This window comes from Leopardus geoffroyi, chromosome C1 (assembly GCF_018350155.1).
Source record: "Leopardus geoffroyi isolate Oge1 chromosome C1, O.geoffroyi_Oge1_pat1.0, whole genome shotgun sequence".
NCBI classification, from domain to species: domain Eukaryota; kingdom Metazoa; phylum Chordata; class Mammalia; order Carnivora; family Felidae; genus Leopardus; species Leopardus geoffroyi.
Genome location: NC_059328.1, coordinates 109,017,385 through 109,161,563, shown reverse-complemented (window position 1 = coordinate 109,161,563; position 144,179 = coordinate 109,017,385).

Sequence of the window (144,179 nt, the reverse complement as noted above, 5' to 3'; positions counted from 1 at the left end):
TTTGGTATATATATTAATATCACTCAGCCATAAAAAAAGAATGAAATCTTACCATTTGCAACCATGTAGATGGAACTAAGCAAAATAAGCCAGTCAGACAAAGACAGATATGGTATGATTTCACTCATATGTGGAATTGAAGAAACAAAACAAATGAACATAGAGGGCGAAAAGAGAGAGAGGCAAACCATAAAACAGACTAAGTATAGAGAACAAACTGAGTGTTACTTCAGGGAAGTGGGCAGGGGGATGGGTCACATGGGTGATGGGTAATAAGGAGATCATAGGGTTGTGTATGTAAGTGATGAATCACTAAATTCTACTCCTGAAACTAATATCACACTAACTAGAATTTAAATAAAAACTTGAAGCTACAAAAAAAAAGTCAGAACACAGTATAATTATACAAAATGAAGGAGAATAAACGTGACAGTTGTTCTGAAGGGAAATGGATGCAGGCTGTGGTGAACAAGATGCATTCCTGGAAGAGGAGAAACCTGAGCTTAACTTAGAGGAAGAATGATATTTAGGCAGGCAGATAAGAGTGGAAAGAATCCTCCACAAACACTGTTGGGAATCTCTCCTTTACCTCATTCAGGACTCTGCCTGTCATATATTAGACAGCTTTTTTGGGTGACCTTATAAAAAAGCTAGTCTCGGGGCGCCTGGGTGGCGCAGTCGGTTAAGCGTCCGACTTCAGCCAGGTCACGATCTCGCGGTCCGTGAGTTCGAGCCCCGCGTCGGGCTCTGGGCTGATGGCTCAGAGCCTGGAGCCTGTTTCCGATTCTGTGTCTCCCTCTCTCTCTGCCCCTCCCCCGTTCATGCTCTGTCTCTCTCTGTCCCAAAAAAATAAATAAACGTTGAAAAAAAGAATTTAAAAAAAAAAAAAAAAAAGCTAGTCTCTTCCCCATTGCTTTCCAACTCCTTCCAGTTTTATAGCATGAACCACCACCTGAAATCTTGCTCTGTATTTATTTGTTTACCTGTTTATTGTCCCATGGTAGAATGTGAGCTCAATGGGAGCTGTATTTTTGTCTGCCTTGTTCACTGCTAAATGCCAAGTTTCTAAAACCAATTGTGGACACATTGTGGGTACTCAGTAAGAGTCTATTGAGTGAACAATGAATGAGTGATTTAATGAATTAATTAATTAATTAATTAATGAAAATATAAGGCCCTGAAATCAGAGCAAATACATATTCTGAACACAAGGTCAAAGAGGCATTGGGTTAAGCCACATTTCCAATTGCCAGCACTTCCAAAGAAATAAGGTCTTAATAAACCAACGATTTGGGGCAGCAAGTGACACTAAAAAATTATAAGGGTTTGGTGATATATATGCCAAACAAACCAACAAACTAAACATGATGTAAACTGAACAGTCTTTAATAGATATTGTCTCTGAATGTGAATGTTATAGGTGACTTTTTTATTTTTAAAGGTTACTTTCTAAAAAATCAGTTGTGGGGATCCTGGGTGACTCAATTGGTTAGGATCTGCCTTTTGATCTCAGCTCAGGTCTTGATCTCAGGGCTGTGGGTTCAAGCCCTGCATTGGCTCAGCACTGGCTATGAAGCCTGCTTAAAATAATAATAATAAAAATAATAATAGTATAGATAATAAAAATCAACTGCTCCTAATTTTCTATAATTTAAGAGTTTCTATTATGAATATACGTCACCTTTATAATAGAAAACATATTTTTAATTTATTTTTTTATTTTATTTTTTTTAATATATGGAATTTATTGTCGAATTGGTTTTCATATAACACCCAATGATCATCCCAAAAGATGCCCTCTTCAATGCCCATCACCTCCCCTCACCTCATATTTTTAATTTAGAAAACCAGGAAAGTGAATATGGTCTCAGTGTGCAGGACAGAACGGCAGCAACTGAAGATGGAAAACCCAAATTGTTGGAATATTAAAAAGCCAAAGAATAATTTCAATCTATGTGGAAAATGGTTAAATCTCTTGTCTTAAAAAAGGCAAACAAGTAATATTCAACAGGATTTTCTGAGTTATTTCCTCAGATAAGATCTTTTAATACACTTAGCATTGTAAAACCAATAATAAGAAATTGATTCAGCAATTTATTAGAAAGAACAGTTTAATTATCCCAGAATTTGGTTGGCTCTCAGCATCATGACCTGAAAACTGGAGGGCTGATTGACCAATCAAACCACAGGTTCTGACCAAGGGTTTTAACCTTGAAGACCAGGGCCTGCCAGGAAGGTCTAGTTGAAATCAAAACAAGCATCTTTAAGATGATGGGTTTGAGTGACATGGGTTTGAGTGACAAAGTTGACTCTGCAGTTTTTCCAGAAATCCTTTGATTACAAAAAAAAAAAACAATGCATGTATTTGTAATTAATGAAAATGAGCATATGGCTCCCTAGACCCACCTGAGAGGTGCACAACCTCAGGCAAGGACAACCTCATGGAGGAGGTGATATGAAGTTGGTCTTAAAGAACAATGGACAGATGATGGCAGCTTAGGAGGATGCTGGGCTCACCACGTCCTGCTCACCACTTAGATTCCACTTACATCTGCCTAAATAACCCAGAAAACCACCAAAAGACTAGAAGAATGCAGTCTCTGGAGCAAAGCACAGACCAGAGGCCCACGAAAGAGGGTAGGAAGGGCAGAGAGGCAGTGCGCGCTACACAGACTGGCGGGAGGGAGCCGGGGTGGAGGGGCGGCCTGCCAACCAAGCAGAGCCCCCGAAGTCTGGCTTGCAAAAGTGGAGGGGCCAGACGGAGTGTGTCTGGGCAGCAAGCGGGACTTAACATCTGGAAGGTTATAAGTTAACAGCTATATTCGGAGAGCAGGAAGACTGAAGGACAATGGGAGGGAGAGTTGCTGAGCCCAGGATGACAGAGCTCAGTTTGGCGGGGAACAAAGGCACTCACCAGCACCATCTCCCTCGTCCATCCCCCAGAAAAAAACCCAAAGGGAACCAATTCCTGCCAGAGAACTTGCTTGCACCGCGCAAACACCAAACGCTGTGCTTCTGCAGATCCATCCCTCCCCCAGCGGGCCTGACTCCCTCCTGCTGCCACAGGGCCCCTCCCCAAGCGGATCACCAAAGGAGAAGCGAGCTGAGCCTGCCCCTCCGGCCCCTGTGCACCTTGCCGATCCACCCCAGCTAATAGGCCAGATCCTCAGCACCACAAGCTTGGCAGTGTGCAAGTAGCCCAGACAGGCCACACCACCCCACAGTGAATCCGGCCCCTAGGAGAGGGGAAGAGAAGGTACACACCAGTCTGACTGTGGCCCCTCCCACCAACTCCAGTTATTCAAGACAGCTCAGGGGAAGTGCCCTGCAGGTCCGCACCACTCCAGGGACTATCCAAAATGACCAAACGGAAGAATTCCCCTCAAAAGAACCTCCAGGAAATAACAACAGCTAACGAACTGATCAAAAAAGATTTAAACAATATAACAGAAAGTGAATTTAGAATAATAGTCATAAAATGAATCGCTGGGCTTGAAAACAGTATAGAGGACAGCAGAGAATCTATTGTTACAGAGATCAAAGGACTAAGGAATAGTCAGGAGGAGCTGAAAAACGCTATAAACGAGCTGCAAAATAAAATGGAAATGATCACGCCTCGGATTGAAGAGGCAGAGGAGAGAATAGGTGAACTAGAAGATAAAATTATGGAACAAGAGGAAGTTGAGAAAAAGAGAGATAAAAAAATCCAGGAGTATGAGGGGAAAATTAGAGAACTAAGTGATGCACTAAAGAGAAATAATATACGCATAATTGGTATTCCAGAGGAGGGAGGGAGAGGGAAAGGTGCTGAAGGGGTACTTGAAGAAACCATAGCTGAGAACTTCCCTGAACTGGGGAAGGAAAAAGGCATTGAAATCCAAGAGGTACAGAGAAATCCCTTCAGACGTAACTTGAATCTATCTTCTGCATGACATATCATAGTGAAACTGGCAAAATACAAGGATAAAGAGAAAATTCTGAAAGCAGCGAGAGATAAATGTGCCCTAACATATAAAGGGAGACCTATAAGACTCCTGACTGATCTCTCTTCTGAAACGTGGCAGGCCAGAAAGGAATGGCAGGAGATCTTCAATGTGATGAAAAGAAAAAATATGCAGCTGAGAATCCTTTATCCAGCAAGTCTGTCATTTAGAATAGAAGGAGAGATAAAGGTCTTCCCAAACAAACAAAAACTGAAGGAATTCATCCCCACTAAACCAGCCCTACAAGAGATCCTAAGGGGGATCCTGTGAGACAAAGTACCAGAGACATCGCTACAAGCATTAAACATACAGACATCACAATGACTCTAAACTCATATCTTTCTATAATAACACTGAATGTAAATGGACTAAATGCACCAACCAAAAGACATAGGGTATCAGAATGGATAAAAAAACAAGACCCAGCTATTTGCTGTCTACAAGAGACTCATTTTAGACCTGAGGACACCTTCAGATTGAGAGTGAGGGGATGGAGAACTATTTATCATGCTACTGGAAGTCAAAAGAAAGCTGGAGTAGCCATACTTATATCAGACAAACTAGACTTGAAATTAAAGGCGGTAACAAGAGATGAAGAAGGGCATTATATAATAATTACAGGGTCTATCCATCAGGAAGAGCTAACAATTATAAATGTCTATGCACTGAATATGGAAGCCCCAATATATAAAACAATTACAAACATAAGCAACCTGATCGATAAGAATGTGGTAATTGCAGGGGATTTTAATACTCCACTTACAACAATGGATAGATCATCTTGACACAGTATCAATAAAGAAACAAGGGCCCTGAATGATACATTGGATCAGATGGACTTGACAGATATATTTAGAACTCTGCCTCCCAAAGCACGTTCTTCTCAAGTGCACATGGAACATACTCCAATATAGATCACATACTAGGTCACAAAACAGCCCTTCATAAGTATACAAGAATTGAAATCATACCATGCATACTTTCATACCACAATGCTATGAAGCTTGAAATCAACCACAGGAAAAAGTCTGGAAAACATCCAAAAGCATGGAGGTTAGGGGCGCCTGGGTGGCGCAGTCGGTTAAGCGTCCGACTTCAGCCAGGTCACGATCTCGCGGTCCGTGAGTTCGAGGCCCGCGTCGGGCTCTGGGCTGATGGCTCAGAGCCTGGAGCCTGTTTCCGATTCTGTGTCTCCCTCTCTCTCTGCCCCTCCCCCGTTCATGCTCTGTCTCTCTCTGTCCCAAAAATAAATAAACGTTGAAAAAAAAAAAAAGCATGGAGGTTAAAGAACACCTTACTAAAGAATGAGTGGGTCAACCAGGCAATTAGAGAAGAAATTAAAAAATATATGGAAACAAATGAAGATGAAAATACAACAATCCAAACGCTTTGGGATGCAGCGAAGGCAGTCCTGAGAGGAAAATATATTGCAATCCAGGCCTATCTCAAGAAACAAGAAATATCCCCAATACAAAATCTAACAGCACACCTAAAGGAAATAGAAGCAGAACAGCAAAGACACCCTAAACCCAGCAGAAGAAGAGAAATAATAAAGATCAGAGCAGAAATAAACAATATAAAATCTAAAAATCTGTAGAGCAAATCAACGAAACCAAGAGTTGGTTTTTTGAAAAAATAAACAAAATTGATAAACCTCTAGCCAGGCTTCTCAAAAAGAAAAGGGAGATGACCTAAATAGATAAAATCATCAGTGAAAATGGAATTATTACAACCAACCCCTCAGAGAGACAAACAATTATCAGGGAATACTATGAAACATTATATGCCAACAAACTGGACAACCTGGAAGAAATGGACAAATTCCTAAACATCCACACACTTCCAAAACTCAATCAGGAGGAAATAGAAAGCTTGAACAGACCCATAACTAGCGAAGAAATTGAATCAGTCATCAAAAATCTCCCAACAAAAAAGAGTCCAGGAGCAGATGGCTTCCCAGGGGAGTTCTACCAGACGTTTAAAGCAGAGATAATACCTATCCTTCTCAAGCTATTCCAAGAAATAGAAAGGGAAGGAAAACTTCCAGACTCATTCTATGAAGCCAGTATTACTTTGATTCCCAACCCAGACAGAGACCCAGTAAAAAAAGAGAACTACAGGCCAATATCCTTGATGAATATGGATGCAAAAATTCTCAATAAGATACTAGCAAATCGAATTCAACACCATGTAAAAAGAATTACTCAGCATGATAAAGTGGGATTCATTCCTGGGCTGCAGGGCTGGTTCAACATTCACAAATCGATCAACGTGATACATCACATTAATAAAAGGAAAGATAAGAACCATATGATCCTGTCAATTGATGCAGAAAAGGCACTTGACAAAATTCAGCAACCTTTCTTAATAAAAACCCTTCAGAAAGTCGGGATAGAAGGAACATACTTAAACATCATAAAAGCCATTTGTGAAAAGCCCACAGCTAACATCATCCTCAATGGGGAAAAACTGAGGGCTTTTCCCCTGAGATCAGGAAGACAACAGGGATGTCCACTCTCACCGCTGTTGTTTAACATAGTGTTGGAAGTGCTAGCATCAGCAATCAGACAACAAAAGGAAATCAAAGGCATCAAAATTGGCAAAGATGAAGTCAAGCTTTCACTTTTTGCAGATGACATGATACTATACATGGAAAATCCGGTAGACTCCACCAGAAGTCTGCTAGAACTGATACATGAATTCAGCAAAGTTGCAGGATACAAAATCAATGTACAGAAATCAGTTGCATTCTTATACACTAATAAGTGTATGAAGCAACAGAAAGACAAAGAAACTGATCCCATTCACAATTGCACCAAGAAGCATAAAATACCTAGGGATAAATCTAACCAAAGATGTAAAAGATCTATATGCTGAAAACTATAGAAAGCTTATGAAGGTAATTGAAGAAGATATAAAGAAATGGAAAGACATTCCCTGCTCATGGATTAGAAGAATAAATATTGTCAAAATGTCAATACTACCCAAAGCTATCTACACATTCAATGCAATCCCAATCAAAATTGCACCAGCATTCTTCTCGAAACTAGAACAAGCAATCCTAAAATTCATATGGAACCACAAAAGGCCCCGAATAGCCAACGGAATTTTGAAGAAGAAGACCAAAGCAGGAGGCATCACAATCCCAGACTTTAGCCTCTACTACAAAGCTGTCATCATCAAGACAGCATGGTATTGGCACAAAAACAGACACATAGACCAATGGAATAGAATAGAAACCCCAGACTAGACCCACAAACGTATGGCCAACTCATCTTTGACAAAGCAGGAAAGAACATCCAATGGGAAAAAGACAGTCTCTTTAACAAACGGTGCTGGGAGAACTGGACAGCAACATGCAGAAGGATGAAACTAGACCACTTTCTCACACCATTCACAAAAATAAACTCAAAATGGATAAAGGACCTGAATGTGAGACAGGAAACCATCAAAACCCTAGAGGAAAAAGCAGGAAAAGACCTCTCTGACCTCAGCCGTAGCAATCTCTTACTCAACACATCCCCAAAGGCAAGGGAATTAAAAGCAAAAATGAACTACTGGGACCTTATGAAGATAAAAAGCTTCTGCACAGCAAAGGAAACAACCAACAAAACTAAAAGGCAACCAACGGAATGGGAAAAGATATTTGCAAATGACATATCGGACAAAGGGCTAGTATCCAGAATCTATAAAGAGCTCACCAAACTCCACACCCAGAAAACAAATAACCCAGTGAAGAAATGGGCAGAAAACATGAATAGACACTTCTCTAAAGAAGACATCCGGATGGCCAACAGGCACATGAAAAGATGCTCAACGTCGCTCCTCATCAGGGAAATACAAATCAACACCACACTCAGATATCACCTCACACCAGTGAGAGTGGCCAAAATGAACAAATCAGGAGACTATAGATGCTGGCGAGGATGTGGAGAAACGGGAATGCTCTTGCACTGTTGGGAATGCAAATTGGTGCAGTCACTCTGGAAAACAGTGTGGAGGTTCCTCAGAAAATTAAAAATGGACCTACCCTATGGCCCAGCAGTAGCATTGCTAGGAATTTACCCAAGGGATACAGGAGTACTGATGCATAGGGGCACTTGTACCCCAATGTTTATAGCAGCACTCTCAACAATAGCCAAATTATGGAAAGAGCCTAAATGTCCATCAACTGATGAATGGATAAAGAAATTGTGGTTTATATACACAATGGAGTACTACATGGCAATGAGAAAGAATGAAATATGGCCCTTTGTAGCAATGTGGATGGAACTGGAGAGTGTGATGCTAAGTGAAATAAGCCACACACAGAGAAAGACAGATACCATATGTTTTCACTCTTATGTGGATTCTGAGAAACTTAACAGAAACATATGAGGGAGGGGAAGGAAAAAAAAAAGAGGTTAGAGTGGGAGAGAGCCAAAGCATAAGAGACTCTTAAAAACTGAGAACAGGGGCGCTTGGGTGGCTCAGTCGGTTGGGCGGCCGACTTCGGCTCAGGTCATGATCTCGCGGTCAGTGAGTTCAAGCCCCGCGTCGGGCTCTGTGCTGACGGCTCGGAGCCTGGAGCCTGTTTCAGATTCTGTGTCTCCCTCTCTCTGACCCTCCCCCGTTCATGCTCTGCTCTCTCTGTCTCAAAAATAAATAAATATTAAAAAAAAAAAACTGAGAACAAACTGAGGGTTGACGGGGGGGTAGAAGGTAGGAGAGGGTGGGTGATGGGTATTGAGGAGGGCACCTTTTGGGATGAGCACTGGGTCTTGTATGGAAACCAATTTGACAATCAATCTCATATATTGAAGAAAAAAAAAAAGAACAGTGGACAAGGAGGAAAAGCATTACAGAAAACAAGGAGAAGCATGAGCACAGGTGTGGAAAAGTGAGCAAGTATGACTATTCAGGGGACAGCAGAAAACTGAACGTCATGAAATTTAGAGCGTGTGTGAGAGAGTGGGATGTGGAAAAGTCTTGAGAGGAGTCAGGTGTAGGGAGAAAATGTGCAGAGCAGACAGGAACAAGAGCTGACCCAAGGGAGCCTCCCACACAGATTCAGTGTGAGATTAAGAGGAAGTGTGTGTGTCTATCCTGGCTTCTATCCCATAATCTTTCCCCCATGAGCCTTAAGCCAGAACCCCTACGGAAGACGCCACCTGATGGGTAGGCATGTTCAACCAAGGGGCCTTTGTCAAACATCCAGGCTGCCCCTGCTCATAGTCAATCTAGTATGGTACCTCAGCTGCAGTCACAGGGGCCCATGACAGCCTAGGTCAAAGAATGTCAGGAGGACCACCCAACATCCATCCTGTCAAGTGCCCCAATGTTACCTGTCAGCCAAATCGCTGTCCAAAGTTAGTAAAGTTAGAAACACTACTCTGTAAACCAGTCCCACCCCTGGACCAGCCCCCAACAGGCATTCACAACCAACTATATCCCAACATGAAGCCATCAAGTCCACTGAACCCCCACAAACCTGTATCTGGTGAGAGAAACTCTGGTTCCTTGTTGGGTTCATCCCAGGAGAGGTGGTAGAAGGAACTGGGGGTAGGGGGTAGAAGGAGAGCCATAGTCCTCCTGGTCTCTGTGAATGGGTTACATCCCCCTCTCAGGGGCTGCAGCTCCTGTCTAGAAGCCCTCTTCACACAAGCCCCTTTCTGAACATTTCTCCTCTCCTCACCAACCTTGGTGAGGTGCCTGAGGTGACAAAGTTTCCCCACAGATGCTAGCCCCAGGATACAGCTTAATTTTTTCACAGATGCCCTGGTTACATTTTGTGAATAACCCTTTCATTGCAAACTTGCTTCAAACTGCTGGTTTTGAGTGGACATCTGCTTCCTGCTGAGACTCTGACACCACAGATGTCTGTTATCACTGAGAAGTATGAATGTTCTTATGCTTGGACATCGTGGTGGAAGTATCAGGAAACTTTCTTCTCTGAGGAATTCAGCTACAGCATGAACCAAACACTGCACTCCTTGGAAACAGAATCAACTCACTTCACCTTCTCCCTACCTGAAGGCAGATTGTACCAATGGTGTGCTATCTCTTAATCACAACTGACACACTCTTTTTAATGTGTCTGAGCTTTAAAGGAAAAAATGGGGCTCCCATGAGAACCTTCACTTCCACCCTCCTTTTCAGATTGTGCTTTATTGCTATAACCTTTATGTTCTAGTACTGACTTTTTAACCTTTGTTTCACATGTAAGACATTAAATATTCTCTGGACAACAACTAAACCTATGAAAAAGTAAGAAGCAAGAAAGGCCAGAAAGGCTATCTTGTGAAATGAAATTGAGTCACAGATGACTGCAATGCAGAGGAAATGTGTTCATAGTTTTACTGAGTCTCAGAGTTAGAGGTTAGAGAGAAGAAACGATCACAGAGTTGAATTTGGAAAGAGAGATAAAAATGCAAGTTTCCCACATAATTGTGGGAGAATAACACAATGAGGACACTTACTACATCTTATTTTTCTGTATTCCGGGCATTGCAAAATGTAGACCACAGACTTAATTCTGCCCACAAATGGGTTTTGTTTTTAAACCTGGAATAGAATTTTTAGAGTTTAATTTTGATGACTTTGAGTAGGACATTGGCCAAAGTCACCACTGCACCCTATTGCTTTACACCAGATGCATTAGTAATTTACATGACTTCACTGGCTCTGTGGTGATCTAAGCATATAACTACTATATAATCAATATAGTCTAAGTCCTTTTCTATAAAGTCATCTGAAAAAAATGAATAGCATGTTCTTCTCCTGATCAGGTGGGTGACTTGAAAAAACTAATGCTATTTGTCTAGGATCAAGCTAAGAGATATTTTATTACATGGGCACAACTCATGAAAGAAAGAGTAGGGCTGTGAAAGGGACAGTTTGAATGATTGAAAGCAAGGACAGGAGTCAAGTAAATAGAACACAGATGGGCTACAGGCTTCTGGGAGGGCCAGAGACTTGGATGTCTGGAGTCTGGACCTGTGAGCCTACACAGGGGTTGGTGGTCAGCCTACAGACAAGAGAGCCACCGGCTGCTATTAGACTTGTTGGCATAGACAGTGCCAATGTCAGTAGCAGGTATAGGCCCTTCCAGAGATGTCGTAGTCAGCATTAGCTCTGACTAGGGTTGCAAAACCCTAGAGATAAAAGTTGAACACCACTTCAAGTAGGACCAACACTGAATTTTCCAGCAACTCACATTGAGATAGATCTAATTAGATTCCAGCACATGAAGAAATGTGACATTGCACATGGTCTAGTGCAGCAGAACAAATGTATTCTTCTTAAATGTGCTTACTAAATGCTTGTGCAATGAGTAGTAGGGCTGACAGATGGGCTTCAAGAAGGGTGAATGGACAAATCATCCTCCCATGGGGATGGCCTCACCAAGGCCATGTTCAGCCATGTTCATTGGTCCATCCATCCAGTCCATGGTGTTTCTGATGGGACTGTGTTTCAACATCCTGGCTGCTAAACATTTGGAACACCATCCATGGGTGCAAGACAGGAATAAGGAGGTGAACCAATGAGGCCCTGGACCACTACACTGGCTAAAGGAGAGGGGCTTACAGTGATTGTGGTCAGAGGACATCCCCACATGTTGGAAAGGTTTTTAATACACAGCTTGCTTCCCTTCTGTATCAGAAGGACACTGAAGGTAAGTGTGTGTGGGGGGAGGTATATGATATAGATGTATATGTGTATATATGCATATATATGTGTGTATGCATGTTTTAGCTGTATGTGTATATAAATATGTGCATGTGTTGTGTATTGCATGTGTGCACATGTATATACATGTGTATGTGCCTGTGCACTGTATATGACATATACATATATAGCAACTTGTATACATACTAATATGCAGTTTACTACAGAATCAATTTACATATATATGTAAATATTTACATATACACCTATAAAAGGAGTTGTATTTATATTAATATAATTTTGTGTATATGTAAAGCTGTATTTATATGTATGTATATAAAGTTGATTCTGTAGTAAACTGTGTATAGTCCTATTCCATGTACTAGCTTCAATTATCCTCAGACAACCACCTTGCCTCTCTCTCAATCCCTGAGTTGACACACTCTCACCTGGGACAAGCATAGCTGCCCAGTGTATCCCCTCTGTGAGTACAAGCGGAAGGAGCAGTTTCCATAGGGATTGTCATGTGGCAGATGCCCCAGTCATGCTTCTTCCACAGGCCCCTGCCCACCTGGAAACCCCTACTTGTAAGTCCAGCTCCAACCTACACCAGCTTCTCACCTCAGAGCCACAAAATGGTCAAGGCCATGCAGATTGAGAGTGAGAGCTCTGGCTGCTAATTGACATTCCCACTCCTGCCAGAAGGCACTGGAGGGCAGGGTGCACATCTTGTAGATGTTTTGTGGCATGATCACCCAGAAATGAATTTCACCATTGGTCCCTGGAAAGAGCCCAACAAAGGTCGTTGTCCAAGGGAACGTCCCTGCAGCTCTTGCCCAGTTCTGCCCATAGGAGGCCCTGGGAGATCCTTGCTGGTTGAAGGTGAAATTGAGATGACTGCTTCCTTGGCTGGCACCAGTCACTGTTTGGGGCCTTTCCCTAGCCTTCCCACCCAACTCCTACGCTTGTCCACATGAGGGCTGGGGTTGAGGGGAGAGGCATAAACCATAAGTGAGAGGAGAAGACACAGCAAGGGGACTCATGCCTATGCCACCTCCATTCATCACTGCCCTCTCCCCTTTCCCAGGGCATGGGCCAAGCTGTACTCTACTCATGAACAAACAGACCAGGCCTCATGGCCACACCACAAACCTCTGCCTGATTCAGGTTAGTTCACATGGCATCCTCAAAGGACCGTAAGCTCTGGAAGGGAGGCTGGGTGGGGAGGTGGTGTGGTGAATGAGGGCAGGCTATGGAGCTGCTAGTAATTGTGCATGGAAATAAAGGAGGGGACAAATTAATGAATGAGTGAATGAACTAATGATTGAACCCAAGAGGTTTCTTCTACTTGCAAAAATAATCCATGCTGCCACACATTAGATTTCCATGTATTTAATTTTCAAAATACCAGTAAATCAGTAACTTTAATAAGTTTAATACGTTACTTTAATAAGACAAAAAGTTAAAAGACAGAGAGAATAAACTTCTTCCATGGAAAAACAATGGTCTGGGGAAAGTCAATGTTTGGGGGAGTAAAGCCCCATGGAAAAAAAGCCAGAACAAACCCTATGTTTCTTCAAGGAATTCTTCCTTTTAAATGGCTGCCCCTAAGGCACCTGGGTGGCTTAGTCAGTTGAGCATTCAACTCTTGATTTTGGTTCAGGTCATCATCTCACAGCTCTTGTGGGATCAAGCCACACATTGGGTTCTGCACTGACAGCGCAGAGCCTGCTTAGGATTCTGTCTCTCCCTCTCTCTCTCTCTGCCCCTCCCCCGCCCCCCCATTATTGCATGTGCGCTTTCTCTCTCTCTCTCTCTCTCTCTCTCTCTCTCTCTGTAAATAAATAAATAAATAAATAAATAAATAAATAAATAAAAATGGCTGCCCCTGTACTAACGAGGTCTTATTTCCATGAGTAGAGACAGTTACCATTTATTACTTGTGCTTGGCCAGTAGGGATGTATATCTCTGAGCATTTTTCACACCAAGGAAAGTTGTGCCATATTATTATTAACACTAAGTCAGGAGACTTAATTCAATGTGAGGAGCATTCGTCATGGGGCTTGCTGGCTGAGTCCAGCTTCACCCCCTTGGCAGCAGAGTTCAACAGAGCTGGGTGGAGGCCAGTGAGAGGAGTCTGAACACACCTGGGTTTGTGTAACCACTTTTATTGTATTTATCTAGTACTTATTTGATTGTTTCTCAGGCATCACCATTACCCTAATGATTGAACCCAAGAGGTTTCTTCTACTTGCAAAAATAATCCATAATGCCACACAGTAGTAGTAGGGCAGGTCCATTTTTCCTTAAAGGCAACCGAGCAACTGCAGGCAAAGGGAGGAGGGAAAGCCAAATGGACCTATGCATGTTCAAAAGTGAGGATCTTCCACAAGTGAGGACAGGGGCTGTCCTTTCATACAGTGACAGAGGGGGAGCTGCTAGAAAATCCACATCCCAATGAAAAATCTGTTTCTCCTTATTCCTTGTGGCTAGTCTGGTGCTTTTAGGTCGCTGTCTCGAAAACTTCGAGTTATCAGGATATCACCCAACCCTCCACAGGGATGGGGCCTTCTGGGAGGGTCCAGAGGGGCGACCAGAGTTGGGAGTAGCTGTCCCCAGGTGCCCACTGGGATGTGCTAAGTAAGCTCCATGGGGTGGGGTGGACAGGGAGGCAGCCACCCTGGACTAGCCTTATAGGAAGATGCATCATGGCTATGCCTCCCACTTCCTGCAAAGCTAGTCAGGCTTCACAGGGCTTTACTTCTCTGGACACCTTGAGATGCTGCCTACTGGGCCTCTGACCTCCTCCAGCCCCATGATGTTAGGTGACCTCACCTCTAAATTTGGTCCAATCTCCCAGCTCCCTTCCCCCTCCCCTGCTCCCAGGCTCTGACTATCCTTTGCAGGTAGTGGTGAGGCAGAGCTGGCACCCAGAGGAGAGTCATCAGAGTGTTCTGAATTTTAGTGCCTTCATCTGGACAGCTCTGCTCCAAGCAAGTGGGCTTTCTACAGACAGGCTGAGAGGAGGATGTCAGGTGACATGAAGCCAGGCCAGGGAATTCACCAGCTTGTCCTAGAAGGTCAGGGATACTAGCCCTGGGGCCAGACCATCAGCAGGACAGGGTACTGTTTGTTGTTAGGCCTTAGCAAACCCAGGACTACAGGTGGCCTTTCCCTTATGCCAACAAGTGACAAGGTTTCCTAAAGGGCAGAGCAGTACCTACAGGTCCCAAGGCATCCACTGAACTCAGATGTGACTCCAGCCCTCCATGTGTGTTAAGCCCTTGTTGCCAATCTGCCCCCAGACCATCTCTCATCTCCAAACTGGTGTCTCGGTTGAACTTCTACCCCTAGAGGCTCCTGCATACTGTCATCTCCCTCATACACCTAGAACAGGGGTCATCAAAACTAAATCCAGCTCGCTACTTGTTTTATAAATAAAGTTTTTTGAAACTTAGCCATAGCCACTCATTTATGTATCATGTATGGCAGCCTTTGGGCTACAACAGCAAAATCAAGCATGCCACTATGGGTGTGAAAGGCTCTTGGTGTAATCTGAAACTGATCCCTGCACTCAGAGGGCAGGAAGAGACCAAAGAAAGAGGCAGGCTACTCCAGGTCGGCAGGTGGCAGTTTTAATAAGTAAAGGGAACTTATATACAAGGTTTTCTTGGGTGGCAGCAAAATTAATGGATCCCTGCCCCTACACACCAAATCTTAAAAGTTAACAAAGAGGCCTTAACTGGATTCAGGCATGTGTACAATGCAGATGTTCTCAACACCACATTATTACCTTAAGGGTGTATCCTTGGAGCAGCCTCTGAAAGCAGGAAGGGCAAGTAGAACCCACCTTCCAAGGACAGAGGAGGAGTGAGGAGCCTCTGAGAGCCTAGGTCCAGCTCACAGGTCTATCAGTGGTCATGACTTTTCCATGACATCCCCAACAGACGCTCCCTGTGACAGAGAAAACATAGTGTAAAAAAGCTCAAAGTTTTTACTCTCTGGTCCTTTACAGAAGAAGCTTGCCAACTCCCAACATAGACTGTTTTACCACACCAAGATATCCTTCAACCACCCCCAGCATCTCCCAGTGAACATAGGATTTGTGGTCCAAAAGCAAGTCCTTCCAAATTCTGATCTTTCCTTCACACTTTCTGTACAAACTTTCCTCATCCTCTCCTGCACATGGGATTGGCTAGGCCTGCTCTTTGTAGGAGCAGTTCTTTCAATTTTATGTGTTTGTCATGTGGCCTGTGAACAGATGTATGACCAGGCTGTGAATGTGTACCGTTCTTTCCAAGCAGTGCTTAAAGGTGTCCCTGCATAAGGCAGCATCATTATTCAGTCCTCAACTAATCCACACATTAATAAGAAAATGGAAGGATTCCTTGGAAAGTATTGTCTGGGGGAGAAATCAATTATTTAAAACTCATATTCAGTTAAGTAACCATACTGATGCCTAGAGAGGTTTCTTCACAGGACTCATGCTAATGCATTACGGTAGATGGTCACGTCCATAGCACCTGCTTTGGCAAATGGAGAGGAAGTTCCAGCTTATACAGACCATGTACAAACCTGAGCTTGAAAAGCAATTTCATCTCACCTTTTTGCTCTTCCCTGTCACAAGAAAAGAATGCCCCCTAGGGCAGCTGCCCCATCAGTCAGAACCTGGAAAAGACACTGGGAGCAAAGATGAACAGAACCAAACAATAGCAACCACACTCAGCACCTACATATAACATAAGCAAGGTAAGTGTGCTCACAAGGCACTGAGACTGAGGGCTTATTTGGTATGCAGCTAAGATGACTAATAAATAGAGACAGAATTATAAGGATTTTCCAGGGTCTTTCTTGCCTAAAACAACCTTAATCCTTTGATGACCTCAACTTTTATGCTAATGTCTCCAAAATTTATTCCTGAGCTCCAGAACTATTATTGGCCTACCAGTTAGTTGTCTTCTTAGCAGCTCCTAGAGGCAGCTGAAGTGCAACAATTCAAAAACAAACTCATCCTCTTTCCTAAGACCCTGCTTTCTCTTCCTAGGTTTCCTATGGCAGCTTGCATCATATCTATTTAAACTGGAACCACACTTCCCAGATCACTGACCCTGACCCTGTGTGGTTCCAGTATAGCATGGCTGCAGAACACATTTTGTGGAATATTTATAAGGTGGAGATAAAATAGCATCCATATGCTTTATGTTCTAAAGGTTGGTACAGGGCCAGCTTCTCTTGCAAGATGCAGGTATAAGTCGAATGGCAAGGCCCTGGGAACTCATCCAGGAACATGCAGGGGATCTGGTGTCAAAGCAGGGAGGCAGTCCTGTTTGTGCAGGTAGAGCTGTAGGCATTGGAACAGCTTTTACAAGGGGCACTGGGTCAGACCTGAGCATTCCTATTCCAAGGGGCAGAAGAGGGTAAGGTCTGTGGTCAAGGTCATCCCAGAGAAACAGGTGAGCACATCCCACAGAAACAGGTGAGCTGATTCTTAACAGAATCAGCATAGAGGGAAAGTGCTCTCAGAGTAAAGAAGAGGTCAGATGGTGAGCCATGTGGGCTGCAGAGCTGGGCGCAGTGTGATGTGCTGGGTGGTGACAGGCTGAGTCCCAGGGTGGGCTTTCTTCAAGGACACTGCATGATCTTGGCCCAGCACATCGCCTTCCGGTCCTTTGGATTTCCCCATGTGTAATGACAGGAGTGAGACAAATGATGGCTCTCTCAGGTCCTTTTAAGTTCTGGCATAAACACTATAATTTTGTTTTTCAGTCCCTTCCACCAGCTGTTTTTGCACGTTTTAAAAGGAAATCAATTTGCTTTTGCTTTTTTTCCTTCTACTGCTCTCCTTTCCACCACAACCCTGTCTTGAGAATTATGCAAACTACATTTGCCACCCAAGGTGAAGCTGATTAAAAATGCTAAACAAGACCTTAATGGAGTGTCTACCACCATTTCATCTTGGTTAACACTGATGGGCAGCCATCAGTCCTTATGCAGAGCTTCCTACTCACATCCCAAACACATACCATCATTGACAGTGATTAATAGGCACAGGAACAAACCATGTTTAAGACACATGATGAGCACTGAAATTACTGATTGGTAGAATGACTCTGAGAGTCTTATGGAGATGTTGCCTCCCTCTCCCTTCACTTTACCCCCCACAACCACACAAAGTTTTATTAGCATAACTTTAAATTTCTAGCACTTACTTCAGCTGCTAGAAAATTTAATAAAAAGCACCCCCAGGGTGTTCTCTCAAAAATCTGCTTTATTTTATAGGAGAGGTGGTTTGAATTATAGCAAGAAAAATGCCAGCTACTGAAAGGAAGCAGCAATTCAACAATATTAGTCTCTAGGAATTCAATCAAAATGACAGCAAATAAAGAACAAAAAAAAATGCAGTTGACTCTTAGCAGTGTTTGTTCTTGAAACATCCTCTTCCTGGCTTCTGTGTCAACATTTCCCGAAAGCTGTCTTCCTGCATCTCCCATCTCCCAAGCTACTTCTCAACCTTCTCCATACTCACTCCATTGGTCCTGACTGAGCTATTAGATGCCACTCTGTCCCCCATTTCTCCTAGATGCCTTGCCCTGGCCAACCCCAGCCACAGGCGCCATCTATATGCCAACAACTCATCCATTTATGTGTCCAACACTGACCTCATCTGTGGCCTCCAGACCAGCTGACCGCCATCCTGTCCTACTCTTTCTCTTGGGTATTGCAAAAATATGGCAATTTCTGCATGTCCAGCTGAACTCATCTTGTTCCCCACACCAGCTAGTTTATTCTCCAGTATCCTCATCTCAGTGGAGCCTCCATGAATTCAGTCATACAAGCCAGAACCTACGAAGATCTATAATTGTCCCACTCCTTCATCCCATGGCCATGCCATCATCAAGTCAATAGGTATTGGCTTCTAAATCATATAGGTATATGGATGATCCATAGATGATAGAGAGGTAGATGATAGACAGATGATAGATAGATAGATAGATAGATAGATGATACATACATACATACATACACAGATACATAGACATCTTTCAATACATATATTGAATTTTGTTCCATATAAGTAGTGAATACACGTAATTTAAAAAAACATACAATCACAAAACTTGGCTGTGTATAAAGCCAGAAATAATGTCAAATAATTGCTTAAAGTAGAAATCATATGAACCACAATCATTAACCACGATGCAGTAAAAGTTAATAGAGACCTTAAAAGGATATGTCTCCAAAAATCTATTAACTCTAAAAATTGTTTAAATGTGTTTTTCAATAACTCTTACACTATAAATAAATCAAAAGTAAAATTTAAAACTATTTAGAGGATGGGGTGTCAGTCAATAAATCGTCCAACTTTGGCTTAGGTCATGATCTCACAGTTCATGAGTTCGAGCCCCTCATCGGACCCTGTGCTGACAGCTCAGAGCCTGAAGCCTTCTTCAGAGTCTGTGTCTCCCTCTCTCTCTCTGCCCCTTCCCCACTCATGCTCTGTCTCTCTCTCAAATATAAATAAATGTTTCAAAAGATATAACTATTTAGAGGAGGGGTGCCTCTCCTTAATTAGTCAATTAAGCATCCAACTCCTGATTTCGCTTAGGTCATGATCTCACAGTTCATGAGTCTGAGCCCTGCATTGGGCTCTGCACTTACAGCGTGGAGCCTGCTTGGGATTCTGTCTCCCTCTTTCTCTGCTCCTCCCCACAATCTCTTAAAAATAAATAAACAGTTTAAAAAGTTATAAAACTATTTAAAGGAATAACAATGATAGGACTACATAACAAAACCTACAGGCATGGTCAAAGAGGCTGTCAGAAGAATATCCATAGCCATGAGTACATTATTAGATGTGAGAAAGATCAGAAATCAATGAATCAAGCTTTTCATGCAAGAACGTAGATTTAAAAAAAAAACAATAACAAAATAAATCCAGGTATAACACAAGATATAAGGTTATCCCTGATCCTAAAACTTGAGAAGGGGACACATGATAATATCAACCAAACAATGACAATTTACTTAAGAATGTAGATGTAAAGATCATAAAACATGCACAAATAAGGTCTAACAATTACAAAGTGCCATCCCTGAAATGCAAGGGTAATTCAACTTGTGTTTTCTCTTCCCTATTTAGTCCCACATTCCTGAGGTAGAGCTCAGAGCTCTGGTGCAGGTGCATGACCCAGACCATCTGTCAGAGCCTTGAGTTTGGAAACAAGTGTTGCAAGCAGAACACCCCACTCTGGAAGTGAGGAGAGCAGTGAAATGCAGAAGGTATTTCTGCAACGTGGGGAAATCAATGTGAATTCTCTGGTGCAATTAGGTGACCAATCAGCCACCTCAGGAAAGGGGGCAGCTGTGTTTGTTTCTAAGTTTTCCTGAAATATTCCTCATCACTGCACTTTGGAGATGTCAGGGACAGAAAAGTTGACCTGAGCAGGCCTTCTGTGTACCTTTCCTGCAGGTCAGAACACCTGACATGTTACGTGACTTGCCAGGTGTAGCTTCCAAATGCCCACAGCAATGGCCACACACCAGGCACATGACCTGGAGGAAGAACTAGGCTCAGAGGCACCATAGCTGGTCTTTAATCCTCCTTGTCTCCTTTCTTAGTCCCCATATCTGGATGCTCAGTGACTTCACACTGTCCCTCGTTGCCAGTCTCCAGTGCCCAGCCCCATCCAAGTGTGCCTTCACAAGCAGACCAATGATGACCAAAGGGTAGGGACGGGGATAAGTACAACCTGAGAATCTTCTGTGTAAGACAGGGGACTGCCTCTCCGGGATATGTTTTCAGAAGGCCAAGAAGAAGCTGGGAAATAATTCACCTTAAGGGAAGAATCAGATCACACATGTACCTTCCAGGATGTCAGGCACCAGAACAGAGGAAAGGAAGTGCTGGTCCTAAGCCTATCTGCTTCTTATCACACTGCAACACAACCCCTTGGAGGCATAAGTGGGTCATAAAAGGAAAGAATGTGAGAATTTGGGCATCTCACTACTGTCCAGATATGGAGAAATCCAGCAATAGTCAGCATCCATACCTCTGGATACAGGAGGCTGGGAGATGGTGGGCCCTCAGGGAGACATTCCTCCCTGTCAGGAACTGGCTGGTCAGGACAGACATCTCTGGGCACCACCAGAAGCAGGGCTTTTGGCAAGAATAATGGGGCGCCTGGGTGGCGCAGTCGGTTAAGCGTCCGACTTCAGCCAGGTCACGATCTCGCGGTCAGTGAGTTCGAGCCCCGCATCAGGCTCTGGGCTGATGGCTCGGAGCCTGGAGCCTGTTTCCGATTCTGTGTCTCCCTCTCTCTCTGCCCCTCCCCGGTTCATGCTCTGTCTCTCTCTGTCCCAAAAATAAATAAACGTTGAAAAAAAAAAATTAAAAAAAAAAAAAAAAAAAGAATAATGGCAAAGTTATCATGACCCCTGAGTGTTACCAAGTAAGAAGACATTGCCACCCAAGGCAAAGCAGCAAGCAAGGGAAGTGGTAGCCCCAGAGGGGGCAGAAGAACCAGCTCATGATACCCATCACATGTTCCTGGGATTCCCAGAACTGTCTGGGGCTAAATTGTCATAGTTTGAACCCCAACTAAGCCAGGAATGCACAGATTCCTGACTGTGAATGGTGCCATATTTTTTAGTAAGATATTTCTGTGGGGTTTTTTTAAACAATTAGTTCCACAAGCTCCAGAGCCCTGTGTCTTCACAGTAGGGACTCAGAAAAATCTTGCACAGTGGACAAATATTCAACACTAAGTTTAACCGGTAAATGATACTGTAATGTTTCTTATTTGTGGTATTCTTCATTAAAGAGTCTTAATACTTTCTCATTATATTATTAACATTTTTTGGATAAGGAAACTAAGGCTTAAAGCAATCCAGGGCTTACCGAGAGCACTAAGCTAGTGACTTTGGGAGGAACTCAACCCCAAGTCTCTGTGGATGAGCACACAGGGGGCTTCCATTATCTTGGTTATTGTAAATAATGCTGCAATAAACATAGGGGAGCATATATCTTTTCAAATTAGTGTTTTTGTTTTCTTTGGGCCAATACACAGTTGTGGAATTATTGGATAATATGGTATTTCTGTTTTTAATTTTTTTGAGGAACTTCCACACTGTTTTCTATAGTGGCTGCACCAATTTACATTCCTACCAACAGTGCACCAGGTTTCCTTTTCTCCATATCCTCACAAACTCTTGTTATTTTTGTCTTTTTATACTAACCATTCTGATGAGTGTGACATGAGAGAAGTGTCAGATGCTAAAGAACATTGAAAGATAGATGCTGTGGGAACCAGGCAGAAGACCAGGTGTGGCCAGAGGACTTACTTCAGAACAGGTTGTGCCACAGTCTGCCTGAGTGCAGCTCTTGGTTGGGAGCTGGTCAAAAGAGGACAGCATTCAAGGCTGAGAGAGACTGAGGTCAAGGGCAGAGCTGGGAGTACCCAAATCCCGGGTCTGAGAACACTTCTGGCCAGAGCTGTGCAGCCCCCATAATCAGAAGAGCTAATCTTAGGTGTAATTCATGATATTGGTAGACAAAATGAAGGCACCTATCCCATATAGGAAAATAAAAAGCAGACACGAATGAAGAAAGGAAACTCTTATCCTGCCTGCAGGGTATAATTTATGATGTAGATTACCTTTGTTTTCCATAGTTTCCAGATTACCTTTGTTTTCCATTCCTTCAACATGCCACCCAGTCATTTCACTAAGCTGTGCACTACACTAAATACAGAATACATTTATATACCTTATTCCACATTTTCTCTGGGCTAATAATTTCTTATATTAAATACTACTGCCTCTTATGACATTCTTCCTAGCTTCTCAAGAATGCTTCTCTAATGAAATAGAGCTAGTGCACGTGAATTTGAAAATTTAATTCTTTTCCCAAAACTCTAAAAGATGTATCCATTGCTAATTCCTTTTTCCTAACAACAGGGCAAAATGTTGACTACTGGTAGAAAATGAGCATTATAGAATGAAAAGTACTCTGCTTTGGTGGACCACTTGTGTGGGTCCCAGCTTCTCCAAGCCTGTTTCCTTTACTATATAGTTGATTTCATACTGCCTGCCCCTTCTACCCATAGAGTTCCTGCAAGAACACCACATCCTAAGGCAGTCTCTCCCTCATTTTTAAGCCATCACACATGGGGAAAGTGACTTTTATTATTATCTAAACAGATACATGAAGGTGTTTGTGTTGATGGTACATTGTATTATTTTCATTAAGTAGCATTAAATTAACCCACCATTAAACACCAGGGCCCCCAGGTGGCTCAGTCAGTTGAGCCTCCAACTCTTGATTTTGGCTCAGGTCATGATCTCATGGTTTGTGGGTTCAAGCCCCACCTTAAGGTCTGTGCTGGCAGTGCGAGGACTGCTTAGGATTTTCTCTCTCTCCCTCTCTCTGCCCTTCCCCCCACTTATTCATTCTCTCTCTCTGTCTCAAAAAAAAAAAAAAAAAAGAAAAGAAGAGAAATTAAACACCTGCAACTGTGAAAAGCCTGGGAAAGAACCAGGATGGAGAACAGAAGTGAGGACAGAGTTTAGTTGTGCTGATGATACAGAAGACAGAGATTAGGCAGTGGGTGAGACTGCAGAGGGATGCCAGAGGAGCAGGTCCCCATCACCCCAAGGAGGCCTTCCCACTGAGGAAGCCCCTCCTCCTCCTAATACCTTGTCACCACCCTCATCCTCATGTGGCCACATAGCCCAATTCCCCTCTCATCACAGGGTAAACTATTAGGTGCCCCTCTCTGGTACCCCAGCCTCTCCATCTCCTCCAGATAATTTCCATAAGCAAACAAACATGCTCTGGAGTGTCCCATGAAAAGCAAACCACTTCTTCCAGACACTTCTGTATTTACCTTATTTTTTTCTTCAGCAAAACTTTTCAAGAGAATTATCCACACTCTCTGCCTCTCCTTCTTCTCTGCCACTGGCTCTTAAGCTTTCTCTGGCTAAATGCGGGCACCAGCCCATTTGCCCTTTTATGTCTGTACTGACCGCTCACAACCACCAACATGCCTTCTTCCTTAAATTCTCTCTTCTCTTGGCAGATGTGACACCATCTTATCTGCTTTCTCTCATCTATCTCTGACCTCCTCTTTCAGCCTCATCCTGTATGCACTGTTCCTTTCCCCAAAATGCCTCTCTTTCAGTCTTCCCAACACCTGAAGGCCATTGCTCCTGGAGTTCCTTCTGCCCACAGTACCTTTTTTCACATCCCTCAAGGCTCACAGCACATGGAGACCTTCCCTTACCTCACATCCTAAAGCAGTCCTTCCCTCATTTTTTGCTCAGTCACATTACCCATTTATGTCCACCATAGCACAATATGTAATCATCCTGTTTATGTATATGATCAAACTGTTTACAATATATCCTACTAGGAGGTAAACTCCATGAAGGCAAGAGCCTTACTTGTCTTACCATCAGTTATACTCTGATATGGTGTAGAAACTCAATAATATTCACTGAAAGGATGCATACATTTATTTATCAAGGCACAAGGTAGAGCCACATATCAATCCACATAAGCTAGGTTGTGCTACAGGAATAAACAACCCTAAAATCTTTGGGGCTCAAAACAATAGAGGAATGTTTTCTTGCTAACATTATAAACCTATTTTTGGTTAGCAGAGGAGTTCTGCTCATTGCAGTCACAGTGGAAGTTGGATGGACAGTCAGTAGGCCAGAGGGAAGAGGAAACCCTGGAGGGTCACAGGGCAGCAGTTAAACATCCCAGCCCCAAGTGGTGCATGTCACTTCCATTTAGGACTCACTCTGCAGATCCCCACAGGGATATGCCAGCCATGAGAAGATGAGCACCAGTTTTCCGTGTGCCTGTAGGGAAAGGTAAGCTAGACATCAGAGAAGCATAGTACTGACATTGCCACTGAGGAGACACTGGGAGGTGTCAGCCAAAGAGGTGAGAGAAGAGGTAGAAAGCATCAGAAAGGAGGTGATCAATAATGCCCAATCCAGGAAAGGAGGTCTGTAAGTCTCCATTGCACTTGGTGACTCTAACACATGAAGTTTCAGTGGACTGGGAACAGGAGAAGCAAACTCAGTAGAGTGGGCCAAAGGGAGACATGAAGAAATGAAAGTATGAGAATCGGCAGAACTTTCAGAAAATGTGATTTGTAAGGAGGGATTGAGCCAGTAATTAGAGGGAGATATAATGAAAGTCGTAATTTCTTAGGTCAAGAGACAAGTAGGTATGCACTGTGGGATAGGTTAGAGACCAAGAGAACACAGATGGAGTGGTGGAAAGAAGAACCCATGTCTCTTCTGCAGTCTTTGGGGTGGGGGTGGACAGAGGAAAGTGGGTGCCTTGGACAGGTGGACTGGAAATGGAACAGAGATCCTAAAAGCTCTGGGGGACCCTGATGAGACTCTGCATATTTTGTGAGCTATTAAAGGATTATTATCCCACGTTCTGCTTACTCAACAAGATGAGAAATGCAGCTGTGAGAGAAGGAGGCCCAGATGACAAATAACTGTTAAAGGAATTTTCTTGGGTCAAGTAATTACCCCACCAGAGGTGAGAAAAATGAAAAGGAGAAGGGCACTGCCAGCAGTAATCAGAACACAGATTCTGAGGTTAACCAGTGGAGGGGAGAAATAAGGAGATGCATGTCAGGAAAGGCGGTAGATGGAGTGGTCAAAGGACAGTCCCAAAGGTGGGAGGTCAGGTAGGTGGGGTCAGCACAGAGCTAACTGCTTCTATCCAGATCAGCTTGGAGGCTGGCAGCAACAGAGCAACTGGCTCCTCTTTGACAGGGAGTCAAGGTCAAAGTGACTTTAACAACTGGACAGGTAAAAGGATCTTTTAAAAAGACAATTTGCAGGGCACCTGGGTGGCTCAGTCAGTTAAGCGTCTGACTTCGGTTCAGGTTGTGATCTCGCAGTCCGTGAGTTCGAGCCCCGCGTCGGGCTCTGTGCTGATAGCTCAGAACCTGGAGCCTGCTTCTGATTCTGTGTCTCCCTCTCTCTCTGACCCTCCCCCCATTCATGCTCTGTCTCTCTCTGTCTCAGAAATAAATAAACGTTAAAAATTTTTTTTTAAATAATAAAAATAAAAAGACAATTTGCTTAGATGTGACATAAAAGCTAAAGAAATCATTCAACAGAGGACATGAAAACAACAGAACAAAGACCTGACTAGAGAAGGTGTTCTTAAAAGCAGTAGAAGAGTGGAGGTGTTGCAGGCAGGGAGAGTGCTGGGGTGAGGAGCCAGGTCTCACCAGGCAGCTCAGATGTACCTAAGCCCATGGGTAGGGGCAGATGGAATACAAGAAACTGAAGACATTTACCTCTGTACCCTCTCACTCATTTTTCTACACACCCCCACATCCTACAAGGGGCCTGTTATGCTCAGGACTGCCCTGATAGCACTTCCCAGAGGAACACTTCTCACAACTGTATCCTGGTTACCAAGGACAGACAAGAATGCTATAGTACCTCCATCATAAAACTCCTTTAGAAACAGATCTCTATGTTAAAAATTGTTTTCTTGGGCGCCTGGGTGATTCACTCAGTTAAGTATCTGACTTTGGCTCAGGTCATGATCTCTCTGTTTGTGGGTTCCAGCCCCATTGTCAGGCTCTGTGCTGACAGCTCAGAGCCTGGAGCCTGCTTCAGATTCTGTGTCTCCTTCTCTCTCTGCCTCTACCCTGCTCATGCTCTGTCTCTCAAAAATAAATAAATGTTTAAAAAACTTAAAAGAAAATTATAAAAAATAAATAAAAGTAAAAATTATTTTCTTATGTAAAGAACCTTTGGCAGCCACTCACAAGGGTTCCACAGGAGATAGACACCAGCCGGCTGATGGATATACCTTTATAACAGGTGGCTTTTAAAAAGTATTGGAAGCTTTTTGTGGCTGTTAGCAGATGGTTTTAGACAATATACAGAGGTGTACGTGTGTGTGTACATGTGTGCCTGTTTTTTTATTCTTGAGCATCATAGGTTGGAAAGGTGGGAACAGAAGAGATAGGTAGAGAAAGTCAAGCCCACCATTCTAATTGTTACAGATGTGAAAGAACTAAAGTAACTGCAGGAATGGTTGCTTTTAAGTATCGAATTAAGGGCAAGGATTGAAATTCCTAGGAAAATACGTATATTGCATTTTCATACATTTTCAATATTATTCAAGGGTACATATTAGTAATGGGCTTTGTTAATTACCTTTGCCTAATGCCAAAGTGCATTGTGAAGCTTCTAATGTTAATTCTACCTCAAGTAATTACATTTCTCGACACACTAACAAATTTTTAAATTAATAATTATATGCTCCAAATATCTGTTAGATAAGCTTTTACTTGGACTAGAGTTAGCTACTCCAAGACTCAGGACTTTTTTTAATGTTTATTTAATTTTGAGAGAGAGAGAGACAGAGACAGAGAGACAGAGTAGGAGCAGCGGAGAGGCAGAGAGAGAGGGAAACACAGAATCAATCTGAAACAGACTTCAGGCTCTGAGCTGCCAGCACAGAGCCTGACATGGGGCTGGGACCCACAAACTGCGACATCATGACCTGAGCCAAAGTCAGATGCTTAACAGACTGAGCCACCCAGGTGCCCTCAAGGACATTTACAATGAGAGAGGCTTGAAAGGGGGAACAATAGCACATAACATTGCCAACCTTAAGTTAAGTATTTTTATAAACATTTTCTTATTTCATGTCTCCATGAGCTTGTTATATAGATATTAATATTTTACTTGTTTCAACATAAGAAAATCAGTCAGTGTAATACACTACATTAATAGAAATGGGGGAGGGGAGACATGATTATGTCAATGACACAAAAACCATCTGACAAAATCTATCCTCCCACAATAAAAAACCTTCAGCTAGACTAGAAGAGAGTTTTCTCAACATGATAAAGGGAACCTATGAAAAACCCACAGCTAACATTATATTCTCTATTTACAAATGACATGATCTTATATGTGAAAAATAGATAAATAAGAATCCACCACTAGAGCTAATCAGTGACTCTGATGATGTTGTAGTTTACAAGAACCAACACATAAAAATTAGCTATGTTTCTGTTTATCAGCAAGAAAAATCTAAACAGGAAATTATGAAAACAATTTTATTAACAAAACATCCAAAATAAAATAAATTTAACAAAGGAATAAATTTAACCAATGAAATGAAAGATGTGTACATTAAAAACTATAAACATTACAAAGAAATTAAAGAATGACTAAATAAATGTAAAGATATTCCCTGTTCATGGACTAGAAGATTTAATAGTGTTAAGATGTCAATACACCCCAAAGTGATTTACAGATTTAGTGCAATCTCTATAAAACCCCAATGGCCTTTTTTGAATAAATGGTAAAGCTTATCCTAAAATTCATATTCAATTGCAAGAAACCAAAAATAAACAAAACAATATTGGCAAAGAACAAAGTTGGAGGATTCATACCTCCTGGATAGTTTGCTAGGGCTGCAACAACCAAATACCATAGACTGTGTGGTTTACATAGGAAAAATTTATTTTGTCACAGTTCTAGAGGCTATAAGTCCAAGATCAAGGTGTCAGCAGGATTGATTTCTTCTGAAGTCTTTCTCCTTATATTTTACACAGCTGTCTTCTCCTTGTGTCTTCACATGCTCTTTCCTCTGTGCATATTTGTGTCCTAATCTCTTTTTCTTATAAGCACAACAATCATATTGGATTATAGCCCACGTAATGACCTCATCTTAAATAAATCACCTCTTTAAAGACATTCATTACAGAAAGAGTTCTGGCAGAAGATGGCGGCATAGGAGGATGCTGGGCTCACCGCGCCTCCTGCTGATCACTTAGATTCCACCTACACCTGCCTAAATAACCCAGAAAACCACCAGAAGACTAGCAGAACAGATTCTCCGGAGCCAAGCGCAGATGAGAGGCCCACGGAAGAGAGTAGGAAGGGCAGAGAGGCTGTGAGCGCTGCACGGACTGGCAGGAGGGAGCTGGGGCGGAGGGGGAGCCCACCGGCCAAGCAGAGCCCCCGAGTCTGGCTTGCAAAAGCGGAGGGGCCAGATGGAGTGTGTTCCGACAGCAAGCGTGACTTAGCATCTAGGAGGTCATAAGTAAACAGCTGTGCTCAGAAAGCGGGAAGGCTGGAGGACAAAGGGAGGGAGAGTTGCGGAGCCCCGGGATGACAGAGCTCAGTTTGGCAGGGAACAAAGGCGCTAGCCAGCGCCATCTCTCTCGCCCATCCCCCAGCCAAAATCCCAAAGGGAACCAGTTCCTGCCAGGGAACATACTTGCTCCTCGCAAACACCCAATGCTGTGCGTCTGCGGACCCACCCCTCCGGCAGCGGGTCTGACTCTCTCCCGCTGCCACAGGGCCCCTCCTGAAGTGGATCACCTAAGGAGAAGAGAGCTAAGCCAGCCCCTCCTGGACCCGTGCACCTTGCCTACCCACCCCAGCTAATACACCAGATCCCCAGCACCACAAGCCTGGCAGTGTGCAAGTAGCCCAGACGGGCCAGGCCACCCCACAGTGAATCCTGCCCTAGGAGAGGGGAAGAGAAGGCACACACCAGTCTGACTGTGGCCTCAGCGGTGGGCTGGGGGCAGACATCAGGTCTGACTGCGACTCCGCCCACCAACTCCAGTTATACACCACAGCACAGGGGAAGTGCCCTGCAGGTCCTCACCACGCCAGGGACTATCCAAAATGACCAAGCGGAAGAATTCCCCTCAAAAGAACCTCCAGGAAATAACAACAGCTAATGAACTGATCAAAAAGGATTTAAATAATATAACAGAAAGTGAATTTAGAATAATAGTCATAAAATGAATAGCTGGGCTTGAAAACAGTATAGAGGACAGCAGAGAATCTATTGCTACAGAGATCAAGGGACTAAGGAACAGTCAGGAGGAGCTGAAAAACGGTTTAAACGAGATGCAAAATAAAATGGAAACGACCATGGCTCGGATTGAAGAGGCAGAGGAGAGAACAGGTGAACTAGAAGATAAAATTATGGAAAAAGAGGAACCTGAGAAAAAGAGCGATAAAAAACCCAGGAGTATAAGAGGAAAATTAGAGAACTAAGTGATACACTAAAAAGAAATAATATACGCATAATTGGTACCCCAGAGTAGGAAGAGAGAGGGAAAGGTGCTGAAGGGGTACTTGAAGAAATCATAGCTGAGAACTTCCCTGAACTGGGGAAGGAAAAAGGCATTGAAATCCAAGAGGCACAGAGAACTCCCTTCAGATGTAACTTGAATTGATCTTCTGCACAACATATCATAGTGAACCTGGCAAAATACAAGGGTAAAGAGAAAATTCTGAAAGCAGCGAGGGATAAACATACCCTAACATATAAAGGGAGACCTATAAGACTCATGACTGATCTCTCTTCTGAAACTTGGCAGGCCAGAAAGGAATGGCAGGAGATCTTCAATGTTTTGAACAGAAAAAAAATATGCATCTGAGAATCCTTTATCCAGCAAGTCTGTCATTTAGAATAGAAGGAGAGATAAAGGTCTTCCCAAACAAACAAAAATTGAAGGAATTTGTCACCACTAAACCAGCCCTACAAGAGATCCTAAGGGGGGATCCTGTGAGGCAAAGTACCAGACACATCGCTACAAGCATAAAACATACAGACATCACAATGACTCTAAACCCGTATCTTTCTATAATAACACTGAATGTAAATGGACTAAATGCACCAACCAAAAGACATAGGGTATCAGAATGGATAAAAAAAACAAGACCCATCTATTTGCTGTCTACAAGAGACTCATTTTAGACCTGAGGACACCTTCAGATTGAGAGTGAGGGGATGGAGAACTATTTATCATGCTACTGGAAGCCAAAAGAAAGCTGGAGTAGCCATACTTATATCAGACAAACTAGACTTGAAATTAAAGGCGGTAACAAGAGATGAAGAAGGGCATTATATAATAATTACAGGGTCTACCCATCAGGAAGAGCTAACAATTATAAATGTCTATGCACTGAATATGGGAGCCCCCAAATATATAAAACAATTACTCACAAACATAAGCAACCTGATCGATAAGAATGTGGTAATTGCAGGGGATTTTAATACTCCACTTACAACAATGGATAGATCATCTTGACACAGTATCAATAAAGAAACAAGGGCCCTGAATGATACATTGGATCAGATGGACTTGACAGATATATTTAGAACTCTGCCTCCCAAAGCACGTTCTTCTCAAGTGCACATGGAACATTCTCCAAGATAGATCACATACTAGGTCACAAAACAGCCCTTCATAAGTATACAAGAATTGAAATCATACCATGCATACTTTCATACCACCATGCTATGAAGCTTGAAATCAACCACAAGAAAAACTCTGGAAAACCTCCAAAAGCATGGAAGTTAAAGAACACCCTACTAAAGAATGAATGGGTCACCCAGGCAATTAGAGAAGAAATTTAAAAATATATGGAAGCAAATGAAGATGAAAATACAACAATCCAAACGCTTTGGGATGCAGTGAAGGCAGTCCTGAGAGGAAAATACACTGCAATCCAGGCCTATCTCAAGAACAAGAAAAATCCCCAATACAAAATCTAACAGCACACCTAAAGGAAATAGAAGCAGAACAGCAAAGACTGCCTAAACCCAGCAGAAGAAGAGAAATAATAAACATCAGAACAGAAATAAACAATATAGAATCTAAAAAAAACTGTAGAGCAGATCAACGAAACCAAGAGTTGGTTTTTTGAAAAACTAAACAAAATTGATAAACCTCTAGCCAAGCTTCTCCAAAGAAAAAGGAGATGACCCAAATAGATAAAATCATCAGTGAAAATGGAATTATTACAACCAATCCCTCAGAGATACAAACAATTATCAGGGAATACTATGAAAAATTATGTGCCAACAAACTGGACAACCTGGAAGAAATGGACAAATTCCTAAACACCCACACTCTTCCAAAACTCAATCAGGAGGAAATAGAAAGCTTGAACAGACCCATAACCAGCGAAGAAACTGAATCGGTTATCAAAAATCCCCTAACATATAAGAGTCCAAGACCAGATGGCTTCCCAGGGGAGTTCTACCAGACATTTAAAGCAGAGATAATACCTATCCTTCTCAAGCTATTCCAAGAAATAGAAAGGGAAGGAAAACTTCCAGACTCATTCTATGAAGCCAGTATTACTTTGATTCCCAAACCAGACAGAGACCCAGTAAAAAAAGAGAACTACAGGCCAATATCCCTGATGAATATGGATGCAAAAGTTCTCAATAAGATACTAGCAAATCGAATTCAACAGCATATAAGAAGAATTATTCACCATGATCAAGTGGGATTCATTCCTGGGATGCAGGGCTGGTTCAACATTCGCAAATCAATCAACGTGATACATCACATTAATAAAAGAAAAGATAAGAACCATATGATCCTGTCAATCGATGCAGAAAAGGCACTTGACAAAATTCAGCACGCTTTCTTAATAAAAACCCTTCAGAAAGTCGGGATAGAAGGAACATACTTAAACATCATAAAAGCCATTTTTGAAAAGCCCACAGCTAACATCATCCTCAATGGGGAAAAACTGAGAGCTTTTTCCCTGAGATCAGGAACACGACAGGGATGCCCACTCTCACCGCTGTTGTTTAACATAGGGTTGGAAGTGCTAGCATCAGCAATCAGACAACAAAAGGAAATCAAAGGCATCAAAATTGGCAAAGATGAAGTCAAGCTTTCACTTTTTGCAGATGACATGATACTATACATGGAAAATCCGATAGACTCCACCAGAAGTCTGCTAGAACTGATACATGAATTCAGCAAAGTTGCAGGATACAAAATCAATGTACAGAAATCAGTTGCATTCTTATACACTAATAAGTGTATGAAGCAACAGAAAGACAAATAAAGAAACTGATCCCATTCACAATTGCACCAAGAAGCATAAAATACCTAGGGATAAATCTAACCAAAGATGTAAAAGATCTATATGCTGAAAACCATAGAAAGCTTATGAAGGTAATTGAAGAAGATATAAAGAAATGGAGGGGCGCCTGGGTGGCGCAGTCGGTTAAGCGTCCGACTTCAGCCAGGTCACGATCTCGCGGTCCGTGAGTTCGAGCCCCGCATCGGGCTCTGGGCTGATGGCTCAGAGCCTGGAGCCTGTTTCCGATTCTGTGTCTCCCTCTCTCTCTGTCCCTCCCCCGTTCATGCTCTGTCTCTCTCTGTCCCAAAAATAAATAAACGTTGACAAAAAAAAAAAAATTAAAAAAAAAATGGAAAGACATTCCCTACTCATGGATTGGAAGAATAAATATTGTCAAAATGTCAATACTACCCAAAGCTATCTACACATTCAATGCAATCCCAATCAAAATTGCACCAGCATTCTTCTCGAAACTAGAACAAGCAATCCTAAAATTCATATGGAACCACAAAAGGCCCCGAATAGCCAACGGAATTTTGAAGAAGAAGACCAAAGCAGGAGGCTTCACAATCCCAGACTTTAGCCTCTACTACAAAGCTGTCATCATCAACACAGCATGGTATTGGCACAAAAACAGACACATAGACCAATGGAATAGAATAGAAACCCCAGACTAGACCCACAAACGTATGGCCAACTCATCTTTGACAAAGCAGGAAAGAACATCCAATGGAAAAAAGACAGTCTCTTTAACAAATGGTGCTGGGAGAACTGGACAGCAACACGCAGAAGGTTGAAACTAGACCACTTTCTCACACCATTCACAAAAATAAACTCAAAATGGATAAAGGACCTGAATGTGAGACAGGAAACTATCCAAAACTAGAGGAGAAAGCAGGAAAAGACCTCTCTGACCTCAGCCGTAGCAATCTCTTACTCGACACATCCCCAAAGGCAAGGGAATTAAAAGCAAAAATGAACTACTGGGACCTCATGAAGATAAAAAGCTTCTGCACAGCAAAGGAAACAACCAACAAAACTAAAAGGCAACCAACGGAATGGGAAAAGATATTTGCAAATGACATATCAGACAAAGGGCTAGTATCCAAAATCTATAAAGAGCTCACCAAACTCCACACCCAGAAAACAAATAACCCAGTGAAGAAATGGGCAGAAAACATGAATAGACACTTCTCTAATGAAGACATCCAGATGACCAACAGGAACATGAAAAGATGCTCAACATCGCTCCTTATCAGGGAAATACAAATCAAAACCACACTCAGGTATCACCTCACACCAGTGAGAGTGGCCAAAATGAACAAATCAGGAGACTATAGATGCTGGAGAGGATGTGGAGAAACGGGAACCCTCTTGCACTGTTGGTGGGAATGCAAACTGGTGCAGCCGCTCTGGAAAACAGTGTGGAGGTTCCTCAAAAAATTAAAAATAGACATACCCTATGACCCAGCAATAGCACTGCTAGGAATTTACCCAAGGGATACAGGAGTACTGATGCATAGGGACACTTGTACCCCAATGTTTATAGCAGCACTCTCAACAATAGCCAAATTATGGAAAGAAACTAAATGTCCATCAACTGATGAATGGATATAGAAATTGTGGTTTATATACACAATGGAGTACTACATGGCAATGAGAAAGAATGAAATATGGCCCTTTGTAGCAACGTGGATGGAACTGGAGAGTGTGATGCTAAGTGAAATAAGCCATACAGAGAAAGACAGATACCATATGGTTTCACTCTTATGTGGATACTGAGAAATTTAATAGAAACCCATGGGGGAGGGGAAGGAAAAAAAAGAGGTTAGAGTGGGAAAGAGCCAAAACATAAGAGACTCTTAAAAACTGAGAACAAACTGAAGGTTGGTGGGGGGTGGGAGGGAGGGGAGGGTGGGTGATGGGTATGGAGGAGGGCACCTTTTGGGATGAGCACTGGGTGTTGTATGGAAACCAATTTGACAATAAATTTCATATATTGAAAAAAAAAAGAAAAGAAAGACCTTCATTACAAATATAGTCACATTCTGGGGTAGTGGGAAGTAGGACTTCAACCTATGAATTGGGAGAGGACACAATTCAACCCATATGTAACAGTTTCTGATATAAAAACTACAAAACTACAGTACTCATAATAGTGTGGCACTGACATAAGGATAGACATTTATAAATGGAAAAGAATTGAGAATTGATCAATAAACCCATACATTTAGGTCAATTAATTTTTGACAAGCATATAAGAGTATTCAGTGGAGAAAGAATAATCTCTTCAAAAATGGTGCTGCGACAATGTGCTGGGAAAACTGGACATCTACATGCAGAAAAATGAACCTTGGGGCGCCTGTTGGCTCAGTCGGTTAAGTGTCTGACTTCGGCTCAGGTCATGATCTCGCGGTTTGTGAGTTCAAGCCCCACATCAGGCTCTGTGCTGACAACTCAGAACCTGGAGCCTGCTTTGGATTCTGTGCCTCCCTCTCTCTCTGTCCCTACTCTGCTCACGCTGTGTCTCCCTCTGTCTCAAAAACAAATAAAACATTTAAAAAATTTTTTTAAAGAAAAATGAACCTGGACCACTTTCTTACACCATACACAAAAAATAAACTCAAAATGGATGAAAGACATAAATGTAAAACAGGAAGCCATAAAAATCCTCAAGGAGAAAGCAGGCAAAAACCTCTTTGATCTTGGCCGCAGCAACCTCTTATGCAACACGTCTCCAGAGGCAAGGGAAACAAAAGCAAAAATGAATTATTGGGACCTCATCAAAATAAAAAGCTACTGTAGAGCGAAGGAAACGAAAAGGCAACTGACAGAATGGGAGAAGACATTTGCAAATGACATATCAGATAAAAGGTTGGTATCCCAAATCTATAAAGAATTTATGAAACTCAACACCCAAAAAAACAAATAATCTGGTGATTATTGACATGAATAGACTTTCTCCAAAGAAGACATCCAGATGACCAACTGACACATGAAAAAATGCTCAACATCACTCATCATCAGGGAAATACAAATCAAAACCACAATGTGATACCACCTTACCCCTGTCAGAATGGCTAACATTAACAACGCAGGTAACAACAGATGTTGACGAGGATGCAGAGAAAGAGGATCTCTTCTACATTGCTGGTGGGAATGCAAGCTGCTGCAGCCACTCTGGAAAACAGTATGGAGGTTTCTCAAAAAATTAAAAATAGAACTACTCTACAACCCAGCAATTGCAGTACTAGGTATTTATCCCAGGGATACAGGTGTGCTGTTTTGAAGGGGCACATGCACACCAACGTTTATAACAGCACTATCAACAATAGCCAAAGTATGGAAAGAGCCCAAATGCCCATCAATGGATGAATGGATAAAGAAGATTTGGTACATACATACAATGGAGTATTCCTCGGCAATCAAAAAGAATGAAATATTGCCATTTGTAAGTACATGGATGGAACTAGAGGGTATAATGCTAAGTGAAATTAGTCAGAGAAAGGCAAATATCATATGACTTCACTCATATGAGGACTTTAAGACACAGAAAAGATGAACACAAGGGAAGGGAAGTAAAAATAATATAAAAACAGGGAGGAGGACAAAACACAAGAGACTTAAATATGGAGAACAAACAGAGGGTTACTGGAGGGGTGTGGGAGGGGGGATGGGCTAAATGGGTAAGGGGCATTAAGGAATCTACTCCTGAAATATTTGTTGCACTCTATGCTAACTAACTTGGATGTAAATTAAAAAAATAAAATAAATTAAATTAATATAAATAAATAAATAATAATAATAAAATGGAATAAAATAAAATAAATAAATAAATCCAAAAAACAAAATGGTGCTGAGACAGCTGGATAACCACATGCAAAAGAATTAAGTTGTACCCTTGCCTCAAACATATATAAAAATTAACTTGAAATGGTCAAAGACCTAAATATGAGTTAAAATTATATAACTCTTAGAAAAAAACATACATATAAGTTTTCATGAACTTAGATTTGGCAGTGTTTCTCAAATATGACACAAAAGCACAAGTAACGAAAGAAAAAGTGATATATTGGTCAGCATCAAAATTAAAAATTCATCCATCAAAGGGCACTATCAAGATATTTTTAAAAAAACAGAGAATGGCAGAAAATGTTTGCAAATCATATGCAGGCACACCTTGTTTTCTTACTCCTGAAATCTTTGTTGTTTACTGTGCTTCCCAGATATTGTACTTTTTACAAATCGGAGGTTGTGGCAACTGTGTGTGAAGCAAGTCTATCAGCTCCATTTTTCCAACACAATTACTCACTTTATGTCTCTGCATCACATTTTGGTAATTCTCACATTATTTCAATTATTTTATTATTATTATATTTGTTATGGTGATTTGTAATCAGTGATCTTTGATGTTACTATTGTAACTATTTTGGGCACCACAAACCGCATCCATGTAAGACAACAAATTTAGTCAATAACTGTTATGTGTGTTCTGACTCTTACACCAACTGGCCTGTGCTCCCATCTCTCTGTCTCCTCAGGCCTCCCTATTCCTTCAGACACAACAATATTGAAATTGGGCCAGTTAAGAACCCTACAATGGCCTCTAAGTGTTCAAGTGAAAGGAAGAGTCACACGTCTCTTACTTTAAATCAAAAGGTAGAAATGCCTAAGCTTAGTGAGAGATGCACACTGAAGGCCAAGATATTCCTAAGCCTCTTATACAATATAGTTGGCCAAGTTGTGAATGCAAAGGAAAAATGCTTAAAGTGCTACTCCAGTGAACACACAAATAGTAAGAAACAGCATGAATGGACCTAGAGGGTATTATGCTAAGTGAAATAAGTCAGACTGAGAAAGGCAAGTACTGTATGATTCCACTCATGTCGAATCTAAAAACACAAATGAATAAACAAACAACAAAAAGCATAATCAGACCTAAAAATACAGAGAACAAACTGATGGTTGCCAGAGGGGCAGAGAATGGGGGAACAGGCAGAATGGGTGAAGAAGGGTGGGAGATACAGACTTCCAGTTTTGGAATGAATACGTCATGGGGATAAAAGTTACAGCATAAAGAATATATATAGTCAGTGAAATTGTAATAATGATTTATGAAGACAGATGGCAGCTACATTGGTGGTAACCACAGCATAACATATAGAGTTGTTGAATCACTATGTTCTAAACTTGAAACCAATATAACATTGTGTGTCAACTATACTCAAATAAAAAATATTAAAAATAAAAGAAAAGAGAAATAATTTTAAAGCAAAACATTCTTATTACTGGTCTGGAGAAAGTTTCTGGTTAGAAGATCAAACCAGCCACAACATTCCCTTAAGCCAAAGCATAATCCAGACCAAGGCCCTGACTCTCTTCAATTCTGTGAAGGCTGAGAGAGATGAGGAAGTTACAGAAGAAAAGTTTGAGCCTAGCAGAGGCTGGTTCATGAGGTTTAAGAGAAGAAGCCATTTCCATGACATAAAATTGCAAAGTGAACTGGTAAATGCTGATGTGGATTCTTCAGCAAGTTACCCAGAAGATCCAGCTAAGATAATTAATGAAGGTGGCTACACTAAACAACATATTTTCAATATAGACAAAATGACCTTATATTGGAAGAAGATGCCATCTAGGACTTTCATAGCTAGAGATGAAATCTCAATGCCTAGCTTTAAAGCTTCAAAGAACAGGTTCTGATTCTGTTAGAAGCTAAGGCAGCTGGTGACTTTAAGTTTTGTCTGTTTGTTTCAAGTTTTTATTTAAATTCTAGTTAGTTAATATATAGGGTTTGAAACATATTGGTTTCAGGAGCAGAATTTAGTGATTCATTACTTGCATATAATACCCAGTGTTCATCAAAATAAGTGTCCTCCTTAATACCCATCATCCATTTATCCCACCCTCTGCCCATCTCTGTCCATCAACCCTATTTGTTCTCTATACTCTCGTAAGAGTCTCTTATGGTTTGCTTACCTTTCTTTTTCCCCTTCCCCTATTTTCGTCTGTTTTATTTCTTAAATTCTGCACATGAGTGAAATCATATGGTATTTGTCTTTCTCTGATTGATATTTTGCTTAGCATAATCCACTCTAGCTCCTTCCATGTTGTTGCAAATGCCAAGATTTCATTGTTTTTGATGTCTGAGTAATATTCCTTTATATATATATACCACTTCTTCTTTATCTATTCATCGGTCAATGGACATTTGGGCTCTATCCATAGTATGGCTATGCTGGTGACTTTAATTTGAAGTCAATGCTTATTTACTATTGCAAATGTTTCAGGGCCCTTAAGAATTATTCTCAATCTACTCTGCCTGTGCTTTGTAAATAAAACAGTAAAGCCTGAATGACAGCACATCTGTTTCCATCATGACTCACTGAATATTTTAAGCCCCCTGTTGAGACCTACCACTCAGAAAAAAAAAAAAAAGATTTATTTTAAAATATTACTGCTCATTGACAATGAACCTGATCATACAAGAGCTCTGATGGGGATATACAATGAGATTAATGTTGTTTTCATGCTTGCTAACACAACATCCATTCTGCAGCCCATGGTTCAAGAAGTAATTTCAATTCCCAAGTCTTATAAAATACATTTTGTTTTGTAAGGCTACTGTTGCCATAGATAGTGATTCCTCTGAAGGATCTGGATAAAGAAAATGGAAAACTTTCTGGAAAGAATTCACCATTCTAGATGCCATTAAGAACATTTGTATTCATGGGAAGAATTCAAAACATCAACATTAACAGGAGTTTGGAGGAAGTTGATTCCAGCCCTCATGGATGACTTTGAGGGGTCAGGACTTCAGGGGAGGCAGTAACTGCAGATATGGTGAAAACAGCAAGAGAGCTAGAATCAGAAGTGGAGCCTGACAATGGGACTGAATGGCTGCCAGCTCATGATACAACTTTAATGGATGAGGACTGGCCTCTCATGGATGAGTGAAGAGAGCAGTTCTTGAGATGGAATCTACTCCTGGTGAAGATGCTGTGAAGGCTGTTGAAATGACAACAAAGGACCTAGAATATTACATAAACTTAGTTGATAAAGCAGCAGCAGGGTTTGAGAGGATGGACTCCGAGTTCTACTGTGGGTAAAATTGATACCAAATAGCAACATATGCTACAGAGAAATTGTTCATGAGAGGAAGAGTCACAGACTTCACTGTTGTCTTATTTTAGCAAATTGTTACAGCCACCCCAACCTTCCACAACCACCACCCTGATCATTCAACATTGAGGCAATACTTTCCACCACAAAAAAAGATTACTAAAACGCTCAGATGATGGCTAGCATTTTTTTAGCAATAAAGTATTTTTTAATGTTTACTTATTTATTTTGAGAGAGAGAGAACTCGTGAGCCTAAGTAGGGGAGGAGCAGAGAGAGGGAGAGAGAGAATATCAAGTAGGCTCCACACTGTCAGCACAGAGCTTGATGTTGGGCTTGAACTCACAAACCACAAGATCAATGACCTGAGCCAAGATCAAGAGTAAGACACATAACTAACTGAGCCACCCAGGAGCCAGAGACACATAACTGACTGAGCCACCCAGGCATGTACATACCTTTTAACTAAGGTATGTACATGTTTTAGACATAGTGCTATTGCATACTTAAAGGGTTACATTATAGTTTAAACATAACTTTTATATGCACTATACAACCAAAATAATTAATTTGACTTGCTTTAAAACCCACAGTATTTCTGAAGTACGCCTGTACCTATCTAGTAAGGTTTTCATATCCAGAATATATAGAGAGGATTGAATACACATCTCTTCAGAATATACAAATATACAAATGGTGAACAAACTTTAGTCACCAGGAATGTGCAAATAAAAATTATAATGAGACACCACTTCATGCCCACTACAAAGCTATAATTTTTAAAAAATAGAAAACAAGTACTGGGAGAACTCAGAGAGATCAGAATTCTCCTTCTTTGCTGTTGGGACTGTGAATGGCATCGCCACTATGGAAACCAGTTTGGCAACTCCTCAAAAAGTTAAAGATCACCCATATGGCCTGGCAATTCCACTTCTAGGTATTTATCCAAGAGGATAAAAATAGGAATTAATATAAAAACTTGCACACAGATGTTCATAGCAGCACTATTCACAAAAGTCAAAAGATAAAAACAACCCAAAAGTCAATGAATGTATCAATGGAAAAACAAAATGTAGTCTAGCCATACAACAGACTGTTACTTAGCCATAAAAATCTATAAAATAATGATACATACTGATAGATGTAGGGTGATGATCTTTGAAGATATGTTAAGTGAAAAGTGGCCAAACACAAAAGATACATTTTGTATGATTCCATTTGTATGAAATATCCAGAAAAGGCAAATCCAAAGAGATACAATGTAGATTCATGTTTGCCAGGAGCTGAGGGCAGGGTGGATGGGGAGTGATGAGAACTGGATTTCCATTTGGAGTGATGAAAATGTACCCGGAACCAGATAGTGGTAATGATTGCCCAATACTGTGAATGTATTTAATGCCACTGAATTGCACATTTTAAGATGATAAATTTTATGGTATGTGTTTTTTACCAACTGTAAAAAAATATGGGGGAAATACCAGCAAAATAGGAAAAGTAAATATCACTTCTACAAAAAAAGAGACAGCATAAATAATGAAAAGTTCAGTGGATAGTTTAAACAGCAGGATATCTGCAACTGAAGGAGAGAATTAATGAACTAATGATAGAACTGAAGTGATTTCCTATGAGGTGAGACAAAAAAAATATAAAAAGTGTAACAGATGAAGGGACAAGTCAAATAAAACAAGTAAACAAATACCAAATTAGAGTTACAAAAATATGGAAGAAGAAGAAGTCATCAAGGGATAGGGAATGGAAATTTTTTTATGATTGATTAGACACATGAATTTTCAGATTCAGGAATCCTAATAACCCTGAGAAAGATAGATAAAAATAATACCAGAAACAGCATTGTAAAACCTCAGAATACCAAAGGGATAAAGCAGAGAGAGAGAGAGATCATAAAAGAAGCAAGAGAGGAAGGAGAGATTATCTACAAAGTAACAACAATTAGACTGAGATCAGTGTTATCAAGAAAATAGTAAAAGCCCAGTAATGGTGGAGTACTCCTTTTGAGCTCACAGTCCAGAGCATGCCATATGCATCACCAGAATCTAAGTAAAATTCATATTCCAAGGCTGCAATTCTGGAAACTACCAGTAGTGCTGGGAGTTGCATTTTTTGACAAATTTGAGTCAGGCAGTTCACAGAGCATACGTTGCAATACGCTGATATTGCAGTAGACTTAGTGAATGCAATGGTAATGAATGGAGGAGACAAAGTTCCTGAGTGTTTGATTCTGTCTGCATATTGTAAGTCAGTCAATGCAGTTTGGATGGATAAGGGAGGCTTCATGAAGGGGGCAGCTGGAGGTGGATTTGTAAAGGACAGAAAGAAATTCCTTATGAGGGGATGCCAAGAGCCAAGTTGGGAAAGCAAGAATGAGATCTGATGCAGGAGGTGAGAGAGTGGGTTTGGAGCTTCACTGAGCTTGCTGGAATCTTCTGATCCATTCCATTGCTTCTTACTGTGTGTTTTGGAGAAATCATCTTAACTTTCAGTTTCACTTTTTATCTTGGGCTCCAGTGTCAAATATGTTATCTCATTTTTCTTCTTTGTAAGGCAGATCACATATGAAGGGCACATTGATAAGGGAGACAATTTAATGGCAAGAATACATTTAGCCAGGAAAGTTGAGTATTTTTACCTTTCAAGGTTTATGCTAGGTGTTGGAGATACCTTGAAAGGTAAAAGGTGTTGAATAAATGCTAGTGGCATAAATAAATGAATATACATCAACAAATAACAGTGTTATGTTGTGGTAGGTGTCAAAGGTGATGTCTCTATTTGACACAACACAATACAGAGGCAAAGAGCCAAAATGCCCAAAGAGGGGCATTTACCTCCACCTGTAGGAAGGGCAACATCTAAGTCAGTGCCATGGCGTACCCCTTCCCTGCACCCAGCACAACCATAGCTCTCCATATAATGCTGTACTAAGAAGCAGGGCTGTAGCAATGCATAGAAATTTTTCCATTAAAGGAAGAAATGAGGTGTGTCCTGATTCAACCAGAGTATTAGGTCAGGGAAAGCAGTGGCATCATCGTGTCTGCTACACGAGGACAAATATCAACTGATGCTGGTTGTGGTTGTGTTGTTGGCCATGGGGCCTGTCTCCAGACCTAACTTCAACTGTAGCAAAGGGGTTCCAGATATAAGTAAGAAAATGGGTGTTGGGGACCCTAGACTGTAGGCAAAAAGTATGCAGCTGCTGCGGCCAAGCCGTGGTCCTAGACACCATTCTTCTTCAGTACTAGTAAGCAGCTGGGAACACTCATAAGAGAACTTATTAAGGACCTGTGAGTGTGATCTTGAACCCCTACCTTGCACTTTCACCTTCCCCAGCACGCAGGGACTTCCACCATTGGTTTCCCACTTATCTGACCTGCAACCAAACCTGGTCATTGAGATAACTAAAACCAATAGGTATGTTGCTTCCACAGGCTACAAAATCTCCCACTCTCTGTTGTCTGTCCTGGGTGATGTTAAAGCCTCAGTTAGGGCATTGCCTCCTCTTGGAAGCTTTCCCTAACTGCTGAGGCTATAGTGAAGTTCGTTCCTCCGTGCTCAACCCCTATGGGAAACAATTGTCCATTAGTGTCTCTCCCATTTCTTCAAGGCCAAGACTGTGACCCTAATTATCTCCAGGACGAGATAGCCTAGCTCCCAGTAAATGCTCAGGAAACTTGAAATGTAGAATTATACAAAGTAAAAATGCACGATTATTTTTGGGAAGCGTTGGAAATCCATTTTTGTGCACCTCCCTACAGTCACTTGTACCTGTGATTTCACTTACCCTCTCAGCAGCCTCACAAGCCAAGATTACTAATTTCTTCTTGTGGGGAGGAAAACTGAGTCTCAAAGCATCACCCAGGATCAGCCAGGATCAGTGCCTGGACAGCGGCTGCACCTGATCTAAAGCCAGCCTGCCATATTCCCCAAGGCCAGGCTTTCTGCCTGTAACTGTGTCTTCCCCACTTCCTAAGTGCCTTGTTTACACATGACGATCACTGCACAGTGCTACTGTTTTACTGTGTATGTTGTTGAATCACTCCTCCAGGGTAACAGTCCCTCCCACAGCCATCTAGCCTACATGTGAGAGGTTCAGGACTTGTGCGCTGACAAGGGGAAGGCCACAGTGCCTCCCACTTCCCCTGTTCACCCCCTCATGGGACATACAAAAAGCACCAATTCCAAAAAGGCTGAAATCCAAACATGGAAAGAATGACAGCAAAATACACTGAGAAAAGCCTCTGGAAAGAGAAAAGACAAGAGTAAGCTCAGGAGCAGATGCTTTCCTGAGTATGTTCCTAACTGGCCTGCCACCAGGCCCAGCCCAAGATCCCCTAAATGAAGCTTATTATAAGTACTTTTAAATGAATGGAATACCAAACACAAAGGTATCATGTTTTTCCCATCAAATTATCTATATTTTTTAAAATTTAAATCCAAAATAATTAACATATAGTGTAATAATGATTTCAGGGATAGAATTTAGTGATTCATCCCCTATGTATAACACCCAGTGCTCATCCCAACAAGTGCCCCCCTCTATGCCCATCGTCCATCTAGTCCATCCCCCCACCCAACACCTTTCCAGCAACCTTCAGTTGGTTCTCTGTATTTAAGAGTCTCTCGTGCTTTGTCTCCCTCTCTGTTTTTATCTTGTTTTTGCTTTCCTTCCCCTATGTTTATCTGTTTTGTTTCTTAAATTCCACATATGAGTGAACTATATCATATTTGTCTTTTTCTGACTGACTTATTTCACCTAGAATAATACACTCTAGTTCCATCCACATTGTTGTAAATGGCAAGATTTCATTTTTTTGATCACCAAGTAGTATTCCATTGTATATACATACCATACCTTCTTTGTCCATTCATCAGTCAATGGATATTTGGGCTCTTTCCATAATTTAGCTATTGTTGATAGTGTTGCTATAAACCTTGAGGTGAATAGCCCCTTCAAATCAGCATTTTTTTGTGCTTTGGATAAATACCTAGTAGTGCAATTTCTCGGTCATAGGGTAGTTCTATTTTTAATTTTTTGAGGAACCTCCATACTATTTTCCAGAGTGGCTGCACCAGTTTGCATTCCCACCAGCAGTGCAAAAGTGTTCCTCTTTCTCCGCATCCTCACCAACATCTGTTGTTGCCTGAGTTGTTAAATTATCTATATTTTAAATGTTAATACTAGCTCGTGCTAGTTGAGTAGTTAATTGTGTGCCATACAACTGCTATTATTATTTCATTTCACATAAAAAACCTAGGTGGCAAGTGCTAACATTTCCCCATTTTACAGAAGAAGAATAGAGACTTAGAGTTTATGGAGCTTGCTGAAAGTTACAGATTAGGCACTGGTGAAGCCAGGATTCAAACCCAACCCTGGCCTGATATCAAAACCAGAGACTTAAACTCCCTGTTATACTCCTTTCCAATGTTCAATATATCAAAAGATGAGGCCACTAATGTTATGCTAGCTATGGAAAATTTTGTGTGTTTTTAAAATAAGTGTAGCAATATGCATCAAAAAGACCTACTCATTTATTAAAATAAATTAGGAAAATATAAATAAATGACCAGAAACCTATAAAGATACAAACTCAAAGATTCTCCTTATGTCATGATTTATGATTATTTTTTAAAAAGTAAAGGAAATAAAAAAGTAAAAGGAGAAGAAAAATAATCATCATTTGGAGAAAAGCAAATATATTCCTGCACACGCACAAAGATGGAATGACATAGTCATTAAAATGGTTTTTCAGGGGCGCCTGGGTGGCTTGGTCGGTTAAGCGTCCGACTTCGGCTCAGGTCATGATCTCATGGCTTGTGAGTTTGAGCCCTGTGTTGGGCTTTGTGCTGACAGCTCAGAGCCTGGATCCTCTTCAGATTCTGTGTCTTTCTCTTTCTCTTTGCCCCTCCCTGGCTCACACTCTGTCTCTCAAAAATAAATAAACATTAAAAAAATTTTTTTAAAAAGGAGACCAAAAAAATCATCACTTAGCAATGTAAAACTTACAATTATCAACATAAAATCAATCAATAATTATTAAACCTATTCACAGATTACATGATTCTTGATATAGAAAACTCAAAGAATCCACACACAAAAAAGTACTAGAGCCAGGACACCTGGGTGGCTCACTCAGTTAAGCGCCCGACTCTTGATTTTGGCTCAGGTCATGATCTTATGGTCTGTGAAATTGAGCCCCGCATTGGGCTCTAAGCTGACGATGCAGAGCCTGCTTCGGATCCTCTGTCTCCCCCTCTCTCTGCCCTTCCCCTGCTCATTCTCATTCTCTCTAAATAAATAAATTAATTAATAAATAAATAAATAAATAATGTTTAAAAAACTACTAGAGTCAATAAATAAATTCATCAAAGTTACAGGGTACAAGATTAACATACAAAAATCTGTTGCATTTTTATACACCAGTGAAGAAAAATCTTAAAAGAAAATAAAACAAGTCCATGTGCAACAAACAATAATCAATAGCATCCAAAAAAAAATAAAATACTTAGAAATAAATTTAATTAAGGTGAAAGACTTATACACTGAAAACTATAAAACTTTGCTGAAAGAAATTAAAGAATAACTAAATGAATGAAAGATAACTCCTGTTCATAGATTAAAAGATTGAATATTGTTAAGATGTCAATAATATTCAAAGTTATCTACAGATTAAATAGGATTTTTTTTGCAAGAATATAACAATTGATGCTATGAGTCACATGGCATTGCAAGGGAACCAAATAGTCAAATTAAACCAAAAAAGAAGAGCAAAATCAGAGGGCTCACACATCTAACTTTCAAAACTTATAACAAAGCTACAGTAATAGAATTGTGTGCTACTGGCATAAGGATAGACATATAGAACATTGGAATAGACTTGAGAATCCAGAAATAAACCTATACATTTACAGCTAATTGGTTTCATCAATAGTGCCAAGATGATCATCCTATGGGAAAAGAATAGGCAAACAAATGATACTGAGACAATTGGACATCCATAAGCAAGAAAATAAAGTTGGACCCCTATCTCACACCATAGACAAAAATCAATTCAAAATTGATCAAAGAGGGGCAGCTGGGTGGCTTAGTCAGTTAAGTGTCTGACTTTGGCTCAGATCATGATCTCATGGTTTGTGGATTCAGGCCCCACGTCAGGCTCTGTGCTGACAGCTCTGAGACCAGAATCTGCTTCAGATTCTGTCTTCTTCACTCTCTGCTCCACCCATTCTGTCCCTATCTGTCAAATATAAATAAACACTTAAATATTTTTAAAAATTGATCAAAGAGCTAAATATAGTAGCTAAGACATAAAACTCGGGAATAAAAACATAGAGGTATATCTCCATACCTTGGATTTGACAATGTACTATTGGATATAACCTCAAAAACAGGACCAACAAAAGAAAAATAGATAAACTGGATTTGTCTAAATCAAAAATCTTTTGTGCATCAAAAAACATTATCAAAAAAGTGAAAAGACAAATCTAACTAATAGGATAAAATATTAGCAAATCACATATTTGATAGGGTCTAGTATCAAAAATATATAAAGATTTCTTGTATCTCTTATAACTCAGCTACAAAAAAAGACGAAAAAAAATCCAGCTAAATTATAGGAAGATTACTTGAATAGACATTATGCCAAAGAAGATATACAAATAACAAACAAGCATTAGTTATTAATAAAATGTAAATCAAAACCACAATGTGATACTTCTTCATACCCATTAGGATGGCTCTAAAACACACACACACACACACACACACACACACACACACACACACTAAGTCCTGGCAAGAATTTAGAAAAATTGGAACCCTTACACATTGCTGGAATTATAAAATAGTGCAGTCACTGTGGAAAAAAATTTGTTCCTTCTCAAAAACTTAACATAAAATTACCATATGACCTTGCAATTCCGCAACTAGGCATATGCCTAAAAGAATGAATATACAGTGGTGCCTGGGTAGCTCAGTTGGTTAAGCATCCAACTTCAGCTCAGGTCATGATCTCACAGTTTGTGGGTTCAAGCCCTGCATCAGGCTCTGTGCTGCCAGCTCAGAGCCTAGAGCCTGCTTCAGATTCTGTGTCTCCTTCTCTCTCTGTCCCTTTCCCACTCATGCTTTGTCCATCTCTCTCTCAAAAATGAATAAACATTTTTAAAAATTTTTTAAATACTGAAAATACATATTCATACACAAATTTGTACACAAATGTTTATAGTATAGCAACACTATTCACAATAGTCAAAGGTATAAACAACCCAAATGTCTATAAATTGATGGACAAGCAAAACGTGGTATATTCATGTAAGGAAATATTATGAAACCATAAAAAGGTATAATATACATACTACGATGTGGATGAACCTCTGAAACATTATGCTAAGTGAAAAAGCCAGACACAAAAAGTCACATATCATTTGATCCTATTTATTAAATGCCCAGAATAGATAAATCTTAGTGGTAGAACACAAATTGGCAATCTCCAGGGGTCAAGAGCAGGAGGCAGAGAGGAAAGGGGAGCAACTGCTTAATGGATATGTGGTTTTACTTCGATGGAAATGTTTTGGAACTGGATAGAGGTGGTGGTTGCACAACACTGTAAATACACTAAATGCCACTGAATTGTTCATTTTTTAAATACTGTTAATTTGGGCACCTGGGTGGCTCAGTCAGTTAAGCGTCTGACTTCAGCTCAGGTCATGATCTCATGGTTCGTGGGTTCAAGCCCCACTTCAGTCTCTGTGCTAACAGCACAGAGCCTGGAGCCTGCTTCAGATTCTGTGTTTCCCTCTCTCTCTGCCCCTCCCCCACTGACTTTCTGTCTCTCTCTCTCTCTCTCAAAAATAAACATTTAAAAAATTTAAAAATAAAAATAAAAATAGTTAATTTAATGCTATATGAATGTTGTTTCAATGAAAAAGGTAAGAAAGTAAAGAGATGGAGAAATATATACCATTCTAACACTTCAAAAGATAGCTGGAGTAGCTGTATTAATTTCAAACAAAACAGACTTCAGAACAAGGAAAGTTATCAAGAATAATAAAAGATGTTATATAAAGTTAAGTGGCCAATTACCAAAGAATTCATAACAATCTTTGATATATAACCCTAACAAAAGGGCATCAAAATACATGAGACAAAAAACTGATAGAACTAAGAAAAGTAGACAATCCACTATTATAGTTGGAAACTTCAATACTATCCTTTCAGCTATTGATAGATCAATTAAAATGATATATAACACTATCAAACAACTTTTGATCAAAGTGAAAATTATAGACTACTCCATCAAACAGAAACAGAACATTTATTCTTGTCAAGCCTGCAAAAATATTTGCCAGGATATACCACATTCTGGGCCATAAAATACACTTTAACAAATATAAAAGAATAAAAATCCTATAAAATATTTCTCAGATCACAGTAGAATTAAGCTAGAAATCAATAACAAAGCATAGCTGGAATATATTTGTAAGTTAAACAATAACTTCTAAATGTCACATAAGTGAAAGAAGTATTGAGAGAAACGAAAATATTTTAAACTAGATGAAAATGGAACTCTTCTGGTGGAGTGCAATGGAAGCAGTGATTAGAAGGAAGTTTATAGCATTAAATAGATATATCAGAAAATAAGAAAGAACTAAAATCAATAATCTATCTTTCACCTAAAAAAAACACATGAGAAAAAGGCAATTGAATTCTAAAGATACTAGAAACAAAGGAGTAATAAAAATTAGACATAAGTGTATAAAATTGGAAGAAAACAATAGAGAAAAATCAATGAAACCAAGAGCTGATTTTTTTTAAGTATCAATAAAAATGGTAGAATTCTAGGGTTAGAAAGAAAGAAGGCATAAATTACCAATATCGGAAATGAAAAAAAGGGATTACCACTACTGATCCCATGACATTAAAAGGATAATAAAGGAATACAATGAACAACACTATGTCCGACCAATCCTTAAAGGATATAAATTATAAAAACTCAAAGAAGGGTAAACATATAATTGAATTACCAATACCTACTAAAGAATTTGAATTGATAACTAATAACCTTCCAGATAAGAAGGCACCAGACCCAGATGGTTTCATGGGTGAGTTCAACAAAACATTTAATGAAGAAATGAAACCAATTATCCACAATGTCTTACAGAAGATAAAAGCAGAGGAAACATTTTTTAACTCACTCCATGATACCAGCATTATCCTAATTCCAAAGAAAATTTAAGATAATATGAGAAAGAAAACCTACAAACTGATGCAACATTGATACAAAAATCCTCAACAAAATATTAGCAAATTGAATCTCACAATCTATATAGAATTATACAACATTACCCTAAGAGATTTATTGCAGATATGCAAGACTGGTTCAACATTTGGAAATCAATTTGTGTAATTCACCACATCAATAGACTAAAGAAGAAAAATTATATGATCATATCAAGTGATGCAGAAAAAAACGTTTTGACAATAAAAAGGAATAAAATACTGACACACAATAACAACATGGGTGACTCTCAAAAACACTACTCAGAGCAAAAATAGCCAGACACATAAGAATGTATACTGTGTGATTCTATTTACATGAAACTCTAAAGAAGATGAATCTAATCTGTAGTGACAGAAATCAAAACAATAGATACCTTGGGTTGGAGGGACTGACTGTAAATGGGCTTTAGCACTTTCTGGGGTGATATACATGATAATGTCATGAAAAGTCTGTAGGTTACATGGGCACATGCATTTGTCAAACTCTACACTTAAGATCTGTGCATTTCATTAAGTATACTTCAATAAAATAAACGTTTCATAGGGGAAAAATGGACACTTTATAAAGGAATGTTAGTGTTTGGTATTGTGTTTAATATTTTTATTTTGTAAACTAATTTTATTTTTTCAACTAATATAGTTTGTATTTTAAAGAGTATCTAAGACATAGAGACTATCAATAATTATTTGTTGTTGGGCTAATGACTGAGTGGGAATGTTCTAACATGTCCTTCTAATTATCTTCAGTTATCTGAATTCCATTCCATTTACTAAGTAAAATAATTTCTTCTTTTCATGGTTATTCTGACAAGTAAATGATACCATGTTACACAAACTTCTCTATTAATGGTGGTGGTGGTGATGATGGTGATGGTGGTGGTGGTGGTGGTGGTCAGAGCTGTGACTGAGATTATGTTGCATGCTGTTGATGCTGTTAAAAGTCTAATATCACGGTCAATGGTACCTCCATTTTCCTGGGGGAATAAAATTTGCTTCCATACCTCTTCCATAAGTGGGTCTATATCTAAAACCTTCCAAGGCTTATGGGAAATGATGGTACTATTATGAGAGTCCTATTATATGGTTAACAATAAACCTTGGTTTGTCATCCCTTGAAGGAAGACAGAGTCTTTAAATATTTATATATTCTCTTTAGGGATCCTGTGTGATCAAGATGATTAACAACATACCTTGATTTACACAATATGTAAATTAATATGAGTCCTTGAAAGAGCAAAAAAATTTGTGAAAATTAAATCATATTTTAAATTCATTAAAGAAGCTGGATATTTATGAATAAGCCTCTTTGTTTCTTTTAGAAAACTTCTAATGTTAACATATTGGGTTTGCTTAAAGCCATGGACAATGTAAGTCTTCCTAAATTGTTCTATAACCTTCACAGTCCTTGGATGAGTAAGTAGCAGACAAGTGAAGGGCAGGGGTCCTGACCCTACAGAGCCCTCAAGGAATGATCCTCAGTAGTTCTCCAGCTTTCACTTGATATTTTTTGTACTTTTCAAAGACCCACCTTTTCCACCATTGGTGGAGGTTCCTAAGGGGTTGGTCTTGGGAGAAAAGGCCAGTAGCCCAGATATTCCTGAACCCAAGATAAGAATCTCATCTGTCTTTATTTACATTAGCTTTCTTGCAACTCACAAAAAAAGTCCTTAGGGTACACAGGTCAGGACGGTTGGGACTATAATTATTATTACCACTTTATAAATGAACATAGAATGGCATATCTGAGGCCATAGCCTATTTTCCTAGCCCCAAGATGGGCTTCCTACCCATAGTTCTTGTCCAGTCCTACTCCTCCATTCTGGAGGTAAACCAGTTATACCACCATGTTACTCCAAAGCATCAGAGATGTGATTTCACCAAATGGCTTTAATTATGAGGCAGAAATGTCTCTTTTCCTCAAGAAACTTTAAGTAGAAACATTAGATGAAATAAACTAAGAGGTTAAAGAATATTCCAACCCATTCAATTGAATATTATTTATGGAGAAATCAGTACTAAGCACTGAAGTTAAACCAATGTGCTGAGCTCAGAGTCAAGAAGACACAGAAAAGCAAGTAAATTGTTCTTTGCTGCCACATGCAATAGCCAAAGTACACACCCCACCACCCAGGGGCAACCTGGTATGGGGAGGTCCACGTTATCCATGGCGTGGAGGCACTGATGAGGGCAAACAGGAGTTCAGCAGAGTTGCAACTGGGTGACTGGTGTCTGAAAATATGAACAGTCCTTGAAAGATGAGTTCACTGGACAGATTTGTGATTCTAATAACTACTCAACATGGTTGAGCTTGAAGCAAATGGCCTGTGGTTCCTTCCATCAGCCCTGCCTAGATAGCTCCTTGAAAACCACAGACTCCTTAGGAGAAGTTCACCCCTTTTCCCTCCTGGAAGGACAGTAGTTCATGTCTAGGAGGGAGGAAAGCAGGAGCTCATGCATGCTCCAGCCCCCAGAAGACAGGACTTTAGGCTAACAGCAGAGCCTCACCATATCAGTTCTAGAGGAGATCTACCTTCCATGCCTAGAACCTGAAGCTGAGCCCACTGCTTGGAAAGTTATCAGTGCCCAGCCCCATCTCATATACCTCCTGGGATCCCATTTCCCCAAGCTCATCTTTATCCAGCCCCATATCAGATGCCTCTTAAATTCTATCTCTCCAATCTAGACCCTTCCTAGGCAGCTCGAGAAGCACCAAGCTCTCTGGGTCACAGTGTAACATAGGCCCTCGAAGATGGAGTATCTGTCTTCTCACTCTTCCTCCCATAGGTCTTCAGGGCCAACTCAATGCCTGCCTCCTCAGAAAGACTTACCATAGATCCCCAGCTTAAAGTATGCCAGAATAACTTGCCAGGCCTAAATCATCTGCTGACATCCCATGTTAAATGTAGAACCTCCCAACTGAGATGTTTGTGTTTTGCCACTGAATGTCCTCCAAGACACTCCTTCATCTTTCCATGTGGCCTTGGTGCCAGAGTGTTTCTTAAGATTGTGCTACAGCAGGAGACCTGATTCAACTACCCCTAGAGCAGTGTTTAACTTTTCATCCCCAATCTCCGCAGCAGCATCACCGTACCACCCCCAATAAGAAAAATAAGTTTAATTTTATGAGAGAAATAAATGAGAACTGATAGGAAGAGGGTGGATATAGGCGAAGCAGTTAACAGGGAAGAGAAATGATGTATAGGAACTACTGTGTGTCAAATGTACATTAATTTAAGAAGAGAGAAATTAAATACTAAGGAGTAGGAGTTTGTCATATATAGTCGAGCTTTAGAGAATCATAAACCATTGTAATATCTAAGTTTTTTGCCATAAAGAGCCAATTTTTGTTCCGTTGGGGATCATATCACTGTGTTGAGATCCATGTCATATAGAGAAATTCCTAAAGTGAACGCTTATGTTAAAATGGGTTCCTACACCAGCTCTTTCCTCCAACATGTGTATCCCATGGTCTGCAGAGGTAAGCTGGTGTCCCCACCTCTCAGTATATCTCCAAAATCAACATCTGCAGGCCCTACTTCCTGCCAGCTCTGGCTAGGTGGTGCTCCCAATGTTCTACCACTACTTCAAATTTGGTTTGCTCCAAATTGCAAAACACCTCTGCATGCACAAGGAGGTGCTTCCAGCATCCCACAGGTTTGCTACCTATGTCAGGAAAGAATCCTGCTGCACCCAAGACCCTGGCCTGCCCAAGAAGCCACTGTGGTCACTTTGCATCTCTGACAGTCAAGCCCTTCCCTACACAGAAAGGCCATCCCAGCCCATGAGGTATAGAAAGGGTTAATTGAATTATGAAAATAGGTAACAGTTCACTGTTTCACAGTCCTCTAATTATTTACTAATTAAAAATAACCATAACTGTTTATCAAGGGACTGAATGTATATTAATGGTCGGCAAGGCTATTTGTGTGATGCTTTTTTGATAGAAAAACTAAATATTACTTGACACCTTACCACAGTGTTTTCTGACAGGGCTTTAAACATCAGTCAATTATTTAAAGTCTCACGTATATTGACTTTTTTAATTACAGAGCTTTCCAGAGTAGGAGTATAGAGGTAGAAAGAATGAAGTCACCTCAAAGAACTCCATTTGTCTTAGAATTTGATCTATTTCCTTTCTGCTTTATTAAGGCCTTGCTTTGTTTTATAGATCCTACGACTAGGTGTTGATTTGTTTCCAAGACATGGTGTTGGCTTATTTTTTTTTCCTCAGGAAAGAAGCCTCTTCTCCTTAATTGTCATTTCAGAATGGATGGGGACTTCAGGAGAGGGCATGCATTCTGAGCAATTTGAGGTTGCTTCTGCACAGCCTGGGGCCTTTGGGTAGCCCACCCCCACTCCAAACACCCACTCTCATTGTATTTACAATTTCACATCAAGGAAAGGAGTAAAAAGAGTGTGTAAAACCTTTTCCCAAGGGGAGAAAGGAAGCCCCTAAACATGAGATGCTACTTTTTAAAACAGTAAGTGGAGATTCAAGGGACAGTGTTCCTTCATTCCAGAGCACAGCTCAGTCTAGCAGGCAGTCAAATTTATTTATTTCCAAAGTTAGGCCCTGTCCTAGGCACTGCAAACACTGTAAGTAAGGCAGAATTGTTGCCTTCAAAGAGTTTACAGTCTACCTGGTAAAGACATCCAATAAATATTTAAATAGATGAACAGGATAATTTCAGGGATGGAGAAGCACTATAGAAAAGATAAAGACTATGTCACCCAGACCTGACAGCAGCTCCTTATTTAGGGTGGCCAAGGAGACCATGCTGGAATGGTAGCATTTGACATGAAACAGGAGTAATGAGACAGGTGATTGTGTGTAGATGTAAATGAAAAGCATCCCAAGAGGGAGGAACAGCAGGTGCTAAAGGCCCCAAGACAGGAGGAATGAGTTTGGCATGTTTGAAAGAAAACAGGAAGTTCCGTGTGGATAGGAATCAGGCCAGAACGTGGGCAGGACTCAGTGAGAAGGCTGAAAGCTGTGCTCTTCCCTTAATGTAATGAGAAGCTCCTGGAGGTGGGGCACATCAGGATCTCCTTTGTGCTTCAGAAAGAGCACCCCATCTGCTTGACAATAATTGGATCATCATGCACAGGATAGGGCAAAAAAGACCAGCGAAGAGACTATCGCTGCAACCCAGGCAGAAGATGTGGTAGGCTAGATCATCACTGCGCCCACCTGGAGTGTCTCCTTGGGAAAACCTTAGTGTTGTTGGGGATGATCTCTATGTAGGTACTTAGTCTGAGATTCCCTTACGAGCAACATCATTTTTGGCCAAGTTCAAAGAGGGAGGTTCCCAAGGATGTCCACTTTGTGGCTGGCCAGGCATGATGGTTGATGTAGCCTAAGGAACAGAGGAAATCTCAATTCATTCTCACTCCAACCTCAAAGATACCTCCACACCTACTAGCTTTGCCATTCCCTCACTTGTCCATCTGTCTTTTTGGAGTCAGGGTCCCAGTAAAAGGGGAACCAGACCACTGCATATCCTTAGGATGTCTGACACTGTAAGGGGAGAAGGACGTAAGCAGCACCATGTCATAGAGCAGTGCGGAACTGGATGCAAGAGCAAGGTACAGCAAACACACACTGCAAAGACTGTTGGAGACTACCTGGGGCAATGAGGGAGGGCTACCTAGAGGTGCTTCTTTAGGTGAAGAAGCATACCAGGCAGAAGAGGATGGGAAAGGGAAGACATGTACCTGTTTGTGTGAGGAATGAAGGACATGAAGAACATCCAGGTTGGGATTGGGAAGAGGTGGGATATGAGTGCAGAAGTTGAGGTTTATCCTGACATTCTCCTAAGTGACTTACTTCTTATCAATCTCCAAAGATCTTGAAAGAGGAAATAACTTTAACATTTATGGAGTTACATCAAATGGAATATTAAACTGTTATTAGACCTAAAAGGGGCCTCACAAACTGCAGTGGACATTGCAACCACTAAAGGGCATCTGCCAGACCATGCTTCCCCTTCCTCGTTGCCAACCAACGTCAGCCTGTTCCGTTTTCCACTCTCCCCCATGCAGCCATGTGCTCCAGAGAAAGGGGCCCACTCCCAGAACTGGGAGTGGGAAGGAGCCTGCCAAGCATTTCTAATGCCAGCATGGTCAAGGCATGCACCTGTGACATAATTTTTGCCAATGAGACACGAGGGCAATTTCCTAAGTTTTTTGGAAAACTTTTCCACACTGATAAAAAAAAAAATACCTAGGGGAATAAACACTTCTCTCTTTCCACTGAAGCCTGGTGCATCACACTTGACACTGTGGCAACCATGAGGGGCATCCTCAGCCCCTGAGGATGATATCACTGATGGGCTGAGAACGACAGAGTCAGAATGTGGATAGAGACATAAACCATTGCCGAGAGACTGGATTCATCAAACACAAAACCTCCCAACCTCAGGTGACAAGCCTAGAAGATTGCCCTCCAAGGCTCCAGAATCCCTGGCAGGCCAAGGATATCTGATAAGTAAAACTACATGCTTGCTTAAAACCCTCCACTTACTCATAGATGTAGACTCTTAGCAATTTAATGCCCCAACGAGTAGTTTGCATGTGCTTTTTGCATCTGACTCAGGACCAAAGTTCTAGGTTAAAGAAATGAAGCTCTGAATAAATGTCTGGTCTCAGACTGGAAGGTCAGGGCTACCCCACATATCCAATAGGGAACAGAATTCAGATTTGTGGAACATCACAGCTAGGAGTTTCTACATCAAGCCTCTGAAAATGATCTAGTCCAGTGATCCGGTCCTCAGCTCACTCACAAGGAAATGGATCCAACTGGGAGTCTACGATGGAGCTGGGCTGAGCTCAGAGTACAGGATGTTGGCCAGTGTACCTTTACACTGGTTCTAGAGGAAGAGACTTTGAGGTCAAGGATGTGGCACTAGATCAAGGCCTGACTCTGCAGCTTACCCAGTAGGGCACCTCAGGCCTCCCCTGTGAACAACACCCACCTGTCACAGCCGTGAAAAGGATTTCAGGAGTCCACATGTTGTAGAAAGGCAGCCAGTATTCCCCCATCTCCTTTCCTCTTCCTGGGCACAGGAAGGCCACACTTCCCACCTTCCAGGGAGTTTGGTTGGGCCAGTGGCAGCTGAGTATGGGTGGCATACAGAACCTACAGACCTGGCCCAGCCATCTGAGCCATTCTTCTCAATTTTTTCCCCTGGCTGTTGGCCCAATGAACACAGAACACCCACTGGGGGATGCCGAGGAAGTCCTAGAAGACAGAAATACCAAAAAAGAAGGAGACCGGACCCATCAATCATCAAGTGGAAGGCTCTTTGTTGAATCTCCACTTAGGCTTTCATGTGAGCAAGAAATGAACCTCTTTTATGTTAGGTTTCGTGTTGCTTGTTACAGCAGCTAACACTAATAATCCTGACTAATACAAATATAGTCAATAATCCTGACTAATACAAATATACATATAAAATATAATAACTATAATAAATGCTAAAAATAATTGTTATTTTCTCTCTCTACCTCTCTTCTTCTCCTTGTTTCCTAAAACATGCTCTGTCTCTTTAAAATCAAGGAGCAAGCATTAGTGCAGAGAAGGCTACCAGGGGGCTCCTTTAAAGCTCTGCCTGTGGGTTCTGTTCCCCTCAGCTCCTGCTGCTCTTCTCTGAAACCCACAGAAATTCAGGACCTGTACCATGTGGAGGTCTGCACTTCCAGGTACCTCCTCCAACCCCAGTAAGGCCCAGGGCAGGTGCTAGGTTGCCATGGGACCTGGAAAGCAAGGCTCTTCATGTCCTTTTACTGTGACCTCATTAATTTTCCTGGCTCCAGGAGGCTGGAAGGAGCCTGGACAAGGTAAGTGAGCTTGGTCTTCAAGGCTGGCCCTGAGGAATCTGTTCCAAGCCAGGGACATAGGGCCTGAGATGCCCAGAGATCCATCCCTGAAAGGATGCTTCCACCCTGAGCACCCACAGAAACACAGGTGTGTGGACCCACACAGGATAGTACGATGATCCAGAATCTCTGTCCTTAATAGCAACAGGGATGTTAAAAAGTTTTGTTTGTTTTAAACCTATATACTCAGTCATTAATCCATCCTTACCCATCCATCCACCTGTGTGTCCAGTTCTCTGACCCCTGCCTTCCCACTCATAGTCTCTGTTCTCTTCTTGAAGCACCATTTCAAGGCCCAGAAAGCAGGTATATTACCAGTTAACAAGAATACAGATTCTGCCGATAGACAAAGGAGAGACAGGCAAGAGGAGAATTAAATCGCGTACATTTTGGCCCAAAACTCTTAAACTCTTGTTAGGCATTGCAGTCTTCCTAAGGCCAACCCTACCCATGCCACACCACCACTGCCCCTTAAACTCCAGGGCTCCTCTTTCCTCTGTGTTGCAGGGGAGTCAGCACTTGCCAGCAGCTGGTCCCTAAACTGCATAACAAGCCCCCAATGACCTGCAGGACCACGGCAATTGAGATCCATGTGTTCTCTGAGCTCCTACAGGGAACCAGTGCTCTGCCAGACAAGGATCCCGGAGAACAAAGCATGTCTCTCTCCTCCTTGCTGCACCTTGTTATCCATGCCTCATCCCTAGACCACCCATTCTCATCCCCATGCAGCCAAGAGCCGTGCTCACCTGGCCAGGCAGTTACGTTGAGAGCAGAGGGGCTGGACCGCATGTTCTCCTCAACTAACACATGGGCCTGCTGAGAGAAAAGCAGACAGGTGATCTAAGAGGCAATCAGTCACAAGGTGGGAAGGGAGAGGGCTAAAAGTAGCCCTTGTTTTTATCAACTGACAGCTAAAACTCAGAGGAGGAAGTGCCTCACCCAGGTCACAGCCAGGACAACCGACTTCTCTCCTGGCGTACTTTCCCACCACCCTGTTGGTCTGGGTGCCCAGTACAGTCCAGTAGAGGCTGAGACAGAGGGAAGTCATGAGCTGGTGAGTTTACGGGTGGGCAGGAGGTGTAGCTACAGGCCTCAGGCAGACAGGCTCAGGGGAGCAGCCCCATGCACACAGAGAGCATGAGTGCCCATGTATCCTACACAGTCAGACTCGAGACCCAGTTCCCGGCTGGGGCACTCAAGGCTTCTTCAGAGAACTTCAGACAGAAGCAGCAGGCAAAGGCTTTTGGTGGAGGGAACACACTCAGCCAGAAACTGAAGGAAGGCCATTGTGGCTGGGACACAAGGCATGACGACTGATGCCCAGTATGTCTGAAGAGGTGACTAGATGGTACAAGTTGTTGTAGACCACAGCAAGGATTTTTGTTTTAACTTAAGATTTTTGTTTAACTTGAACAGGTATTGAAGAATTTCAAGCCAGGCAGTGTGTCTTCTGGTTTATAAAGATCTCTTAATAAGAAATCAAGCAGAAAGCCATTGCAGTAGTCCAAGTGAGAGATGATGGGCACTTGGATTATGGTATTGGCCATGGAAAGGTACCTGAATTCAAAACATAATTAGAAAGAGAGAATCCATAAGAGTGAAGGAGAAGGGGGCATCCGAGAAGACCCTGAGGCCTCTCCTGCCTAGGTCATGAGTCTGCCCCCTGCTGAGATGGGAGGTTGCAGGACAGGCCCAACTTGATGGGAGAGACCAGCACCCAGGCCAGGGAAGGCTGCCTGGTGTTGCTTTCAGGACATCAAAGAGGCAGCTGGATGTGCAGTCCAGAGCCCCAGGGGAAGTCTGTGTGGGAGTTACAGATTTGGGTGACATGGGTGTGACAGCAAGGGGATGACAGGCACAGAGACCTGGAAGAGAAGAGCTGTGGACTGTGGTGGTCAGGGAGGCATCCTGGCTGGGCATGGCCACATGAAGGACACTGAAGCTGGTGACCAGCAGGGAGAACTCGTTCCTGAGTTCCAGCAAAGAGCATGCTTTCTGCTTCTCCAGAGAAGCTCCCTCCTCCCTTAACACCTCACCCCCCCTTGGCCCCAGCACCAGCAGTAACCCTCACAAATCATGGCATTTTGTGCTTCTCAGGTTTTCATCTGTGAATGAGGAGCTGTCTTAGTCCTACCTCTGTGGGAAATTAAGAGGAATTACTTCAGGACACATTATGAACAGCACGTTTATACATGTCAGGATTAGTGCTCCCAGTGCACTGGCCCTGACTTCTCTGTGGCACCTGCTGTATGAGAGGACACCATTCAGTCTGAAAAATAAACAAGAACTCCAGATCTCGCTATTATCTTCCAGGAGGCGGGCCCCCACCACCTCAACATTCTCACAGAACAGTAAACCCATGGTAAATCCTGTGCTTAAACCAGTCACTGCTCTTCACACCCAACACACATAGACCCCTAAACATGACATTGCAAAGCCAGAATTGGACTAAGGAGTCCAGATTCACAGCCTGGCTCACTTGTCATCTGTGTGAGCTTGGGGGGGGGGGAGTGTAACCCCGTGCCTCAGTTTCCCTATCTATCAAGTGGAAGTTTTCACTTCTGCCTTTCAAACTTTACCCAAGTGTTATGTTATGAGGTTCAAATTAGACCACAGAGGGTATGAACATACCTGAAAAGTGAATGGAATCAATTATCAAAAGCAATTAGCAGATTCTTGGTCAATTAAATTGATTATGAAAAAAGGAACAACTTAGGACCCCCTCCTCCCAAAATTTGAGTTTAACAAAAATAAAAAAGTGATTCAATCTAGTAGTATCAGTCTGTTTTCTGTGGACAATTCATCCTGCATGCAATTAAACCAAGAAAATGTGCTGATTCTGATAATGCTGTCAAGATGTAACTGTTCCACCAGACAAACACCCAACATGATATCAGCAGCTACCCTGTACCTCCCCCCTTTCCCAGTTATTTCTGTGGCTAAAGTTCTCCTGTAGAACATTCTTGCCAAAGCCTTTTACATTAGGTCTTCATTATGTCCTAAAAGATTATTCATGGGCATGCTAACCATTGATTTCTATATTCAGGAAAGAAACACTTTAATTAACAGAACAATAAGAATCTATTGGAATATTTTTCATGGCTCAAATCTGCTGAAGAAATGCAAAATGTTAATTTAGGAAAGTATCAATATGTCCTCTGCAGATAATACACTGCCCATTGCCTGGTACATTTTAAAGGGGTTTAAGACAGACAGGAGGCATTTGCAATTATGCGTCTTGTGAAATATAGACACCACATCTTTTTGTTAATAATAAACCTGGATAGCCAAGGAGTATAAACAAGTGATATAAAAGGAACTAATTATCACAGCAGACTGGGACAGCAGTCTTTAGCACATAGATAATGCAACATTCTTTCAGACAAACAGGTGGGAAAAGATTTTTTGCTCCAGGATGTCTTTTTACATAAGGGATAGATGTAGATAAGATCATCTTTTATATGTGCAGAAGACATTCCCAAAGGCCTTTTCTGGCACACTGGGTGGCGATAGCCCAGCTCACCCCCTTTTCATTTTATTCCCCACCATGCAGCCCTTCCTAAAGGACAGCATGGCTGGGTCACAACTTCAAATTTTCCATGCTTCAATGACCCCAAGATACAGCCCAAACTCCTTGCCATGGCTCACAAGTTTTGCACCATGTGGGCTCAGTGACCCCATCAGCCCCCTCCTGCCTCCATGATTCCCATTCTGGCTTCAGCAGACTCTCCTCCAGGTCTGCCACACTCCCTGCCCACTCTTCAATTTGCTGTGAGCAGCTCAGTTGCACTTGCCAGGATCTGCATTCTGAGGACACCCTAGCATCTCCCATATCTGACCTGCAATAGGCACTCAGAAATATTTATTGAATAAATGAATAATCAAGTAAATGGGGAGTACTTGACAAGAGCCAGCCCATGTCTCTGACCAGCTCCAACAGGGGCTGTGACTAGAAGCTGGTCTACAAACATGAAGACAAGACAATGTATATTAGGGCAGAAAGGAGAGATGCAGGTGTCTGGCTTCCAGAGCCAACCCTGGCCAGGCCCAGAGTTCCATCGGCAGAACCACCTCATGCTGCACTGCAGCTAAGGCACAGTTTAAATCAGCAATGACTGAGCCTGTGACTAGCCCAGGAAGACTGATGGCACACTTTCCATTCTAAGAAATGTGTTTCCTTCCCTTCCAGGGAGTAGATAAATAGGACATGAAGATTCCTCCTCCTCCTCTCCTGTGGCCAGTGCAGCTCAGTGGAGAGGTAAGGAGGAAGGACTGTCCTAGAACATTAGCCAGAGTGCTCCTGTGGTTCAAAGGTAGCTGTCTTCAGGAAAGGAGCATCAAAGCTTTCTGACCACCCAGCCAGGGCAGTTTTCCTGAGGGAAACAGAATCCTGGAGAGTTCCAATGATGCCGCACCAGCACTGGGCTGTTGAGGTTGGTTGGATGACAGCATGCAGGGACCCACAGTGGGCCTCCTCCAAGTAAAGCCCCCCAGGAACAAGTTCCACTCTGCACAGCAGTGAACCATGAACTGCACAGGATGATATTGTGCTTCCCAAAGCTAGGAATTATAGCTTTAAAGGACAGCTTCTCTGTGTATAAAGGTTCATGTCCCTGAGGGCTTGATCTAGGACCCTCTTGTCTACTCACTCTACATCTATCCCGTAGCTACAATCACCATCCATATGCTCATGTCTCCCACGCTTGGACTCCAGCAGTTTTCTCAACCGGGGAACAATCTCATACCGTACAGCCTGGACCTATGTATGTCCCATAGGAGCTTGACCTCAAAACAGAGCTCACATCATTCTGTGTGTCCCTTTCCAATGAATTGGGCTGATACCAATTTCTCAAATCAAATGCTAGAAAATCATCCTTCACTTTTCCCACATCTTCTCCCTCCCTCATCATACCCAGTCTCTAAATATAACTGACTTTACCTCTTGAAGAACTCCCCAGTTGCTCTTGTGTCTGCAGCCAGCTCTCATAGCTTACCTCCAAAACTATTGCAACAACTTTCCAAAACTCCCCCCTTACTCCATTCTCTTTATTCCATCCTCCACACGGACCACCAGGATGTCCATGTCACTTTGTTGCTTAAAATCCTATGCCTTGGGGCACCTGGGTGGCTCAGTCAGTTAAGCATCTGAGACTTGATTTTGGCTCAGGTCATGATCTCACAGTTCATGAATTCAAATCCCACATCAGGCTCTGTGCTGACAGCATAAATTCTGCTGAGGATTCTCTCTTTCTCTCTCTCTCTCTCTCAAAACATAAACTAAAAAAAAAAAAAAAAAAAAGATTTTTTTTAAAATCCTATGCCTTTCAGCCCCAAGCCCATCCTTCTCTATTCTGTGATAAGTTGGGAAATCTGCAAATGGCCATTCCCAGACTTCAGGTCAGCTGGCTTTTGTTAAGATGTGCCACTGGAAGGCAATTGCAAGGCAAGGGGAGAGTGGACTCTCCTAGGCACCGAGTGCTTGCTGGCCTCCCTGTAGGGGCAGGAAAACACTTTAGCTCCAATGCCTTTTGGAACTTCCAGCCCTGGCTCTGCAGTATACCCCCAGAAATGTGAGAACTAATCTTGTAGCACTCCTCATCAGTCCAGCATAGATGGTATGCCCTGAGAGGTCCAGCTGCCAGCCTGTTGTCCCCCTTAAAGACTCCAATGGCCCTGCCTCTGGGTTCCTAAGATCTGGGGACATCATTTATGTTTGTTCCTACAATCTTAGAAATAATAGCTGTTTCTTGTATTTACACATATCTGAGTTGATGAAGGATTCCTTACATTCTGTTCTTTTAGCTTTCCAACACCTGTGTAATCAATACCTCGTATTAAATCTCCTCTCACTGAAGTACCTAGCATGTTTCTCTCATCCTGACTGTGTCTCAACTGATACAGGTAGATTGAAAACACAAGTTTATCTACTCCCTCATAAAATACCAGTAAAATAAAAATAAAAGTTTAGAAAGTGTAAACCTTCAAGGACAAAGAAAATACACGAAAAGATAACAGCAGATGAGAGATATCAACCAAAGTCTACAGAATGAAGAACATCTGAAAAGGAAGTAACCGATGTAGTGGACCAGAGAAGCAAAAACTCAGGTACACGCAGTTGCTTGGAGACAACAGGAAGCAAGGCAGTTTAAATTGCAGAACTTTAGAAGCATCTCAGAAATGGGAACTACAGACACCTCTGAGTTGAGTTTGCAGAGTGATTCTTAAAAGGGCAAAAAGATTTGAGACTGTGCATGTACATACAAGTTGCAAATAGATCCTTTCCTCCAGCCAGGATGGCCAGAAGCTGTCTCCCCACTGTACCTGAGCAGATCAATATTGAAAAGGTGAGCCACAGAGGGTCTTCAGAGCAGACAGCTGAGAGTGAGGGGGATTGTCCTGACCATAGGGAGACTCAGCAAAAGTCTGCAGTGCAATTCAGATTGCTTCTCTTGTCATCCCTATCCATTTCTCAGGAATCTACCAGGGAACATGCACCAGCAAAAGAAAGGCATAAATAATTTCTTTTCTATTTTATTTATTTATTTTTATTTGATCTCTACATCCAACATGGGGCTCAAACTCACAACCCGAAGATCAAGACTTGCATTCTCCATCGACTGAGGTGCCCCTAATTTCTTAGATACCACACCAAAATCTGAAGTAAATGAAAAAAAAAATTTTTATGTTTATTCATTTTTTTTGATAGAGACAGAGCGTGAGTGGGGGAGGGGCAGAGAGAGAGACTCAGAATCCGAAATAGGCTCTAGGCTCTGAACTGACAGCACAAAGCCAGACACGGGGCTCGAACCCACAGACCAGAAGATCATGACCCGAGCTGAAGTCGGATGCTTAACCGACTGAGCCACCCAGGGGCCCTGAAAAAAATTTTTTAAATAGATATTATCATGAAAATGAAAAACCAATTTTTTTTTTGCTTTTTATTACCATTCTCAAAAACAGAATGGATAGAATATTTGCAAATCATGTATTAGATAAGAGACTTGTATCAGATATATAAAGAATTCATAAAAATCAGTAAGAAAAATTTAAATAATTCAATTTAAAAATGGAAAAAGGGTTGAGATTAACATTTCTCCAAAAAAGATATACAAAAGGCTAATTATCACATTAAAAGATGTTCGGGGCGCCTGGGTGGCGCAGTCGGTTGGGCGTCCGACTTCAGCCAGGTCACGATCTCGCGGTCCGTGAGTTCGAGCCCCGCGTGGGGCTCTGGGCTGATGGCTCGGAGCCTGGAGCCTGTTTCTGATTCTGTGTCTCCCTCTCTCTCTGCCCCTCCCCCGTTCGTGCTCTGTCTCTCTCTGTCCCAAAAATAAATAAACGTTGAAAAATAAATTTAAAAAATAAATAAATAAAAAAAAAAGATGCTCAACATCATTAATCATCAAGAAAATGCAAATCAAAACCAATATGAGATTTCACTTCACACCTCTTAATATGGCTATAGTCAGCAAGATTAACAACAATTGTTATTACAATTGTCGAGAATGTAAAGAAATTGGAACCCTCAAATATTAGTGGTAGGAATGTAAAATGGCCAATTACTATTGAAATTGGCTTGACAGCTCTTCAAAATTTTAAACAAAGATGCACCATGTGACCCAGAAATTCCATTCTTATGTATATATCCAATGAGATGAAAACACGTACTCTCTCAAATACATGAGTACCCATGTTCATAGCAGTTCTCTTCACAATTGCCAAAAGGTGAAAACAGCCCAAATGTCCATCAGTAGATTGATGGATAAAAAAATTGTGATACAGACATACAGTGAATTACTATGCATCCATAAAAGGCATGAAGTACTGATATTGCTATGTGAAAGAAGCCAGACACAAAGTCACATATTATATTATTCCATTTATATTAAATATCCAAAATGGATATGTCATAAACACAGAATGCAGATTGATGGTTGCCAAAGCCTGAAGGGTGTAGAAACTGGGGAGTCAGTGCTTAACAGGTATGCAGTTTTACTGTGGAGTGATAGAAATGCTTTGGAACTAGATAAGAGGTGAAGTTTGCACAACATAGTGAATGTGCTAAGTGCCACTGAATTGTTCACTCTTAGTTAATTTTCTGTTATGTGAATTTCACCTAGGTCGGTAAACATGTTCTTAAATATTTAGAAAGATCAATATGTGCAGATTATATATGAAGCCAAAACCCACAAGAGCCAAAGAAATGAACATAACTGTCCCTAGGGTCAGGATGGGTGAGAAGTGGACTTCTGTTTTTCTTATCAGGCTCAGTAAATTATAAAATGTATAACTCTGAAGAAAAAAACATTAAGAGCAAATTTTGGTGAAAAAGGCACGTGAAAAAAATCTTCAAACGTGGGAATTCAAGCAATGCAGCACCCATAAATCCTGGTTTTTTGTTTCATGGATTTTTAAAAATGTTTAATGTAATCCATGTAAATGGTTTTAAAAGTTAAAGCTCAAAGTTTATAATAACAGTTTCCCAATGAGAAATGAGTTATTTTCCCCTAGAATTCCTAAAGCATCCTGAGAGTTTCCACCAAGGGCAATCTTACAGAAATTAGAAAATAGCTTGATATGCCCTGGAAAATGTAAATGGAGAACTGATGAGATTATTTAGATATGCCACAGCAAAAATGTAGCAATTTTAAGAAAGCACCTGCAGTCAGTTGACCTGATAAAATGAAATTGCCTATGTGTATGAGGTGTTTCAGATAATTTAATATTCTACACTAGCTTTGCCTGGGTAGACATGGTCATGGCTGAAGAGCAGGAATCATGCCTTCAGTGCAGAAAATTCATGGAGTGATTTCAAGAAGGATTATGACTCCAGATTATGATTTAATTAACTGGAACATTCCTGAGACAGCAGGGATAACTTTTACACAATATTTTCAATTTTGAAATGCACTTTATAACTTAATTGGTCTGACAGCCAGCAGTCCAAATCTTTCATTGGCCTATGACTGCCCCTCCATCAGGCAATCACGCACACACACTAATCCTCACACATTCATAACTCAGGAACACGTGGCACAATTACATTTAGGCCAATTAAGATGTAAATCTCTTTGCAGTCTCTGATCTCCTTTTAGATACGTTTTAGCAGAAAAACAGCTTGGCGTCAATCAATCTGATATGCAGATGATCTGGTTGTAACGGGAGCACCTGTGCAGTTCCTCAAGACCAGTGTAGTCAGCCTCAGGGTGGGGTCTGGGAAGGTCCAGGAAAGTGTGTCCTTAGGAGATGCCTAGGGGAGAAGGAGGAAGCCACCAGAGGGTGTCAAGTACAATTGCTCTTATTTGAAAATTCTCAAAACCCTCCTGGCAGGGTTATGGCCACCACAGCCAAAGAGGAAAGCAAGCTGGGAACACTGAGGGAAGCTGGACAGCATGTCCAGTCAAGGAGCAAGACTCGAGTTTGCAGGACCTGGGCAGCAAAGGAGGGGTTCAGGGAGCTCAGGAGAGTGGCAGAAGGTAGAAGGCACCTGTAAGAGGGAGGCTGAGTAGTGTGGGGAGTATGGGGCCACAGAGTGTGCACTGCTTTCTGCAGCTCTTCCTTTACCCATCCCACACCTTTCCTTACCAGCCTCAATCCACTTTCCTTCTGAAACCAGAGAAGGAGACCTTCCCGGAGACCGTTTGTGAGCTGCTCCATCAATGAGTGAGCCCACTGTCAGCCTAGCTTTGGCCGCCTGCCACCAGACTTGCTGGAAAAAGACCATTTTTCAAGCCAACACCAAACATGCCCTGGCAGCATGTGTTGAAGATGCAGAGTACCCTCCTTCCATCTCTTCTCCAGGAACCTCCTTCACCAGTCCTGCATGTCCTAAGCCAGTGTTTCTCATGCTTCAGCCTGCATCAGAAATACCTGAGGTCATCAAAACACAGAGCGCTGGCCACTCAGTTACTGGTGATGGTAATGCTAGTGCAGAAACCACATCTTGAAAACTGCTAAATGTTCTTCCCCACTCACCGAGCAAGTTCTCTAGTCTTCAGGCTTATTTGATAGAGAAGTTCTTAAACTTCGCTGTGCCTCAGTTTTCTTATCGGTACAATAGGAGTAAAAATACCCTCACCTCACAGTATTGTTGAGAGGACTGAGTGAGCTACTAAACATAAAGATTTAGAACACGGCCTGATACATGCTATGCAGTGTATGTTTGTGATTATTATAGTTTCCCAAAATGACAATCCATTGCATAGGATCATGTATTTAACTGAGGTACTCATGGTATCTAGTGGGAACCCTGCTAATTTTCTCACAAGAAATGGCTCTGGTGCCATTGTTTCTGCCAATATCCCAGCTGACATTTCAATTTAGATGCCAGCTGTACACTTCTCTTCACAGGTGAGTAAATTAATCAGGCAACTTGGAGTCAGAACTTATCTTCCAAATGTTATGTGCTGGCGTCTGCTCTGTATCTCTCATTATAATTCTTCTCATGTATTCCAAGATCTGGACATTGAGCTGAACTGTGCTCCCCTTATCCAATTTTTCAACTTCACACCAGGCTGCAGAGAACTCAGAGGCTGGCCAATCCAGTCCAGGTGAATTTAAGGGTAACAATAATTTGACTCTTGTGTCATGATTTTATGTTTTAAATAAACTGTAACTTCTTTGTGCACAAAATGATCCCTTCTTTCACCCCCTGTGCTGGCCAGAAATGTGAGATGAAGTCTCATCCTGAGGCAGAGAGGTGCTTATGCCTGAATGAATGTATTTGTAGAATGAGGGGGTCAGATGAGCAGAGCAGACATGAAAACCAACAGGACGTGGTCAAAGTGCTGATACTGCCATGCCTGATGGTCAGCCTCTCACCTCCTGGGACTCAGTTCTTCACCTTTAAAGTGGGGATGACATCGCTTCCCCAGGCCTCTGGAATACAAGTGGCTGTAAGTACATGCCACATGCACACATGGTGCTCATTAAAAGTTGGGATCCTTCCAGCACCCAGCACATGCACCTCCCCAGATGCCATGAGGTGGGACCATGCTGCAGCATGTCTGATTCCAGCACCCAGCACAGTACCTGGCACAGGGGAGGGGCCAGAAAGTGTGTGCAGAATGGAAAGGAAGGGCTTGCAGCTGAACTCTGTGCAGGTGTGTGCTCCCTGCTGCTAGGGGAAGGAAAATCAGTCACTCTCCTGCCATTCACTGCATTGGCATATTGATGGCTACATAGTAGCTTCTGCTCTCCTGGGCAATTATAAATTGATCCGTTGATGATCTGTTCCAGCATCTTCTCACTTTTCCTGTTAAGCAGACAGATACAAAATTCTAGGTCCATCCTTGCTGAGGGTGGATGCTCTGTGACTGGAGCTCCTCTGTCTTCAGGGAGGCCTAAAACATCACTGCAAATTTATAGTTTTGCTCTGAGCTGGGAAAAGTTCTTCCTTCAGGCCTTTGATCTGATCCTCTTAGGCAATAGTTCTCAAAGTGTGATCCCTGGACCAGCAGCATCACCTGGAAACTTGTTAGAAATGCAAATTCTCAGGATCCAGCCCAGATCTACTATATCTGACACCTGGGGAAAGAGACCACTAACTTATGTCTCATGAGCCTTCTAGGTGATTCTAAGCCATGCTAAAGTTTGAGAGCCACTGCTCTGGTGACCTCAGGAGAACTGAAATTTGAGACAGTAACATCCTTACTGAAGGTGAAGAAATTCAAAGCCAAATACACATGACTTGTTCAAGGTTAGTCATTCATTCATTGTTTTCGTTTTTCATGCACTTGTCAAATACCTCCCAATTGCCTGCTTTGTGCATGACAAGGGCTAGAAACATGGACTAAGAGTCCCATATTCCAGAGTTCAGAGTGTAGGGGTCAGAACAAGTCCCTCAATATGGACCACTTTGGCAGGAGATTATTTAGAGCTAAATTAAAGCCCAAAGACTCAGGAAGAAACTTTGGCCTTCCCCCTAACTAACATAATTTATATAAAGGACCTGCTCCAGGAAGGGGACTATCACTGTAGATAACTACATTATAATATAGCTAGGGGAGGTAGATAGGGAGGAGTCTAGCAAAGCTGGGTTTTTTTTTTTTAATTCCTCTTTGTGTCCCATTGGTTCTGAATGGGCCAGCAAACTTTAGTGTACCAAAACATACTCTCTCACCTTTGTGTGAATCACTTTCCTTCCCCTCAAAGTCACAGACTTCTCCTTATTCCAGGAGAAATTCTACCTGACTGTCTCCAGACTCTCATGTTGATGTGGATTCTCAGTATGTATAAAAGTAAATTTTATTTTCTACAATTAATCTGCCCCATGTTAATTTACCTTTTGAAGTTTATTTTGTTTTGAGAGAGAGAGAGAGCGTGCACAAGCATGCGCTGGGCAGGGGTGGGGGCAGAGAGAGAGGGAGAGAGAGAATCCCAAGCAGGCTTCACACTGTCAGTGCAGAGCCGGATGTGACATGGGCCTTGATCTTATGACCATGGGATCATAACCTGAGCTGAAATCAAGAGCCAGCCACTTAACCAACTGAGCCACCCAGGCACCCCATGTCCCATGTCAATTTAATTCTTAGACCAGCCAGAAGGTTCTTAAAGGGCAGAGGAGAAGTGAGAGAAGTCCAGTGAGAGAAGACAGAATTGTGAAAGAGAGAATTAAAATTTGCAGATGCATTCAGCAAATACTCTCAAAGCCTAGAAAGGCTAAACAGCTGCTCCAGGACAGGATGGTGAACACAGTTACCACACATCTGCCTTGTGCAGGCTGCAGCGTTGGAGGGAGATAGACATTCAGAGAAACTCATGCACAGTCACAGGCTAAGCCAAGTGCTATAGAGGCATGCTCAGGGCTGTGTAAGCAGTGACGTGGCAGGCAGAGTTGACCTGGTCTGCAGGGTCTGCATGGCTGGCTATGGGTATGAGGCTTGTGCCAATCAGTGGTGGATAGGTGAGAGTGGGAGGTGAAGAAAAGCATCTCATATGTGTTATCTGAAACTTGGCATGGCCAAGGATCCACTTGGTCTCAAGCATGCTGATTCCAGGTGTCTTAGGGGTCCAAGTGGCTGTGTGAAGACAGCAACTGTATATACTGATCTGGAGCTCCAATGAGAGGTCCACCTAACAATAAGCACATGATGGTCTTCATCCCTGAGGGGTCTGTGGCTCATGAGACCACCCAGAGAGGGCTGAGGGAGAGGATGGCACTGACAAAGGTGAGAAGTTCATCTCCAGAGACAGACTTCCTAGCTGGATCCCCTTGTCTGCTTGGCTGATTGTGTCTCTACAACAGGAGAGAAGAAAGAAAAGACAAGGTAATGTTGGAGAGGTGGTAATGGGATGGGGCCAGCCCTCTGCTTCCTCTGCCTAACAAACCCCAGAGTAGGTCTTTCAGACACCAGTGTCTGAGCTGTTGGGAAAGGCTGGAGAGTGGACAGGCATTTCAAAAAATGGCTTTGCTCTACGTGGATCTGGATGTCAGAGAGCCTTCATCCAAACCTGGCTCTGACCAGGATTTGATTGGTGGCCCCTGGGAGAGCCTAGGTGGCCTCCCACAGCCTCATCTGCCTCATAGCAGAAGAGGGACACACAGTTTGCACTGAGGCTACTGATATCATCCTGATGTGCACAGCACCTGGCACTGTTCTGGCCCACAAGGGCAATGCATATATTAGCAGAGGCTAGAGATAAAACCATCTCATATGCTCCTCCTGTCAGCCCACTGTACAACCACACAAACTCTCACAAATGTGTTCAATGAACCACACACTGGGAGAGGGCCTCAACTTAATCATCTTTTCCTCGCCCTAATCCAAAGTCTCTTAACTGTAAACCACAACAATGCTTGTCATCCTAGGCTTTAAGTGACCATTCCCTTTAAAAAGAAATCTCTGGGTTTTCTAAGGCTATGGAGTGAGCTAAGCTGGTTTCCCTACAGAGGCTTACATGCACCTGGCCTGCCCAGGCCTCAGTGAAGCCAGATGTGGATAGAATAGCCCCTGCTGTGAGGCACAAGCTGGCTGCATCAGCACTGCCAGGGTCCCTTCTTCCCGCCAACCCCCACGCCCCCACTGCTGCTGTGTGCCAGCCCCTCCAGAGAGAAGAAAGGAACAGCCTGCATCCCAACAACCAAAGGACCAAAGACGCTGGTAATGGCTAAACTCCAAAGGAAGTGACATTCAAACCATGAGGCTGGTCTCTCCAGAAGAGAGGCTTCCCTCTCAGAGTATCCCCATTAAGGAGCTCTGAAAACTCTCCTCCATGGCTTATTTCAAGGCTAGACTGTAATCAAGCCTGAACATCTAAAACTATATAAATTAACACTCTCATTAAGACCTTAGTAGCTACAGGCTCTGTGCAAAACAGTCCCATTTAAATGTAAATTTTAACATTCAGCACAAGACTAGAAAAGAAATAGTTTCCACACTAAGCACTGGGAAGGAGAATGAGAATTAAATATTAATTCTTTATGAAGGGAGACTTTTTGATCATGTTTACTTTTAGACCATCATGATTCTAGATCTTTTTTCCTTCATGGAGAATACTGGATTTTTAATTACCTACCTGAATCCCAGACCTCTCAGATTCTCCCTTATGGCCACAGGTAGTATAATTACTTATAATTTTGTTAAAAGTGGAGCTCCCACAGGGCACCTGGGTGGCTCAATCGGTTAAGTGTCCAACTCTTGATCTCAGCTCAGGTCTTGATCTCAGGGCTATGAGTTCAAGTCCCATGTTGAGCTCTATACTGGGCGTGAAGCCTACTTATAAATAAAATAAAATAAAATAAAATAAAATAAAATAAAATAAAATAAAATAATAAAATAAAAGTGGAGCTCCAGCACTGTTAATTGGTAGGGATCTTCGAGACACTGAAGATAAACAGAAATGAAAACATGCAATTCTGGCTGCAAATGAAGAGAAAAACTTGCCCTGTATAAACTGCACTAGTGAGAGAGCTTATGCTCTCTGTAAGACAGTAGAAAAGCTAACATCCCTCTTTCCTATATATTATGTTCTGCAGAAACAGTACTGAAAGAAATGTGGTCATTTCAGCTACAAGCAATGTATTTCCATCTCAGCTTTCAGAGCACGAGGCCCAGGTTCAAATCCCCACCCTTCCCATTGGAGACTCAGTTTGCTCATCTGCAAAGTGGGGTGACAACACCCTGCTGGCATGATGCTGTGAAGGTTCAGTGTGATGGCACAGGCCAGGGTCAGGGATCCCACGCCCTCACAGAACCTCCCCCGGCTCCCCAGCCACCCACTGACATGACCACAAAGAGCTGACAGCAGCCTACCAGAGTGCAGGAGAGGGGAACCACATTCTGGCTTTTCTTATTAGTAACTGTGTGACACTGAGAACATAGCACAACTTCCATAACCCCAACATCCTGCAGAATAGAGACAGTGTCACCTTCTTGGAGAGCTGAGAGGACACACCTGGCATCAAGCAGGTGTCAAAAATACAAGCTCCCCTTCCTCCCTTCTCCACAAGTTTCCTTACTACATCCACCCTCAAGGACAACAGATGCCTGGGAACATCTCTCTGGAAATGTGAGGTAGCAGAATATGGGTTTCCACCCCTGAAGTCATTACTTTATCTTCTTTTTAAGTCTGTTTTGTATTTTGAGAGAGAGAGCAGGGAAGGAGCAGAGAGAGAAGGAAAGAGAGAAACCCAAGCAGGCAGTACAGAGCCAGATGCAGAACTCACACTCACAAACCATGGCCTGAGCCAAAACCAAGAGTCAGATGCTTAACAGACTGAGCCACCCAGGTGCCCCTTGAAAGCACTACTTTCTACCTAAAACACATTCCTCTACACACTATGAACAGAGGAAAGACGCCCTATGCATAAACAGAAATAAGACAACCACTGGGTTGCCTTTAGCACTCCGTGCACCTCACCCCACACACACACTCACACAATCCACACCCAGGTTAAGATTAGTGCTCCTGCTGCTTCTCCCCCAGGAGGCCTGCATGCCCTTTAAGAATGTCCTTCAGAGGGGCGCCTGGGTGGCGCAGTCGGTTAAGCGTCCGACTTCAGCCAGGTCACGATCTCGCGGTCCGGGAGTTCGAGCCCCGCGTCGGGCTCTGGGCTGATGGCTCAGAGCCTGGAGCCTGTTTCCGATTCTGTGTCTCCCTCTCTCTCTGCCCCTCCCCCGTTCATGCTCTGTCTCTCTCTGTCCCAAAAATAAATAAACGTTGAAAAAAAAAATTTAAAAAAAAAAAAAAAAAAGAATGTCCTTCAGAGAGAACAAGGTGTTTCTTTCATTTACAAGATGGTGTTCATGTCAAATCATATAATCCAAAGGGACCCATGATCTGTCCAACACCCAGGTAGTACAAAAGTTACGCAGCAACCGACAATATGTGAAACTTTCAGCTTTCCTTTGCTTTTGATGAGCATTTGTGTTAGCAAATCTGATCACATTAAAAGGCCAAGTAAGCAGGAAAAAAAAAAAGAATGTCCTCGTATGAAGTTCTTGTGTGAAGACACCGTAAGTGCCTCCTTCATTGTATCCATATTTTGATTACTTGCCCATGAACCATGCTGTCCCTCCAGTCACTCATAGACATGTACCCAGGGTAACTATGTGCTTCTTGTTGCCAGGCACTGGCATTAAATAGCAGAGGTCCCAAGGGGATTCCTTAAGATATTTAGAACCCCATTCAGCAGCCCCCAGACCACCTGAAATTATCATTCAATTTCAGCAAAAGCAACATGCTATCTAAATGCAGCTTCCCAAGAGTCACCTAATGTGCTAGCAGATCCTAAACCCCTCTACTACAGAAATTCTGGGCTGCAAGATGAATAAGACCAAGTCTTGCTTCTAATAACCTTACAACAAGTCAGTCAAGAGAACATCCCAGCACCAGTATGTTCAAGGATGACACAAGACCCTATATTCCCCAAGGCCAGAGTTCAGTGTCTATATGGCCAGAGAAAGATGGGGCCAGTGAGATGGGCAGGGACCAAGATCCTAAGCAGGGTCCACATCCTAGGATGACAAGCTTAAACTTTATCAGGGTAGTTTTATCTGGGGAGTGAGTGATCAGCTTGTATCTTGCTCCAGTGTAGATGTTGGACTGTAGGAGATGCCGTGGAGCAAGGAGACCCCCTAGTAGGAAGGCTGCAGCAGGAGCCCAAGGCCAGAAAGACAACCAGTGATGAAGGAGAGGAGGGGTGCGAGGGAGAGATAACAGTCATCTGTAGGGTGTGTTGCATTTTCCGATTAAATGGAAGCGGGTGCTATGGCGTCTGGGTGTAGGATGTTTACAACGCATCGAGGACATGTGAAGAGACAGAGATGAGGCAGGCCAGGCAGGGCACAGATAGGGGTCCCCCACAGGGAGATCCAGGCAGTAATTTCCATGCCATCACTGACAAGTGGGAGAGAAGCAGGCATGGAGGCAAGGGCTGTGAATCCATCCCTGCACACCTAAGCTCCAGGCAGAGATGGCAGAAGCAGAAAGAGAAGCAGGTGCAGGTGCAGGGTAGTCTGAGGGGCTTGCTGAAGCTGCCTGGCAGGCAGGCAGAAATTCTCAATTTTATCTATTGCTATTTCCTTCTGGAGTACTTGTAGTAGGCAAGACTAGGTTCATATGTCTTTGGGTCCCTGGCACTTAGTGCACTGTTAACATACAGTAGGTGCTCAATAAATACTTGGTGAAAAATACCCCTGCATCAGGAAAGCCATCTGGGAAGCTTGGAGCTGGGTCCCAGGGCCTGGTCTCAGGGGCAGGCACAAGGTGCAGTCACACAGCACTTACCTTCCCAACAGCCTGCTTCCTTGTCTCCCACCAGCTCACTGGGAGTGAAGCCATGCTCTGGATAGCCGTGCTCCCAGCACCTCTTGTGGCCCATGGTAGGTTCTTAGTATGCTTTGTGTAATAGCTCAGCAATGAGAGAGAAATGTCACAGACAACACACAAAGCACTTCTAGTGGTGTGACCTTGAGGATGTTGTTTAACCACACACACACCCCTGGCCCTGATCTATGGCTTTTAACATGTACAATGTTCTAGACATGCTGGGAGGAGGGTAACAGGCACCTGGAGAAATCTAACTGTGATCCTCTTAGTCAGGACAGGCTTGGTTATGCTGAGGTAACAACTAGTTCCCAATTTGAGTGGCTTAAGAACACCAAGCACACTTCCCATCAGTGCTATGCATCTGTCAGGAGCTGTTTGATGGGGGCAGGACTCTGCTCCACACACTCCCTCAGAGACCGAGAGTGAAGGAGGCTCCACCCTTGAGGAGCTGAATCATCTGGAACACACAGTTCCTTGGTTGCCTCAGAAGGCAGCAACCAGCCGCAGCATGAGCACTGACTCTTTGATGCTTTGATAGCTCCTATTCCCACAACTAGTCACCTGTCCCAGCCTAACTGCATGGGGCTGGTAAGTGTGGGGGAGCAGATGCAGTGTTTGGCAAGCCCTGCCTCTTTCACTGGGAGATACCCTTCCCTGGTGAAAAGAAACAAGAGGCTCAGAGAAGTTAAGTCCCTTGCTCAAGATTACATAAAAAGTAATTGTCAGAATCAGGCTGTGTGGCCCCAAAGTCCTTGCTTGTAACCAATACACTGTACTGCCTCTCTCATTGTCTTGACATTGATGTGAATGATTTGGGCCATAAGTTGCTATTTTCCTGACACATACCTAAGTCTATCCCATAGGGAGAAGAGGGGTGGGGAGCAAGAAGGGGTCACCAGTGTAAGCTTGGAGCTGGAGCACAGTCTGGCCAGGACTGGGGGCTGGGATGACCAGTGAAAGGAGACAGGATGTAGGACATATGCAGGAGAGGAAAGGAGCCCACACAGTAGTATGTGCTCCTTATGTGGCTGAGAGTGGAAGCTGACAGAGGCTCCTCCTGAAGATGCCCTGAGCCTCTCACAGTACAGAGAGCCATGATGGGGAGCCCTGCCAGCCTTGCAGCAGCTGTGGCAGGACAGGCTGTGTCCACCAGAGCCCTGACTGCAGGTTGGCATGAATCACATAGCTCAGGGGAGAGGGTCTCCCCAGGGAATGAACTGCCAAGTGTTGCCCAGGGAGCTCAGGAAGTCTGGGGCTTTTATGACCCGCAATACTGCCCTCAGAGCATTTAATATGCCCTGTATGACTGACCTCAGTAGCTCCAGTGCCCATCACAGGGCCTGGCGTGACCAGTACCAGGCACCATCTGGGTGAGGCATGGTGGAAACATGGGTGGGTAGGCACATGGGGATGCTTAGACAGCACCACCAGACCTCCACTGTGCCTGAGCTTCCACAGGGCCACACAGTGTGGTCAGTCCACAGTGTGTGAGAGGCCCATAGAGCCCTGCTTCTTGGCACAGGTGATTTCTGGAGTCTTCAAGATGCATCTTGATATTTCAGAAAGCAGAGAAAAACTCCAGCAGGCACTGTAAGGAAAATAAAACAGTCTAGAACAAGAATTCAAAGGAAGCAAGCTCTACTTTGCATATTTGTAGTAAAGGGAATTGCTCCCCATGAAAGTATATAGACTCCTCCTTTTATAGCCCAATGCGAGAGCAAGTTGTGAAATACTGGAAATTTCAAGATTTAATTAAAACCTAGTTCACTGCACTGAAGTTCGCTTACAAAATATAGCAAAGATTAATGGTAGATATCAAACCAAACTATTTGTGCACGACCTGTTGGGTCATAATTTATGGGAATAAGAGGAAAAGAGCAAGATCATTGCCTTAAAATAAATTTACTGCTTCTCTGGCTAAGTAAAATGGAAATCATAAAAACCCTCAGGTCAGCTCCACCACACCAGAATGAAATGGCAGACCAGCCAGGTAGGTGACAATCAATCAGCAGGTATTTATCAGGCTGTACTAGATGTTATGCTGTACTTGCTAGAAGGGGCACACGGGAGGGAGAAATGGACCCCTCCTATTCTATTCATTCCTCACGTGACTACAGCAGTGTTTATCCACCCTTTCTAGATGAAAAGGCTGAGCATCAGAGGGACCAAGTGACTTGCCTGGAGCCACATTGCTAGAAGGTGGCGGAGCTGTCATTTGGACCAGGCCGTCTGGCTCAGAGTCCATGCTCTTTCCACCATAAACTGCAGCCTCCCTTGTGCTCCATCCTCGCAGGAACCTGACCTTCTAAGTGAGGGGATATCTCTTGATGTGCCAAACACCAGACCCAGGCAGGGATACTCAACTCAGGGCTGGAGCAACTGGACAGTGGCCCCCAGAAGATTTCCATGTGTTTATCCCTAGAACCCATGAGTGCTATCGATGTGACAGGTAATTTTATGTGTCAGTTTAGCTGAGCTATTGTTACTAGAAGATTTCCATGTGTTTATCCCTAGAACCCATGAGTGCTACCGATGTGACAGGTAATTTCATGCATCAACTTAGCTGAGCTATCATTTCCAAATATTTCATCAAACACTGTTCTAGATGTTTCTGTGAAGGTATTTTTAGATGAGACTGACATTTAAACCAGTAGCCTTTGAGTAAAGCAGATTACCTTCCATAATGTGAGTGGTCCTCATCCAATAAGTTGAAGGCCTTATGAGCAAAGATTGAGGGCCCCCAAGGAAGAGGGAATCCCACCAGCAGATGGCCTTAGGACCTGGGCTGCAACACCAACTCTGCCCTGGGTCTCCAGTCTGCCAGTCCACCCTGAAGATTTTGGAATTCCAGGATCCAGTTGTATGAGTCATTTGCTTATAATAAAGCCCTTTAGATAAGTAGGTAGGTAGGTAGGTAGGTACACAGACAGACAAATAGATATGGATGGGTGGATGGATGGATGGATGGATAGCTTGATTGATAGATACATGGATAATAGATGACAGATGATAGATGATAGGAAGAATCTATTCATATAGGTATCTATATAGATAATATACTATTATATTGTGCGTATAGATTAATATCATATGGAGATCAGTGTATGTGTATATATACATACAAATATGTATGTATATAGGTGTTCTGTTTCTCTGAAGAACCCTGGAAATACACACCATATGGCAAAAAAGGATTTTGCAGTTACAATAAGTTAAGGATCTTGGGATGGAAGAGATCATCTTGGATTTTTCCAGGTGGGGCCAGTGCAGTCACAGGTACCTTTACAAAAAGGCAGAGAATGGAGTGATGCCATCACCAAGCCAAAGGTCACCTGCAGCCACCAGAAGAGGCAAGGAACAGATTGTCCTCTGGAGCCTCTGGAGGGAACATGGCTCTGCTGACATCTCGAATTTGACCCAGTGCTACTGATTTCAGACTTCTAACATTGAGAGCTATGAGAGAATAAATTTCTATTGCTTTAAGCCAACCACTTTGTGGCAGTTTATTACAGCATCCCTGTAAAACTAACACAGTGGTCACTCTCAGAGGAGGGCAGGGAGCTCTGGACAGTTCCTGGTGGGGGGTGGGCAGGGTGCCTATTGATGCGCAAAGGTCAAGGGACACACTGCTTGGTGTACTGCGTCTCTCACCTGCCTCAGCCCCCTGTGAAGCTCCCCTCTGGAAAACCTCTCCTGAGGCCCACTCTGTCCCTTTTCCTTTCCTGGACAGAGACTGCCATGGTCACAGTACAGGGGAGCACCTGTGCAGCTACAGGCCTGCCACACCTATCCCCATCCCACAACAAGCACTGCTAAACTATGCTGGGGGCACAGGGATATTTGCAGGAGGATTGTAACAGTCATGGAGACAGGTAGCTGGGGGTGATTTCTCTGTGACTCAGCCTGGGAAAGGAAAGGGAACTTTCTCTATATATGTTCATTTTGACAATATGTCCCAGGTCCCAGGCTCTGGGTAACTGTTCTGCCTTCAGTTGACTTTTAGCAAAGATGAGTCCCAGCTCCCTCTTAGGACCAACCCAGAATTCTGTGACTCTGACTGAAAAGCACCCGGAGGGACTCCAGCCACAGCTGAGTTCAGGGCCCAGCACCTTGGCCTGCTCAGACATGCCCCCATCCAGACCTGTGCTAACTGCTCAGAACCCCCTCCCCAGGCCTAGGCAGGACCCCCATTGAACCCCAGGTAAGTCCCGCTCTCAGTGCAGCCTCTACAACCAGGAGGTGCAGATGGGGGGGGGCGGGGGCGGGGAGAGTGAGGCACTGTGGTTGACACACACCCATGCAGAGGATGATAATGACAATGACTGCAATCACAATCCGTGGATACACCATCACAGACTCTGGAGCACTCCACTCTTCCCTCACACTCCAGGGTCATTTGCCCAGTGTCAGTGATAACACATGTAAATGTCCCTTGGTGCTCTGAGGACACACCTGGAGCTCAGCTCGTGACTTCTGATTGCAGCAGTGGTCCAAGGAGCCAGCCTCGAAGCCAACTGAGATATAAGGAGAGGAGTGTGACAAAGCTGGACTTGAGCCACGCCCACCTGACTTCAGAGACATCGTCCCAAGAGCCTCCCTGCCTGTCCCCTGTGCCTGAACTCACACAGCTTCAGAGAATTCCACGACTTTAGGCAACATCAAGTTGTCTGATGCAGCCGGATGTCAAGGTGAGTGCCATGCAGAGGTAAGCCTGTTCCAGGTCCTGTGCCCATAGCCTCCTAACAGAAAGGGAAGCCATCAAAAAACTATCAACAGAGGAGTGGCATGGGGAGACTTGCCTTTTGAGAGAGGGGCTCTCACCCCATCCCGTGGTCGCAGTGGAGTGATGCCCCTCACCAAGTGCAGGCTGTGGGGCATGCCTACACTGACCGGCTCCTACTGGTCATCACCCAGCCAAACTGACGGCCCTACAGATGCACACAGAATGTTCATCACAAGTTTACCTGTAAGAAGTAAGACGTGCAAATGTCTTCCCACAGTGGAGTAAATGATGGTAGACAGAGGAATAATATACAGCAACAAAAATGGGAAAACTGCAAGACACAGATCAACAGAGGTGAATCTCACAAGCAGGACGGAGAATGAAAGAAACCAGACACAGAAGAGGACTTATTTCTACAACAGGAGTAGGATTACCTTTGAGGTAAAGAGGGCATAGTGATCAGTAGGGGCGTGAGAACACGAAAACCTTGGGAATTGAAAATATGATAGGTGAGACTTTGTTTAAAAGTACCATAAAGATTAGAAAATAAAAGTAGAGAAATCTCCAAGAAAAGTCAAGATAAATGTAAGTAACTGTAAGGAAATTGAAGGCTCGGTGTCACAGGTTTAGTAATAGGAGTCCCAAAAAGAGAAAACAAGTAATGTAAGGGTACAGGCTTTCTCTTAATGCCATTTGGCTTTCTCCTTATAATGAGAAACAACCAAGAACACAAATCGCCTGTCCCAAGGGAGACTAGCTGCTCTCTCCAGGTCCCACAGTCAAAAGCCTAAGAAAAGTAGAAAACTGGGCTGGCTTGGGTAAAGGCTGTTTTTGGTATTGGTCAGCTGTAGCCAGGGGTAGGAGGGTCTGTGAGAACACGGAGCAAGCCTATGAGTGGTTCTCAGGAAAAGGTTGGCTGACTGAGGGATCTACCCCACCACCCACCACCCATCCATCCATCCATCCATCCACCCATCCATCCATCCATCCACATACCCTTTGATCAAACATAATACAAGTGCCTGCCCAGGGTCAGCCTCTAGCATCCAGGCTCAGAACGCAATCATTTTCCCATTCCAGGAAGCTGACAGTCTAATGTCCTGTGGCCACTGTTGCCAGTAAGTGAATGTGCAAACCTCAAGAAAAGTTTCCTGAGCAGCTTAGTTGGAATGAGGTAACACCACAGGATGTAACTGGGAATTTGGCAATGCCATGAAAACTTGAGCTCTTGAATTTCCTGCTTCGCAATCACTTTTGCACAGCTGATTCTCCTCAGTTGATGTCTTGGAGGGGAGGAAATCTAAATACTTCTTAAGCTTCTGTTAGGTTTTACATGTAATTAACTTCGCACCTAGGAGCACCTGCACTGTGCAGAGTGTCTCAGAAAGGAGGCAGCTAAAGTGGCAACAGTAACTAATACAAAATGGAATGCCAAAAAAAAAAAAAAAAAAAGCTTGTGGGAAAATGTTATTTTTATGAGGCTGAAACACCTGTTTGTGTGATGGAGAAAGCCTGCTCCCCACTCCCTGTGGAGGAGCCCACTTGCACTGATACCCGCCCAGGCCCTTTGTCACTGGTCCCAAGGCAGAGGAGGGGTCTGCCCTACTGACAGGGGGCTGTTACCACCCTCCCCTCCCACCAGGCTGGTTTCCCCTTTCTGGGCTCGCCCCCAGGGGTCAAGGCAAGGTTTAGCCCTGTTAAGGAATATCACATGTGCCCTGAGTGGGCATGCCTAAAGCTGAGGTCTGGGTTAGAAAATTCTGTTTTTATCGGAAAAAAAAAAAAAAAAGTGACATCATGGCCTCCACTATCTTAGCACTTGCCTTTCCCTTAACCTATTCTGAGCTTGACAATAGTGATTGTGAAGCAATGTGTGAATTCAAGCCCCACTTTGGGCTTTGTGCTGTCAGCACAGACCCCACCTTGGATCCTCTGTCCCCCCCCTCCCCCACTCACACTCTCTATCTCAAAAAAATAAATAAAGGATAAAAATATGGGGAAATCTAGGTGAGTACTGACTATACAAACAAAACAATAATGCCATATGTGGTTTAAAATATATATGGAATATGTATATATGACAAAAATATCACAAAAGTTGGGAGGAATTAAACAAAGTTGAAGTGTTCTAGGGGGTACCTGGTAGCCTCAGTCTGTGTAGCATGCAACACTTGATCTCAAGGTTGTAAGTTCAAGCCCCATGTTCGGTGCAGAGATTACTTTAAAAAATAAAATAAAGAGACTCTGAAAAACTGAGAATAAACTGAGGGTTGATGGGGGGTTGAGGGAGGGGAGAGTGGGTGATGGGCATTGAGGAGGGCACCTGTTGGGATGAGCACTGGGTGTTGTATGGGAACAATTTGACAATAAATTTCACACTTAAAAAATAATAAAAATAAAATAAAATAAAATAAAATAAAATAAAATAAAATACAAAAGTGTTCTAAGGTCCAGGCATTTTTGGAAAACCGTAAAAAACACTAATTTAAATTAGACTGTAATTAGTCAAAGATGCATGTTGTAATCTCAGGATTAACTCTTCAAAAACAGTTAAATGTATGACTAACATGTTAAGAAAGAGGTAAAAATTTAAATAATAAAAATATACCCGATGATTTTTAAAGAAGGTAACAAGGTAAAAAAAAAAATTAAGTAACCACAGTATAGGTGAGAAAAAAGAAATAGAGAAGAATGTGATCAATCTAAACCCAAAATATATTAGCAATTGAATTAAATGTAAATGAATTGAATATTCAAAAAGTTGAGACTTCATAAAAAGAGAAACTACATGTTGCTTATAAGAGATGTGTTTTATAGAACTACCCTACGATGCAGCAATTGCACTACTAGGTATTTATCCAAGGGATACAGGCGTGCTGTTTTGAAGGGACACATGCACCCCCATGTTTATAGCGCCAAAGTATGGAAAGAGCCCAAATGTCCATTGACTGATGGATAAAGATGTGGTATACATACACAATGGCATATTACTCGGCAATCAAAAAGAATGAAATCTTGCCATTTGCAACTACGTGGATGGAACTGGAGGGTGTTATGCTAAGCGAAATTAGTCAGAGAAAGACAAATGTCATATGACTTCACTCATATGAGGACTTTAAGAGACAAAACAGATGAACATATGAGAAGGGAAGCAAAAATAATATAAAAACAGGGAGGGGGACAAAACACAAGAGACTCTTAAATATGGAGAACAAACAGAAGGTTACTGGAGGAGTGGTGGGAGGAGAAATGGGCTAAATGGGTAAGGGGCATTAAGGAATCTACTCCTGAAATCATTGTTGCACTATATGCTAACTAACTTGGATATAAATTAAAAAATTAAATTAAATTTAAAAAAAGAGATACATTTTAAAGTTAAGGACACAAAAGATTGAGAGTAAAGAATGGAAAAGATATACATGAAAAACTAACCAAAGAAAAGCTGATGTGAAAGAACCGATTTCAGAAGATGTAGATTTTTTTAAGTCAAAAAACTTCAAAAATACATTGCTAGACATAAACAGGAACATTGTCACATGAACATAGCACTTCTAAATATGTGTGCACCTAATAGCATAATTTTAAATTATGTAAAGCAAAAACAGATGGAACCAAAAGGAATAGATGAGCCAGCAATCACAGTGGCAAACTTGAATGCCTTTCTCAACAACTGATACGACAAGCAGACAAAAAATTGAGAATATAAATGATCTGAACAACACGGTGAGCAAACTTTACCTAATTGGCAAATATAGAAAACTGTATCCAACTGAAGAATGCACATTGTTTCCAAGTGTGCATGAAATATTTATCAAAACTGGCCATATGTTGGGTCATAAAGCAAGTCTCAAGTTCTAGAATCATTCCAAATAAGAAATCTTAGCATTCTAAATAATAAATCAATAACAAAGATAAATATAAAATCCCAAAATCTTTGGAAATTAAGGAAAACACTTTTGAATAATAAATCAAAATATGACATATCAAAGTTTGTGGGATACATCTAGATTCCAAATCAGTGAGAATTATATAACCACAGATGTATATATTAGAGGAGATGCTAAAAAATAACTAAGTACCTTCTCAAAAATTAGAAAAAGTAAAAAAGTAAAAACAAATGAATCAGTAAAAAAAATTAATGTTAAGAACAGAAATTAAAGAGGACACAAACATAATACAGAAAATCAATATCACCGAATATTGGTTTTTTTTTTTAATTCTAAACTAGTCAAGAAATAAAAAGAATGGACAATTAACCAATATCAGAATCAAAAAGGGAACATCAGTATAGTCTATACAGAAATTTTAAAAATAGGAAAATAATTTTACAAAAACTTTATGGTAATATGTATGAAATTTTAAATGAAATGGACAGATTTATTGAAAACTACAACTTGCCAAAACTGATGCTAAAAGAAAATCTAAATAGGTAGGTAACTTTTTAAAGATTGAATCATTAACTAAAATCCTTCTCACAAGGATATCTCCAGGTCCAAATGACCTTACCAATAAATTATACTAAGTATTTAAGAAGAAACGATAAATCTTACACAAACTCTTCCAGGTAATGGCAAAGAATGGGACATTCCCCAACTCATTTTAACTTTGCTACCAAAATTGGAAAGGGCATTACAGAAGAAAATCTCACACCAGAGTCTGTCAGGAACACAGATGCAAATGCCACAAAGAAAATACTAGCAAATTAAATCCAGTGTTATATAAAAAATAGCCAAGTTGAGTTTATTCTAAGAAAGAAAAATTGGTTTACAATTAAAATCCAAACAGTGTAATTCAACACAGAATTAGAAGAAAGGAGTAAACTTACACAAGCTTTTTATTAGTTGCAGAAAAGGCATTTGATAATATTTAACATCCATTCAGAAAAAAAAAATAAACTAGGAATAGAAGGCAACTTCCTAAATCTAATAAATAGTATCTAGTAAAAATTCCTGCAGCACATATCACATGTTAATGGCTAAATACTGAAAACTTAACCTCTAAAATCAGGACCAAGAATCAGGACTGATTACCACTTCTACTTAACATTTTATTGGAGATACTAGCCAATGCCTAAGGCAGAGAAAAAGTAATAAAAGATTTAAGAATTGGAAAGGAAGAAATAAAACTATAATGTATATCTCTATATTCTAGGAATGAAAAATAGAAAATGAAATTTAAGAAAAGATACCCACTTATAAAAATGGCCCATTAACACAAAATACCTAAGATTAAATCTAGCAAAGGGCGGGCAAGTCCTCTGCACAGAAAATCACAAGAGGTTATGAAGGGAAAACTTAAAGAGACATAAACAAATGAACAATTGCACTCACAGACTGGAAGTCTCTGTAGTGTATACATGTCAGTTCTCCCCAAATTATCGACAAACTCAGGGCCATCCAGTCAAGATCACAGTCAGTCCTGGCCTCAAGCTGAGCACAAGCCCACTAGCGCTGCAGGCTCCGTGCCTGAGAGCTGCGCCTGCCTCCCCACCACAGGCTCAGTTTGACTTGTGGCTTTGGAATCACCTATGTCCCCAGTAAGGTATGGCTTGAGTCCTCAAGAGTTACCTCTAGTTGGCAGACCTGCCTGGCACTGTCTTCCATGCAGCATCTTGTGCACTTCTGGGTCAGCTCCTTACTTCTCCACTTTCCCTTTCATGCTCTGAGGATGCTCTGCTGCCTGCAGATACCTGCCCCCATCCTCCAGGGCACACACAGTGTCCAGGCCCACCTTCCTCTGAAACAGGCAGTCTGGAATGAGATGGGCCCAGGCTCTTGTCCCAGAGTGGCCAGCCCCCAGCTACATAGCCTTCTTAAGCCATATCTGCCTCAGCTTCCATGCCCTCACACATGATCCTGACATTGCAGGGCTCTTGTGACGATTAAAGATACAATGCAGACAGAGTTCCTGGCTGAGTGAGTACTTGACACATAGTAGGTATTCCAACAAAGACAAACAGAACATGGCAGGAAAGCATGCTTTGCTGGGGCCCTTCACATACTCCTTATAGAGTGTTGAGTCTAAAGCAAATTCCCTAAGTTTCTTCTGTCCCTCCCAAAATAAACTCAGCCTGCTGTGCTTGTCCCTGCAGGCTTCCTGATAGCACAGGTGTTCCAGACATCCTGCCCCAGTGCAGCCCACAGTAAAGTAAAATAAAGTCTTCATAGTACACATTGATAGCAGGTCCTACCTACCCAATTAAGATTGATTTTATGTGAGATATGGGGGCCTAATAACTTTCTGTGATGTCACAATAGTTCTGAAACCCTTCTCTGTTCCTGACCCCAAACCGCCTTTTGAAACATGTTCGTTAGGTACAGTTTAAGTTTTCTAGTGTAATTATCATTTATTAAGCATCTGCTATGTGCTACTAGCTTTACATGCATTATCTCCAAACTTCATAACAACCTTACGAAATTAGGTGTTAACATCTCCATTTCACACATGAAGAAAATCATGTTCAGAGAAGGAAGGTGACCTGTCCAGGATCACACAGAAAACCACTGCAAGTACTGACTTCACACACAGGTCTCTAACCCTCAATCATGCAACCTCCCAAAGCCAACAGCTGGGAATGAGTTTCTAGGCCCTCCTTCTACTGAATTCCAGGGATCCCATCCCAGTTAATATGACTAGTCTACAGAAGCATTAACAGAGTGAGATGGAGGTGCATTCTTTGAACAACTTCAGGGGTCACTTCTCTACTTGGTTTTATGAAGACCAAGGCCAATACTCATCTTAATCTGGTGCAAGACTTATTTTCACTAGTGATCCATATGTGGTTATTCAGACCCAAAGAAGCTGCAGAAGGGAAACTTCCAGACATCTCACTGTCAAGGTTCTGGGCACTCGGAATGAGAAAGAAGAATCCCTCCAGCACACTTCACACAGATGCCACAAAGAGATGTGCATGGCCTCCTGATGGTGAGAGCCTCACTTGTGAACTGAACATGTTAACCTTAAGAATAAAACTACTAAAAAAAAAGAAAAAAGAAAAAAGAATAAAGAAAAAAAAAAGAATACAACTACCAGGGTCTCAGTTGGTTAAGCCTCTGATTCTTTATTTCAGCTCAGGTCATGATCTCATGGTTCCTGAGTTCCAGCTCCACATCAGGCTCTACGCTGACAGCATGGAGACTGCTTGAGATTCTGTCTCTCCCTTTCTCTGTCCCTTCCCACCTCTCTCTCTCTCTCTCTCTCTTTAAACTCAAAAAAATTTTTAATAAAAAATACATAAATAAATAAAACTGCCAGTTATTTTGCCATCAAAAATGAGTTTATTTAGGAATAGCAGAGAGCTACAATCTGGAACAAGCAATAGCAAAACCATAGGCAAGCCCACAGAACAAAGGAGAGAACACTCTTTTATAGAAGAAAAGGGGAAGTTGGGAAGGCTGTTGTAAACAAAAAGTTCATTGGGGTAGACTGGGAGTTGGAAGTATAGAGGCTTCTCATTGGCTGAGTTGTGACTGCCTCTCATTGGCTGGGCTGTTGCCAGGGAAGAGGAAGCCTCTTTGTCTCCTGTTGTGATAATAAAGTAGTATACACTGGTATGGCCCTTCTCGTCCAGTTGGGTCTGCATTTATCTTCCCTGATGGCCTCCCGACTCCATTTCATTTTTTTTAATGTTTATTTATTTATTTTGAGAGAGAGAGAGAGAGAGCGAGCATGTGCATGCGTGAGCAGGGGAGGGGCAGAGAGAGAGAATCCCAAGCAGGCTCCATACTATGGGTGTGGGGCTCAAGCCCACAAATGGTGAGACTATGACCTGAGCGGAAATCAAGAGTCAGAGGCTTAACAACTGAGCCACCCAGATGCCCCCAACTCCATTTTAAATGAGTTTCCTTTTATTCTTTTCCACCAATATTTAGCTAAATGACAAGAAGGAAATAATATAAATTGAGCAGGCATATAAACTATGAGTCAGGCATTAGGCTGGGTGCTATCTGTGCCCATCTCATTATTGCCCATTTTGCCAAGGGAAAAGCTGAGGTTTAAAGAATTTAAGTAATTAGTCTAAGACAGCATGGCATGTCATACTGGAAAAAGCATGAGGCTTGAATCTTGGCTCCAGCACCTACCAGCTTGGACAAGATACTTAAAATCTTTGCATCTCAACTCCCCAACCTGTAAAACAGGATAACAAAAGCTTTCTGCTCCCAGCCAAGAAGGAATGACAAGGATGAAATTTATCCTTCTGCCTGAAACAGTCAAAAAATCAACAAAATATATAAAACAAGAGTTTTCAAGACACTGTCCATCAAGCAACAAAGGATGGGGCTCCCGGGAGTTGGTCAGCAGGTGAGAAAAGCCTTACGATGGTCTTAGCTTACTGACCAGAAAGAAATTCCAGACCAGAGCCAAAAGAGGGGAGCTATCTAGAGCCTATAGACCCCTTGAGTTGAGCATCTGGGCAGAATGCCTAATCTACAAAACAGAGCACCAGGGAGGAGAGAGAATATTGGAGGCTTGTGGAGAGAATTCTGTATTCACAGAGCCTTAATGAGCACATGCATGCAAGGAAACTACGTGAAGCCAGTGAAGAATCCTCTAAAACAATGAAAGGTAGCAGTTCCCAGAAGTCACACATTGCCTGTCCCCACCAGTCAGACTAGAAAATCTCATGGTTCGTAGGACACTGGGTGGAGCAAACAGAAGGGTTTTGCTTCAGGAATGTGGGATAATTAACCTTAGACTAAGTACTTTTTCAGTCCTGCCTAAAAAATCTTGAAATCCAAATTAATTAATTACTTAATTAATTAATTAAAATCCAAAAGGATCAAACTGTTTCTAAATAATTTAACTTCATCTCACAACAAAGCTCAAAAATACTGATAAAAATTCAAACTGGTAACAAGGTAAATATACAACGTTTGGCATCCAACCAGAAATTACCAGGTCAATAAAGATGCAGGAAATTATGACCTATCATAATGAAGAGATCAATCAATAAATCAAAATCCATCCAGAACTGGTAGATATATTTATGGTTATCCATCTCACTGTCTTCAACCATTTGCTCAAATATCACCTTCTGCATGCAAAAAAAAAAAAAAAAAATCTATCCCACTTTCTTGATTTCCCTTACCTGGTCCTTAAGTTTGTGTATGGCCCTTAATAGTCACTCAACAAATATTTGTTGAATGAATGAACGAATGAATGAATGAATGAATGACTCAACTTCAGGAAATACTTCTCCACATTTGGAAGAACTAGTAAAATGTTACTGCTTTGGGCAGTGGTGAGCTCCCTGTTTCTAGCTGCAGTCTCTTAAGAAAAATTAACAACACAAGAAAAGATGCTTCCACTTAACCTTGGGTTATTTGTCTTTTCCCAAACCTTCATAAAAGAAACACTAAAAATGTTAATCTTCTTAGAGGATAATAGAAAAGAGATCATCTGGAATTTATAAAGTATCTTGGTTAATAGGTTCATTTTAATAATAGCTGATCTTTCCATCCACATAGAGGCTGCTTTGCCAGCTCAGCAAGTTTCCTCAAAGACTTTCCAGGGCGTAGTTTATGGCTAAGATATAATAAAATACGGAGGGTAGTTGCCATTCTCGGAGAACAATAACATCGTGGTCTAAAACATGACAAGTCATTTGATTCATCTTTTAAACTAATTTTTATAAACTTTCAGCCAATGCTGGACCAGAATGTGTCAACACAATTCCCAGTTCTTGGAGGAAGGATTTGCCCAAGGCGTGGGCTGACTTGGTGATGAATTGCTGGCATCTGCAGACACAAGACCTGGCCCTGGCCTTGCCCGGCAGGCTTGCCTCCACCTGGATGGAGACTGAAAGGGCTCAGCCTCCTACGCAGCCAGCCAGATCCTGCAGCTTCTGCCCGCCTTACCCACTCTCATGACACCTTGTGGTGTGTCTTCCTAGACTCCAACATGGGTCCCGCACATTTAGTTCACTGATCCTTGCAGTGCTCCAGATGGGAACACCTGCAAGCTGACTTCTTTCCAGGCTTCCCATCCTCATCCCCTAAAATCTATACTCCAGACCCTGGGATTGCTTGTTTTCTGACTCTGCCCACCTGTTCCACCTCCATGCCATCATTCATGTCAGACTTTCTCCCTGGAGTGCTGTCTCCCACCCCTCAGTTGTCCCAACTTGAGATACAGAGATAAACAGAAAGGTGTCCTCCACCCCTGAGCAGCACCTGGGCTAGCAGACCAGAGGTTTTCTCCATCATTCCCAAGTTCTGGGGAGGGCTTCTGGATGCCAGACTCTTTTTAGGTAAAATATCTTCAAGAAAATAGTTATTTTCACTCACAGTGAGTCAAAGTGCATAGACGTAAAGTGCTTAGAAGATATAAAATACTAAACAAATGTATTCTTCATTGGTCACAGCTTTGCTTTTCACAAAACCACCCGAGATTGCTCATGCCTCTGACAGATCCCCCCACCCCACCATGGAGTGGTGCCTGGGTCCTTGCAATCCTAGACCACAGAGTCACACCAAACAAATGCCCAGGACTTCATCCTTCCTGGACCAGGCTTTATAACATTTTATAGACTAGCTCTTTTAATCCTCACACAACAATCCTTTGAAAAGGTCTGTAATTTTCCCATTTTCAGGAGAGAAAACTGACATGCACAGAACTCCAGCAACCTGCCCAAGGCCGTACAGCAGAGAAGTGCAGAATGCAGACAGCCCAGGCAGTTGGCACCAGTGTCTGAGCACTTAACCACTGCACCACCTACCCCTGTAAATGCATTCCTTGAGCATACTGGCAAGGACTAATTCTGCCAGCAGACATGCATTATACACACATTTAATATTTATTTATTTTTGAGAGAGAGAGAGAGAGGCAGAGTGCGAGCAGGGGAGGAGCAGAGAGGGAGGGAGACACAGACTCTGAAGCAGGCTGCAGGTTCTGAGATGTCAGCACAGAGCCCGATGTGGGGCTGTAACCCATGAACCATGAGATCATGACCTGAGCGGAAGTTGGACATTTTAAACACACATTTAAATGGCTTTCGCTGGTTGGTGAACACGTGGAGATTTGGGATGAATAGCACAGCATGGAGGGGGCATGGATGTTCCCTGTCCTTTCCCCCTACCTAGCTCTATACATCTTTTCCATCTGGATGTTCCATCCTTTCATAATCTGGTGATCTAGTGTCAGACTTGAAGCACAGTGGCATCCAGAAATCATTATAATTGAGGCAGTATTTCATGCAATTGTTGAAGAGTTTCTCTGTTCAAGGATTTCAAAACACTCCTCTAATGATTTCTTAGGATCTTCCTTAAGGCAATCATGTCATCAGTGTAAACATTGGAATTGGAACTTTGAAGATTTTACTGCCAGGGGAGAGCCAACATGGCAGAGAAGTAGGGGGACCCGAAGTTCCCTTGTCCCTCAAACACAGCAGCGTTGAAGCCAAAGGACTTTGAATTCCAAGAATCCTGGTAAGAGTGACAGAGACGTCTCCAGGGACCCATGGGAACAACCTGGTGGACCATAGGTGCTTGATTCCGAACTGGGATAGATAAAATGGGCCACATAGGCACCAAGGAGAGGGGTCCCCTTCTGCGGGGAGACAAAGGGAAGAGAAAGAGAGGCCGGGGAAGCGTAGGACTGTACCTAGGCGAGAGGAAAATGATGGAACAGGACAGAGAAAGATCCAATCTCTAACTGTAGGGCTTCCTCTGGACTGGGACGGCTTCCCTGTTCGTGCACCTGGGGAGGAGGGGAGCCAGCCCCAGGCTCAGTAAGTAGTTCAGAGGTGCAGTCCACAGTGGGAGAAAGCAATCCCCTCCCTAGAGTGCTGTGGGAAGAAAGTATATAATCATTCGAAGGACAAAGTCTGCTTGAGCCTGCCAGCCAGAGGCCATATATCGGGCAACATGGAGCAGCACTTCCCTGGAACTGGTGCACACAGAACGGGACCCTTTAAGACATCGGGGATTTAAATCCCAGCTGAGCGCCAGGGAGGCGTGGGAGTCAGAGGAGCGGGACAAACCACCTCGTTTGTGCCCACAGCACTGTGAGGATGGCCTGAAGAGAGTGGTTTGGGACACCTAATCCGTGGAGGAGAGACTGGGGTGTCTCCATTTTTCTTCCCATCACCAATACAATGGGGCTTCAGGGAACCCACAGCGGGCCCACAATGAACAAGACCTGAGTACACCAAACCACGCCCCTTCACACCTGGTAACTGCTTATCTACTAACTGACGAACTAGACAGTCCCTCCTCCAGACAAGCACTGCCACCTGTTCCACGGCACCCAGTAGTTTTGCATTTTCTGATTTAATTCTTGGACAATTCTTATTATATATTTTTTTCTTCCTTTTCTCCTTCTTATTTCTTCCCTCCTGTAGTCTGGTTATTCTGGTTGTTGGTTTAAGTAGACATATTTAATCTATTCTCTTGATACCTGTTCTACATGTCCTTCTTTATCTCTCTCTCTCTCTCTCTCTCTCTCTCTCTCTTTCTGGATTGAGCCATATAGTTTCTTTGGTCAATTTTATTTTCTTTTCTTTTTCCCTTTCCCTGTCATTTCTCTCTTTGTATGGTATAAGGCCTCTTCCATCAACACCACCCCAACCCCATTGTTTAGTTGTAGCTGGTATTTCTGGTTTTTTGGTTTTGTTTTTTTGTTTTTCTTTCTGTTTTTTGGTTTTTGTTTGTTTGTTTTCCTTTCCAGGGCTACAGCAATGAACAATTCAAAGCACACTTGATGGAGGGTCCAAAACATCACTATGAGAGAGAAAATAAAGCAACCACAGTCACAACAACAGATAGCAAGTAACACTCTCCAAAAAACACCTCTTGAAGGGCCAGGCCCTGGACAGTGTATGACCTCTCTTTAATATGGTATAGTGCTCACAGGTGCAAGACACACAACAAGCTTTTAAAACACATAAGGGATGGAAAACTAGCCAAAATGATGAAACATAAGAATTCTCCTCAAAAGAAATTCCAGGAAGAAATGATAGCTAAAGAATTGATCAAAACAGATATAAACAATATAACTGAACAAGAATTTAGAATAATAATGATAAGATTAATCACTGGTCTTGAAAAAAACATAGAAGACAGCAGAGAATCTATTGCTGCAAAGATCAAGGAACTAAAAAATAGTCATGATGAATTAAAAATACTGTAAATGAGGTGCAAGATAAACTAGAGGCAGGGGCAACGAGGATGGAAGAGGCAGAGGGGAGAATAAGTGAAATAGAAGATAAAATTATGGAAAAGATGAAGCTGAGAAAAAAAGAGATAAAAATTCTAGACCATGAGAGAAGAATTAGAGAACTAGGTGATTCAATGAAACATAATAATATCTGTATCATAGGAGTTCCAGAAGAAGAAAAAGAGGAAACGTTGAAAGGTGTACTTGAACAAATCATAGCTGAAAACTTCCCCAATCTGGGGAAGGAAACAAACAATTAATCACAAACATAAGCAATCTCATTGGTAAGAATGTGGTAATTGCAGGTGATTTTAATATTCCGTTTACAATAATGGACAGATCTTCCAGACAGAATATCAATAAAGAAACAATGGCCCTGAATGGTACACTGGACCAGATGGACTTGACAGATACATTCAGAACTTTTCATCCTAAAGCATCAGAATACACATTCTTCACCAGTGCACATGGAGAATTCTCCAAGATATATCACATATTGGGTCACAAAACAGCCCTCAATAAATATAAAAGAATTGAGATCATACAATGCACATTTTTAGATCACAAAGCTATGAAACTTGAACTCAACCACAGGAAAATGTTTGGAAAACCTCCAAATGCATGGAGGTTAAAGAACATCCTACTAAGGAATGAATGGGTCAACCAGGCAATTAAAGAAGAAATTAAAATATATATGCAAACAAATGAAAATGAAAAAACACAACAGTCCAAACCCTTTTGGATGCAGCAAAGGCAGTCCTAAGAGGAAAATACATTGAAATCCAGGCCTATGGCAAGAAACAAGAAAAATCCCAAATACAAAACCTAACAGCACACCTAAAGTAACTAGAAACAGAACAGCAAAGAAACCCCAAGACCAGCAGAAGATGAGAAGTAATATACATCAGAGCAGAAATAAACAATATAGAATCAAAAAAAAAAGTAGAACAGCTCAGTGAAACTAAGAGCTGGGGTTTTTTGACAAAATAAACAAAAGTGATAAACTCATAACCAGACTTGTCATAAAGAAAAGAGAGAGGATCCAAAGAGATAAACTCACAAATGAAAATGGACTTATCACAACTAATCCATAAGAAATACAAACAATTATTAGGAATACTATGAAAAATTATATGCCAACAAACTGGACAACCTGGAAGAAATGGACAAATTCCTAGACACCCACATAGTACCAAAACTAAATTTGAACAGACCCGTAACTAGTGAAGAAATGGAATCATTTATCAAAACTCTCCCAACAAATAAGAGTCCTGGGCCAGATGGCTTACCAGGGGAATTCTACCAGACATTTAAAGCAAAGTTAATACCTACCCTTCTCAAGCTGTTCCGAAAATAGAAATGGAAGGAAAGCTTCCAGACTCATTCTATGAAGCCAGCATTTCCTTAATTCCCAAACCAGAGACCCCACAACAAAGAATTACAGGCCAACTTCCCTGATGAACATGGATGCAAAAATTCTCAACAAGACACTAGCAAATCAAATTCAACAGCATATAAATAGAATTATTTACCATAATCAAGTGGGATTCATTACTGGGCTTCAGGGCTGGTTCAATATTCACAAATCAATCAATGTGATACATCACATTAATAAAAGAAAGGAGAAGAAACATATGATCCTGTCAATATATGCAGAAAAAGAATTTGACAAAATACAGCATCCTTTCTTAATAAACCCCCCCCCAAGAAAGTCAGGAGAGAAAGAACATACTTAAATATCATAAATGCCATATATGAAAATCCCACAGCTAGGGGAAAAACTGAGAGCTTTCCCCCTGAGATCAGGAACACAACAGGGATGTCCACTCTCAATACTGTTGTTTAACATCGTGTTGGAAGTCCTAGCATCAGCAATCAGACAATAAAATGAAATAAAAGGCATCAAAATTGGCAAAGAAGTCAAACTTTCACTTTTCACAGACAACATGATACTCTGCATGGAAAGCCTGAAAGACTCCACCCAAAGGCTACTAGAACTGATACATGAATTCAGCAAAGTCACAAGGTACAAATCAATGTACAGAAATCAGTTGCATTTCTATACACCAATAATGAAGCAACAGAAAGAAAATCAAGAAACTGAACCCATTTACAATTGCACCAAGAACCATAAAATAACTAGGAATAAACCTAACCAAAGATGTAAAATATCTGTTTGGTGAAAACTATAGAAAACTTATGAAGAAAATTGAAGAAGACACAAAGAAATGGAAAAACATTCCATGCTCCTGGATTGGAAGAATAATTATTGTTAAAATGTCAATACTACCCAAAGTAATCTACACATTCAATGCAATCACAATCAAAATCGCACGAGCATTCTTCTCAAAGCTAGAACAGACAATCCTAAAATTTGTATGGAACAACAAAAGACCCCAAATAGCCACAGTAATATTGAAAAAGAATATCAAAGTGGGAGGGAGGCATCACAATCCCAGATTTTGGCCTCTACTGCAAAGTTGTAATCATCAAGACAGTATGGTATTGGAACAAAAACAGACACATAGACCAATAGAATAGAATAGAGAACCCAGATCTGTACCCACAAATGTATGGCCAACTAATCTTTGACAAAGCAGGAAAGAGTATCCAATGGAAAAAAGACAGTCTCTTTAGCAAATGATGCTGGGAGAACTGGACAGCAACATGCAGAAGAATGAAATTAGACCACTTTCTTACACCATACACAAAAATAAACTCAAAATGGATGAAAGACCTAAATGTGAGACAGAAAACCATCAAAACCCTAGAGGAGAAAACAGGCAACAACCTCTTTGACCTCGGCTGCAGCAATTTCTTGTTTGACACATCTCCAAAGGCAAGGGAATTAAAAGTAAAAATGAACTATTGGGACCTCATCAAGATAAAAAGCTTCTGTGCTGCAAAGGAAACAATCAGTAAAACCAACAGAATGGGAAAAGATATTTGCAAATGACATATTGGATAAAGGGTTAGTATCCAAAATCTATAAAGAACTTACCAAACTAAACACCTGAAAAACAAATAATCCAATGAAGAAATGGGCAGAAGACATGAATAGACATGTTTCCAAAGAAGACATCGAGATGGCCAACAGACACATGAAAAGATGCTCAATATCACTCATCATCAGGGAAATACAAATCAAAGTCATACTGAGATACCACCTCACACCGGTCAGAGTGGCTAAATGAACAAATCAGGAAACTATCGATGCTGGTGAGGATGTGGAAAAATGGGAACCTTCTTGCACTGTTGGCGGGAATGCAAACTGGTGTAGCCACTGTGGAAAACAGCGTGGAGGTTCCTCAAAAAAGTAAAAATAGGTCTACCCTATGACCCAGCAATAGCACTGCTAGGAATTTTCCCAAGGGATACAGCAGTGCTGATGCACAGGGGCACATGTACCCCAATGTTCATAGCAGCAATTTCAACAATAGCCAAATTATGGAAAGAGCCTAAATGTCCACCAACTAATGAATGGATAAAGAAGATGTGGTTTCTATATTCAATGGACTAGTAATTGGCAATGAGAAAGAATGAAATCATGCCATTTGCAGCAACATGGATGGAACTGTAAGGTATTGTGCTAAGTGAAATAAGTCAGAGAAAGATATATTTTTCACTCATATGTGGAACTTGAGCAACTTAACAGAAGACCACGGGGAAGGGAAGGGGAAAAACATAGTTACAAACAGAGAGGGAGGCAAACCATAAGAGACTCTTAAATACAGAGAACAAACTGAGGATGGATGGGGGGTGGAGGAGAGGGGAAAATGGGTGATGGGCATTGAGGAGGGCACTTGTTAGGATGAGCACTGGGTGTTTATGTAAGTGATGAACCACGGGAATCTATCCCCAAGACCAAGAGCACACTGTATACACTGTATATTAGCCAATTTGACAAAAAAAAATATATTTAAAAATTAAATAAATAATAAATAAAAATTTTTTAAAATTAAATAAATGGCCCATGCTATGTCACAGGTCCAGAAATGAGTAGGTTCACCCCAGGCTTTGAAGAGTTCACATCACAGAAACCAGTCAGATGTGCAACAAGCAATTGGTAGTGTGCACCCACACAGTTCAGGAGTGGATTTTTGCTTATTTGTCTATACACATCAGATCTGATGGTTCCATTCAAGTCAGCTTCCTTCTCCATGGTTCCACCTGGGCTCTGCAGCCTGTAACACACTCTCACCACCAGGTAGCCACCCCCATGCAGGTCAGGCCCTCCAGTCAGACACAACGCACCAGGCCCCAGGATGTCTCCAGCCCTGCCTGGTCTAACAATCTATACTTACTACCACTTATTGTTTGTTTTTTTTATTTTATTCCAAAAATGGCAAAATCACTTCTTTAGCTGGTCTGCAAACAAGAGTTAAATACTTATTAAGTTGTAAAAAGGAGTAAATATGTTATAAAATGTATTCTAATAGGCTTCTTCCCTCAAAAAAGCAATTTAATGAATACAGTTTGAATTCTGTTCTATTAATAATGTGCCCAATCACTCCTGCTTTGCAAGAAGTGACTATATGTAGATGATATTACTGTAGTACCCTATTTTTTTTTTCTGTGCAATTAGCTGCATACATTTCCTGACAGACTAATTTATGTATTAATGCTTTTTAAAAGTAAAGGCATTTTGCATATAATTGTATTCCTTGTAATCCATCTGTTGAAAAATTTGTATGCATCTCTGTTTATTTTCTAATGCCTTCCCTGCTCTGGGATGATCAGGCATAAGAGTCAAAATATTTTCTGGGCAAAATAAATACTAAATTAAAGGGTAATTAAAGGCCATATATGTGGCTGGTGGGACTGTCTCCACAAGATGTGGAGAGTTCTCTAGTTGAACTGTTTACTACTGCTAAGTGGGAACTGAATAAAAACATGATTAAAATTGCTACTTTGGATTTGCTTGTGTGCAAATCACCTTCTGTACCAGGTGGAGGTCATTACAAGTTTGCTAAACTAGCCTGAGGAAACCACAGTCCTTTCAATTTAGAATTCCACTCACTTGGAACACGAATTAGAACTCCACTAACTTGGAACACGAATTTAGAACTCCAATAACTTGAAACACACTGGGCTTCATCATACTGACCTGATACACAGGCAGACTTTGCAACCACATCCAGGGCACAGCCAGGCTTTCCTCAGTGAGACTCAGCCCTTTGCCTCAGAAGAAGAATAAGCCCCTTTGTTTGTGGAGGGCTTTGAAAATTGCATAGCACGTTGATTTGCAATATTTTATTTGCTCTTTTCTCAAATATTTATTTGTTTTTGGGAGAGAACAAGTGGGAGAGGGGCAGAGAAAGAGGGACAGAAGATCTGAAGTGGGCTCTGTGCTGACAGGCTGACAGCAGCTAGCCCAACGTGGGGCTCGAACTCATGAAATGCAAGATCATGACCTGAGTTGAAGTCAGACACCGAACTGACTGAGCCACCCAGGGGCCCTTATTTGGTCTTAATCTTAATCTCACCAGCCAAAGGCCACCAGAAACACATTCAGAGTTGGGTATTTACTTGCTACGGCAAGAGAGATTACACACCACAGGGAGCCATGGGGCATCTTGATGCTAAGGAGTCCACAGGGGCCTACTGTAGGATTTGGACTTATGTTAGGGACTGGGCAGCAAGGGTCTATTATAGGTTGGGTGCTGTCAGAGTGTGGGGGAAGTTCAATGAGTAGGCATCTTGGTAACTTCTATCTAGAGGCAAGAACAGATCAAGGCTGGAATTGCCACTGGGGAAGAATCAGCAGCCAGTCAAGTTAACCAGGTCAATTTTGTGGCTGCTTCAGGTCCATGTTCAAGTTTGTGTGTAGTTTTTGTCTTGTTCCATCATGCTCATGAAGAGTCACTGAAGAGGGTTGTCATTCTGTACAAGTGTGTGTGCTCCCCAGGAAGCCACATGACCTAGCTGGAAGCAACCAGGCTGACCTTTGGATGTTGGCTGTGTTCTGTTGTCTCACAGCCATCCCATGGAGGAAGCAGGTACTTGGGACAGAGCACTCAACAAATACTGGCTGAACAGCAGCAGATCAGATGGGAAGGAATAAATCAATGGATAGCTATGATCTGAATCACCAGCATTTTATGGATGGACAATTCAGGCCCAGAAAGTGGTTGGAGGGAAGACAAAGATCACTTACTGCTGGGCTTAACAGCAGAGAGGAGGACCTACCCCATGCCAGGAGCTTTATGCTAATTCCCCAATAATCCTTATCCACAACTCTGTGGCCCCAGTACCCACTTTACAGATGTGGAAACTGAGGCTCAGTGAGATGAAGTGACTAACACATAATTAGAACATAATTGGGTACATAATTATATAATTACACTCATAATTAGTAGTAATCCTGGGATTTGGCCCATTTCTAATTCCAAATCATCTGGTTTTTCTACTACACCATCTTGCTTGGGCCAGCACCCACCCTGAGAGGGGTGGTTTAAGCCTGGGTTCACAAAGCTGGTGGGTTTCTGGTACTGGGTGTGAGGGTGGGAGTCTGTGTGGCTCCAGAGCTCATTCTGCCCACCCCCACCAGCCCTGAGAGACGGTAGAGGCCCAGCAGAGGCAAAGACACACATTAGGGAACAGGGGCAAGGGCACCAGAAGCCCAGGGCCCCACAGTGTGTGGTGGTATAGGAAGCTCCAAGATCAAGTAGGTCAGCTTCTGGAGGAGATGTCCCTGAGCTGAAGGACAGGAAGAGAGCAGCTGTCCCCAGAGAGCACAATGCTTAGGGAACAGCAGGTGGGTGTTCCTGTCCCTGGTACCAAGTGAAAAATCTGAGTTCAGCAAAGGCACAGAGTTAGGATGTGGTGCAACTGACATTCTAAGTCAGGCCCACAATAGAGGGAAATGAAGGTGCCCTGTATGTGTGGTCTGGCCCCTGTGAGCATTCACAGCCCAGTCCTAGAGACCTGTGTGCTCACCAGTGGGCAAAGATGCTGCCATTCTCTCTGGGGCCCTGGTGATGCTATGCCCTCACTCTCCCTCCTCTGGCCTCTCTGATGTCGCCTTGGGCTCTCCCCTTCCCAGCCTTCTGCTGAATCCTGGTACATGGAGGTCATTTAGCTTTTTGGGGGGGAGAAGCCTCTTTCCACTCCCCTCAAGACAGGAGCCATGCATCACCAGCAAACAGCCCTAGTGCTGGCACCACTAGCACAGCCTGGCACCACTGTGGAGTCCAGAAACTGCAACATTCCTAACCCTGCATTCAGGGGCTTGGTGTGTGCACACCAAGTCCTGGAAAATCTCCTCACCCCATGGCTCATGAATGGGGAGAAAAGTCCTCCTAACAGTGAATGTCCTACCCTGAGAACAGGGCTCAGCTTATGTTATAGGCAAACTAGAAAAGCTGTAGTGTGGGCTCTGATCTGCCATTACTTTCCTCAATCAATGAACAGAAACATCACGTGTTCTAATACACTGGCATTTATTATATTTTGTCACTAAAAGCAAAATCAAGCCAATGGATCAAAACTGTATTGTGTTTCAGACCACACACACACAAGGGTAACTTCACACTCAAGGTTCAGGTGGAGAACAAGTTAGAAAACATTCAATTCACCTAGAGAGAATTTTTATACTAAATCAATGGTGTTACAAAATTAAAATGAGCATACTCACACCATTTTCTCTTACTTTAAAAATAAAATATTTAGAAACAAGGATGCGAAATTATGGGATCAAATGTTTCTTGACAAAAATGATACTGTTTATCTCACACTATCAAAAGTGAAATGATGCTTAGGTATGAATCTAATAAAACATGTATAGGATTAGTATGCTGAAAATTATAAAATGCTGATGAAATAAATTGAAGACAAAACAAAAATTTTAATGGTGTGTTCAATGATTAAAAGACTCAATGTAATACAGATGCTGATATCCCCCCCCCCCACTGTCTGTAGGTTTAATGCAATCCCTATCAAAATTCTTGCAAGGTTTTTTGTAGACAGATTAGTTTATTCTAAGATGCATATAAATAGGTGGAAAGAAGGAAGAGAAGGAGAATAAAGCAAAGAAGGTGGGAACAATCACTCTTCCTGGAGTTAAAGCTTACTATATAGCTACAGAAATCAAGACGATGTAGTATTGGCAGGGGATAGAAACATTGGTCAACAGAAAAGAAAGAACCCAGAAATACACCCACATAGATTGTTTACAAAGGTGCAAAGGCAATTCAAAGGAGGAAGAACAAAATTTTCCAACAAATGGTGCTGGAGTATTTAAACATCCACAGACCAAAAGTGAACATCAATGTAAGCCTCACACCTTATACAAAAATTAACTACAATCAACTGAAATATAAAATAAAAAGCTCTAAAACTTTTAGGAAAAAACATAAGAGAAAATCTACAGGGCAGAGGACTAGACAAAGTGTTCTTAGATTTGATACCAATAGCACAATACACAAAAGGAAAAATCAGTAAATCAGATCTCATCAAAATTAAAAATTTTTAATCTGTGAAATCCTGTTAAAGGTTGAAACACAACCTACAAACTGGGGGAAAAAATATTTGCAAACCACATATTCAACAAAGTACTTGTATTTAGAATATATAGAGAACTTCCAAATTCAACATAAAAAAAAAAACAAGCCAATTAGAAAATAACTAAAAACATGAACTGATATTTTAATGAAGAGGATATCCAGATGTCCAAAAAAAAAAAAAAACCCACATGAAAAGATGTTCAACATCATCAACTATTAAGAAATTGAAATTAAAACCACAATAAGATATCACTACTTGTCTACCAGGACAGCTTAAAAAATAGCAATAAAACTAAATGCTGATGAGTATGCTGAGAAACTGGACCACTCATACATTGCTATTGTGAATGTAAAATTGTACAATCATTCTATAATAATTTAGCAGTTTCTTTTAAAACTAAACATTTAATTACCATATGACCCAGAAGTTGTAGTTTTGGACATTTTTCCCAGGGAAACTTACATTCAAGGAATGTCCATAGCAATTCTATTCATTATAGCCAAACACTGGGAACAACTCAAATTTCTTTCAATAATTGAATGGTTACAATAGTATATTCACAGCACAGAATAGGACTCAGCAATAAAGTGGACCAAACTAGTGATACCTGCAACAACTCGGATTGATATTAAGGGAATTAGGCTGAGTTAAAAAAAAAAAAAAAATATATATATATATATATATATATATATATATATATGTATGTATATAATCTCAAAAGGTTCCATACAGTATGATTCCATTTATAAGACATTCTTGAAATAACAAAATTATAGAAATGGAGAACAGATTAGTGGTTGCCAACAGTTACAATTGATGGAGAAGAAATATGTCTGGCTCTAAAGAGATAGCATGAGAGCCTTGTAGTGGTAGAATAGTTCTGAATCTTGATTGTGGTGGTTGCTAGGAAGCTATACAGGTGAGAAAACTGCATCGAACTACACGTAAACGTGCATGTGCACACGCACACACACATACACACAAGAACTTATAAAACTGGTGAGATCTGAATAAGCTTTGTGGTTTGATATTTACTGTGGTTATGCAAGATGATAATGTGGAGGAAGCTGAGTCAAGAGGCCTGGGATCTCTGCACACTTCTGTGCAACTTCCTGTGATTCTACAATTATTTCAAAGTAAAAAGTTCTTTTTCCATGACCAGCTTTTTCAAGGACAACTAAAAAAGGAAAAGCTATTTTCTGAAGACTCAAGCAACTGAATTCCTAAGTCAACTGTAGATTCACCATCTAAGTGACTCTTGGAGTGAGGTAACAAGAAACTGTGACCTGAGCATGGTGGGACCAGCAGTCTGGGGGAGAACAGTACTTTTGAGCAGATGGAACCCTGTGTTCTGTGGTCATGACCTACCTGACCCATTTGTAAATATGTAGATGAGACCCCTCAGTGACTAAGTGGGGATGTGAGCCCAGGTGAAGTACTGACTTCCCCCAGCCACAAAGCTCTGCTCCCCTCATGCCTCCTTTCCTTCCTAGAGGGAGGCTCTTGTCTCATGCTATTTAAATACATGGCTTCAAGTTTTAATCAATGAGACTTTAGAGGACAAACATGCTTTCCACAGAAATCTTGCAGATGGAATGAAGTCTGATCACTCAGATGACAGCTTCTTCAGTGACTTTATTGAAGCATTAGCACGTTATCATGGTTGAACAAGGAAGCTGGCCTAGAATTTACAAAGTCTGTTCCAAGTATAGAAATACTGTATCCCTTAGACTTGGCTAATTCCATTCTAATTAAATCTAGATGGAACCCTTCACAGCTTCAAAAATAGAGTGAAAATTAATCTCCTCCAGCTCGACAACTCTGACCTTATACATTTGGTCTAGTTTGAAGCAAACGTTCTCCATGGAGACGTTCTCACACCTGGATGAGGACGTGTCCATTAGTTCAGGTGACATCAAAACCATTTCTTCTAAATGGACTTCACATGTTTTTGTAAACAGGAATGAGTTCCTTTCTCCTACTGGTAGAAATAACCACAGCCACATTCTATTGTCTACTGTACCAGGCACCTTTATTTTTATTTTCCCCATTCTGCCAGTGAAAATACCTAGATTCATAGAGATTAAGTGATCTTCCCAAGGTCAAAGGCCAGCAGGTGCCACAGCTGGATCTAACCCAAGATAACTTGTGTCCAAAGTACATGCTCCTTCTACCCCATCCTGCCCCTCACTACCATGTGCTCAGCACTGTATAGATACCATGCAAATGAAAACAAAATAAGGCCTTGGTCTCAGGGAATGAGGCCTCACATATGCAGGACAACACAAGAGGGGCCATTGCATTCAGTTATGGTGTGTCCATCAGACCATAGAGCAGGAGAGGTTCTAAGAAGGGGATTGTCCTCTGTCTAGACAGAGGGCCAGAGGAGAGTGAGGCAGGGGGAGGAGAGGAGGGCAACATTGGGCAGGAGTAGGTAGAGTGGGCATTCTGTGGTTGTTGCTAATGTGCCATGGTGACAAAGTTTATACATTTTTACTTTATTTCCTACCATCTTACTTTGACTTCCCAAAGCAAGTATTCCTGTGGGTAGAGAATCATTCAGCATATCAGGAAAGCCATGGTTTTCATTGCATCATTTAATATATTTACATTTATGTGTTTATTTTTGAGGAAAAATGAAACAGGTTTTCGGAATAGCTGACCATGCAGGTGAGTGGGTCAAGCAACATCATGATAACAGCAGGCACTATTTATTGAAAGGAGTATGTGTGATCTTTCATTTATCCATTTATTTATACCCATTTTTTTCCAGAAAGGATTTCAGAGGACGGGTACCTATCATATGCTTGAGTTTTTGCAAACCTTGTTTGTTACCACATGCCTTCAATATCCCCATGATACTTATCTAGTTAGCAGTTTGTACACAATGTGTTTCCACAAAAGCTGACATTGAGGGAATAAGGCTATCTCCTAAAGCTAAACTGTACATCACGCAGAATGGACCAACACAGAGAAGCCAAACACCCACTGTGGCAAAATGGTTCCCTCAATAAGATGAGATCATTATCCGACAAAGGACAGTTACCCGAAGGTCACACACTTCATGGACCTGTAGGACATGAACTAGTTTTGTATCTAACCAAGCAAACTAATTCTGATGTTTCTTTATTAAACTACCTATAAATACCTAGCTCCTCAAATGCTCTTCAGACTGGTTTGACATTTTACTGGTTCCCCCATTAATTAATGAGCTGAATAAGCTCTTTGACATATGTTCATCATCAAAGGCATTATTTTTAACCTTAGGAAAATGATACCTTAACAGAGTAAACATGAAAAACAGGATATCTTCCTGAAGCAAGCAAGCACTTTGTGGCTGGACAAATGTGGGTTCCAATTGCAGCCTCACTACCTACCTGTTGGGACAATGGGCAAATTACTTCACTCCTAAATCCCCAGCTTCTACCCCTGTGAAATAAGGACAATATTTGCCCTGCTGTTTTGTTATGAAAATTAAATGAGATAATACATGAAGCAATTTAGTACACTGGGTGAACCTAATAAATAGTGTCTATTACTGTTGTAAATATTGATATTACTGATAATACTGCCCATAAAGTCACCCTGACCCTACATAGAATTGACTAGACCAAGGGTGGAGACACCAGACCCAAACAAGGCCCATGAAACTCTCTCTCCCTCCCTCCCTCCCTCTCCCTCTTCCTCTCTCTCTCTCTCTCTCTCTGCCTCTTTGTCTCTCTCTCTCTCTTTTCCTTTCTCCTTCTCTTTCTCCATCCCTTCTCTCTCTTTCTGTCTCTCCCTCCCTTTTTCTCTCTTTCTCTCCTTCTCTGGCTTTCTGTCTGCCCTTCTCTCTCTCCCTCTTTCTCTCTCCCTCCCTTGGCCTCCCTCCCTCCCTCCCTCTCTCTCTCTATCCCTTTTTCTCTTTCTCCATCTGTCTCCCTCTCACTTCCTCTCTCCCTTCCTCTTTCCCTCTCTCTCTCTCTGTCTCCCTTTCACTTTCTCCTCTCTCTCCCTCCCTCCCTCTCTCTCCCTCTCTCACTTTCTCTCTTTCTCCTTCTCTCTCTTTCTCCCTCTCACTTCCTCTCTCTTTTTCACTTTCTCCTTCTCTCTCTCTCTCTCTCTCTCTCTCTCTCTCTCTCTCTCTGTATTTCTAATTCAGAATATGGATTCAAAGGGATCAGTCTACATTTGTTAGTTATTTGAACTAAAAGTTGAAACTGAGGACACATCTTTGGTAACTGCCTTCAGTCATGTACATGAGCTTGAAGAAATAGAGGAAATTTGCAAAGACATTAAAAACCAAAAAAATGGAAGCAGTTAATGCTGAGACAAAAGAAAGCAGATATGAAATAAATGAGACCTTGCTCCTAGAGGATGTCAGTGCCCCCAAGCAGCCCAGGTCCCTGCCTGGGGCCCTGTGAATTGTCTGCCTGTGGATGCTTAACAATAAATATCTCTTTATAGATGAAACTGGGATGAAATCCTATCACAGTGAGGTGAGCTTTGATTATAACTAGTACTGCTATTGCTATTGTTGCTACTATTGTTACTATTATTCTCCCTAGGACTCACACAGAGAAGGTATCACTATGGGGTCGGGGGGCTAGATGCTGAGTGGGGCTGGCTGCTCTGGTTTCTCCAACATCAGCTCACATTGGTCCTGGAGGCCCAGCTTAGCCAAACCTCTGGCAGTCCCAGCATCAGTGGGAGGTAACCTTATAACCTGGGAACCAGATCCTCACCCCTTTCTACATGATGAAAATTAAGTTCCCTTCCAATCCCGGTTCTATAGCTCACTCTATCAACATGTACCCTTTTCAAAATTCACCAAGGAAGGAATGATCTGGAGAAGATTATGCAAATACCCCAGACTCTGCAGGTGAACCCAACTTTAATAAATATGCAGGCTCCAGCCTTTATGTGTCTGATTAACTAGGGAGGTGTTTGCTTTATAAACCTCACCTTCTGAGGGCCAGATTTCTGAGTTCATTTAAACATGCATTTTGGGGCATGATATTTTTTTCACTTTACATACAGTAAATGCATAGATATCATGTGTACATTTCTCTTTGATCAATGTACACACTCATGTAGGTATGATCTGAATCAAGGTATAAAGCATGACTTGTACCCAGAAAGTCCCTGTGACCCTTCCCAGTCTACCTCTGGCCCCTCAAGACAGTCACTTCTCTGATTTCTCTCATCAGACATCATATCTGCCTGTTCTTGAACTTCATATAAGTGGAATGTTAGATTATATTACCATTTGAGTCTGGTGTCTTTCACTCAGCATAATTCTTTGAAATTCATCCTTACTGTTGCATGATCAATAGTCCATTCATTTTTATTGCTTAATGGAATTCTGATGTGTTGAGATAGTGCAATTTTGTTCACCCTTTCACCTTTTGGTGGACATTTGGGTTGTTTCCAGTTTTTGAGCCATTATACATAAAACTGCTATAAATAGTCTTACAGAAGTCTTTGCATGGACATCTATGGTAATTTCTCTTGGGTGAGTACTAAAGAATGGAGCTGCTCTGTTAGAAAAATACCCAAAGCTCACCCATTGCCACATGGAGAACCACCTGAGCCAATAGAGCTCAGTCTTGTCTGGACTCACTGGGTCTGCTTTGCTATTGTCCGCTTATTCGTCCTGCTTTCCAGCCAGCAATTATATTCCTTCCCCCAGAGACAAGTATCCTGCTCATGGCCTTGTCTCTTCTATTGCAGCAGGAAACTTACTCAAGGAAGACTAATGAAAATTATAGCTATTTATCCACCAAAGCTATGAAATTATACATTATGGCTCCCAGAGCCCCAGATCATTGTACTGTGACAAATAGGATTGTTTCCTTGAGTACCCAGGAGTGGGAACAGAAGTAAATGCATGTAGGAGATTTTTCTCCCTTCTATTTCATTATCAGAAGATTAAGCTATGAAAATAGCTTAGTATATTTTTAAAGTATCAATCAGGTGCTTGTTAGGAGTGTCAAAGAAAAGATTTCTCTACATTGCCATCCAGCATCCTAAATTCAATACAGAATTCCAAAGTAAACAATTCTTCATGGAGAAGCCATGATGGAATGTCTCCCAAACCAGGAGACCCTAGGCTGTTGTTTCAAGCTTTTAGGGCTCCCCCTAATGACATATCTGGGAGCTGCCACAAGGACCCTCCCTCCTTTCTGTTTAACAAGTATCCTAAAGGCCCCCCACTGTGTGCAGGCCTTCAGGGGATGAAGAGACCAGATGGCATTCATGAGCTCAAGATCAGGGAATCAGGTGATGGAGGAACTTCATATATAGGGCACAGAAGGGGCCTGTCACCCTGGTTGTCCCAGAGGATGCTTCCCAGAGAACCCAGTTTTTGAGCTAAGCTTTAGGACATGAGAACACAATATCATAAGCCATTTATATCTTAAAGCTAGAGAAAGAGAGATTCTGGTAAATAAGAGTAGGAAGAGATTTCCACATAGGAGGAGCCCCTGGTACAGAGCCACGAAGCCCTGAGAAAGACCCATTGTTCAGAAACTCCCCAGCAAAGTTTGATTAGAGCACAGAGGGGGAGAGGTGAAGCAGGACAGGGTGCAGGAGCCAGGCCAGCTGGGGACCTGTGAGCCTTGAGGACATAGGGAGCCTGGGAGCAGAGGCCCAAGAGAGACCTATGTAGGAGGGCATGCCATCCATGTGTATGAGCATGTGCAAGAGTCTATGTGTGTGAGTGTGTTTCATTGTGTGTTGTGTATGTGTGCATGAATCTGTGAATGTATTTGAAAGTATGTGTTTGTGTATATGTGTGTGCAGAGTCTCACTCTTGTTCCAAGATGGAACTAGAGCCAGGTTGTACCCACTGGATCCCTGGAAAGCCAGAGTTGAGGTTAAATTCCATTTGGCAGCATTTCTAAGCACCATCTTCTAGAACGATTTACACATTTTTCATTCACCTGCACAGCAACCTAGACATTTTCATTCTTACTTTACAAAGGACGGAACTAAGTCCCAGGAACAGTGCTTGTAAGGCAAAGAGCTAACTCCAAGTTACTTCTTTTTAATATCTGGCCACTCACCTCTGAGTCAATACCACAGGGCACCGGGTCAGGTGGCCAGGACCTTCCTTTGAATGGGGACCTCAGTCATTTCTAAAACCCCTACCTAGAGAGGAAAGTCACCCAGGCCAGTAGGTGTGGTGCTGAAATGGTAAAGAAGCACAGAATGGAAGGGGAGACAGTAGTGGAGGAAAGTCTTGCACCTTCCCTATTCCAGGGTCCTCATCCCCAAATAGGCAGTGGGTCAGGAATGTTCAGGCTCTGTTGGCCAGTCCAGATGACATTGAACGTGGTCATTACATGATTCTGAGATAGCACAGCTTAGCTCCGCTACAAGTGGAATGAGAGCACTGTGCACCCTCAGCCCTCTGGAGGCACGTTGCATTTGTGTCAGCCAAGAACAGACACCGTCTATGTTGTTGGGTGCTGGGATGCTGAGATTTCAGATCTAGAAGCCTCACCATAGGGAATACACGATACCCTGTGTGAGAGGAAGTTTCATTCTGCCCAGACACAGAGAGACACAGGACAAAAGGGCTTGCTCCTTAAAATTCAACCCATAGTCACTGTTTTCTGTTGCCTTCTTTATACTTCCTTTTCACTTTGGAGGTTTCCACTTCAGAATACATTTTAGCCATTTTCTGGCCTTGTTTAATGCATTATTGAAAGGCTTCCTGATCACCAGGAGGAATGCATGTGGAGGAGGCTTGTCACCTCGTGATGATGTAGATTTTCTCTGGCCTCTGAAGTCTGCTGTCAGCCTCCATGCAATGACTCCAGCCTGTGTTGCCGCCATGCTGAAAACACTCCATGGAAGGACCGACAGCATGAGCCCACCAAGGACCACAAGACAGAACTGATGGACCGACAAGCCACAGCAATGCCTGGCCCTCCCCAAAGACTAGAGGCTGAGGTGAAACCACTTGAAATTGGCTGGGGGAAAGAAGAAAAGAGATGCAATGGGTCACACACACTCCTAAAACAAACAGGGAAATTATTAACCTGCTCAAGGGCCGACCTGAGAGCTACTTCATATGGAACCAGAGCTCAGAAGGAAGATCTCAGCCTCTTCACAGGTCAGGCTGCACGGTGACCACCTTGTCTTTCAGTCTTTCAGATTCAGGTCAGGTAGTCAATTACCGAGGCTGTCTGGGTTGCCAGCTCTGCACGAGGTGCAGGGAAGTGAGGGAGGCATCCCCCTGCCTTCATCACCCAGTCCAACAAGGAGATGACCAGAGACAGAGAATTTCAACCGTACATTTGTCTGTGGATCTAATCCGTTCAACTGATATTTATTGAGCACCTGTTGTGCACCTGTTACTACCCTGTCAACAGACAAACATTCTGCCCTCATGGAGCTTATTATGTAGTGAGAGGAAACCAAGAATAAGCAATAAATAAGCAAAAGCACAGGTGTGACCTGTACAAAGTACGAAGTAAAAGGCAATGTGTACCATGTGAAAGACTAAAGTAAGGACGGGTAAGGAGTGTCAGGGAGGGAAAGGTGTTACACATTTAAACACTTTATTCTTGAGGATGCGGAAATCTTCAGTTGATAAAGCGGCACCAGCACAGACACCTCGGGAAGCCAGCTTGGGAAGACACCTCGGGAAGTGTCCCAGGAGAGTGCCACTGTTGAGAGGACAGCAGGTGCAGGGGCCTGACTGCAGGGGTGCTCTTGGCAAAAGAGGGAACAGCAGGTGGGGTGGGGTGGAGGGAGGAAGAACTCTAGGAGTGGCAGTTTAGAACCTTACTGTTGGCTTCTTAGTTGCTCAAGGGCTTTTCTGAAGTGTGCCGGTGCCTCAGCTGGGATGGCAATGCCCATTAGGAAGGGGGCTGGAAACGTGTAGGGGCATGTCTTGATTATCTCAAAAACCAGGGACATTGCTGGCATGTGCTGGTGGAATATGGGTGGTGTTGAAGGAAAGCTCTAACCCCAGAAAAATCTACCATGTCTCAGACCCCACAACATCCCAGCACACACTAGCAGGGACCTGCTCTCAGTGTCCCCAGCTCAGACCTAACCACTTTACAAGCAAACCAAGGTGAGTATGTGGTTTCAACATGCCAAGGGCAACTGAGGAACACCACACCCCATAACCTGTCTGACTCAAGCTCTCCTGAGGTTTACTCACTGTTTGGAAAATACCATCACCACATACCAATGCCCCTACAGATCTTCCCAAACCACACATCAGTGTACAAGGCCACATCACATTCATGCAGCCCCTGACCTTGCCTGTCATCATGATGTGTTTGTTATGTTATTAAAATCGCCTTCATGTTATTTCTCTTTTCTATCCCACAGAGCATAGTACAGTCTTTTGAAAATGTAGGTGGAGGTGTTGGACTCCCTTCAGGACAATAGAGCACTGACTCCCTTCAGGACAATAGAGCACTGACAGGATGAGATTCCCTGCTTTGGTGTGTCTGAGAGAAGTGATGAGGTGCCATTTTTGGCTGGGGTTTGAGCAGGATTTTTGTAGGCTGCCCCATGCCTTGGCGACACGGGCAGGAGCAGTGAGACCAGTCAAGAGGCTAGTGCTGAATCCAGCTGACAGTCAGTGGTGGCTTAAGTCCAAGCAGTACCGGAGAAGTCAAACTAAAGTGGCCAAGTTCTGGTCATGTTTTAAAGGTAAAGCTTATGAATTTCCTGATGAAATGTGAGTGTGAAAGAAAAGAAAGAGTAAGGGATAACCACAAAGGTTTTGACCAGAGCAACCGAAAGGGCAGAGTTGTTCTAGAGTGAGATAAGGCAAATTACAGAGGCACAAGACGAAAGAGGGGAGGGGTCAGGACCTCAGACTTGGCCATGCACTTGGAGTTGGCTTTTCATGGAGATGCAAATGGACAAATGGAAATATTGCAGAGGAGGCTGTAAAAGCAGAAAAAGAAGCCAGCTAACTCAGCCTGGGAGACTAGAGGACTTCCTGGAGAAGGAGATGCCTGGGCTGCGGCGTTGAAGGGTCAGTAAGAGTTTGCTGGACTCCAGCAAAGGAAATAGCATGACCAAAGGAGGTGGCAGAGCGGCTGTGCAGGACCTCCAAGCCATCAGGTAGACAAGGCCCTAAGTGTGCTGGAAGCAAGAGCTGGAGCTGGAGGGCAACAGGAAGGCCAGATGGTTGTCCCACAGGCCAGGGGAAGTCGCTGAAGGACTCCCACAGGTCAAAATGTTCCATCTTCTCTGGGAAGACAATGGTAGTGTTCCAGCCCCACTTCCTCACTTCTTAACCGACACCTTCTTACACACGTTTGAGCATTTTGTTTTGTTTTCTCTCCAACTAAAGTATAAGCTCCTTAGAAGGAAGATGCCAGGTTTCAGGGAGTTTAGGAAATGACAGCTGCACAGCACTTTGAGAACCCCATGCCAGGAGTAGTTGAGTAGGGCACAGCTATCCAGAGGGGAAGGGCGCCCCAAGATTATATGAGACAGTCTGTGCAAGCACCCGACACCCAGAAGTGCCCAAGAGACGGCACCAGCTGAGGCCCTATCTGATCACCTCTTTGGCTACATGGGGTGAGGCCTTCAGGGGTGCAGGGAAAGGGGAGCATGGGCAGGGCTGGAAACACCATCTGCCCCCTGCTGTCCACGCAGCATGAGGGCTCCCACATGTTGCCTTCCAAGCACCGCTCCATTTAATCCTCCCAGCACCTGGGCAGGACAACTTGAGGACCCCACGTCATGGGTGGCCAATGAGACCCCCAGAGAAGCAGGCAGAACACAGGTGAGGTCAAACGCTAGTGACCGGGAGCAGCTGGTCCAGCTGCAAAGGTGACTATAACCCACTGGGTGTGCAGCTTCCCACCTGAGTTAGCAGCAAGCAGCAGGGCCTCAGCTGGGTGCGAAGGGAGGCTAGTACAGACTCAAGGAACTCAAAGACCCCACCCCCGACATCCCCGCCCAGCCTTTTTGTGGGGTGACACTGCAGGGAAAGTTAATTTCTTGGCACAAGGGGCAGTAGGGATGCCCAGGGAGCTGGCCCTGCAACCATTGCCTGCACCATGAGTACGTGGCCTGTGCCCTTTTAGGAGACAGGGACTGATGTGGGGTCAGCCTCATTGACCTCACTTTCCAGCACAAGTGGCCTTGGAGTTGAACCTTGGAGGCTGACAGCAGTGATGTGGGTGATTGCAGAAGGGATCTGGGAGCTAAGGCAGGGATCCTTCCTGGACACAGCCCTTTCCTCACCCATTTACTGAGCATGTTCCCAGAGGCTGCCCTGCCTGGCAGTGCCCTAAATCTAGCTGCATACCTCAGGCATCTCCACCAGGAGCCTTTTTACATACTGTTCTTATGATACCAGCCACCACCCCCATCACCCACACTAAATTTGAATATGACAGATACACTGCAATCTGCTTACACACAGTATATCTACCGGGGCCTGCACTGTGTTGTCCAACTTTCACTGTGGGGAGTGCATCAAAGCAGCCATGACAGACACCTGGGCTAGAGCTGGGTCCCAAGGGAGCCCCAGGAGCAACATAAAAAGAAAAGCACTGAGTTTCTGGGTATCCAGGCCTTGGGTTAAAAGCGGGTCCCTTGCCCTGGTGAACTGGAAAGGGGTAGGGTGCAAAAGGAGGCTTGGAACAAAGCACATGTTAGTCTGAGTGACTGGGGAGAATGGAAATGAAATTAACAAGTCAGCTCCCTTCACAGCTTGCCAGCAGCCTGGCATCCCTTCCTGAATCCTAACAAGGACTTTGAGATTCATGCACTCTTGCTGTCCTACAGAGGTGGGAACTGGGGCTCAGAGCAGCCCAGCAACTGGCCCCTTGGATGGCAGGGCTGAGGCTAGGCTCTGGAGTCTGGACACTTGTCTGTGAAGCTGCAGAACAGAACCAGATTGCAGCCCTGGAGCATAGGGTCCTGTGTGCAGACACAGTGAACAAATAAATCATGTCCCACTGAGCTTGTGGCACAAGGAGGACAGGCAGGATGCAGCTCTACAGATGACATGTCTGAACTCCTCTGGAATGCGATGGGGGTGCAGGGCACAGGGGGAGCAGAGCAAGCAGCAGACTACCAGGCCAGAGGTCGCTGGGGCTGCTAAGCTGAGATCTGGGGGACACCCAGGGCACAGACAGCTTTCAGGAAGAAGCACTGTGTAGGCAGAGGTGGTTAGGGCCACTATGGCCAGGCCCAGAAGAAAGGCCTGGAGTAAGGTACATATGGTCAGACAGCAGCACTCTCAGGATGGAGGCCTCATGGGAGGCACTCCAGGTACTGGAGGAAACTCTTAGGGCCTCCCAGCAGCTCTGTGATTCTGCAGTGATTCAGGAAAACAAGATTCATGCAGAGATGCTAAATCTCTCCTGGGGCTGTGTTCCCTTTGGCTGAGGAAACAGACCCATTTATTACTGGTTACAAATGTTATGCAAAATTTAGCAGCCCAGGGTATAGCACATGCACAGGTGGGTTAACACCAGAGCAAGAATCCACTGAAAACATCTTCTGCCTGCTGCCTCTTTGTCAAACTGGCAGAGGTGCCTGGCACATGTACTTCACACTTCTTAGAAATTTAGTTGGTGTGATCCACATGCTTGCAATAAATAACAAAGGAATTGCCAGAGGGCATGCTTCTCCAGGGAGGGCCAGAAGAACTCAGCCCTACCTCCAACACTGGGTCCCTGCTGCATTCTGCAACCTTGTGCTTGCCACCATTCTGTTTTCCATTTTAAAATATTGTTTCGGGGCGCCTGGGTGGCGCAGTCAGTTAAGCGTCCGACTTCAGCCAGGTCACGATCTCGCGGTCCGTGAGTTCGAGCCCCGCGTCAGGCTCTGGGCTGATGGCTCAGAGCCTGGAGCCTGTTTCCGATTCTGTGTCTCCCTCTCTCTCTGCCCCTCCCCCGTTCATGCTCTGTCTCTCTCTGTCCCAAGAATAAATAAAAACGTTGAAAAAAAATTTTTTAAATATTGTTTCAAAAGTGAAAGATGTAGGTCACAAGTCATTTTGTCTAATTCTATGGCCTTTCATCAAATCTCAAATCTCAGTATGGCTGGAGACCTATTCCACATGAGTAGACCTGATTCTTACATACCCAATGGGTAATCTCTTGGACTGGAAATGACAGGGCTAATTTCCTGAGAAAGAAAGTGTATGCTCTGAGTGTGAGTATGTGTACATGTGTGTGAACATGCATGAACACCTAAGAGGGTGTGTGTCTTTTCCCTCCTATTTTCATCTCTATTCATAGGCAGCAATAACTCCACAGCTGAGCATCTTGAATAACTCACAAATGAAAAGGAGGGTGAATGGGCAGCAGAGCTCTGTTCTCAGGTGCTGGGGGTGAACGTCCTGTCAGGTCCTGTGGGGCTGGGGCAGGATGGGCAGGGACTCTGGGCACAAAGCTTGGCCCCAGTATCCCCTTGATGGCCTGTACAATTCCTTGAATTCTAAACTGTGAGGGCCACCGCTATCTGAACAGCAGGAAACGAGCCAGCAGCTACAGTGGTAGTTCTCCTAATCTTCACAACAACCCTCATAGTAGGAAGTGGAGCCTCGGGAGATCAAGTTATCTATGTGACTGTTGCTTTGTGCCAGGAGGACTTCCAACATTCAGTGCAAGGCAAGACAAACCAAATGTAGGACGGGAAAAAGAGGCAACAGCAAAACAAGGGTAAAACAGGGAGATGGAGACAAGAGTACATGAGGAAACACTGTGGTCTTGCTGAGAGAAGACCACCAGGCCAAGCAGAGAGTGACCACACATGCTGCTTACAACGAACGCAGGGGAAAGTGGGGCTGCCTCTTGCCCAGAAAGGCTGTTGGTAGCAGCCAAGAGGTGAGGTAAACAATGTTCTCCATGGAAACGTCAGGAAATGCCTTTCTTTGTACCTCCTCTCTACACACATACCCCAGAGATTGCTGCAGGGAAGCCGACAGCCTTGGGAAGAACTGAGATGGGCCAGCAGTTTTCTGGGCAGGATAGAGGGCAAGTACCACTGTGTTGTCCAGGTTCAGTCTGATGGCCCTACAGCCTTGTGGTGTGGAAGGGCTGCTTCCATTGGGTAACATCACATGAGCTTCCGAATGAAGCCAACCTGGGCTCTGTCCCTGCTCCAGTGCTGTCAGGGGAAAGAGACTTAGCCTGGGACCTTTGTACCAGGTCTCTAGCATGAAGTCAGGGCCACCCCCGCCCCCATGTCTTTCAGAAGCCCAATAATGGTCACTTCCCACTATAAAGAGACAGAATTCCAAGAGGGACTGACATGAGGGGCTGGGGGAGTCCCAAGCCTATCAGGAAATCTGTCTATGCTGGTCTCAAAACATCTTACAGCAGATGGAATGTATGTTAGAGGGCACCTTCCAGTCCCCTGGGGACACCTTGCTCACTTTTATCTCCCTGAAGCCAGTGATTCAGTTCATTCACTCATTTCTTCAACAAAGATTTTGAGTGCCTTCTCTGTGCAAGGCACTGGAAACACAGCAGTGAAGAAGGAGACAGGGTCCCTGCACACCAAGTGGTCAAGTCTAGCATGTTATTCCTACTTCAGCCTTCTTTGCCACCTTCCTGCCCATGATGGGCTGTCCCTACTTGAACTGGCATCTTCCATAACTGCAAATCTAAACCTCACCTTTCCCTCAAGGCCAACCTCAAGTGGAGCTGCTTCTATGCACAGTCTCCCTGATCGTCCAGTTGGAAGGGAACTCACCCTGCTGACCCTCAGAGGTATTTGTTCTGCTCCTCTGCCATGGCTTTCAGCGTTTTTGCTTTTTCTATTTTTTTTTATTTAAAAAGAGTTGTAGATTCTCCCATGATAGTACACTGTAAAATTATATGCCTATTACATCCCTTGCCCTCAGCTCACTTCCTCCCCACTTTGTGAACTCTGGCTTATCTGCTTCCAGAGAAGTCCAGACATCAATCAAGAAGTGTGCTGTGATGGGGCGCCTGGTTGGCTCAGTCAGTTAAACGTCTGACTTCAGCTCAGGTCATGATCTCACAGCTTGTGGGTTCAAGCCCCGTGTCAGGCTCTGTGCTGACAGCTCAGAGCCTGGAGCCTGCTTCAGATTCTGCATCCCTCTCTCGCTCTACCCCTCCCCTGCTCATGCTTGCTCTCTCTTTCTCTCTCTCAAGAATAAATAAACACTAAATTTTTTTTTTTTTAAAAAGAAGTGTGCTGTAATGACAAGAAAAAGAAAAGCTCCTGTCCCACTGCACAGCCCACAATGATATACCTTATATTTTTGGCCGGAGAACAGATAAGTTACCATGGAAATATGCTTCCTGAAGGAATCCATTATGATGGAACATTCATTTACAGACTTCAGATCCCATATCACAATTGTAGTTAAATAATAATTGGTGATGATTTTTTGGTAAGTTTTCAAAGATTCTGTTTTGGTGGTAGGTGCACATTAGGGCAGATTTGTGCTAATATTCTACAATACACAGAATTGAGTTAATATTCCACAATACACAGAATATGCCCTGTCTATATCCATATTAGTATTTATTTATAGGTATGTCTAGTCAGTATGGATATAAGTATAGATGATGGAGAGATACAGACATATAATATAGATAGCTCCCCTTCATTTCTTGTTCCCATTTCCATTCCCCAGATACACTCAACGTATTTAATATATGTCCTTAAATATGCATACCTCTTTATAAAAGATATAGTACCGTTTTGTATATATGCTTATACTGTAAATTACATGACTTATATTAGGCTTTAAAATTGCATTCTGTTTCTTCTTATACTTTCATTTGGCCATGGGTTTAATTTGTATCATTTTGCTCTATATGAATCTAGGTTTGCTTCTCAGTGTTGTGCAGTGTTATTCCACAGTTTGCTTCCACCTTATTTTATATCCAACACCAGATAGTAAACACCAAGTTGCTTCATTTCATTCTGTCATAAACAAAAGGACAGATCTCCTTATGCACATCTCCTGACAGGGCTGATTAAGGATTTCTCTGAGGCACTGAGCTGGAGTTGGGTTGCTAGTCATGGGGTGTGTGCTCTGGATTTCATCAAGTTCTCTGAGATGGCCAGAGAGTCTACATTCAAGTTCCTGTCTGTCCACATCCTTACCAATACATGATTTTATCCTTTCTCTAATTGTTTTCTTGTTGGATGTGAAACAGCTGCTTGTTTTAATTTATGCTGTGACATTGGCTCATGAATTTGTTATCATCTGGGCTTCCACTTCTATGAATTACCTATTCGTTTCCTTTCTGCTTCTCTATTGGAGTGCCCCTTCTTTTCCTTGTAGTGTGAAGGGGCTCCTGTTGGCTTTGCCTGTTTCTATTGCCTTTCACTACTATAACCCTTACTGAGCAGAAACCCTTCATTCAGAGGTAATATGCAACTATTTGCATTATGGTTATGATTTAATAGCTTCATTCAGTGATTATTTATTTCATCCCTGTTGTCCTCCACTGGGCTCCAAGAGTAGGAACCATGGAAGTCTAGCACCCCCAATGTCTGCAACAGCCCTTGTTATATTAATTCATGAATCAATATTCAGAGAATGAATAAGGCTGGCACCTGACACATTGTAAGTGCTCAGTAAATGGAAGTTATTTTTTTTGAGATTCCATTTGTATTTATTTATTTATTTATTTTTAATATGAAATTTATTGTCAAATTGGTATTCATACCAATTTGAAACACTCAGTGCTCCTCCCAACAGGTGCTCTCCTCAATGCCCATCACTCACCCCTCCCCTCCCTCCCACTCCCCATCAACCTTCAGTTTATTCTTAGTTTTTAAGAGTCTCTTATGGTTTGGCTTCCTCCCTCCCTAACTTTTTTTTTCCTTCCCCTCCCCCATGGTCTTCTGTTCAGTTTTTCAGGATCCACATAAGAGTAAAAACATATGGTATCTGTCTTTCTCTGTATGACTTATTTCACTTAGCATAACACTCTCCACTTCCATCCACGTTGCTACAAAAGGCCATATTTCATTCTTTCTCATTGCCAAGTAGTATTCCATTGTGTAAATAAAACACAATTTTTTTATCCATTCCTCAGTTGATGGACATTTAGGAAGTTATTATTTTTAATGAATGGGAATTTTCTCAAGGAAAGGCTCTAAAGAAATGTAATGAAGCAATCTTCTTCAGAGGGAAACACAAAATCAAAACTAAATAAATGGAAGTTAAAATACCATTGAACTCCAGAAAACAGGGAAGATTTCTGGATTTTCTTAAGAGTTTTGATGTTTTCCTTTAGTGCAGAAAGCCTCTGTGAGAAATGGATCAAGATTTCCCAACTGGGAATAGCATTGTCACAGCAGGGTTTGTTTGTTTTTGTTGTTATTGGTTGGTTGGTTGTTTTGATTGGGTTTGGTTTTGAAATAGAAATGTTACCTTTATGCATGGGTAATGTGGAAATCCAGGATAATATGCCATGTCTGAATGATTCCAGTGCAATGCAGTGAGACTGTTGTTGGAATCCATACAGAATGTGTGATTAGCTCCTCTAATTCAAGAATAATGTTCTAGAAGTACATCATTGCCTTCTCTGAGTTCTTTGGGAGTCACCTGTGAGGTCTCGTGCCTTACGTTTGGATTGCCATATGTCTAAGGTTTTATAAAAGGAAAACTAAATTTCATCTTTTACAGTATTTCAGGGAATGCAAACCCATACACAAGTTTCCCTAAGCAGGCAAGACCACTCCCCTCCCCAGTCATTTTCCCCATATTGGTTGGAAACTGCTTGAAGCCAAAGAAGAACATAGGTGGGAGCCAGGTCAGTCAGTGGAGATCAAATAATGTCTCAAGAGGAGCAATTCCCAGCACAACAGCCTGAACTTTGCTGAGCTGAACTGCACATTTCCCCAATGAAATGGTGAAAATTATTTTTTTAAAACACAATCATTCAAGCCTCTAAAAATGGTCCTAAAATCAAGTAGCAAATGAAGAAACACCTGTTTGAAAAAATCTACAAAAGCTTAGAGAGTCTGGGGTGTTTCAACCAAGACAGCTCCCTTCCTCCCTACCCCAAGGTCAGTACCACAGACTCAGCTCCTTTGAGAGTACTGCAACCAAGAACACAAGGCTCCCTCTCCCATCCCCCAAGCTGGAGGGCTTTCTTCCTTAGAGGAGTTGGACATGAGTGTTTCTTTTTTTTTAATGTTTATTTATTTTTGAGAAAGAGAGAGAGCGCATGAGCAAAGGAGGCACAGAGCAAGAGAGGGACACAGAATCTGAAGCAGGCTCCAGGCTCCAACTGTCAGCACAGAGCCTGACGTGGGGCTTGAAATCCTGAACAGAAGTTGGATGCTTAACCTACTGAGCCCAGGTGCCCCTGGACATGAATGCTTCTTAATCTGCCCCCAGCTACCCATTGCTGACTGAGCACAGCAAAGAAGTGGAAGGACTCCATTTTTCCAGCCAGTTCACACTCATGGAAATGAGGCTATAATGTGCGTACAGTGAACAGAGAGAACCAGGCCCCTGCTAGTTATTCCTCCAGCTCATTGGGTGGTTCCATATCAGCAGAGGCAAACCAGGAAGACCTCAGACTGCTGCTTCTCCTACCAAGCTTTCAGATCCTAGAGTGAGTGTCACTCAGAGGAATGACATTGTCCCACTTCCAATTCCAGACCCCTGACTAAAAGATTTTGCTTGGGGGGCAAGAAGCAGACTTTAAACATATAACTCAATTTCTTCTCAAAGGAACTTACTTCATTTATAACAGAGATTGGAAAAATTCCAGCTTAACGGTGCTTTCAAAAATGGTGGAGGTTGTGGTGGAAGGAAATCAGGAAGAGATTCATGAACTTAATGAAGTTATAGCCTACACTGCAGGCTGGCTAGTTTGCAGGAGAGAACCAGGAAATACAATAGTTGAGAGATGCCTTTCAGGGGCTGAGTGGATATCAACACAGATCTCAGAAACTAGTCCTTAAAAGAAGCCACAATTTCATTGGATTAGTTTGAAGAGTAATTTATGCCCCAGAACTTTGTTGAAAGGAAAGTAGGTAAATGGCCAGTAATCACCTGACACAATGTTTAACATCATTAGCCATCAAGAAAATGCAAATCAAGACACCACTTCACACCCACTAGGGTGTCTAGAGTAAAATAGATAATAACCAGTGTTAGTGAGGATGCAAAAAAATTTGAACCTTCACAGACTTGTTGGAAATGCAACATGATGCAGCTACCTTGGAAAGCAGTGCAAAGAGCTACCATATGAGTCAGCAATTCCTCTCCTAGGCATATATTCAAGAAAAATTAAAATATATTTCCACACAAAAATTTATACATGAATGTTCATAGTAGCACTATTCAGAATAGCAAAAAAAGTATAAACAACCCAAATGTACATCACCTGATGGATAAACAAAATAGAATGAATAAACAAAATATGCAATATTTTCAATGGAATAATTTTTTGGCCATGAAATAGAATGTATGCTACATAACGGATGAACCTTAAAAACATACTAAGTGAAAGAAATAGTCACAAAAGACCATATTTTTCTATTATTTAATTTATATGAGTATCCCAGAATAGGGAAACCTAAAGAAACCTAAAACAGATTGATTAGTGCTTGTTTAGGACTGGGAAGGTGGTGGGAAAGAGCATTAAAGGGTACAGCATTTCTTTTTCAGGGGATGAAAATGTTCTAAATTCGACCATGGTGATAGTTTCACATATCTGTTACTATACTGTACATTTAATGGGTGAATTATATGGTATGTAAATTATACTTCAATAAGGCTCTCTAAAAGGAAGTCTTGAGATGTTTCCATGAATATACATGCAGAACAGAACCTGGTAGGTTCTCTGGGAGTTTCTACCACAACTGGTATATGATAAGCTGAGATGTGGCAGAGTCTTCAGCATGTTGTCATTATGCTCAAGTCCAAGGATTCACATGTATTTGTATAGAGTATCTCTACAGATGGACAAGACACTGGAGACATGGATGCCTCTGGAAGGGAAGCTAGATGGCACAGAGACAGAGGTGGGGGAAGAGATTCACTCTTCAGTATACCCTTTGCATCTTTTTAATGTTGTATTCATGAGTGATGAAATTATTAAATAAATAAAATCATTCAGTGGCTTCTTACTGCCTTTACAGTGAAATCACATTTCAAAGCATGGCATAAAACTCCTTTCATGATCTTGAGTTGACCTTGTCTTCATCTTCTCCCCAGCATAACTTTCTTCTATTCTGAGCCCTTGGCACACCTTCTGTACCACCTTCTGAGTTTCATCTTCTGCACATGCCCACTCCCTTAATCTCATCTGCCTTTTGGCCTTGGAGGTATCACACAAGCACTTGGAGAAGCCTCTCCTGACCCATCAGACTGCAATAGATGGCCCTCTGTGAGCTCTAAAATCTCCCTGTGTCATTCCATTCACCAAAACTGGCTGTGGGCAACCAGATTTCAAGCTCCTGGTGAAGGTCCTGGAATACAGCAAGCACTCATGGGTGAGTGAGTGGTGTGAGTGAAGAGGGTAGAAGCAGACACCCCTAAGGACCTACTTGCACAGAGATAACCAGCAGATACAGCATGTTTATTGAACTGCTGGCCCACGCCCCTGTGTCTAGAATGTGCTGGCTCTTGACTCATCCCCCCAGAGAGAAGACCTCAATGTATTTTTGTTCAGGTATAGCCCTTTCAGAGAAAGAGCCCAAACTACACAGCATCAATGCACACATCACTGTCATTCCTTCTTTCACACCTTGCCGAAAGGCGCATGAGGGTACCATTCAGCAGACAGGGATACATGCAGAGAGGGGAAATGATCTGCCCAAAGTCCCCAGCTCGTAAGTGGTGGCTGTTGGATTCAGACCTGAATCCAAAGCTCAGGCTCTTTCTTTTCACCATAGCGCCTTCCAAATATTCCTTGCCTCCATCAAGAAGGAAATTAACACCAACTGAGGGATCTTTGGGTTCCTTGGGTCTTCCTCACCTAAATTCATCTTTAAATTCTCTCACAACATCTCAGTACATCTTTTATCATTTGGATTGACAGACGTTTAGAAGTTTTTGCCTTGATTATTCTAATCCTGTAAAAATTCTTCACTAAATTCTACTCCTGAAACAAATATTACACTATATTTTAACTAACTAGAATTTAAATAAAAATTTGAAAAAACAATAATAAATAAAAATAAAAGTTCTTCATAGAGATTTTCTGCTAAATATGTCAAACGATTGAAAAAAATCCACTAATTGAGTTGTATAATATGGTACTATATTCCAAAAATAATGTTGATATATTTCTGTTATCATTTACTGTGGCTTTCTTGCAAGAAGTTCCATCTTATGATATCTCAGCCATACACAAAAAATTATAAACCCTCAGTTCCATTCCTTCCTAAGAAACATCATGCCCACCTGGCAACTTTTTCCTACCTTTAAGAAAGCTCTCTGTGATCTGGTAGGGATCAAAAAACATTTACATAAATAAATATATGTTAGAATGCAGTGACATGAGAGAAACATATCCAATAACTAATCAATGTGAGAACCTCACTGCAACTTGGGACACATCTGAAAGCAACTCAAGCTCCAGAGCCACCTGAGCCACCTGTGCAGTCAGCAGAAGCTCCTGTCAGGCTGCATGGATGGCACAGGGCTTCTCCACTGCCTACCTCTGTTCCTTCTAATTTTAAATATTCTAATGAGTGACATGTCATTGCAGTTTTAATTTGCACTTCTCTGGTGATTGATAACACTGAGCATCTTTTTGCATGCTTATATATTCATCAGTATATCTTTTTTGGTGAAGTATGTGCGGAAATTTTTGGACTATTTTTTATTGGTTTGGTTTTTTTATTGTTGAATTTTAAAGACTTCTTTACATTTTATGGATAAAAGTCCTGCATGATATGCAAACATTTTCTCCTAGCCTGTGGTTTACCTTTTCATTCTCTTGACAATGCCTTTCAAGGAGCAGAAATTCTTATTTTTGGTGAAATCCATTTGATTAATTTCTTCCTCCATGTGTCATGGAATATTTAAGAAATCTTTGCCTAACCAAGTTAACAAGATTTTCTCGTATGTTTTTTCTGTAAGATTTATAATTTTACATTTTATATTTAGGTCTATGATAAATTTTGAATTAATTTTTATATATTAGATATGATATAATTTTTACAATTGAGGGATGGGTCAAAGTTCTTTTTTGGCATATAAATATCCAATTGCTCTAGGACCATTTCCTGAAAAGTTTATCCTTTATCTACTATATTTTCTTTGTGCTTTGTCAAAATAAGCTGTTCATACTTATTGTGGTCTATTTCTCGATTATATATCCTATTCCATTAACCTATTTATTTTTGTTTACTGTTTTGTTCCTGCAGATTTACAAGTCTTAAAACTATGCAGTGTTAGCCTCCGTATTTTGATCTTTTTCAAAGTTGTTTTGATGATTCTAGGTCATTTGAATTTCTATATGAATTGTAGAATCAGTTTGTCATTTTCTACCCAAAAAATCTTGCTACAGTTTTCTTTGGGACTGTGTGGAATCTATTTACCTATTTGAGGAAAATATGTCTTAAGAATATTGAACCTTTTAAACCATAAACACGGTATATCCCTGAATTTCTTTTGATGTTTTTTATTTATCTCAGCAATTTCTGGTAGTTATCTATGTACATATGTCTTGCATATCTTTTATTTGATTTATCTCAAAGTACTTCATAATTTTATATTATAAAAAATGGTATTTTAAATTTTCAATTTCTGGCTTTCTTGAAGATGGCAGAGATGTAGGGGGACCCTGGCTTTCTTTGTCCCTCAAACAAAGCTGTATTGAAGTCAGAAATCAATCTGCAGAGTGAAGAAGTATCTCCACATCTGGAAATAGTTTGGCAGGTGAGAGGTGCATGGATGTGAATTGGGAGAGAGAAAAACAGGGACACCTCGGAGGGGAGGGAACCCTTTTTGTGGGTAGCCAAAATGGAAAGAAAGAGGGGCTGAGAAAGTGTGGCATCAAGTTAGCAGAAGAGAAAAACCTCTCTGGATTATGCACTAGGGAGTGAGAAGTACTGAGTGTCCCAGTTTGTTTTTGTAAACAGCTATTGGAACTCCAACTCTGAGGTTTTGGAAGTGTGTGACTTTCTCCAGAGTGGAGCTGTGATGCATGCTTCTGGGGAGGAGGGAGCTGGCTCCAGAGCGCACAGCATGGTGTAGAGATCTCCTGGATGCACTGGAAGAGACCAGTCTTCTTCCTGAAGTACTTTTGGGAGAGGGTTTATTGCCTCCCCAAGGACAAAAGATACTACAGGTGCCAGCCAAGGCCTTTCATCAACAGGGTGAGGAGGCTCTACTCTGGAAGAGGGGAGTAGATCCACACTGTGCTGGGTCCTTTAAGACTCTGGGTTTTGAATCCCAGCCACACACCAAAGGAAAAATACAGGAGAGTTGTGGTACAGGGCAAGCTGACTACCCTCGCTAATTCTGTGAAGTCTGAGTCAACAGCGGGGACTGAGATCCCCAGTCAGGGGGCAACACATTGTAGTGGTTGTGTTGAAGTGTAGTGGTTGTAGTGGTTGGGAAGAAAAGCCATTTTCCCACCAACACTGTGGGACTTCAAAGAGCATCCCAGTGGCTCTCAGTGGAGACAGGACCCACTTACACCAAACCCTGCCCCTCCATGCCTGGCAACCACTTATTTACTGTGGCAAGACTGACTCTGAGCCAATGCAGCTGGCTTTTCCTCTGCTTTAGCACAGTCAGCACCTCCTGAGGCACCAACAGACAACTCTTTTTTTCTTATGTTCTTCCTTCTTTTTTCTTTTCGAATCAGGCTCATAGTTTCTTATCTGTTTTTTGTTTTTCATTTCCTTTCTCTTTTTTTGGATAAGGTTTTTTTTACTCTTTTCCTTCTTTTTTCTTTCCTTCTGATTTTTTTCTATTTTTTTCCTTTCTTTTTCTTTGAAATCAGCTTTATGTTTTTTTGATTCTCTGTTTTTTTTTGTTCTTTTTCTCTTTTGGGAGATCAGGCTTCCCCTTCACCCCACCTTTTTTTCCCCAGGGTTACTTCAGCAAACAAATCAAAGTGCACCTAGTTAAAGGTCAAAACACTTCACCACTGCAAGCAAGGAGGAGCTCTGTAGAGGAATGACCAGTGGGAAAGAGCAGCCAAAATGCAACAGCGAAGAAAAAACACATACACCAGAAACACTGCCTGAAGTGCCAGACCTTGGACAGTGTATGACCTCTTTTTAATATGGTAGTACTCTCAGGTACAAGAAACGTAACAAGCTTTTAAAACACACAAAAGAAGAAACTTAGCCAAAATGACAAGACAGAGGAATTCTGCCAAAAGAAAGGTCAAGAGGAAATCACACCCAGGAACTTGCTCAAAACAAATATAAACAATATAACTGAATAAGAAATTAGCATAACAGTCATAACAAGACTAATAGCTGGGCTTGAAAAAAGCATAGAAGACACCAGAGAAACCCCTGCTGCAGAGATTAAAGACCTTAGAACTAGTCAGGATGAATTTTAAGATGCTATAACTAAGATGGTAAATAAACTGAATACAGTGACAATGCGGATTAAAGAAGCAGAGAAGAGAACAGGTGAAATAGAAGATAAAATTATGGAAAATAATGAAGCTGGAAAAAAAGAGGGAAAGGAAATTACTAGATTACAAGGGAAGACTTAGAGAACTAAGTGATTCCATGAAACCAAACAATATCTGTATCATAGGAGTCCCAGAACAAGAAGAGCGAGAGAACGGGGCAGAAGGTTTATCTGAACAAATTATAGCTGAGAACTTCCCTAATCTGGGGAAGGAAACAGGCACCAAAGTCCAAGAGGCACAGAGAACTCCCTTCAAAATCAACAAAAACAGGCCAACACTACAACATATGATAGTGCACTCCTTAATCCCCATCACCTATATAACCTATCCTCTCACTCACCTCCTCTCTGGTAATCATCAGTTTGTTCTCTATACTTAGGAGTCTGTTTCTTAGATTGTCTGTCGTTCTCTTTTTCCTTTGCTCATTTATTTTGTTTCTTTTCTTGTCTCATTTGTTTTGTTTCTTTTTAAAATTTTTTTAATGTTTATTTATTTTTGAGAAAGACAGACAGACAGACAGAGCACAGGTAAGGGAGGAGCAGAGAGAGGGGGAGACACGGAATCTGAAGCAGGCTCCAAACTCTGAGCTGTCGACACAGAGCCCAACATGGGGCTCAAATCCACAAGCCATGAGATCATGACCTTAGACAAAATCAGATGCTTAATTGACTGAGTCACCAAGTCGCCCCTTGTTTGTTTTTTAAATGTTACACATGCATGAAATCATATGGTATTTGTCTTTCTCTGACCAGCTTATTTTGCTTAGTATAATACACTCTATATCCGTCCATGTTGTTGCAAATGGCAAGATTTCATTCTTTTTATGGCTGAATAATATTCCATCATGTATATATGACACATATGTATCTTTATCCATTCATGAATTGATGAACCCTTGGGCTGCTTCCATAAACTATTTGGATTATATAAAAAACAAAAATCTTATGCACACTGAAGTAAATAATTAACAAAACTAAAAGGCAACCTATGGAATGGGAGAAGATATTTGCAAATGACATATCTGATAAAGCATTCATATCCAAAATGTATAAGGAACTTCTACCACTCAACACCCAAAAACCAAATAATCCAGTTTAAAAATGGGCACAAGAAATGAACAGAAACTTCTCCAAAGAATACATCCAGATGGCTAACAGACACATAAAAAGATGCTCATCATCATCAGGGAAACACAAATCAAAACTACAATGAGATATCACTTCACACCTGTCAGAATAGCTTAAATCAACAATTCAAAAAACAACAAGCGTTGGCAAAGATGTGGAGAAAGGATAGTCTTCTTGCAGTGTTGGTGGGAATGCAAAAATGTGTAGCTACTCTGGAAACCAGTATGGAGGTTCCTCAAAAAATTAAAAATGGAACTACCCTACACTCCAACAATTGTACTACCATGTGTTTACCTAAAAAATACAAAAACACTAATTTGCAGGGATACATTCACCCTTATGTTTGTGGCAGCATTATTTACCTTTACCTGTCTTCTAGGACTTTTCTCTACCCTCCACCCATCTTTTCTTCAGTGTGGGTGGTCTTTTTGCTCACTCTGACTCTCCTGTATCAATACATCTTTGGAGAACTGCAGTGGTCAGGAATCAAGGGACCTCAATGAGGGCATAGAAAGAGATGCAGCTAGGGTGGGAGGCTGAATCTAGGCATAGCAGGCTTTAGGCACCCCCAAAGTCCTGACAGATCCATGTAGGGGGTTAAACAAAAGTTATGTGGCTAGGTTATTACTCTGGAACCACGGGAGCAAGGATTTGAGTGGCAGTCAGAGAAGTTTTACCAAACTTGTCTTGGATGGATGTGAGTGTGCTGCTGGCATTTGTGCTGCAATTGGGGGGGTGATGGAAACAAGGAAGCACTCTCAGGTGGTGAGGGAGATAGACTTATAAACAAGCAATGAACAGAAGTGAGCAGGATGCCACAAAGTGGTAGTGGGAGATAATGGCAGTCTGTGTGGTGAGCAGATGTGGGAAGGGAGGGAAGAGGACAGATGTGGGATGATCAGGATTAGCCTCTATAAGCTCTCATGATTTACTTCCTGTGGAGCTGCATTCAGGATGGCTTGTAGTTTTCACAGTAGGATGACTGGGGCTGTTCCTGGAAGAGAGGGGCTACAGGAGGAGGATGATGGTGGGGTTGGGTGGGGAACTGATCAGTTTTACTTGTGTGAGGGACTAATATTGATTCAACTTCTCAGTTGATGCAATGAGTTCCCTATAAAATATCCTCATAAAAGACAACCCAGTTTCTACTCACAGAAGAATGTTGCTGAGGGCCTTGTTTGCTCAATTCTCTTTATAAATACCTAATACTTGCTCAGTTAGTAAAACTTTCTGAAATCTCAGATTATCCCTTAGGGGATACCCATTCTAGAAAAAGAAACAAGGGCCTTGGGAAACTACCTTTCTAAGCAATATACATTACCATTTAACATGTCTCCCTTAAGAAAACACTGTTAGGGGCAAATGTCTCCAGTGGTATGCATTGTATTCGGTGTGGTGGAATCTTATGACTTGACTGGTTTTGATGAAAGTGGCATGAAAGGTGTGACATTTAACAAAGACAAGAGCTTTTGGAGTTATCACACATTTGGATTATAGTTTATACTTCTCTGGAGACTCTGACAACCACTGTAGAGTTGATGCCACAGGTAGGGAAGGCTCTGTTACCATCATTTCAGGTGAGGAAGCAGAGAAGGAAGGTCACAGATTTGGCCTTAGCCACATAGTCAGTCAGTGCTCATTAAAACGAAAGGAACTCACATTGTCCAATTGCTTGTACTGTCCCAGATCCCTAAGGGTTAATATCCTCTCTCAAACACAAAAGTGGAGCTTGCAATTATGATGCTTGACCATCATGTAGGGTTGTGATACGTTCTGTTTACTCTTTGTACAAAAGTATGTGACTTTAGTTGCTTATTTTATTATCCTTGTTATTGTTGAAATTTGACATCGAGTCATTAGAATAATATTCATCAAAATCATTAAAATGAGAATTTTTGGCCCTTTAGAATGCAAATTCCAACTGTTTAGGTAGCTATTTTATGTGAAACAGATTGTAGAATTTTAGTCATGAAGATGTGCAGTATGTTTTGGGTATTGTATGAATAATAGTGGTCAAATCAGTTCTTGACAGTTGCGCTCACCTTGATTATCTCTTCAAATCCTGGACCTTAGACTTGGAGGCTCAGAATCTCCACATCCTGATATGCTGACCTCAGCTACAGAAGAACCTGGCATCACAAAGATGCCAATTTACTAATGCCCTGTGAGAAATGCAACTACCAAATGCTAATATCTATTTGGTTTGCACATTTTATCTTTTCAATTAAGTTACAGACAAGTTCCAAAGGGTGAATCTGACTTGGTGTTTGATGGTTTGATGACATCAAATTCAAAGATCATGAGGTCTCCATTTGCACATCAAGGCTGAGCTTCTCTGTCAAACCAGACACACTTGCCATCTGGCAAGGAGTTACCTCCTGGATACCATGTGTGAATGGGCACAGCTAACATTCATCAGTGTGGCTCTTTTGACTAACATGAACATTTATATACCTTCTACTTTTGGCAAAGATAGAGTTACAGGAACTGGATTTCTCCTCCTGCCTGATAAAAGTGGGACAAATTATTGGAATGCATTTTAAAGACGTTGAACACTAGGAAATGAAGCAGAGTGATCCATAAGAACAGGGAAATAAATGAGGTGAGTTCTATGAGTGCCACAGCACACTACTTGCAAAAAGTTTCCAGGCAATGGTGAGGGAAGGGGAAACTAGGCAAACACAGCAGACTTGCTGAGATGACAAAAGTAGAGTTGAAATTTAGGGAGTCCAAGGCAGCTATGATTTACAGGAAGCAGTACCATATGTGCAAGCTGCACATAGAGAGAACTACAGAGATCTACAGATGGTCCTCATCTAGTATTCAGCTAAGTAGTGATTAGTGCATTTGTGTGAGGAAAGTTAAAAAAAAAAAAGTGTACTGTAAGCTCTCAAATAACCATGACAACAAAAGGTGTAGCTGATAAGCCAATAAAGGAGATGAAATGAAAATATAAGAATTCCTCAATCCAACATTTCTTAAAAAGGAAATAGAAAACAAATATCAGATTGGATAAAGAGAAAACAAAGGGCAAGTTAAGTCTTAAACCCAACCAAATCAATAATCATAATTAAATTAAACTGATTTAACCTACATCCCAGTGAAAGATTAGAGATTGTCCCAATTGGGTTAAAAATCAAAAGCCAACTACACAAGTGTGCATGTGCGTGCACACACACACACACGCAATTAGATTAGAGGTATAAGAATAGAAAAAAATATAGCATGCTAACACTAATCAGGAGTCAATATCTTGATGTTAGATAAAGTGGATTTCAGAGCAGAGTAATATTACTATGGATAAAGAAAGACATTTTACAATGGTAAAGGGACAAATGTATACCACATAACAATTCTAAATGCTCACTGACCTAATAGCAGAGCTTCAATATACATGAAGCAAAACTGGATATATCCGAAAAGAAACATATACTTCTACAAATATAGCTGAATATTTTCACACTCCTTTCTAAACAATTGGTGGACATAAAATCAGTAAGAATATAGAAATAAAACTATAAACCAGATGTGATTTAATTGACATTTATGGAGCCCTTCTGAATGACAGAATACATTCTTTTCCAGTGCATATGAAACATTTACCAAGACAAAGTATACTCTGAACCACGAAATAAGTTTCAATGAATTTGAAAGGATCCATATCATACAGAGCATGTTCTCTGACCACAATGGAATTAAAGTAAGAATCAGCAATAGAAAGATATCTGGAAAATCCTCAAGTATTTGGAAACTAAAACACTTCTCAATAATCCATAGATGAAAGAAATAACCAAAAGGAAAATTAGAATTTAAAAATGAATGAAAGTGAAAACATATTGAAATTTGTTAGAGTGAAAACAGTATTACTAATAATGGCATATTTATAACACTAAATACAGATGTTATAAAAGAAGAAATCTCAAATCAATGTTCTCAACATTCACTTTAAGAAACTGGAAAAAATAATAGTAAATGTAATTCAAGATTAAGAATAGAGAAGGAGCATCACAAGATTCTATAGACATTAAAAAGTTGATAAGGGATTATTGTGAACAACTATATCTCAATATATTCAACAACTTAGATGAAATGAACAAATCCCTTGAAAGACACAAATCACTAAAGCTTACTAAGATGAAATAGATAACCTGAATAGTCTTATTTATATTAACACAATTCAATTTTAGTTAAAAGCCTTGCATAAAGAAAATACAAGCTCCTATGTGGCTTAATTGGTGAATTCTATTACACTTTTAAGGAAAAAAAAATCAAGTCTGCACTGTCCCTTACAACACCAGAAGAGGAATGAATATTTTCCACCTCATTCAATAAGGCCAGCATTACCCTGATACAGAAACCAAGCAAAGACTTTACAATGATAAGAAAACTAAAGACCTATATCTCTCATGAGGAATGGTGCAAAGACTATAAAAGAAATGTTTTCAAATTGAATTCAATAATGTATATTATCATGTGTGGTTTCACATTTAGGTCTTTAATACATTTTGAATTTATTTTTGTGTATAGAGTAAGAAAGTGATCCAGTTTCATTATTTTGCATGTTGCTGCTCAGTATTCTCAACACCATTTGTTGAAGAGACTGTCTTTTTCCTGCTGGATATGATCATAGGGAAAAGTTTTTTAAAGGGACAGAGGCAAACCAAGACACAAACTTTAACTACAGAGAACAAACTCATGCTTACCAGAGGGGAGGGGAGTGGGGGTATGGGTTAAGTAGGTGATGGGGATTAAGGAGTAAACTTGTGATGAGGACTTGGTGTTGTATGGAATAGTTGAATCACTATATGGTACATCTGAAACTAATATAACACTGTATGTTAACTAGTGGAACAAAAAAAAAAAAAAGCAGGCAGAAGGGACCACACTTCTTTCTGTCTGCAATCATATTCCATTGTGAGCAGTTTTTTCTACATGGATCATTCATTCACAAGCATTTTCTGAGCACCTACTAAGTGCCAGGGCAAAGGCTAAGAGGTGAGTAAGAAGCTGTGTCTTTCCCCATGAAAAAACGCTCAACGTCACTCATCATCAGGGAAATACAAATCAAAACCATACTGAGATACCACCTCACAACAGTCAGAGTGGCTAAAATTAACAACTCAGGAAACAACAGATGCTGCAGAGGATGTGGAGAAAAGGGAACCCTCTAAACTGTTGATGGGAATGAAAACTGGCATAGGCACTCTGGAAAACAGTGTGGAGTTTCCTCAAAAAATTAAAAATAGAACTACCCTACAGCCAGCAATAACACTACTAGGAATTTATCCAAGGGATACAGGTGTGCTGTTAGAAAGGGCACATGTACCCCAAGGTTTATAGCAGTGCTTTCAACAATGACCAAATTATGGAAAGTACCTAAATGTCCATCAACTGATGAATGGATAAAGATGATGTGGTTTATATATACAATGGAATACTACTTGGCAATAAGAAAGAAGGAAATCATGCCATTTGCAGCAACGTAGTTGGAAGTGGAAGGTATTATGCTGGGTGAAATAAGTCAGTCAGAGAAAGACAGATTTTGTATGTTTTCACTCATATGTGGGTATTGAGAAACTTAACAGAAGACAATGGGGGTGAAAACAGTTACAGAGAGGGAGGGAGGCAAACCACAAGAGACTCTTAAATACAGGGAACAATATGAGGGTTGATGGGAGCATGGGGGAGAGAGGGAAATGGGTGATGGGCATTGAGGAGGGCACTTGTTGGGATGAGCACTGAATGTTGTATGTACGCAATGAACCACGGGAATCTACCCCAAAAACCAAGAGCACACTTTATGCACTTACATTAACCAATTTGACAATAAAAAAAAGAAGAAGAAAAAGCTGGGCATTTCCCTCTAAAGGAAGAACATTCAGCATGGGATAGACAATGAGTTGCAAGCAATACACAATAATAACTCTTAGAATGCTGGGGACTCAGGTGAGGAGGAAATTAAGTCTGCCTGGGAGTGGTAGAGTTATTCAAAGAGGTCTTCCCATAGAAGGTGCCACTGAAATCGTGTGTAGAAGGATGAGGAGATAGAGGAAGGGGGTCTCTCTGGGGTCAGAATATGTGGGAGGCTGTCTATGGCACATACAGGAAAGAGCTCACATAAGGACAAGAAGAAAACTGCTCCTCACTGAACACTGTCCTTGGACACAGTTCCTTCACTCACTTCAAGAAGTTTCCATGAAATGGACAACACGAAATTCTGTGAGAAAAGAATCCTATGCATGAATCTCCACTTGTAGCAGTTAAAAGACCTAGGAATACCCATCAAACACCTACTTCAGTGGTCCCCAACCTTCACCATGTGACCCACAGACACCTCTTCACCTCCTCCTCTCTCTCCCTAAGGCCAGCTGATATGAACACCTAGATGAGCTTGGAAGCCATATCCTGACGACAAGTCTCTGAAGAACTAGGAGTAGGCCACCCCAAGCTTGCTCTGCCACAGATCATACCCTCTATGAAGAAATCTGGAAGAGCATAGTTAAAAGGTAAAATCTATGCAGAGACTTTAGGGGGATATTTGGGCAACTTTCAATAAGCATGACTAAATGTTTATCCAAAAATTACCTAATAATTAGCATCCAAAAGTGCTAATATTCATTGCCTTACATATGTCATTTAATCGTGTGAGTTTGGCATTATTGAAGCTCAGTGGCCTAAGTTTACCAAGCCAGTTTATTCATCCATTCACTCAGCACATATTTACCGAGCATTCTCTCTGCTTGCAAAACCCTCCATGCAGTTAGGAACAGACTGGAGAATCAGACAGCCCAGACCTCATGGAGACAGAAAATAGAGCACACAACAGAGAAATGTGCAGTAAATGTGTCAGTGATGGGGGGTGCATAACCTGGCTGTGCCCACTCTGGGGGTGAGAGACGGTACTCTGAAAAGGGGAGATGTAGCTGTGACCCAGACACAGCTGGGCTGGAAGGGTACTGCCTTGAGCAGGAAGGGCCTATGCAGGTGCTCAGCAGCAGGAGGACAGCCAGGGCCATCAAGAGTCTGAGAGGCTCTGTACTGGAGCCTGGAGCACTAGGAAAGGGCAGAGAGGCTGGCACAGTGGCAGGGCTGAGCTTCTGAGGGCCCGGTGGGCCATGTTACAGAGCCTGTACTGACCCTAAGGGAGAAACCATAAGCCTCTGACCCCAAGGCTAGTGCCATCACTTCAATAGTTCATTAAGCAAACCAGCTGTGATTCCCTCAAACCCCAGGAAGTGGTCAGAGTGACAGACCCCCTGTCATCTAGCCTATATTCACATGGGCACACTGTTGTCTCCACCTCAGTCCCAGCTTGCCCCAGGAACCAGGCCCAAAATGACCCTTCAACACGTCTTCTTGGGTGCAAGAGATAGAGGTGAAACATCCAGCACTTAATTCATAACTGGCACCTTTTTTTCTCTATTCTCTGGATCACAGAGAGCAAACAACAGCAGCCTTTCAAAATGTGTCCACCTGAATGACAGGGTTGCCACTCATCTCCTTTGATGTCTCAGTGCCTGGTTGAAATGGAAAATTGTCACATTAAGAAGATTATGCAAAATCCACTTTTCACCATCATTTCCCCAAGTCAGTGAAGTTTACCCGTCACATGCCATTAAACTTATAGCCATAAAAGACAAAAGTAATGGAAATAAGTTAAGTTGCCAGGAGCAATCCCTGGTTACAGGAAATTTAACAAAGTTAGCAAGGTCCAGTTTCTAAAATGAACATATAGCAGGCTTCAAATCCTGCTACAATGTCTTTCCAACAACAGAGGCTCTGGAGAGAGAAGAACCAAGTCATTTGAACCCCAGTCTCCCACCAACTTACTGGTTTGCCAACCTAACCTGGGGCCTCCTCATGCCTGATCTACAGTAAAATTATACCTTGCTTACAAAAGGGCACTGTGCAAATACCGGGGATCATAAGCCAGCCAGGGTCTGAATTAATGCAATGAAGCTGTCAGGTGAAACTAACTAGTGACATTGATAAAAGGCTTTGAAAGCTGCCCCAAATAGCCAATAAGTAAGCAGTTGAGGTCATGGTTTGTGAGGCAAGGACCTGGATCCAGCCATGTGGTCATAGTTGCTATCCCAGAGGGCTAAGCCTGATACTGTTCTGTCACTATTAATGTCAAATGGATTAAAGATGTAAATGTGAGGAACATCTGGATGGCTTGGTTGAGCATCCAACTTCCACTCAGGTCATAATCTCACAGTTCGTGAGTTCCAGCCCGTGTCGGGCTCTGTGCTGACAGCTCAGAGGCTGGAGTCTGCTTCAGATTCTGTGTCTACCTCTCTCTCTGCCCCTCCCCTACTAGCACTCTGTCTCTCTCTCTCTCTGTCTCAAAAATAAATAAACATTAAAAAAAAGATGTAAATGTAAAAGAGGACACTACAAAACATTTAAAAGATAACACAGGAGGGGCACCTACCTGACTCAGTAGAGCATGTGACTCTTGATCTCAGAGTCATGAGTTCAAGCCCACATTGGGGGTAGAGCCTACACAAAAAATAAATTAATTGAAAAAAGAATAAAAGGTAACACAAGAGAATGTCTTATGACTTGGGGATAAGAAAGGACTTCTTAAACAAGATACAAAATATCCAAACCATAAAAGAAAGAATGGATAATTTTAACTACATTAAAGAGCATCCGTACATCAAATGACATCATAGAGACAAAAGGCAAGTCATAAACTGAGAAAGATGCTCACAACATGTATGACTGAATTATTACCCAGCACATATAAAGAATTCCGCTGACTTGATAAAGAATTACAAGCCAAAAGAAAGATGAACAAAAATACACAAACAGGCATTTTCCCAGGAAGAAGACAACCATGACCATAATCATATGAAAAGTTGCTCAATTTCATTTGTAATCAAAGACTTATAAATTGGAACCATGATAAAAGACCATTTCACATCCACCACTGGGAGGCTCCCAAGGATGTAGGTAGAACTCTCATTCACTGCTGCTGGGTGCCATATTGTTTAGCCAGTGGCAAAAGTAAGCAAGTTAAAGATGCACAGGTCTCTTCAAAATACACCCAGGAGCAGCAGTGCTCAAACACTCTATAATTTCACACTATTTATATGCTTAAAAATTATTGAGGAACCTGAAGAGCTTTTGTTTATGTGGTTTATACCCATTGGATGTTTGCCATATCAAAAATTAAAACTAAGTAAGTTTTTAATATGTACTAATTTCTTTTAAAATTAACAATAATCATTCCCATTTCATGTTAACATAGATAACATTTTTAAAGAAAAACAATATATCTTTTAAATAGTGGAAAAGTGGCATTGCTTTAGTTTTTACAAATGTTTTTAATGTCTAACAGTTGAAGACAGCTGGATTCCAATATCTGCTGATACATTCAGTCTATTGTCATACACTGTTTTGGTTGAAGTATGAGAAGAAAATCCAACCTCATTCAGATAAGGAATTGGAAAAAGAATTTATATTTCAGATAACTGGATATGCTTTCTTGGTTTCATACCAAAACTTGATAAATGACAGTCCATTAAAGATTATTTGTAATGTGCAATCTGAAACCTTATCAATGAAATTTTCATAGTCATTAAAATCCACCAGACTGTCTTTCACTAAACCAGGGGTGATTTTGTAACACATTGGTGCATTGGTCATGTGGAAAATGCTAAGTCCCTGAGTTACGGAAACCTCCCAAAAGAATATTTAGGAGAAAATGACAGCGAAAAAGGCAAATAATGCTTTAGTATTGTTATGAAAATAGTTTTGATCTTATAGACCCCCTGAAAGTGTCTGGGAACCAACAGTCATCCCCAGACCAATGTGGAGAACCATGCCATATAGGACCTCTTGCAGGCATGCACCAGGCAATGGAATGTCCACAGCAGCCATGTTGTGACAAGGAAGCCACGGTGATGAACCAGGTACTCATCAAGACTTCAATAGAAAAATAAAGTGTGGTAAATACACTCAATATAATACTACATAAAATAAGAAAAGTAAGCAGCTACAGCTGTATCCATCAATATAGATGAATCTCCAACATTTAATGATGAGCAAAAGAAATTAAACACAAGAGAATACATAGAGGGAGGACTATCCCAGGCTCACAAATTTCAAAATAAAGACAAAAATTAACTAACATATTGTAGGGATGCACACATTGGGAAACATAAGATATTATTAACTCAATGTTCCAAGTGGTAAGCACCTTTCTTAGGGAGGGTAATAGCAAGTATCAATAATCTTCTGCCTCTGAATCTGGTAGGGACAGGAAAGGGAGGTACATAAGTGTCTGTTTTAGCATTATTCTTTAAATTGTGTGGGGGTGGGGGTGTGGGGGTGTGTGTTCACTCTCTTACATAAATGGTATATTTCATAATTTTAAAAATACTGTTGAGGATGAGAAAAGAATTAAAAAATGAGAGAAGACAAGACAGATGAGTACTAGCCCAGTGAGAACTACTGCTCCCTGAGCCCATTTCACCCTGCGACCTGTCTTCTTGACAGTTCTCCCCTTCACCTGTCATCCTCCTGAGTAAGCCATTAGCAAATGTGTGAACCCTGGCTGTTTTGAGGATAATTGAATCTTTGGCAAAACTGAGGGTTTCTTTCCCTGGCAAATGAGCATCCCCTCAAGAACCCAGCTCTGACCTCACCCTGGTCCTCTCAGTCATGGCTTATCCCACTGCCACGGGTCTGAGTCTTCCCTGCTTCATGGTGAGGGCCCAAGGACAGGGCCCATGGCAACTGCCCAGAAGGTCTTGGTAATGACAGTGGGGGCTGAGAGGCCTCAGGAGTCCTGCATGGTCACAGGGATAAATGTGTCCAAGGTACCACCTTGCCCACAGGCCCTATATGATAGACACCAGCCAAGGGTGACCCACACCTGTAAGCCCCAGCCTGGGGGTGCATAGCACTAATTCCACCCACTTCCTGCCCACTGGGGAGGCAAATGGAAGGACAGAGGTTTGAATAACAAGCCTAAGCCTACTCTATTCATGACAAAGGAAATGATAAGCAAATACTGAAAGTTTGTCATTGGTCACAGGACATTGTCATGTCTCTCAAAGCTCTGCAGCATACCAGAGATCATAGCCCCATAGTTGAAACCACTGACATAACAATTATGTGTGTCTATTTCTATCTGCCCAACCAAGGTTTGCTACATGTTACCATGGCAGGCACTGTGGTGGTGGTAAGGACACGGTGGTGGCAGAGATAGGTCCCATGGCTTCAGAGCTGTTCTCACTGTGCCCTAGCTGCCTGTGTCAAATGCCCTTAGATGAACTGTGGTGAGGTTTAGAAGAGAGGCAGAGACACTTCAGGGGGAGCATGCACAGGCACTCACCCATAGTGAGTATCAGAACACTCAACTGTACTCAGTCCTGCTCCCTGAGGCCCTGCTGTAGAGCCCCCTCTACATAGCTTTACTTTTCACCCACTACTGCCTTGTGGGCTACTGGGGATTTCCCAGCTTTGCCTTCACCTCTTTTCCCCTGACCCTTCTCTGGGTCTGGCTACCTTCAGTTCTCAGTTAGCTGTCACCTCCTCCAGACAGCCTTCCTTGTGCTCCCACTTCTCCATGCTTCTATCTATCCCACCATGTTATAAACCACATGGGAATTTCTTCATCTCTTCCATCTGTGCACTGAGCATCCTGTATCCCTAGCATTAAGCACAGGGTCTGGCACAGCCTAGTTGTGATATCACTTTTAAATGACATAGGAATGGAGGGAAGGACCTTTAATCTGCTCTGGATCTTTCCTGGATCTTTCTGGATCTTTCACCTAGCTGAGTCTTGGTATAAAGATATGTGCTTGCTCTTCTCCCAGGGTACTAGATGCCCAACTGGTGGGCTCTGTGTGAAGGTGGTAAGGAAGCCAAAAGCTCTCAATGCTGTCAGAGGTTAAATTATGTGGTCCTGGCCCATAGAGGCCACAAACTTAAAATCTGAGATCAGATCTCTGCCCCCAAGACTGCCCATGAGGCCTGACAGAGCAGCCAGGATCCCAGCCTACTGCCTCTGAGCATGACCAAGCCTGTGTCAAGGAAGACAACTGCCTCCAGGTGCTCAGGGAACACAGGGACAGGGGCCACCCCATGGGGGCAGGTGAAAGATACACCAAAGGACCCAGCAGCCACTCTTGGTCCTTCTGGGGTCTCTACCATACCACACACATTGGGTTGCATGGCATTTGATGACTTTGTGACCAGTCTCCAATTTCATTCTCTCTGGTGTAGCTCAGAACGTAGGTGGTAGAGTCTCAAAAGCAACACAGGGGTGGTTAATTTTATATGTTAACTTGGTGAGCCCAAACCTTATTCCAATGCTTCTGTGAGAGTGTTTTTGGATGAGATCATCATCTAAATAAGTGGGCTGTAAGTAAAGAAGATTGCCCTCCATAAAGTGAGATGGAGTCAAATGCCCAAATAGAAAAAAAAGACTGACCTCCACCGATGAGAAAGAAATCTGCAGTTGCCAGTCTTCACACTCCAACTGTACTTCCATTTTCCTGGGCCTCCAGCCTACCAGCCCCTGTAGATATTGGACTTGCCAACCTCCTTAAACACAGGAGTCAATTCTTCAAAATAAGAATTTATTTATCTATATCTATATCTATATCTATCTAAACATCTCATTGGCTGTTTCTCTGGAAATCCCTGACCTATTTGCTAGGATCTCAGGGCAAGAAGAAGCCTCTCTGGGCCTGAACTAGCTCACCTGTTATATGGGGGTAAGAATCCCACAGCTTCATAGGGGTTGTTTCCTGAAAATTGAGATAACAGGTAAAAAGGACATGGATCAAAAGTGATATGCAATAAATGTTACAGCCAGAGCTGGAAAAAGCAGAAGAGGGGTGAGAATGAGGGAGGGTATGGGTGAGATGAGAGGAGGACAGGGGGAGCTCTTTCCATACTTGGGGATGACATTGAGGGAAGACTCTCTTACCTTCTCCTTGCAGTAGATTTTTTCATCTCTCCCACTTTGGACAATCACCATCCCTTTCTGAAGAAACAAAAGTGGCCTGGCCTTCCTCTTGGGAGAATGAGGGGAAAACTCTCCCTGTTGGAAGCTGATGAGTCCCCAACAGCAAAGGGAAGACCCAGACCTCAATTGATGTCCTAATACCTTGCTGTTTTATATCCCCAAGTGAGAGATGAAGGGCACCTTACTCAACCCTTAAGTGGCACTTCTGGAGGGAACTAGGAAGTGGTTTCAATATGCAGTCCCAGTACAACAAGGGGGTTACAGGGGAGCAGGGGGCCAGATGGGGTTAAGGGGGGGAGCAGGGGGCCAGAGTCGAGGACGTTGCTCAGCAGTGTGAAGTGGCAATGTCTCCTGTTGATGTGGCCACTTGAGCACAACTGGGTCAAAACACCTGCATCGAGCCTCCTGCTCTTTGTCTTTGCTGTTTATAATCCTACATTTTTTAATTAATTTATGAGCATGGTCACTTTCCATGTCATTAAATATTCCTGAAAAACTTGCTTGTAATGGCTACATAATTAATCATCACCTAAATGTAGCATAATTAATATAACTATTTCTCTATTGTTGGACTATTACAACATTTCCAATTTTTTACTATCATAGATAATGCTGCAGTGAAAACCAACATATGTAAATCTTTTATTGCATCTTTGATTATTTTTTAGCATAGATACTGAATCCAGGATTACTAAATCCAAAGGTATGAGTGAATTAAGTTTGGGGTACATAATGTCAAGCAGCTTAAAAGAAAAGGTCATTAATGCAGTTCCTGGCTGGCTCAGTTGATAGAGCATGTGACTCTTATCTTAGGGTCATGAGTTCAAGTCCCACGTTGGAGGTAGAGCTTACTTAAAAAAAAAAGTCATAACCAATTTATACTCTTATGGTTGTGTTTGAGAATATTCTTTACATTGTGTTTTTGTCTTTTTGATAGACAAAGATATTCTATTCCTTCAATATTTTTTTTATTATTATTGAAGAGGAATATTTCCCAGAAGCTTCAAGCTAATTGTTTCCTGTTGTGACTTGTTTGTTGGATTCACTCCATCTGTATATCCCTCTGTTCATTGATCAATATGAGCTTTGACATGTTAAAAAATACTATACTTCTGACCTCCAACTGCACCACAAATACCTTCAGTGTGCACTTGCCTTTAAGTTTTGTTTATGCCTTTTCTGAAGCATAAACTTTGTTTTTAATTTCTAAATACTTATTATACCATATTTTTTATCTTGTGTGCTTATTTTTTATGTCTTATGCTACAAAAACTTACCCTGCCACAGATTATGTAAAATATTCACCACAATATCTTGATATGTTTATGTTTTCATTTTTACACATAAATCTTAATTCCATCTAGAATTAATTTTGGTATATGATTTGATGTATGACTTCACCTTCATTTATCCCAATGGTTAGCAAATTTTCCCAGTACCATCATTTATGGGAAATTCCTTACTCTTACCACTGGTTTGAAATGTCAACTTTACCATAAACTCTGTGTGTGTGTGTGTGTGTGTGTGTGTGTGTGTGTGTGAATGTGTGTGTGCATGTAACAAATAAATTTTTAAGTTTCTGCATATAAAGCACACACATGTTTCTAATTTTCTATCCATCATTATAGTTTCTCTGGTCTATTACTAGTAATATCATTTTATTGATTGTAGTTTTATGAGCCATTTCATATTGAGAAGATATATCTCCCTCTAAACTATTTTCTCAAGATTGTCTTGATTCTTTTCATTTATCACTTTCTCTAGAAGAACTCATATTTTTGGGAAAAAAATCCCTAATAACAAACATTTTGTTGATGCTAATTACTATTCCTAATAAGTTATTGGATAGTTTCTCTTGGGCTTCGACAGTACACAGTCATGTTATCTGTAAATGATGAAAGCAACTCACAGAGCCATGTCTGTGCTCTGGTTGATGGAGATGCCACTCAGTATCCATCAGTTTGTTTTGACCCATATTAGAGATGGTGTTTACATGGTATTTGAAGATCTAATACAAAGAAAGCAGATCCTTTTAAAATCATATTTTTAAGACAGAAGTTAGTCACCCAATATTCAGAATGACAATTTTCAGGTCTGTATTTCATACTAGATTATGAGAATTTTGAGACCAAAAACTATGTCCTGTGTCCTTGATACACATTGGGCACACAATAAATATTTGATGAAGCCAAAATATGAGGAGGGGAAGAAGAGAGGGAGGGAAGGGGACAGGAGAGTTTTGCATAGGATTCCTGCACAGAATCCCACAGCTTCACTTGTAAAAATGAGAGAAATTTCAATTTTCCATAAGGTTGCTATTCACTTAATTATATAGATGTTTTCCTGACATAAACGTGTTTATAAATGGATATTTTGTTTTATATATATATATATGCATATAATTTATTGTCAAATTGGTATCCATACAACACCCAGTGCTCATCCCAACAGGTACCCTCCTCAATGCCCATCACCCACTTTCCCTTCTCCCCCCACTCCCCCATCAACCCTCAGTTTGTTCCCAGGATTTAAGAGTTTTTTATGGTTTGCCTCCTTCCCTCTCTGTAACTTTTTCCCCCCTTCCCCTCCTCCCTGGTCTTCTGTTAAGTTTCTCAGGATCCACGTATGAGTGAAAACGTATGGTATCTGTCTTTCACTGACTGACTGATTTCACTTAGCATAATATTCTCCAGTTCCATCCACGTTGCTACAAATGGCCAGATTTCATTTTTTCTCATTGTCAAGTAGTATTCCATTGTATATATAAACCACATCTTTTTTATCCATTCGTCAGTTGATGGACATTTAGGCTCTTTCCATAGGCTTTCAACAATTTAGGCTATTGTTGAAAGTGCTAGTAAAAACATTGGGGTTCAAGTGCCTTTATGCATCAGCACTCCTGTATCGATCCCTTGGGTAAATTTCTAGCACTGCTATTGCTGGGTTATAGGATAGATCTATTTTTAATTTTTTGAGGAACCTCCACACTGTTTTTCCAGAGCAGCTGCACCAGTTTGCACTCCCACCAACAGTGCAAGAGGGTTCCCATTTCTCCACATCCACGCCAGCATCTGTTGTTTCCTTATTTGTTCATTTTAGCCACTCTGACTAGTGTGAGGTGGTATCTCAGTGTGGTTTTGATTTGTATTTCCCTGATGAGGAGTGACATTGAGCACCGTTTCATGTGCCTGTTGGCCATCTGGATGTTTTCTTTAGAAAAGTGTCTGCTCGTGTCTTCTGCCTATTTCTTCACTCGATTATTTGTGTTTTGGGTGTGGAGTTTGGTGAGTTCTTTATAGATTTTGGATACTAGCCCTTTGTCTGATATGTCATTTGCAAATATCTTTTCCCATTATGTCAGTTGCCTTTTAGTTTTGTTGATTGCTTCCATTGCAGTGCAGAAGCTTATCTTCATGAGGTCCCAATAGTTCATTTTTGCTTTTAATTCCCTTGCCTTTGGAGAGGTGTTGAGTAAGAAATTGCTGCGGCTGATCTCAGAGAGGTTGTTGCCTGCTTTCTCCT